This window comes from Chlamydotis macqueenii, chromosome 14 (assembly GCF_036417535.1).
Source record: "Chlamydotis macqueenii isolate bChlMac1 chromosome 14, bChlMac1.mat, whole genome shotgun sequence".
Taxonomy (NCBI): domain Eukaryota; kingdom Metazoa; phylum Chordata; class Aves; order Otidiformes; family Otididae; genus Chlamydotis; species Chlamydotis macqueenii.
The window spans coordinates 15,628,654-15,750,549 of NC_141569.1; the positions used below are offsets into that span (position 1 = coordinate 15,628,654).

The 121,896-nt window shown below is 43.8% G+C and overlaps 1 protein-coding gene across 1 annotated transcript; it reads left to right on the forward strand.

Moving 5' to 3' along the window:
• Nucleotides 1-44,022: 44,022 nt before the first annotated feature.
• On the forward strand, nt 44,023-113,464 carry RASGEF1C (RasGEF domain family member 1C). Its single transcript, XM_086759102.1, has 14 exons — nt 44,023-44,146; nt 85,599-85,781; nt 87,413-87,535; nt 90,118-90,255; nt 95,625-95,837; nt 97,796-97,870; nt 101,449-101,544; nt 102,652-102,754; nt 102,857-102,936; nt 103,573-103,668; nt 108,840-108,935; nt 109,776-109,899; nt 111,922-111,994; nt 112,403-113,464. The coding sequence occupies exons 2-14, from the start codon at nt 85,605-85,607 to the stop codon at nt 112,425-112,427; spliced, it is 1,419 nt and encodes a 472-aa protein (XP_086615228.1). The 5' UTR covers nt 44,023-44,146; nt 85,599-85,604; the 3' UTR covers nt 112,428-113,464.
• Nucleotides 113,465-121,896: the final 8,432 nt, after the last annotated feature.

Sequence of the window (121,896 nt, forward strand, 5' to 3'; positions counted from 1 at the left end):
TTTAATGAAGAGACAGACATGCAATCATTTCATTACTTCTCAAGTTTTCAATTAGATTGAATTCAGTAGCTGGCCACCATCATAGTCACTCAGTTTTGCTAAAAGGTTATTTAATGAATATTTATGAATTTGGGACTCCGCTATGGCTGGGCTTAATAGCAAGCATCATACTTTCTGAGGACATGCAAATGATTCTTCAAATATCCTAATGCAGTGATTGATTTACCTTTTATTTTTGTCTTGACTGCTCTATCTTTAATCCCAGTTATTACTCTGGTGTTCTGGTCTGAGATAAATTACTTGCTTGGGCTAAGTGACTGTTTTATATTATTACAAACACTGTCTTGTTTCACAGCTATTTCCGTGTGAGATATGACATTCTAAACAGCTGGAAATGTGACAAACCTCACTCAGAGTGCAAACAGATAAAGTTGAGACAGCCCACAATATTGCCCTGGGCAAAAAAAAAAAAGTGCCACTTTTACAGATGTCTGAGAGCGGAGGAATGGATTCCCTTTTCATTGATTTCTACAGTGCTATTCACCTTGCAATCGCACTTGAGGATGTGTTCAGCTGGAGGTCTGATGCTCTTGCCCTATCAACTCTGGTGAAGCTAGTACGTGCATAAGCACTGCCCCAGTTTGAACTGGTGTTTCTGAACCTTATCCAGCTTTTGCTGAAATTAATGGAGCTAAAACTAATCCCTATAAATAAGAACAGGAGCAAGTCCAATGCATTCTATTCCTGCCTTTCATTGTTTCAGGTTCTCCTTTGTTGTAAGGATCCAAAAGAAAGACAACTCCTGAATGCACATTCATGTACTGCAGGACCATTCTGGAGACAACCAGGAGCAGCCCTGCAAAATACTCTCTGCCCTCGGGTGGATTTTTGCACCTTGATCTACAGACAGAATGTCAGAAACTCGCTGCAGAAAACAATTCATTTGATGACAAATTAAACAGGGACACGAGCAAAAAGTGATCACATCACTATGAGCACTTTGAATCTCCTTTTCCTATGTTCATTTGTGTAGGCTCTTATAAAAAATCTGTTAAAACAGTGTCAAAGCCTCTTCCAGTAACCATTAAGTAAATTGTCTAGTGGCTGGCATTAGAGACTCATTATGTCTTTCTACATCTCTTCTCATCTGTGCCACAAACAGAATTTGTTTTGAATGCTCCTGAAGAAATACACAGCTGGTACTTTCATTAGGAGACAGCGAGGTTTGTGATGCTCTTTCTCCTGAAGAAAACAATCCTGGTGTCTGAGGTCAGTGCCTCACTGTTTATCACAAACTTTAAACTTTGTCTTAGACCGTAGCCATTTACCAGTGCAATGCAGATGTGAAAGCACAGGTAAATTAAAAGGAAAATGGCTGTAATTTGTGAGCTTTGTACAATGGGATCCTGAACCACACAAGGCGATGTGGAAATAAGCCCTATATTTTATCTATTCAGAACAAGAATTAGAGAGAGTTGGCTGACTAGAGTAAAACTGTGTTGGAGATGACACAGTTGTAACTTCAGAATTAAGCCAAAACTGGTGTCACTGGCACCTTCTGCCAGACCCCTTGGTATGCTAGTTAAACCAGTTTTGTTGCCCTTTGGTTGACACGCACATACATTACAATTACTCACACGTAACCACAGAACTGGCTCGCTCTACCTGAGGAAGAGTATTTGCTGTGTGCACAGCCAGAAGAGCAGGATATAGCTAGAAAGACAAGTGGTGATAAGGAAGTGCAGACTGAAGTAAGTTGCACCTCCTTTTTAGGTTTCACTCTCCACTGGAGCCAAGGTGTTAAACTTATCCATTCCTACTGAAACATATACTATTTTGTAGCTTCCCATTGACCTCTGCCTGGTATCCAGATTACGAATTAGATCTTGTTTGTGATGGAGGAATTCAGCTGGGAAGATGGGAGAGCAGCAGACTTCAGAAGGTTAGGAGGTTGACAGGACAAGGAAGGCATGTTCCAACGCTGATGAGAGAAAGAGTCCTATTCTTTTTACCTGACAGATGGTCACTATTCAATTATTAATAAAAAGTACTTATAAAGTCTCTGCAATCCATTTACTCAAAAGGTCAAAAGGGTGCTGTCTCCATTGCAGCTTGTTTCTTGCACTAAATAAACACCTTCAGGTTATGTCGGGCAGGTCTCAGCTGCTCCATGAGGAAATGCTGCAGGATTTCAGCACAGGGGCCTGGATTGCCTGGGGAGAAAAGCTAATTCAATATAGACTTTGGGAAAGTTTGTAGCAAACGTCATTGGCAGGGTTTGTCTATACACTTATGTAAATCAGAGTACATGTGGAGGAGGCTTATCAAACTAGCAAAGTAATAATATTACCAGCAAGTGACCTAAGGCGGAACCATCGTAGGGAGGCTGGCCTGAGTGCTGACTGCAAGATTTGACTCACTCTATTAAGGGTTTTCTGATTTCCACACCAATTTATTTGCATGTTGTCTGTGTGACTGAGTGTCTCATCATCTCCTGCTTATTCATATTTTTCCCTGCTATGGTGCGTATCCTCCCTGAGCTTTTTCTTTAACTCAACAAAAGGAGCTTTCATTGCTACCTAGAGATGCAACCATACAACTCGTTTGAGAGGTGTTGTTGCTTACAGTGCTGTTATATGACAGTGCGTGATGTTTCCACGCTTAACCAGAAAGCTTGCTTGTTGAATGCCTCATTGCCTTTCTTCTGAGCAGCAGTGACAAATGACCATCACAGGGCCCATGGAGCAGGCAGGGAAACTGCAAAACTCAGTAGAAATTAATTTTCTGAAGTAACAGACTAAAACTCTTGCTTGCATGGCTTAATACATTTCAGCCACTGGCAGTGTTTCTGCCTCCCTTATGGGCTGCAAGCAGCTGAAGCGTTTCCCCTGTGCCGACCTCGGAGTTGGGACTCTTTGCTGTTGTGGCTCACTGAAAGGGCAGGGCGCATCCATCTTAACACCGAGACATTCCCTGCGAGCCCTTCTTGCAGGAGTGAGCAAATAATACTGTGATCCCATATCCCCTTTAAAAAGCAGGGTTGTGCAAGAAATAGGATTGCCCTCTCTAAGGTACTTGAAGATGGTTTTGCCTCCAGTCCTGCTACTGGCCCATGCTGGAGTTTCTGGCAAGTCAGAATGTTCTGCCTGCCAGTGGGCATCTTTCCCTTGCATACGCAGGCTGGGCTACCATGCTGGGAAAAGGGCCCTGAATTGGCAGGAGACTTCCTTAGAGCCAAGGAGACTGATGTGGGTGAACTTGTGCAGGAGGAACAGCCCTCCCAGAGGGCTGTGTGTCCTGAGGATAAGGCACTGCTGGCTTCACCTCAGGTAAGTCCCCTGCTGCCATTTCTGGTCAGTCTTGTCATCTACTACAAGAGCTGCCCTCAGGAGGAAGGCACTGGCTCACTCCAGAGAAAAGGAAAAGGGGGTAAGAAACAGGAATATGGTGTTTTTTCCTGCACGGAGAGGGCCTTTCCCTGCAGGCACAGTGCTGAGGTGCTGCCTCTGGGGGACTATAAAATGGCTGGCCTCACCTGCTGCCCTCAAAATGGCTTCCCTCCCGCCTGGGGGCCAGGAGGAGATGTGCCCTTTGCCGTGACATGCTTTGGCCAGGTTACGTGCCATGTCCTGCCCTCACTCCCCACTGTGCTTTCAGAACACCTTTGCTGTCAGGCTTTGAACGCTGAGCAGGGCTGGTGGGGCCATGCCAATCCTCTTCGCTGCTCCCTGCATGGGGATGTGCCATGGGCCGGGCGCTGGAGCTATGGGCAGGGCCAGCAGGGCAGGGTGGCTGGAGTAGCCATGGAGGAGCTCTTCCCATAATGCAAACATAATAAGGAAAACCTTTTATTTAAAAAAAAAAAAAAATCCCCGTGTTTCCTATAGGTGTTTAATCCATGCATGTACTCCTGTGCGGAGGCCTTGGCTCCTCAGCAGGAACAAGGGGGTGAGCCCGGCTCTTCACAACAGCTCCTTGCAGGGTGCTGGGAGAGAAGTGGCTGTAAAATGGCCACTGGAAAACACCTGGAGCTCAAGGTGTTAGAAATCACTTGTGACCGCTCTTTGTTGTGTGGGAAGAGCATCAGATATAGCAGGTAGGCTCTGGATTGCTGTGCAGAGGTGTTCCTACTGTGGGGTCTGACTCCCTCACTGCTCCTGGCACTACCTGTATTTTGGGGATGTTTCATTTCCTGGCCCTGGCCGCAGGGTAGCACACTGCCTGTTTTGTGCTTCCCCTGCACCCATGTAACCCTCTCCAAACTGCCCCTGAGCAGTGAGATGGCTCGATTTGTTGTCTGTTAATATTAGGTCTTTCAGCTGTACTGCAAATAAACCTCAGAGGGAAATCAATAGTTCTTACTCTTAGCACATTGATTTACACCACCTTTCTGATGACAGCTCCTGTAACAAATGCAAAAGGGCTTTTAAAGACTTGTCTGAATGCAAATGTCTTCCATGTGCAAATACAACAGTGTGGGGTGGTAGGGAATATATGGTCCTGAACAAACTTGCAAGGGGCAGTGCAGGCTCGTGCAGGGCTGGCTTTTGTGCTGCTGTATGCATGCACATACGTTTTAGAGATGCAGTCCACAGTCTGGGAACAAGCAGCAGAACAGTGGGATGCTGCCTCAGCATGTGGGTTAAAACGGAACTAGGGCGGTGATGTGGTGACAATACATGATGACAACAAAAAAAAAAAATATATAAAAATAAAGCTCGTGACAAGGTTTCAACCCTGAAGCATTCCACTTCAAGAGAAGAGCAGAGCTGAACACAAAGAAGTAGTACATGTCATGCCGTGCTTTTGAGTTGTCTGTATATTGGTGCCAGGCAGCTGGATGCCTTGAGTCTGTGTGTGTAGCCTCAGTCAGCCAGTTACAATGCCAAAATATTGGCCTTCTAGCTAAAAGGGCTGCAGTGAAAGTCCCTGCTGCAGGGTTGGTCCCGGGCAAGGGGAAAAGCTGCAGAAGTAGCTGGGATCAGATCTGGGACTGCAGAGGCAAGTAAATCATGTTGTGTTAGGGCAACGTGCTTGATACTTGCCCACACTCCAAAGCACTTGAGTGACCAGAAAGCCACCTAGAATTGCAAATCTGCCTGTTGTCTGAATTGGCTATATAGAAAGTATAATTTGTGTTGTTAAGAGTTGCATGAAATCTAGTAACTGCTTAGTCACTGTAAACCCTTGTGTTAATGGCTGCCTCTTCATTTTGGAAAAATACAGCACCTAGCAGATTCTCCTCTTCATATGTCAAAGCATCTGCCAAAAGCACAAGCTGAAGTCAGAGGGGTTGTAGGTACTTCACAAGATGATGCTCTGTGGCCCTGGCAGAACAGCATCAGATCACCTGCATAAGCAGCCACGGAAAGCACTGGCAGCACAGTCTTGAGAAAATGCTGAATGCAGCTTTTTGCTGGCTAAAAAGGGACTTGGAGCGCTCTCCTGCTGCTTCATTCCTGGTGTGTGAAGGGAAACAAGGCTTTGTACATAATTTGAAAGCAAACAAGATTGTGTCAAAAGTATCAGATTCCACCATTCATTCTTTCTCCAGACTGGAATGACCCATGGGAGTCAGATTTTTAGCCAGCTCCTCCGGACAGGTAGAAAATATCATGAAATGCTCTTATCTGATGGGTATCACTCCCTGGATGTGACACTGATACACACCAGCAAAGAAGCTGACAAAAGTAAAAACAGCTTCTGTTGGAGTTGAAGCTGAGCAGTGCATGAATTTAAATAGCTGCTTTAAGTTAGCTGCTTGGTATATTCAGTACATCATTTTCCTGCTCCATTACTTCCACTGTAAAACAATCGCTAATGAAGACTATGAATTAGAGTTTGAAAAAAAGCTTTTGAATCTTATACATTTTGACTCATTGATTCCTTGTCTAAAAGGGTAGATTTGATAGCTCATAAATCTACAGGGATTGCTGATACATACTATATAGTTGCTTTATAAGTGTCAGCATTTCAAAGCTGTTGGGCTATACATCTGCATTGCTGCATTCTGTTTGAGTCCTCATTAAGGCAATTTCCAGTATTTTCCAGCTTAATCTCCAGTAAATTTGCAGGTCCTTGGGGAAGAAGGTGCAGGGGAATAATTTCTTATGTTTTTATACAATATCTGCCACCATATTGCTCCAATTCTAACTGAAATCTTTGGGTACTGCCACGGTATAAATAATAAACCTTCCAAATGTTGCTGTTTAAAAGCCATTTAGGAGATTGTGCAACGTCTGAGTCCTGCTGTGCTAATTTGCTGGGGCAAGGGATTTATTGTTGATTATTTCATTGGATAGGTGTTTGACTCATAGTAAGAGCTGGGCATTCAGCGATTTTAAGTTGCAGTTATTCTCTTGAAGTCCTTAGACTGGACCAGAGATGCAAAATCTAGACACAGGCCTGGATTTTCCCCAGCTCCAAGGCTATATTGGGTTGTGTGGCCTTACTGGGTCCTTAAATGTAATTTGAAGTGTAACCTTCTGGGTTATGAGCATCTTCCTGGGTTCAGCAGGAGAAGAGGATTAGAGTAGCTCAGGACCTCATTCACAGGCAGACTCATCAATGCATTTTAATGCTTTTTGTTCAATATGTAGCGCGTTTGTTCCTTGAAGAAAGAAAAAATTGTTTGAGAGACAAGATTTGTAATTACTGTTTGTAACTTTGATTAAATTAGCATCTTTGACTTGAATGACCCTCTATGCAAAGATTCTTTCATGCACTGAACAGCATGGTTTCCCATCAATTCCCAGAAAAAGCACTGCTCCATCAAGGCAGCTCTACCTGCATGGGAGAACAGTGCTGAAGCAATGGTACTTGCCTTGGTCAGTAAGCTGTGTTTATTGTGTACACTTGATATTCCAACCTCAGTCTCATTTTCATACTTAAAAAAACCCCCATGGATTTTCCCAGCAAAAAGTTCTGCCTTACCACAGATCTGCTGTGCAGCTGCCTCTGTCCTCCAGCTCAGCTCTCAGTCCCAGCAAGTGCCTCAGAAAATGTAATACTTAAAATAGAATGGTTGTATGTGCATCAATCCATACTGATTATATTTATAAGCTGCCACTGCTCTGGGCATGTATGAGGACAGACATGGCACTGAAAAATGAAAGGAAATGCCATAGAGGCTTTTACGCTTGCAAAAACCTCGATTGTGACTTAGACATTGGGAAATGCACTTCATGGGGCCGTACGTGATTTCTATAGTGGCACCCCATTGCATGATTTGTCTCTTCTGTATTCATGAAGAGCTCTCAATGTGGCTACTTCTCCCATCTCTCACATTTATTTTATTTCTAATTACACTGATTTATGATTGGATTTTAATTAGCTTCTCTTGTGTGAAGCCTACCTATATACTTAATAGATCCTTACCATCTAGGCCTAACACATTCACACTGCTGGGAAGTCCACATGGAAATATCCTTGTAGCCACAAGCTTTAATTAGTAAAGGATCCGATCCTCTAACGGAGCAGCTAGTGAGGAAGATCTCGGCTTCTGTGTTATAGAGGAGGTGAATGACTTGTTCAAGGTCTCTTCTGAGCCCTGGTCTCCAAATACCAAATAGCGCTGTGGTCCTCAGGCTCCCATCCCCCTGCGCTGGGTGCACTGTGCTTGTGGACGCATCCGGGCAGGTTGGCTTTGTGGCAGCTGTTTTTCATCTTCGTGATGCTCAGCAGCTCTAGTGAGACCTCAGATCTGACTTGAGTTTGGAGGCTGCTGGGACCCCGAAGCAGACAGGGGAGAACGGAAAACTGCCGACAGCATCAGACTCTTGATTCCCTGCGAGGCCGCCATGCACTTCAGTCTGCGAGAGCTGACTTGCACTGCAGTCCTGGCTGCAGAGATGTGTAACAGTGCTATGAGTTAACTTTGATGTGACAGCAGACTTTTAGTTCAGTATGACAGTTCCTCAATTTTCTAATAAATTTGGGTCAACACTGGTCTTCTGTGGGATAATTAAGGTTGATCCATTCTGCAGGGCAAGCAGGAAGAAAATTCATTACTGTGTGGGGAGGTCAAAAAGGGCCAAGGTGGAGAAAGATCTGTGTCCTGAGCACTGCTGTTTAGTGCTGCATCCTAATTGATCAGTGAACTATGTAAATGCCAAACAGGTCAGGCTCTGCATTTTATAAAGTGTCAGAACTGATGAGGCTTTCTTGGAAAAGTTACCTTGCTGTGCTGCATGCTGCTGAGGGAACGGGAAAATAGGATTTTTAAGTATTGTTCATTTTTAATTCATGGCAAATTCTTTTCATGATCTTTATGCAGCGTTCAGTCTGCTGAGCTTAGTGATTGCCTCTGTAAACAAAATACTTGCAACACAAATAATACAACAAACAGTCTTGAACCCTTCTTACCCCCTTTACCCCCTCATAGTGCTAGATGCTGTACAAAGCAATTGCAGAGCTGAGAAGCAATGGTTTCTTATGACTGCAAGCAACATAGCTGCTTTGTAACAGGATTTATTAGCTTGGGCTTAGGGTCAGGCAAGTTCAACTTCTTGTTAAGGAGCTAAAATCAAAGGCCATAGAGGCCACTGTTTCACGCTCCCTTGGGTGTGGACTTCCTCTCCCTGTTTTTTAAGGAGAGAAACCTGATCCGAAGCACAGTCTCCATTTTCTTCCTTTCACCTGGGCTCTAGGATTCTGGGCAGAGTGTCGCTGTGAACACTACTGCCCAGCACAGGAATGGAAAATAGGGCATCTCATAGCTGAGTTGGGTCCTTGTATGGCACTTGCAAGCTGAAATCCCAACAACATCGAGAGGAGGAGATCTGCTATAAATACAGTGCTTTGTTTGTGGTGCTTTGACTTGCAGGATCGTGCTCAAGTCCCATAGCCTGAGCACTCTGCTAGAACAAATTGCTCTGAGAGATCTTGGTGTTTTTAATTTTACTATGCTTGGAGGATTGCCAATTTTTTTTCCATTCACTTGTAGCAAAACACTTATCTGACCTCAGGGCTTTACAAAGCACAATGAGTTAGAATCATCCAAGAACGAGACCTTCCTACGAAGCAAACTACATATTCATTTGTACAAGTGATGTGGGGACTTGTGGCACTAATAACTTTTGTGATAGGCCCTTCGCCACTACTTCTCACCAATGCTAAAGTTGGGAAACATTGTTTTTCACAGTGAGAGAGGCAAGAAGTGGATCTCTAATTATGAATACTATTAGGGAGCAGAAGCAGAGCACCTAGAGTTGTTTTAAGTATCAAACAATGGAAATCATCACTCAGGCTCAGACAACACATGTCTGCTACTGATATTAGAATTGTAATGTAAACATGTCATGCTTTTCCTTTGTGATAAGGCTGTGTAAGTAATTTAAAAAAAATAATAATAGTTTTGGAGGATGCTTGAAATTCTGGTTCCTCCAGGCAGAATTCTTCTGGTGGACCTGGGCTGTGCCTTGGATACTGGTTCATAGAGGAGAATGGCAGATTGCCATCCCAGGCTGGGAGAGGTACGCTGTGGCTGATAGTCTTGCTATGAAGAACAAGGAATCTCTGATCCTAAGACAGGAGGTTGAGGCTCTCATAGGAGAAAGGTTGGCTTGTGCTGCTTTATGAAATTAAAACTAAGGAGAGAAGATGATTGCTGGCTATAAATACAAGAGCAACAGATAGCAGGAAGGAGAAGAGCTCTGTAGTTGGCCTGTACATCTGTAAGCTTGCCCAGTGCTTTCCCATTGTATAAATTGATTTAATGAAAGATATTATCTTTCCCTGCAGCCTTTGCTTTTCTTCTAGTCTTAGGTGATAACAGATATGGTACTTCTATGCTTAGCACTAGACTGGAACACTTAGTCAAGTTACGAATAAATTTAGTTTGAGTGTGAGGAGGTTTCCAAGTATAAGAGCTGCAGGGATCTGGAAAAGGCTCACAGTAAATATAATGTAGGCAAGGCACCTGAAGTAGCCATAAATTGGCATTTGATTAGTATCTGAAGGATTGCATGACATGGGAGCACATTATAGCAGAACTGTGATGGCTGAAGAGATCCTCTGCAGTGCTAAGGGAATGTGAGCTGAAGTAAAGGGACTGTGTAACATCAGCGAAGTGGGAAAAATCTGCATGAGGAACATAACCAGATTTGCTATCTGGTGGTTTCTATTCAACTATTGATAGTAATCCCAGTACTGCTTACTGCATCTTGTACTATTTTACAGTATTTTCCTCTGTGTATTGAATGTCTGGTTTACGAAGAAGCTATATGCCTTGGAGTTGTGTAAGAACAATGAATGTATTCATCAGCTTTCATATAAAGCAGCTCTAAGATCTCGCTGAGGAGGGCTTCTGCAGAGTTAAGCTGGGGGATGAAGGGAAGTAATAGAATTTTACATAAGATTGGCACATCCATCTAATGTACTACGTAGTGTGTCATAAGGTTGGCTGTTTTGTTCTCTCTTTACATGCTTAGAACTTACAAAAAGATTTCAGAAATTCAGTGTCCGTACCTAGGGAAAGATTTTTGGCTGCCACCGAAGCACTGTATGAAGGAGGCAGGGTTTTGAATGGGGCGCTGTGCTCAGCATGTTCTCCTTAGGTCTGCCATGGAGAAAGGCATTCCTCATCAGCCAAGAGGAACAGAGCACAGATGAGTGCTGTGGCCTTTCCAGCTCCCCAGTGCCTGCAGTGGTGGGTAACTGGCTGCGGGTGTTTTGGGTAGTTACAGTACACAGGGAGTGCAGTCTTTTGAATTTTGCGGCAGTTTCTTCAATAGGACTGGATGTGGGATGGCATGGTGCAGGACTGTTTTGCATGAAAAAAGTTATGTGAGTGAGTTGCCAAACTTTTGCCCAGGATAAACAACCAGAGAACATTAGAATATGGCATCACTTGGAAGTACCAGGAAGAACCGTCATCCTTCCTCTGCACTGCATTGCATCCTTGCTTTGTATTGGTAAGAGGGAGATTTCTTTCCTTAAGAAAGGAAATACTCCAGAGCCTCAAAATATACGGTTCACTGTGATACAAAATGCTTCATGCACATATTATAAAATTGCAAATCTAAATTCTTCCTTGAAATCTCATCTGAAGCGGCAAGCGATAATGGAGGGGCTGATAAAACAGAAGCTAGCCAAGGATGGAACACCTCACTACTTGAGCCTCCCCTGAGGAGTATATGTGCTCAGAAGAAAAAACAAACAAAAACACTTCCCATGTACTGCATGAGCCTGAACTCTGAACCTGGGCTGTTCTTTTTGATAGCTGAATGGGCTTTGGATCGACCCATGTGAATGGGAATGTATTCCCAGTGTTTATACAGCGATACTCCTGTGAGCTACTGCTTACCAGCAGTAGTTAAGGAGCCATTGCAAACAACTGGATGCAGGCATAATGGATAATATTTTACACTGTCCTCAGTTATCATTCTTCTCCTGTTGTAAATGCATCTGAAGGGCGTGATTTCCATTTAGAGTACATTGTAGAACTAGGTCAAACATGAGGAATTCATTTTTTACCTGCCTGATAACCTGACAGATCATGTAGTTAGATCCTTGTGGAATTATCTGACTAGACACAGTGCTCTTTGAAAGTACAGGATTAGGAACTATTTAGACAAAGAAGCAGACAGGTGTATTAAAACCCAGGGCTAAGAATAGTTGCTTACTCTAGCCTTACAGAGAAAATTAAATTAATGGGGGAAGTGTTACTTATTTGACTGTGAATGTGGGAATTATTACTAATTGCGAGAGTAATTCCTTGATAATGATGCTGTAATGATTCTTTCTGTTACAAGTGGTAATGCTATCATTACTACATTACTCAAACTCAGATCCATGGGGAAGCTCTGTAGGGTGAGCAGTGATTGAAAGTTCCCCATTAAAATAATTACCCTCGATCTTAAATTCAGAATGTGCATGATATATATCTAATGCTCGCTAGATTTCTTAAGGCTCCTCTTCCACAAAGATATTTCTCTTATCTGCATTGGGCTCTGGTTATTTTGCTCTCTTTACACTAGTTAATTGTTCAGGACGTGTTTAAGGATGATATTCAGAAATAAGAGTTTTAGCATTGTTAGAATGGTGACAACTGATAAATGAGCAGCTTATTTCTTATCTTAAATGTTGTGTAGGGAAAAATGTATCATTCCTTATCCAGAGCTTTTCTGTTCCTGCCGCCTCTTCGAGATAGGATTTCAGTATCTTGCCTGAAACATACAGTGGCAATGTGAGAAATATGACATAGGTAGGTGCAACAAATGCTAATCCAGGTCTCATTTTGATTTTGAACGCACTGGTGAGAGGGTAGGGGATGTGAAGGACTGAGAGAGCCCTTCTGGTTACAGACTGGAAGGAAGAGCTGTGGAGTCAGGTTGAACATCACTGAAACGCAGTAAGAAAATAAGCTACTTTCCCCTCCTTACTCACTTTTTCTCTGTGGTGTTCCTGGTAGCAACTGGGAACTGAGTGACTGCTGTGCCCTGCCCTTGGCTTGTCTTTAAATGGAAGACTGTGCTGACCTAAGTGCTAAATGCTCATGGTCAAGGATTGCTATTAACTTGTAGGAACAATTCTGAAGGAGGGTTTTATTCTGGCTTTTCCCTACCAAATGAAGGCAAAAGAAGCTCCCAAAAATCATTTTTGGTTAAGCTAACTGGAAGTAAATTAGGTTGCCATAGAAAAATACAAATCATTTAAACTCTGAGATGAAGGACCTGGACCTTCTCCTGCTTTGGAAGCACTTGTGGAGCTTCTGAACTCTGTTTCTTCATGAGGTCCTGAACAGGGGCTGCTGGCTGGGACCACAGAGAGGGGCTTGGGTCCCCTTGGGTGAGGGTGATGTCTGGCCCAGCTGTGGGCGCTAAGGACCTCTCCCTGATCTCTCACTGCTCTTAACCTCAGTGGCAATCTTATTTCCCCACTGAGCTTGTCCCAGTTAACTGAAGTTGGGGGCTTGTCAGTATTCTCCCCTGGCAGAGAATTTCAGTCTTTGTTCTTCATACATAATTCTACTTTTTAGAAAAGTAGAGAATCTGTTTTCCTTTTAAGTATAATTTTGAACATATTAACAATATTGGCAATTACTCAAAGAAAAACATATAATCAATGCTTGTTAGTCTGTGAGGTGATAAAATTTAAAAATGCAGTCTGCGCTCGCCTGGAATGTATTGCTTCAGGCAAGGTGATAGCTTCAGCAGTGCCATTTCCAAAGACTGTGCTGTGCATTTATTTTCTCATTAGCATCTAGTTTCTATTGTATATTTTGAACAAAGGTAACCTTGGAGTAGGAACACATTCCTTTCTGTCAAGAAGAACTTGTGATGCTGTTTCAAAGGTGCATGCATGATTGAGCAGCAATACATCACAAGAAGCTCTGCAAAGAAGATAATTCTCCATGGGCTGTAGCAGAAGAAAAGAAAATTTTTTTTTTTAGACTACCATACTTTGTGGGAGGGGGGAGGGTTAATTTATGTGTGTTGTGACAAGCTCTCTCAGATGGTGAGTAGACTGTTTGTCAACTCATAACTATCATTCTCCAAAATAGCAAAGATTCAACAATTTGCATTTTAGTAGGTTTTGATAAAAATTCATATTCCTTTTTAAATGAGAGAGGCTGTTGTCAGTGCAAATTCTTTAAAAAAAAAAAAAAAATCCAGACTAATTTTAATAGTTTGAGAGGGATTTGAAACAGTGGCTCTTAACTTTCCACTGCAGCATCTATTCTGTACTGTAAAACCCTTGGTACATGGCTAGCCTTTGAAACATGCTCAGCATGCACGCAGTCCCCACAGAGCTGGAAGTTCATAGCAGCCACATTTCTGAGGCTGGAGGAGAAGAGGTGCTAGGGAAGTGAGGGAGGGCAGGCTTGTGGCAAAGCACTGAGCTGGGGCCTGGAGGAAGAGGAGGCCTGTGGCAGAGGGACAAGGCTATGTGACCAAGAACATTAATAAATGCCAGTGAGGTAGGACCTCTAGGAGTGGCCCTTTCCATAGCTCAGACCAGAACTGGAATAATAACCACTGCCCAGGACAGGAAAGACCCATTCACATCCCCAGAAACCACAGGGTGTAGTTAAACAGGGAAGAGCAAAAACACTGGTGGCAGAGCCTAGTATCAACCAGGATGCTAATCCCAGTACTTTCATTTTACAAAACATGAACTGAGGTCTTTAACAACTCTGCTTAACCTCAGACCTGTCTTCTCCAGCAGAACTGTGTCCTCACATCTGAGATGAGGAGTGGCTTCTGCTGAAAGCCCACTACTAGCTATAAAACTTCTCATGTTTGGAAAATTCATCAGTGTAGGGCTAGCTGTCTCTAATGCTGCCAGGATTTTGACTTAATGTGCCATCGCTGCAGCTGACAGGACTGTTTGCATCAGTGCTCTGGGTGCACCCTCAGTGGTTTCCTGTAGATTAGCTGAACTGTCCCAGGAAAACAGAGAGAAAAGAAGCACAGATGATGAACTGCAGAGAGAAAACAGTGTTCCTGCGGTTTGCTGTTCTTGATGGATTTTAATCACAGCTGAGATGGCTCTAGCCATGGTGAGGATGCTGTGTGCTGAGCTTTAGGCTGTGTACAAACAAGCTGCTGAAGCTCATCCTGCTGCAAAGTGAGAGTCTAGGGAATTCCAGAGATATTAAAGGGCTGCACCAGCCAAAGCAGCTGGATCATGGCTTTCAGCTCTCAGTGCAAGCAAGCTGTGGTGTTGGCCCTTGCTTTTGCGTTTTTATGACGATGGAGACAGAACAGGGAACTGATGCCCTGGAGTTTCTAACTTTAGGGATTTTTTCCTGTGATAGCAAGCTTGAATCCTCAGCCTCCCTAGGGCACAAGAGTCACAAGAACTCCCTCCAGTTGAAAATGGGGCTGTTCAGTCCTGTACCAGGTTGATTGTAAAGGGTAAACCTCTATCAGAGGAGTTACTGGTTTAAGGATAAACTTCTGGTGAGAGGCAGAAAGATGGATCTTGGCTTGAAGGACTATTAGCTCTGTAGTCAGCTACAGCTGTTCTGGCTCGAAAGATCATATTAAATGCAATGTCTGTTTCTGTTCATAAAACTTTATGGGTTTTGAACAGTACAAACTTTAATGTGTTTGAAAGTGCCTTAAGTTGGTAATAATGATGAAATGCATAGAATCATCCAAAATTTTTGTTTACTTCTGTAATAGAAGCAGCTTTATTCAGTAGTTCCTGCATGGGATATCCAAGACTTTTAACTGACAACAGAAATCCACATATGGCTCAGAAAAGTGTTGGCATGCTCTTGTGTGAAGTTTGTTAAAACTGTATGATAGACATCTTGTTATTTAAAAAACCCTTTTCCTTTCGAGCAAATTTATTCTGTGGTTTCAAAGCTGAGCTTTAAAAGTTAATTAGACAAGGCCAAGGATAGAATTAGATTTATACTTATGCAGAATAGTCTTCTAGCACTATTATGTAAAAGAACTCTGTGTCTGAAATTGAAGTTTGTCCTATTATCAGAATTGGAAAAAAAGGTGGTGAGGGGAAATTGCCATCCACTTTGAGTGACAATTCCATTCGTACAAGGAGGTTCTCAGTATCAAAGGCAGAGATGATCTAGAGCCATTATTTACCATCCACCTTGTCAAGCCTTCTTTCTCCCTCCTGTCCTGGGAGTCATGCTGACTGGCAGCATCACTGGACCTGCTAGTGGTGTTTGTAGGATTAAGAAGGTCAGACCAACATTTGGTCACTCACTGAAGGCTGATGATTCATGGCTGTTAATAAATGCATTCAGTAGTCATACTCTTTTTACCATCAACTCAATCACATCTTTAAGAGGAGCAGAAAATAATTCATTTAGGAAATAAGAATCTTCACAAGCAGTCTAAACATTTTTAAAATTATTTTAAAAATAATTACATAGCAAAGTTTCAAAGGAATCACATTCCAGTCTTTTGGCACTTGCTTCCTTGTAAAGTCAAAGATGAACAAAATCTTGCTGAAGGCATAATCCAAAAGTAAAACCAGTCAAATCAGGCCAAGTTGGGTTTTTTGGCTTCCTCTTAGGTGTATAATAACATTATGATTTCTACATAGTAGCTTACTTTTGCCATTCAAACGTGCACATCATGCACAAACATGACTCCCCTGCACAACCTTACTGTGCTTATTTAATCCTTGTTTTAAAAATCCAACACGGATGGTTTTCTTTAAAAACAATAAATATGAATTGGAGAGCACAAAACTGACTTCATTTATTCAATGACTTCATTTCTTTCTGAAATCTTTATGCTATAGGCCTGTAAGTGGAAAACATGTATGAACGTTACACATTGAAGTACCCCAGACTTGAAAGATGTGTAACCAGGCAGAAAGGTTCCTTTCCTCAAAGCTTAATCAAGATTATTTAAACGGTATTTTACAACTTTGGTAGCAGGAATTGTTTCTTGTCTTTGCTAATTCCTGAGTAGCCAAAGATATATGGTATTAAGGAGAGAGAGAAGATGAGCTACACAGGACTACCTGAAACGTCGGAAGTTCAGATGTGATCTGCAATGTTGAGGACAGCTTAGCCTGTATGTTTTCTGTGGCCATTTCCAAAAAGAAAACACCTCTGAAATCAAAGTGTCTTACCAGACCTCTGTCATTAGGGAGAAAGCTTAATGCGATGCAAATACATTAAATTTATAACAAATACATTGCTCACATCTAATTTGCTCCCAGTACTGCAAACATTGGTTTTGGTTCCTCTAATCTGGTCTCTTGAGGTCTACAAAGTCTGGCCACTCATGAGTTACCCCTGTCTAAATGTGATCCCACCACCTTGGCATCAAGAAGCTGCTGTCTTAAAGGCTATTCCTCTTTGTGCTTGCAATGTTTTTTTGGTGGGTTGGGGTTTTTTTGTGGGTTTTTTTGTTTGTTTATTTGTTTTTCCTTTTGCCTGTGGTTCAGCCATCTCCTCCTGATCCCCCACACCAAATGCAGCAGTATCAGTTCTCAGATCATTCATCTTACCTCCAAGTTTACTAACTGCCCACAGGTTGCTGGATCTTGTGCTTTCTGCCTTTGCCTGGATCATTTCATGGCTGACATATACGTCTAGAAAAGCACAAATATTATTTCACTCAACTTACCTTGGACTTGTAACTGCATTTCCCACCTATGCTATAACTTGTTAGGCCTCCCCTTACGCTTTTACTTGCCTCTCTGTTATCACACATCAAAGATACATGCCAGGTCCTGACCAAAGACAAGACATGCTCCAGCATATTTCTCTGTAAAGTGCCAGGGGCCAAGTTCTCCCCTCGGCCTCTGTGCATGGCTCCGCTTTGATCTGGCAGGAGCTGTGTGCGCAGGCACCTGGAGAAGCAGATCAGCTTACCTGTGGTCTGCCTCCTCTCCCTCCCAATTATTACAGGAAACGGCAGCTTTCACAGTCTAAATGAGACATTTGAAAGTGACCATTGTCAAAAGGTTCCTGCAATTCCGTAACACAAATCTTGTATATTAAAGAAGTTGTCCCTCATTAGGCACATGCTAGCATTTAGCATGTGGAGTTATCAACCAATGACAGGTATCCTGCATTGCTATCACCTATACATTTGGGTAATTAGAGCTCCTCTCTATCCTGAAGAACTTCTAGTTGGAGCTTGTATGCAAGACTCATTGGGAGCTTCTTGAACGGGAATTTTCCAGTTGTCAAATCTGAGTGGTTTTGAGGGAATCACCTGACTTCCCAGACTTCTGACAGAGCATATGCATGTCTGAAGGGCCACTATTTCCTACTTTCCTAGGAGACTCAGGCTTTCCAAAATCCCATATAAATTGAATAAATATTATAGGGTTTCAATTCGATGAAAAGTCTTCAGGTCTTGCCCAAAAAGGATCCTAGAATTCCCCCCCCGCCCCAAAACCAAAGTCTAGTTTACCCTTAAGCTCTATTTATTGTCTAATAGAAAAGATGGAGATGCCTTTGAGAGCATGTGGACTAAATGACTTCCCCAGGGTCCCACATGTACTCTGAAGCAGAAGCTGAACTGAACTTACAGCTCCTGAATATTGGTAGCGCCTTAGCCACAGAATGATCTTTGTCTCGTTTTGTTAACATAATCTGTTTTATGCTGGCTGACTTAAACCTTTGAAAATAAAAGCAAAGCTCCAGTGCAAAAATTAAATAAAATGCTGGAATAACTTCAGTACTAGTGCTTTATTAACTATTCAAAGAAAAATGTCACTGGTTTAGAGGAATAGCTTTTTAAAAAGTGTTTTTGAGGTACAAATGTTTATATTCATGAGGATTTTTTTCCTTAGCCATTCAATAACCAGACTGCAGGGAATCATGTCTGAGAAAGATGCTTTGACTCTTACTCTGAATTCTTTACCTGTAATTTGCTAATGAATTTCGGCTTAAGTGCAGTTAAAAGGTAAGAGTTGACTAGGGAATTGATTGAAAATAATAATTTTCCTTCTTCCTGGTCCCTTACTAGGCACTTATGAAGAAATGTTTGAATGCACTGAAGTGTTAAGAGACTGAGCTTGTTAAAATAGCAGAGGGGCTGCTGTTTGAGGGCAGGCAAAGAAGAAAGTAAGGAAGGAATCTGAAGAAACTGCCTTTCCAAGGAAGATTAAAAGTATTTTAATTTGAGGAAAAATAAACACCCTTTCAGATCTTTCTGTTGCACATTTCAAAATCAAATGAGCTAAAAAAATTGTTTGGCTGCTTCTATGAGCATTGGTCTTTTACATCTGCATCAGGACACCGGACCTGGTGTGCACGTGCGCAGGCTAATTGCACTGCAGAAACTAGATCAAAAATTTGATGGACATTTAGGAAAAATGGATGCATTCATAGAGACTGGAATTGGCTAAAACCAGGATAATGTCTTCAAACATCTAGATTGGTGACTCATCCAATTTTGATAAGGACATTTTGCATTAAATAGGTTTCTCTTTCCTCAATAATTCATCAGCTTCTATATTTATTGCTCAACAGCCATTTTTCAGCTCTGCTTAGGCATCTTCAGGGCTGGTTTCTCCTAGTGCTTGTGTTTTCTAACACCATGCATCCCCTTCGGTCTTCTCAAATGCTGTAACCTATGGGATCAAATGAACTTCAAGTAAGAAGGGCAAAGTCAGCCAGCAGCCACCTCTAAAGCAAGAGCAGTATCTTTGTTGTGCTGCTTGCTGCCTTGGGTAGAGGATGAGTTCATGCCACATCTACTTCTAGGAGCACACAGCCATGCTCCACAGAACACAGCCCCAGTATGAAGCAGTGCACAGGAATGAAGCCTGCAGTTGGGATATCACAGTAACTGTAGGGGTGACACAGACATCAGATGCAAGGTTTCACTGCTGGTCATCTCAAATGAGAACCAGTTTATTTGTCTATCAAGAGTGACACAAGGGCAAGTGACTGGGATGTCTCTGTGTGTGTGTTTGCCACGTACAAAAGAATTGGCACGGGTTCTCCATGGGTCCAACCCACTGGTGCCAAATAGGAAAAGACTGCTTGGCCTCTCTCCTATTCCCTTCTGCCCTCTCTACCCACGTTATGTTGGATCTGATGCTTCTTGGGCCCTCTATCAATGAATCCAGCAGAAAATTATCCTTCTAAAAACCAAAGGACTTCTTGTTTGGTTGGTTGGGTTTTTTTCTCTCTGAATTGTCACACTGAATTTGTTCAGCACAATGTCCAATGAATGTCAGAGCTGAAGCAAGGCAGAGAGCAGGACTTCTGGCTGCGGTGCTGGTGTCTCAGCTGTGCTGCATAACTCCACCTGTACCAGTTATTGCCTGCCCTGGGAAATGGAGGTAACAAGGAAGATTTGGTTACTGTGAGGTGTCTTAGTTTTTGTGAGGTAATTACAGGCTAACAGGACAATCTGTGGAGCAGATATCCTGCACTGGGAACAGAGATGACCTGACTCTGGAAGTGTGGTAATATACCTCTTATTTTTACAACACTGGGATAATGTCTGTGCAATGTTTGTTCACTTCATGATTTACAGGCATGGAGATGGAAAGCATTCAATTAGATTACATGTGATTAAAGACACTTTTGCTGTTAATCAGTGTGGATTAGGAGGATAGGTTTAAGTTTAACACTGAAGGGGACTTTAAAATATTTGTGAAGCACAGACTTAGCCATTCATTCAGCTGTAAGCCTTTGGGATCCACAGAAGCCCAGGTTTCATTTCACAACAGCATACAGATTGGGAAAGTCTGTTTACAGATGTGTCATGTTCTGTGGAAGGGACTTACTGGTAATGTTTACCTTGGACTTTTAGTATTATTCAGCTATAGTTCTGGTTTAGCTTGGAATTTAAGCAAGAAATTTTCCCCAATTCTAGTCTTGTTTGAAATTCAACGTCTACTTGCACAAGTGCTAATACAAATTGAGCTCATGTCACTGAAGTTCTGCAGAGGATGTGGGCATGCAGCAGGCACAGGGACCGAGCTGAGGTCCCATCCTATCCCAGCCAGTGTGAACAAACCATGTATGGATGCATCCAACTGTGCTGGGGTGGCCCACTGCTATGACCCTGTCACACCCAGCTGGTCAAAGATGACGTTTTGGTAATAGCTTTCTGTCCAGGCGCTCAAATGAAGATACCTTGAACTCCTAACAGAATGCTGCAAAACCCTGATTGCTTGGTTGGTGTGCACCTCGATAGGCAGATTTCCAGAAATCCATTGAATTAAACAATAGCCTGATATGGATTAATGCTGCTGACTTTAAAAATCAATGTTGTGTATTTTAAGGACTGAATTAAGCCATTTAAGTCATCCAGCCTGACTTGTATAACATCATAGAGTTTTCCTGCTTTATATTCTAACTGAGATAAAATGTATCTTTTAGATGTAAGGACCAATCTGTCACATCCCCTAAACAGGCTGTTCACCTACAAATGGTCCTTAGTCTTAAAAGCGCATGTAACGGCATTGGTGCCTCTAAATCACATTGGCAAGTCTGAATAATCTCTTCCATAAATTGGCTTTGATGGTCAGATTTCATGTGCTAAATTGAGCCTGAGCACTGAGAAGCTGGGTTGCCCAAGTAAGGCATGTGGGTGCCCTGGCTTGAAACTTGACTGTAACGTGTTCTTCACCTTAAAATGTGTTCACGCATTATCTCGGCTAGTCTGGATATGGTTGCTATATTGTTCCTAACAATAGCAAGTGGATTAGGAGGAGTAATTTTCTGCTAATACTTTTCCAGTTGAGCAATAAAATAATCCATGATAGTGTGTGAGCAAGTACTTTTTAGCACACAACATAAAATGGCTTTATCAACATCCTCAATTAAAACAAACACAACCCAAGCCTTAAATTTGAAAGCCTGTTCATTGGCAAAACTCGTTAGCGTCTCAGTTTGTTAAATATTCCCAGGACTAAACTTGCATTCCCCAGAAAGGACAATGCAAAATGCGGAGTTTTAACAAGGCTGTAAGAGCAGTGGAAGTCCTTTCTCTTGCTAATCTATTTCCAGCACTGTTTTGCATCCTTATGACTCTGGGGAACGTACTCTGCAAAGTACATGATTAAGCGTTATCATAATGATTTCAGAAGCCATTCTGTTACACTAAGTCATAACTCATTTTCCACCACTGTGCACACTGATATTCCTGTATGAGATATGAACTAGACCCTGGCACTTGCACAATAGGGGAAGAGAAACCATAAGCTAGCAATAACCGTTGTAGATACTTTCTTTCACTCATGACTTTTATACTTAGTAAAGCCAAAGAGGCCCACAGACTATAATTACAATCCTGCCATAGGCTTGGCAGTCTGGGCAAAACAGGGCTGTTCTGTTACTCCAAGGCATTTTGGTTTATGGTTGTAGTTTTCTGTGGGTTTGTAAAACAGACTTATGTTTTCCTGGAGGCACCATTTTAATTTTGAGGGCAAATCATGACCAGTGTTGGATTCATCTGTTTAATGAGATTGCTCCAGGTAGAAGTTGCTCTCTGTTAATTAAAACACTCACTTGGACTCAAACTTGAAGCACTGTTTGAAAGCAGGAGAGCAGCAGCCCCTGGATGTGGATGTGAGAGGGAGGCTGAGGTTGGCAGGAAGGTAGAGCTTTGGGGCAGAAAGAGGTGCATGAACCTTTACTCCTTCAAACCCTACTTTTTCAGTCTCCCTGTACAGCCACCTCATGTGCGATGAAATTATGGTTATGATGTCAACTGACAGAGTATTACGAGGAGCTCTCACTGCTCATAATCCCGAGACACAAAACTGGAGACCTAACTCCCATATCCCAAGCAGGGAGGAATGTTTTCATTACTATGTTAATTCAATCTCTCCTATAATAGCGATACTTTAATTGCTCCTCTGTTTTTCTCAGACATAATCCAATTCCCTTTGGCCTCCTAGTTTATCCACACATTAATTGGGTTACTGCCTTGTAAAACAGAAGGGCAAATATATCACTTAAATTTTATCACAGACAATTAATAAGCATGACTGAGACTTTCAAAGTACCCTAATGCAATTAGGTGCCAGGCTCCCAGAAATTTCACTGGGATCTGGGTGCCTTCCTATGTCACACCTACTTGGAAATCCCCATCCCAGACACATAAGGAAAACTGTATTTCTTTACTGTACATTGAGCACTTCAGAGTTTCTCCTTTTCAACCTGAATTCCTGATTCTACAATCTTTAATCTTGTAAATCTGCTTTTGATTTAATCTAGTAAAATTCCTTTTGATTTCCTTGATTAAGGATTGCAGGGTCAAAGCCTTTGAAGCACAGTTGAAAGCTTAAAAGAATAAAAAAGGCAGAGACGGGGCTTGGGGGACTGGTTACAGGACACCCAGCTCCTCATGTTCAGCACTGCAGTCCCTGTCAAAAGTGAATTCATACTTCCTCAAGTTTGTGGCTGCAGGACTGGTGTCCATACCCCAAAATCTGATGGGGCTGCTGAGTAACAACCTTGTTCAGCAAGCTCAGAAAGCTCTGAAGCTTTCTCATCTCCCCACACCAGCTTGTTGTGGGAAGGAGCTTAGGCCAGCATGGCCAGGTCTGGTCTAGTTATCAGACAAGTAGACACCTCTGAGCTCTTCATTGTTATATTAAGTCATGGGATAGGTCTTCCATACCAGCAAAGGTATTATAACCATGTCTTACTCACCACGCGTCTGTGTAGTGGCAACGATCAATTTTCTTCAAGCTAGCCGGGGAGAAATAAGAATTGCCAAAGCAACACATGCTCTGTACTCACTCTTCCTGTAAAACATGAAGTGAATAAAACTGACAGGGATCATTTTGCTTTGAGTGGTTGTCAGATAAAAAACACTTTCCACCCAACCTTACATAGCATAGGTATTATAATGGCCAGGGAAAAGCATACACTTTATAGACCATTGCAGGAGTTGCCAAAATTGAAATCAGCAGTAAGTTACAAGGGGTGTCAGAGAGGTGGGGACAGGTACTCCTCCAGTGTGGCTCAGGCAGGGCTGAAAGCCAGGGCTGAACTTAGCTGGAACCCCTGAGCCTGTGGGTATGGCCCTGATGAATTCAAGGCAAGATGCGTATAAATGCACTGCTAGGTTATTGTGGTAGTTTTCCTTGACCTGTAGCATATTGTAAACAGTAAACCTTCATGTGTCAGGGAAGAAACAGTTCACTCATACTAAAGGCTAATGGAGATGCCAAGAAGGTGTACTGCCCTGCATCTGTCTCATGGAGTCTTAACATCTCCTCTCAAAGAGGCTGATGTTGGTTTGCTTAAACCATGAAAATACAAACAAAAGAAAAAGAGAACTAGTTTTGGTTCAAAATTATTTTCTTCATTGGGATCTTTCTCTTTTCAAGTAATGAATGGATTTAGAATCAGTAACTCTTAGATGTGATTTGAGCTTTTCAGGAAGTACCATATTCCCAACTTCAATGGACAGAGGGATAATGAGCGCACTGGTCCATTTGGGTGCTTCATGGAGCTAGGCAAAGTGTTTGCTTTTGTTTCTGACTCTTCCATGAGTAAAATCAGCTCTATTGCTGGCTGGGCTTCCACACGTCTGTGGAACAAAAATTACTTATATCTGGGAAGTTTCTCATGTGAGAATGTAGAGATAGGCTATTCCAGAGGGGCTGATCAGAGTCTCTGGAGGAGCTGGACCCTCCATCAGTTACAGACATCTACAGACTCTCAAAGGAACAGTGGTCCAAACAAGCTGAGAGCTTGATGTGGAGTCTCTAACCTGTTACACTAAGTTAGCTATGACTGTCACAAGCATCATCTTAAAATCTAGACAAATCTTGTCTTGTGTCTGCCGTTCTTCCATTTCTAGGAAAGACCTTTAATTTAAATAGAAAAAGTCTGGGCAATTAAAGCAAGCAAAATGCTGTAATGAGGAGTGTGCCATCCAGCTGTGATTGTGCAAAAGGAATAAAAGGAGTTATGGTCTTGTTTCAATTCAGCTAGCATTCCCAAAGCTGCCTTTGCCCATTTACCACCATTACTGCTGCTGGCTGGAGGCACTCAGCTGTATGCAGACGCAGAGGGAAGCGTTCAGCTGCCTGTGTTGTATTCACGGATGACAGCTTGGGAGCACCTGAACCAGCCTGGCCCCAGCACAATGCTGACCGAGTGGAGTTGTGCCAGTGTGTCTGGGAGCGCAGGCTGAGCCTTTCAAAGGCATTGCTGGTCCTGCTGGAGTCTTCAGAGTGGTTTCGCTGCTGCTCGGCTGCAGGCTGAGCCAGCCAGCTTGGAGGGACTGAGCAGTGAGTTTTCCCTTGGGGAAACTTCCCTGTCATTTTGTTTGGAAAATAATAAAAATGAAACATGGAGATTTTCTGTGTAGCAGAGCATTTGGAAAAGAGGGAAATGACTGTGGTACTGCTCTGTTAAATGCTCACTGCCACGGGGGAAGGGATGCTGCTACTAAATTTGGGGTGGATTAAAACCCCCTTGTAGTATAGGGCAGAGCATTTTCACTTGAAGCTTGGATTCCATCCAAAACAGAAATGCAGAAATACAGATCAAGCTGTGATTCTGAAAACTGCTCAATTCTGTCCTCCCATCCCTTCTCCCTGCACAAAAAAAAAACCCCAAGTTTTGGTCTCAAGCCTTTGGTTCTGCTTTTCTTTTTGGCTGAGCAGTCATTTCAGGTAATGCTGTCAGACAAGCTTGTTTCTTGAAAATTTAAAACTCCAGAGATTCATTTCATGACTTTTTTTTTTTTTCTTCACTGCAGGCTTCAGAGTTGTAAGGATGTATTTGTTGAGTTTTTTAGTTACAAAAATATCTTAAACAAGGTCTTTTATAGCCTCGTAATCTTTATTTGTTGTTGGGCTTTTTTAATACTTTTCAGGATTTATTAGCTGTGTATATGGAAAACACCCTAAAATCTGATAATCTGCAATATCTTCACACAGACTGTTGAGTTGATTGCACTTTACAAGACTTTGTGACGTCTTAAGTACTTCATTGAGGCTACAGCTATAATAAGATTATTGCTAGGTTATTGGCATTAAATAATAAGTAACCATTAATAATAAGTAACCACAAGGTTTTAAAATTGTTGCATACACTAGAAGTGACCAAGGAGCCTTGGGCGATTGGTCATTTTTCCCGCCTGTGATTTTCCTGGTCTGTTCTTTGAGATATGTTAGCTTGGCTGCATTCCCTGTGGAAGAGCTGTCTGGATTGAATGGTCTAAAACCTTTAAGATCAGCAAGAAATTAGCAAGCACAGATGGGAAATTGAGTCCTATCACTGACTTTGAACAGGCAGTGCAAGATCTCAGGGATAAATGAGACGGCTTAAGGGAAATGTGGAGTTTAAAGAACTTTATTACTTACATTCTGTAGCACTGATTTTGATTAATATCTTTCTAATACTAGAAGCACCGTATCCAGATTGGAGGGAGCTCCACACGCTGGAGCTATACAGGGCCTCCAGCGCTCAGTGTACAGGGCACAATCATAAGATAGTTTGCGTGGCTGTAAAAAATGGGATGGCAGAAATTAGAAGGAGAATCAATGTTAAAAATGCAGGTATCTATTAGCTCTGTTTGAGCTAGGATCAGCTGAAGTGCACACTGTGTGTTCAGAGGTGTTATTCTGGGTTGGTACCCTGGTACGTCTGAATGGAGTTGAGTTTGGGGTGCTGAAACTTGTGACTGTGATGCGGTGCAGATTGAGCCACTCCTTTGTGTGCCATGCCCAGAAGGACCATCAGAGGCTGAGAGGTTATCTGACTCCTAGGGATGTACAGACTGTAACTTTGCCATCTACACTTGCTCTGTCACTCTGAAAAATCAGCCATTTGGCTGGCACGAGACGTGAATTTCCCACTCGTACCAGCTGGTGCAATGCAAGATTCAGGACTATTTTAACTGGAGAAATCTGTGAAGGTGGCAATAGCAGTTGAAGCTTTATCAGTTTTTTCAGACTTCTACGTAAATGAATTGTAGGCTATGTTTATGATCTTGAACTGAAGATGACCACACTCTTTACAGCCTCAGCATAAGTCTTACTGGGACCTCGTGAGAAAAGTGTTATCCCCTTTCGGAGCAGAGCGAGCTGAGGGTTTGATCCTGAGGTGCCATACAAGCCAAATCCAGCTCTGCTTTCCCTGGCCCCAGTCAGCCCAACTCCTGTGAGATTAACGAGCCAAATTCTGATCTCAGTTATACTTGTGAAATTGTCCCATATTCGTCCTGAATAAATCAGTCTTACCCTGTTCAGGGAAGCCAGCTAGGTTTTGGTCCCAATTAAGTCAATGGGAATGTTGCCATTGACTGCATTGGGTGTGGGTTTCATTTGCAGTTGAGAGCTTTCAGTTTAATTTAACTGTTTCCTACTGGAGAAGGCAGTCCTGTCCCAAGCCTGAAATAAGTATCTGGCATCCTCTAAACCAGGCAGCTTTCATCTAACGGTGCATTGCATTTCCCATAAAGACTGCTGGAATATTTGGTTGGCCAGGATGCTTCCCTTTCATGCTGAATCAACAGCTCTAATTAAGCATGATGATAAAATATGAGGACTTCTATGTAATTATGGCAATGGCACCACCTGCCTCTAATTAAGCTGCCAAAACATTTGGACTAAAGTGCAATGAATAAGAAAAAAAAATATATATCCAATATTTTGGCAACGCAACAAGAGGCTGGCTTTCCTCACATAATTAGCTTTAACAAAGTGTTGTTAATCTGATTTCTGATTAATAGACTATTTGATCTTATAACGTTCTGACAAGAATGCTGCCTCTGGTTTAAGTTTCCACCAAAAAAGCTAAGATTTCCAACAGTTTTAAGGGGTATACTTATATGAGAAACATTAGATTTTCTTATTCTTTTCATTGTTCTTCATGAGAGCCCGAAAGGTTACATTCTTTGAATTCACTGAACTTATAAGCCTTTCATTAAACTGGAAGCCAGAGGAAAAACTTTTTTTTTTTTCCTCTTCCTAATTCCTCATGCAGAGAAGTCACGGGTATGACTAATTTTGGGGAGGAAGGGTGCCCAGAAATCTTACAAGCTCCGCACATTTTAGAGCTGCTGGTCGGCTGGCAGAAAGTATCAGCTTTGTGGGCTGCTGTGATGCCCTGGGGTGTTTGGTGGCTAATGGTCTCTCTCTAGAAGTGCTTCTCAGGTTGGATTTAGTGACAATGAGGAGGGGAATATCATGTGTAATAACAGCAAAGCAGCCCGACCGCTTTTTCAGGACTTGTGTGGCCATTTGGGTTTCAGAGCTGTTAATGTAACCTGGCATGTTAAATCAGACATGATCAACACTGTAAAAGAGCCAAGCATACCAACAGTACAGATGGGTGGCAGATAATGAAAGCAGCCGTGGCTGAGCAGCGTAAAACTGCTGATCAAACTGCGTTAATACATGGGATTACATTTCTGAAAATCTGCGTTTGAATATACCAGGATGAAAACAGGTAACTGTGTATTTTCACTGTAGGCGCCTAACCTTTAAAAACAAGTTTTCAGCAGCTTTCTCCTGTCCTGCCCTGGCTGCCTTAAATCTTCTTTGAGCATGATTTTTCCACAGCCTCATGCCCCCTGGAACAATTGGTGAGTCCATAAAGTGGGTGTACATCGTTTCTGCCAGCCATGACGTTTTATGTCTGTTCTTTTGTCCTGTTGGGTCTCTTCCCCATAGCAGTATCTGGGCTGGATTATCTACTCCCACTCCAGCTGCAAAGTCTTGACTAGCTTTAAAATTCAGAGGAATTTCAAGAAAGTCCAAGAACTTGGCAGGTCTTGGCTATTTGTAAAGATGACTGTTAATTCAAAAGACTTATTTCCATTTTCTCAGCCTGAAGTAACGATAACAGCAGTGTTCTTGTATCTGGTATATTGCTGGGACAGTGGTGAGATTTTAGCATTTGAGAAAAGGCTTCTTTGTGCAGCTCCTTGCTCTGGTTTCACAGAGTTGCTGGCACGAATGATACTCCCTTTTTTAGGTTAGAGAGCCTTTATATCTGTGTGCTCACACGCCCTTCAGAGTTGGGTGCAGAAGTCCATTTGTTATCTCTGGGCTCCCTTTGTGCAAGCAGTAGGTTGGTTACGTAGTAAACCTTAACGGATTTGTTAAATACAAACTTAGTTGATGGGTTGTACCATGCCCCACCAGGCGAGAGGCAGCAGTGCAAAACCACCTCCAGATTCCTACTAAAAACACTTGAGATCTGGAGCGTCCTCAATAAATGCTTTCTGTACAGCTGCATGATAAGACGAAAATATGAGGGTCAGAGGTCTTGTTTCATGCTGATGCAGTGCGTGGATCAAAACCCCGACGAGGTGAGTATCCCACACGATCTGCTGAAGCAGCGGGACTGCTCAGTTACTCACCACGCACTGGGACTCCAGCCGATAATTAAAGCAGAGATATCTATTAATTCTCAAATCTTGTCAATACGCTGCCCCACTACTCCAAAACAACCGCAACAACCCTTAGGTGACCCTACCTCTCTTACACACTGGACTGGCAGGTGAAATGCTTATGACTTGGGGTTTTTTTCCTCCGCACTCTATCTTATTTATCAAATACATTTTCAGATACAGATTAGGGGATACCCCGTGTTTACTTTGAAGTGCACTTGGTGAGATTTGTTTTCTTAAGAGCTGATCCAAGAACTGAGCAAATGAGCTCCTGAGCTGGTCTGCAGAAGGAGATGGTTAGGGTCAGTTTAATGTTTTCCATTATTAAAGTACACACTGCTGAGTAAATACAAGAAGGAATTAGATATTATTTGACTAGCCACTGATTACAGTGAGCTCTTCCTGACTGCACTTCCTTTATAAAAGATGAAAGTTGGATTCCTCAAAATTCTTATATTTAGTTCCTTTGGAGAAAATTGTCTGGTAAATAAAACAAGTATTACTGCTCTAGCTTGTATCATGCTTATTTTGCATGCTAATCCAAAGTTCCCCTGAGATAATTTGACAAGAAGGCCATTAATGCAAATTTAAGCGTGACCTAGAAAGGATTTATTTTTCATGTACCACATTGATTCTCTGCTATTGTTATTTGTTTTTCTTTGTTTTGAACTGCCTAGTGTTTCAGAGTTGCCTTTCCTTCTCTTTCCTCCTTTTTTTTAATGTCACTACCATAGTAGCATAATTCACCTCAAAATTATTTTCAAAAAAAGTTACTTTCAAATAAAATGCTTGAGTAAGGTATGAAAATGTTGCATGTGAAGAATGGAGTTCATCTGGTAAAAACTAGGTATAGTTTGGAAAAACTGTCTTTGTAGGCAATTAAGAAAAGTTTACTTTCTTTCATTTTACTGAAGAACTTGTGTGCAAATTTGCATTATAGAGATACCTGAGCTTTCCCAGAGATGTGACCTCAAAGTCCTCCTTCATCCAACTGTGCCAACTGGCCAGCAGAATTGAGTAAATACTAACAAACCCCAAACTATTGCAGATAGCAGGATTAAACATCATTTTTTCAATTGCTCAATTTTGTTTCTGTAACTTCTAGCCAGAACATAATTTTGAGGGACTCTAGCTCTGACATTCATGTGAGATACCTGATGTAGAAACAAGCAAAGAACAAACCCAAGCGCTTGAGAATCTCAACACTTCTGAGTTTGGTTGTACATTGTAAGGAATAAAAAGGTCCCAGTTACCTCCCTCCCTTTAGCCCTTCGCGGGTCACTTCAGGGCTCTTACTATTTTTGTCATATAATATATATGGAAATAAAGCATGTAACCTTTCCCAAAGGGTTCTCAAAGCTCTGTGCCATCTTCTTTCACTATGCCATCGAAAAATACACCGTTGCTCATGGTCAGGAGAAATAAATCTAGCTGGTTTCCAGTTAAGATGTGGCCTGTTAGTATGTGCTGGTAAAAACCTCTCTGAGCCTGTGCCTTTTTTCCCCTTTGGATTGCTAAAGGCAGAAGAAAAACGGTGACTTTCCTTTTAGCTCCTGAGCGTGCTGGGAGGTGATTGCTGATGGTGGCACTGGGAATGGCATGCAAGGGCGCACACACAATTTGCTTCTGGGTTAGTTAATATTTTTCCCTTTCAGATCGATACGTCTGCTTTATATTTGGCTGAAGAGAATGCAAAATACTTCCTCGTGTGGTGCAATGGGGACAGTGAGCAGTCCTAAGGCGGAGGCAAGTTAAATGACTTGAGGTTACCGAGTAATTGAAGCAAAGGCAGACGGAGGTGCAAGTCCCGCTGGAGCCAGGGCTGTGCCGCCAGCACTTCTGCCCTGCCCGGGGATCCGTGCCGGGAGCGATGCTGCCAGGCTGCGAGCTCTCGCTGACACCGTGCCAGCTTCTGCTGCCGGAAAATGCATCCAGTGTCCAGCCCACTTGACCCCCTGTCTGAGTAACTTGTTTTGCCATTTGTCACTGCCAAATGTTTCTTTATTCTGCCTCAGTTGCTTGGTTTGCCACTCATTTGACTCCCTGAATAATTAACTTTGCCAGCCAATTGACTTGCTGTGTAATTATCTTTGCCAGTCACTTTGGTCTCTGCATATTAATCTGGATGTCTAACAGGCCTCAGGGCAGGTTGCACCTCGGTGGGGCCGGCAGCAGGTGCTGGCTAGCCCTCGCACCCACCAGCCACTGCCTGGCATCGGAGGAGAGAGCCGGAGGGCCGCCAGCGCAGACGAGACCTCGCTGGGCTGGGACCGCAGCGTGGCCAGGACAGCTGCAGAGACATGCTGCCACTTGCTGCTTCACTTCCCTGACCCGAATTTAACTCCACTTCCCAGCAGTGCCCCCCCTCTAGCCCTGCCCCTCATCATTTAATTGCTCTAATTTCATATCACGCCCGTCTGCCTTTGTCAGCTTCTCTGAGATGCTTCCGCGTGTGCTTTACCGCACTCTGCACAGCCTAGCCCTTCGCTCCCCAAGCGACCTGCGAGGCATCCACAAATTCTTTGTTCAGCTTCAACGGGGGGACTGTTTTTGCAGGATGTCTCAGAAAAATTATCTGACTTAGAGTGACAAGTGTGAAGAGCAGTTGCAGACAGTTTATACATCCTCCTCATGGAAAATAAACCTGTTAGTGTGTGCCATATGCTGCAAAGAAGTGGCTCTCGGCCACGCAGCTGAAACACTAGAGCCTTTCCTTGACTCTTTGTCTGCTCATCTATTTGTCTTCAAAGCCTCTACAGCTGACGCTTCTCCTTCTGTCCTTTGCCAAATAGCTGTGGACTTTGTAAATAATGTACACAAAAGTTTGGGATGTTGTCAGGAATAAATAATGTAACGCCTGGATTTATCATCTAATCACAGAAAAATGTACTTTGGAAAATGGTCCTGCCTACCTGCCATTCAGAGGGGTTTGGTGTTCTGTTGGTGCACTTTGCCTTTAAAATATCTCTCGTGTGTGCTTTGCTGTACCTCTTCTGCCCAACTTCAGGCTAGCCCCTCTTGCTTCATCAATTTTTGTACAACTTCATTTCCTGTCGGATATACTTCAGCTCTAAAAACACAATCTAGCACCAAAACCAAACAGACTTCCAATCTAATTTTCCCTGATGGTGTTTTCTAGTTTATCTGGACAGATAAAATCTATTACTAGGATTTGGGCCTCTCTGTATCCTTTTATATTGACTGGTTATTTCATAGTCCAGTTATTCTCCTTGCTTAGAGGATCTGTAACAAATTCTTTTAAAGAGCTTTTAAAAATCCTCTCCTATTGCTCAATGTTTTGCATTTGTGTGTAACCAACAACATGTCACAGAGCTTATTTTTCTGAAGTATCAAGGAAGATAAATCCCCAAATGCATTTCTGAGATACAAAGGCACAAGTCTATACTGTGCGATCAAGTGTGGCGGTGTTCTCTCACCTCATTTTGGTTGAGGTAGCTCCACAAGAAGGAGTTCTCCAGCTTCTGCAGTTGGTATGGCACTAACATGAGGTGCTTTTGCTTGCCATCCAGCCCTGCGCAGCCGGGGCTCTGCTCAGCACAGCCTTGCTCAGAGCTCACTCGTGGACCCGGACATGGTGCACCACCAGGTACGACCAACGTGAGTATTTTGCTCCTGTCGAGGGGAGGTAAGTATTTCCCCTCCTCCCAACTTGTTTCTTGGTCTCCAGCTTTTACATTCCCTGACAAGTTCCTTGGAGAGCCTGAGTTATTGTTGGTAGTGGTTTTGTTTTGCAAGAGCACAAGTTCTTTGGCTGACTAATGCATAGACAAATCATCTGTCCTGGCTTGGTCTTCCCATAACTTCCGCATAACAGAAGGAAAAGGAGTGATCACATCTCAGCTGTCCTGCGCTCTCATGCCTGCATTTCAGTCTGGGCAAGATAAGAGTACTCTGCTGGGAAGAGATCTAAAGTTCACAATCTGGAGTTTTTCTTCTGAGGTTTAATGATATTTTTCTTCAGGAAAAAAAAATGAGTTCATGTGTGAAGTATGACTGCTGGTTTTGGTTTTTTTGGTGGGTTTTTTTTTGTTTTTGTTGTTGTTTTTTGGGTTTTTTTTTTTTCAAGCGTCTCTGCTCTGCCTCTCTTGACAGCTTTGAGCTGCCATAAACCCACCCAGAAATGCACCACGAGCTAGTTCTGACTGGCGTGGAGTGTGGCTGCTGAAATTCAGTTTCGGCACAGGAAGTGACATGACTGGAGCAAATTCCTCAGCTTGACATTTAAGAGCGAATATAACATCGCTGGTGGTTTGGCTGGGGCTGCTGTTGTTTTGGACTAGGCTTGGGTCAGTGGGAAACGCTGCAACAGAGGGGATGTAATGCAGCCTTGTGTTGCCTGCTCAGCCGGGTGGAATTTGAGGGACAAGGGGACAACTTTGTGTTTTCCCCACGTACCTTTGCAGACGTACAGCTCCATGCACAGGGAACTCCAGCAGAAAGGAGAAAAGGAACAGTCCTTGCAATGAGCTCTAGCTAAAGATTAACCTTGCTGACTAATCAAATGCTGGGAATGAAAAACGTTAAAACAAATATACTTTTTCCTCTCCGTCTGCTGATGGAGGGCTGTGTTGCCACCTGTCTGGGCCAGCATCTTTGGATATTAAATAAACTCAGCCTCCTTCTATGATACAGTACAGAGAAGCTAAGTCAGCTCTATCAGAAGAGTTTACAGCATAAAGCAAGCCAATAGTAGCTTTGAAAGTGTGTCCTTCAAGTTGTATTTCACGCCCACCTACTACATGGAGATAACAATGTTTACTATGACTTTGTAAGTATAACTCTCTGGATGACTAAATCAGAAAGTAATGAAATGCAGCTGCCTACTGTATTTCTGTTCTCACTTTTATTTATTCATCTTTCTGTAAAAGAACCTAGGGTCTGTGATCCTCTCCTGTGGGAAAAGCAGGAGTAGGTTCCCCTCGGGAAAACCTGGCAAGTGAGCCTGGCTGCCCAGCTGCAGAGAGGTGGGGGCATGGATTTACTGCTGCCACGGGATTTCAGCTTCTGTGATGGAGTAGGTTTGGTTCAGGACTCCTAGTTTAGCCGCTTCACTGTTTTCTGAACCTCTGGAATGTCATTCCAGGAAAAATGTTATCCTGGAGTCATCTCATACTGAGGATATGAAACTGTGAAGAGGTTGTTACTCACAGCTCGGGTCTGCGGTGCTGGTTCCCCGTTGTGCAGCCAGCAGCAGCTGCAGTCACTGGCAGGAGAGCCTGGATCAGAGCGCAGCACGGGTACCAGGAGGAGAGATGGGGAAATGCAGCCGCTGCTCTTGCGCACAGTCCTGGTGTGCTAACGAGGAGCTCTGGGGAGGCATCTCAGGAACTAACTTCACATCCAAGACCAAACGTTACCACTAATCCACGTGGCATTACAGACGGTGTTGGTGGGCTGCCAGTTCAGAACAGAGCTTGCTGGGAAGGGACCCTTTGGCTGCAGGACACCTTGCCACAAGAGGTCAAATTGGGATCAAATCCTGACAGCCTTCAAACTCGGCGCAAGATCTCTCTCTTTACCAGAGCTGGCCTGCAGTGATGGCTGATTGTCAGAAGCGAGGGAGGAAAAAAAAAAAAAAAGAGACAACAGTGGAGGATGAGGGACAGCGATGCTGTTAGAAATCATTGGCCTTTTAAGACCTCCATTAAATTCTCTCTATTATCGCAAAGATGAGCTTGCTATAAACTCTTAAATGGACAGACAGAGCCTGAGATGCAAGAGAATGGGCTTAAGACAGTTTTCTATTATCTGGGAGATTTCTGTCTTAACAGACACTTTCAGAGCCAGCATGAGAGTTGAGCTCTAAAATTATGGCCCCACAGGAACAGATTGTGTTCTGATGGAAAAGGCAAATAAATTGTGTTTTGCGATACGATATTGGACACACACAGTATTATTCTGCTGATTCTCCAGTCACATAGACTCCATCACAGCCAGCGAGCCTAAATGTCTTCTGTGGCAAAAATAAAAATAACTTTCTGTTCTCAAAGAAAATACTTTGCTCGTACAGGGTAATGCCTGGTCAAGGGGGATGCTCTGTTCATCTTGCAGAGCTCCATGGAGAGGTTTCTTCTCTGTGCTGCTGAGCCCTTTCTACTCTTGTGCACATGTTTTTCTCTTAGTTTTTCTTTTGACAGTGTCTATTATCACAACCTATAAGTGTGAACTTCATGTTTACATAATTTGAACTAGTTAAAACTAATTAAAGTAAACCATCACCTTCCAGGTTGGGCTGAAATGGAGACCAGTCCCTGCCCTAGTAGAGGCACACATACAGCCACCACCCTGTCACGCAGCAGGATTAGATGGCAACAAATCATAACGCCAGGTTAGCTGAAGTTTCCCTACCCTGGTGCTCTGACGCCCTGTGATTTCTGCTGTCAGAACAGAACTCTCTCCACATTCAAACCTGTAGTTTACGAAATAGATTTTGTACTTTCAGTCTTGCACTGCTCTATTTACTTTACTGCCTTCTTTACTCACCACCTCTGGGTGGTGCCTCCTTCGGGGTCACAGCTGCCATTATTGGCTGTGTTGTTTATCATAATTGCACATTATTTCCTTTTCTGCCAATGGCAATCACATAAGGGCAACGGATTATTTACCACCTTTCAGTTTAAATATGATCTATATATTTCAGCTCAGCTTAATAGTTCCTACAGTAACAGGGCATATTTCTGTTTAAAGATTTTAATTGAATGTATGTTCCAATAATTCCTACAACAATATTTATTTTTCTGCCAAAAAAAAAAGAAATTCAATAAAGAGTCTGCCTTCATGTTTTACAAGGTTTTAAAGGGAAAGAATCTAATGAACAATTTTTGGTGTTACACCTTATTTTTTTTTAATCTGTAATTAAGGGAAGGTAATTACTTTTCACCTTGTCTTCTGTTTACTTTTTGCATTCCACTTCTGTGCTTGGAGTATGAATCATGTTTTATTTCATGACTGGAGAGCAGGCATGGGTGTGCTGCTGATTCTGTGTCTGGTCTGTATTTTTGGTAGAGACGCTCAGCCACTACACATCAACAAAGGAGTCAATGAAGCCAAGTTGGTTTAGATGAGCAAAGGCTGTGACCGTTGATCTTCTTCAAGAGAAAGCCCTTGACCCTACCCCTTTGAAAAATCGAATTTAAAACAAAAAGTACGTGACTGTCAATCAAACACATACTATTCTTCACTTGCTGAGGATTTGCTCTTGCAGACTTTTTTTCCTCCTCTTAGGAATGCAGGCAATAGAATTCAGATAAAAACCTGATACCTAAGAAAGACCCTTCAGCAAAATGTTTGTCCAGCAGTGTTAGAACTTGCCCCTGGATAATGAGTTGGATCCACCTTTATCATTCTCTTGCAACTCTCACGCAATTAAGCAGCCGATTCCAGCATTTGCTGAAACTTACTGATGATTATCAGCCTGTATCTGCTCCTGCTGACAATCAGTTTTACACTGGTGGAGCAGAGTGGGCTTGGGCCCATCTCTTGAAGGTTACCAGCCTACATTCAGTACTTCCTTTCAAACCTCATGCTCTGTCACTGATGTAATAACTTTGTAGGCTCAGCTGAGCTTTCCCTTGAACTTGCTCTCTAATTAACCACTTCTTTAAGCTCTTATCAGCAGATTAACTTACTGCAGAAACATTCTGCATTTCCACAGTTTCCAAGCCATGTAGGAACATGGCTTCTGTCATCTTGCCACAACCTTGACGTTACTCAACATGTCAGCTGAAGTCTTAGAAGTTTTCCAGACCTTTTAATCTTTACTCCTCACTTAATATTGTTCCCTTCAAATAGATATCATTCCACTCTCAGATACTTTGTCCCATGGGGATCTAAAGCAAGCTGAGTAAAGACCCATTTCACACATGGAGGAAAACACAAGAAAGACAAGGACTCTAACTATAAGCCTCCATTTAGGAGAACAAAAAAGCCCATGCTTAAATCCATTCCAGTATCATTGGTGTTATGAGAGCTATAGAAACTACAGCCTATTTGTACTTGATGTTGTATAAATATATAATGAAGAGGAAATGTTACGTCCTGAAAGACTGCCTAGTGATGTAAGAATAAAGTCAACAGGAGTATGGGAAACTTGACAAAACTTTTATCTACAGAGGGATTCACTGGCCAAAACAAATTACCTGTTGAACAGCGCTGTGATTTCTGTGGGTATTGTGGCATATCCTCAGCCCAAAGTACGTATTTAAGTCTAATTGAAGAAATTAAAGTTTAGCATGTGCTCCAGTGCTTTGCTGAATCATGGCCATAATGTTGCCACCAGCCATTTTAACACTGGACGGAGATGGTATCAGTGAAATTCCTTAGTGGCTCCCAAATCGGGTACATTGTGTCCAGCCAGAAGAACTGAAGCCCCTTTCTGTACTGTGATTTTCAAGTCTGATTAAACGATCTCAATATATATTCCCGAGGCCACTGATGTAATAGATTCTTTCCAGAGAAAACACTGCGTAAAGCAACACTGCCAGGAAATGGGAGCCCTCACACTCGGTGCCTGTATTTATTGTAAATATCCTGACTGAAGTCTTTTGTGCAGTAGTTTGAGAAGAAGCTTCTTCTTGTCACCCTCCTCAACTGCACCATTGTCAAAGTCTGGAAAGAAATTAGGATCTCAGCAGCAGTGAAACAATCATCTTAGAAAAAAGAAATTAAATACAGTAAGGGAAAAAATAGCCTGAAAGTGTCTTTGCAGCGAGAAAGTAAGTTTCCTGGAGGTCTTGTCAAAATAATCTTAATCAACAAAGGACTCTTAAATACTATGGAATTTTAGCTTTTTTTTTTTTTCTGTAATACTAGATTCAATACATCAATGCTCATTTCCCAAAAGTGACGCTCTCCCTGACCCTATGGTCACAACATGACCCTTGCTTCAAACAAACTCAGCAGCTTTGCAGCTTTGTGTGGAAGGAGCCAGCTCACCTCACTCTTAGGCATTTTCCAGAAGCAGCAAAACTGAAGGGAGTTTTGCAACTGAGCAGGATAAAACTCTTGAGTGTTTGTGCTAGGTACTCTACCGTGGCCGTACCAGAGGCTCAAGAGCTCTTCTGCTGGAATGAACAAGCCCTTCTCTCAGTACTCCAAATGTGCACAGCTCCTTTATCAATTAAGCAGCTAAAATACATACAAAAGAAACAGCCTGTTTGTTGGCATACTCATAGTATCAAATGCCGTTATACTTTTAAGCATCAAAGATACTGAGCTTGGACCAGAGTTGCCCCCAGCTGAAACCAGTTAGTGACTGCAGGCAAAGGCATCTGGGCAGGCCAGCACTAACCAGAGGTGCACATCTGCTGTCCGTGCCTGGCTGTGAGTACACAAGAGTGCATCCACAGCTATGTTCAAGCTACTACTGAAAACTTGTGGGTCTTCCTATAGATCTGACCCCTTGCCAGATTCTCATTAAGATGTCAGAGCTAAAGACAGGGACTGCTCTGTAAAATGAGGGGCAAGGATGGGGCTTTGCCCCAGCACGAGGGACTCCAGCCATTGTTCCCGGGGGCAAGCGGAGACGCTGCTCCTGGGGTGGTAACTCCGGTGGTGGCTGTGGACCAGGTGCACCTGCCCTATGACTGCTGACAGGCCTCACCTGGTACAAATTATCACAACTAACAAAAGAGCACAGATATTTACCAAAATCGAGAGGGGAATATCTTTGTGAAATCACATGGCTTACTGGGTGTGCCTTTCAATTTTTGATGAATCCCTCAGTGAAAACATAGCAATGTGTCACCATAGGTACCTTTCTAATTAAACTGAGAACATACCACATCTATTTGTCAATGTCCAGTGCTCTTTCTCCTGGGTGCAATTCACAGTCCTGGGTTTGATCTATGAGCTCCTTGTGTGGCTTGGTTAAGAGCTGCCTTGCAGCGTGCTCCTTTCTCCTCCAGCCGCTATAGCAGCAAAAACCGATAGGATGCTGTGTCAACGCCTTCCTGAAGCCAAACCGCTGACAGAGATCTGGGCAGTTCTGTCTTACTAGAATGAACTCCCCTGTTGAGCCAATAAAACGTGTGTGTTGAAGTTAGCACAGATATAACACTAAGCAATGTGAGTGGGAGTCAAGAGGATGTGTATCTAAACTAAGGAAACCAAGCTGGTGACTCTCAGAGGACAGGCCTTTCCTTCCACAAATAGGTATGGAGCGAGTCAGCTGCTGTTGAATGAAATAGCCCCCTTTGCCACCTTTTTTTTTTTTTCTATCTGAGAATCACGTCTACATGTCAAATGATGATGAGTGACAACCCTACCCTTCTTCCTAGAGCCTGCTGGCAACCTAGGAAATGTGGGTGGGTTGCCTAGAGAGACAGAAGTGATGAAGATGTGGAACGTCTAAGGACCAGGGGCCTCTTCTCTCTGGATTCCTTCCATGGTGGTTTGTAGATTCTACCATCGTCTTCCCCTGCCTGTGGGAGATGAGTTAGGATGTGGCAGAGGACAATGCTATCACACAGCTGGGTGAAGCTAAGGGGCCACATGTTTGTGGGAAGGCAGAAATAAGGAGAGACTGGGAGACTAACTCAAAAATATTCTTGGGTTTTTGTGGTTTTGTGATGTTTCTTCATTCTCCCAGGTGTCTCATTAAAAACGAATTAAAATGAGACAATTAGCCGCTACTGAGAATTTACAATGCTGCTGCATCAAAGTACTTTGGAGTACTTACAGAAGAACAGCTGAGTAATTGGTACCTATCTCTACTGTCTGTCACAAAGACAACGGACATGGTGAAGGTCCTGGAGAGATATGGTCTTTACTGAGGAAAGGAAATGAATGTTTAAACAGACTAATTATAAACAACATATATAAATTAATATGATTAGTAGTAGCTTGACTGGCTTTTTTTTTCTTTTTTTCTTCCTTTTATATAGTTTTCTTCTGGTTGACTGCGGAATGGGTTCCCTGGTGATCAAATAAGAAAAGGCAGAAATAATATTCCTTTCACAAAACCACAGTCAAAAGGCCCTTGTGTTTCTTAAAAATGGAAAACGTGGATACGTGTCATCTGGAAACCACTGCCTGACAGCGGCTGCAGGACAGTTGCAGCTTCTCCCATACGTCCCCTCTAACCGTGCTTCTGCTGTTACTTCTTGAGCAGAATTCAGGTCTTGACTACTGTCAGGACCAAAATAGTGAAGTCCAACATTTCCCATGTCAAACTTACGTGTGCACCACCAGCCCTCGTGTGTGTGCTGCACACGCATCCTGAACGGGGTCCCCCTCTGGCACGTGGATGTTTGATCCCCGCAGGCAGAGCCACCAGCCCGCACTGCAGGGATCCTGCCAGCCCTCTGCTTTGAGCAGTGATCTACTGCTGTTCCGTGTCTGCAGCATGGCATGGCTGCTCCTGCCTCCCCAGCTCTCTGCTGCTGGGTGGCAGGATTTCACCCCAGGAAAAGAAGGAAAGAAAGAAGAAAACCAGTAAAGCAGGAGAGTGACAGGAGAGAATTTCTGATTAAGTCTTCTTAACAGACTACAGTTTTATTTGAGACTATACCAATTCCAGTTTTCATAACAATGCAGTTTTCCTTTGACAACTGCTTATTTAATTTCATATAGTTGTCTAAATAGTTATCACACTGCTAATGTTTCCCGCCAGAAATTACTCCCCAATGTGCCAGATCCAGACCTTCCAGTAATTTGTGTATGTAAATTCACATTATTATTATTATGTTCACATGTAATACTACAGGTAACAAAATGAAAGAGCAGATACAAATTATCTGCATAAAAATCTGCATAAAATATTCACATCTGGAAACCTAATTTTTCTTGTTTGTATAAATGTCTGAACACGTAAGATCTATCAATCAATCTCACTTGTATCCATAGAGCTCAGAAATGTGTCATATTTATTGTGTGAGTCCTAACATCATCTTCCAGTAGTTCATAAAATATGATCACTGCCAGAAGCTGATCGGAATTCAGAACTGTACGATCATCTGCTTGCCACTGTGGGTCTAAATGTCTTCCCCCCCCTCCCCCGCTATGAATTTTTCTCATTTAACAATCAACTAAACTATAGTGATCTGGGAATTAGCAGCTGAAGACAGTTCAGCACTGCAGGATGCTTGATGCAATTAGCAAAGTTAATAAAATGTTGGACAGGTGCCTTATACCAGGGGAAAAAAGGCGTTGTTCTTATTTGCTCAGGATCAAATGGTTACGTTACGTTGTTTTTTTTAAGAAAACATTTATTCTTAAAATGGAATGAAATCCAGAACAAAATAAATGATTGACCTGTTATTAGTTGAATTCTACAGTGAGCTTCCCTGTTTTCTATTTCCAGGAGAACAGCTTCAGGAAACAACATGTACCTGCTTGCAGAGGGGCACAGAAACAAAAGGTACACTGAAATCAGCAAAGCCTGAAGAAGATTACCCTGGAGTATCTAAGGAACAAGTTGGAGCCAGCTCTGAACTATCTACCTTTAATAATGGGTGGAGGACGGGAAATATAACAGAGGTCAGAGAGGAGTAAGTATACTGTTCCTCCTCTTTTTGACAAAGCTGATCCTTGGAAATCACACGCTTACCAGCTTAACACCTGGAAAGATGGTAGAAAAAGAGTCAATGAGAGGCAGCTGAAAACCACTCATTTGTAGAATTGGGGGGAGGATAAGACTCCAGCTGAAAGGTCCATGAAGCATAAGAAAAACAAGGATCTTGCCAATAAGGTAAGTGTGCAAGTCTACTTGTATCTTCCCTCACGCTCACATGCTGAAGGACTCTCATTTTGGGTGAATGTTTCCTGCATCTGTCCTGGGAGGAAGACTAAACTAGGTAATCCTCTGAAGTTATTTCTGTGTTGGTTTTAGAGGAAGACTGGAAAGTCTGGGTGAGAGCTTGTAATTATAATGGGTCTTTAAAATAAAAAAGTTAGCATTTAGAGAAAAGACCTTAAGAGAGAAACTGCTGAGTCAGTCTGCCAGGCTGCCTGTCCTCTGGTTCAAGCCATGCAGTTCCAGGTTGTGTTGATTTTGTGTTTCCCTCACCTCTTCTATATTTATATCCTTCTAAGAAGAGATTCTGCCATGGCTGAAGTGAAACTGGAGGAAGCTAGTCTTAGGTTCTTCATCCCTGTCTTGCCTCCTAAGCCATCTGCTGCAGCAGCATCTGTGCTTGGGGAACACACATGGTGGCTGCTGACATTACACCGTCCCCATGCCTTTGCTCTGGGGGTCCCAGCTGAATCAAGAACAGAAAGCAGGCATACGAAAAATAGTGGCTGGAAGGCACAGCATCATTTATATCTCTGTGATCATGTAGACTTCCCTGTCTTCTGAGCAGCCATGGGGGTTTTAGAGGGTGAGTAAAAAACCCAAGGGGCCCAATCGAAGGCAAACAAAGGATGCTCCATGCCAAGCACAGCTTGTGAAACCCCCCGTCTGCTTGTGTCCCTCAGAAATCCGCAGAGCACTGCTGCAAAAACAAAGAGCATTTTACTGTTCCTGCTGAGGAAAAGGCAGAGATACTTGCACAGAGGGCTGGTGTCTGTGTGGGCAGTTCCGTGTGCCTCTAGCCTGCAGAGCCACCCTCTTGGAGCTGAGCTTGCCAGACTGGAGGGCTAGTTTGTTCCAAATGGAAAACCCTCATGGGGACAGGCTTGGAGCATGGGCTTGAGGCCAGAATTAACACTAATGTAGCCCCAGTCTCTGGGTAGAGCTACCCCTTTACCCTTTGCATAGGTGCAAAACGATTCTTAGTCACAGGGGTCACCTTGGTACCACTGGTAGATACAGAATGGGAGCGTGACTTATTGTGTGCTTCGTCTGAGAAGTTGGACTTTGCTTGAAAGTCTTGCTGTAGTCACTTGCCCTCACTTAAAAAGAAGTTGATAAAAGGCAATGACTGAGATCCTGGACTGTGCAAGAGGAGCAGGTAGGACATATGCTGTCTTTTGGGGGTGGGGGAGCTCCCTTCCAACCTGCATTTTGTGTTAACACACAGGAATGCCCAGCCCCTTAGACACTGCCTGGGCTGACGCATGGGGAGAGGCACAGATGTGCAGGCTGCACAGATGTGCAGGCTGCCTGCTGCTCCCCTCCACAACCCTGGGCTAAGAGAATTCCCTAATCCTGTTTATCTGAAGTATTTACACTCCTCGTAGTGCCCGAGTGTCAGCAGGCATGGCACGGCCAGGTTTCAGCTTTGAGTCATCAGGTGAAAGAAGCCTGGTCTGGGGCCTGTAGTGACTAGAAATCATTACCTCCTGTTGGCTGCTTGTCTTCTGCAAGATGAATTTGCGGGCTTGATCCATTTTCCCCAACATAAATGCATAAAACGCCTACGCGTATGGCTTGTATTAGCGTGTCCTCATTGGCAATTTCTCTGAAGGTGAACCAAGCTGGGGAGAACTGGGGTGCTTTAACCAGCTGCAGCTCACCTGGCCCGTTGCGAGGACAGGTAGAGCAAAGGAGCAGCAGAGCAGGGCGCTGGTCTTGCTCATCCAGTCAGGACATCCTCTGTTCAATCAGATGGTGCTTCCTCAACATTTGCAATAACCTTGGATTTGTAAAACTGGGATATTTTGTCCTTCTTTCCTATAAGCGGCTCACTCATTTTGCTTTCTAGGGACGTGTACTTTAAGAAAGTGGACCCTTGTTTCACCTGCTGTGAGCCAAAAGCTTCCACTGAAATCACAGCTCTGGAGATGCAGGGCTCACAGGAGCAGGGGCCCTTGGCTGTGCGGGGTCTCTCCCGCAGCTGCGGGTGTGCGGGGCAGGACCCGGCCGCGGTTTACACCGCAGGGCCGAGCTCCCCGCGGCCGCGGAGCAGGGCGGGGGGGCGGGAGGGGATTTCGATCAGCACGGCTGCCAAAGCCAATTATCAGGATGAGGACGATATAATTATATTAGGGAACATCTGTACTTCATTAAAAGCCCTCCCGGGGCGGATTCACGCCCGGCCACGTTACGCACAGGCGCTTCCCACCGCTCCTCGCCACCCCCCCTGCCTTTACCGCAGCACGGCCGCCGCCGCCCCGGGAGCAGCCAGCCCCGCTCCGGCAGCTGCACCGCCCCGGGGCCGCGCCCGGCTCCGCTCCCCCCCCGCCCCCCACCCCGGGGCGGCTGCACCTGCCTCCGCCGCCGGGCCGCCCCTCCCCGCCGCAGCCGGTCCCATCCCGGGCGCGGCGGGCAGGCGGCGCTCTGCGGCCGGGCTGCGCTGGGGCTCCGGGGCGGCGCGGTCTCCTCTTCCTCCTCCTCCTCCTCCTTCATCTTCTCCTCCTCCTCGGCGGCGGGCAGATGCGGCGGATTCTGGGGCGGCTCTCGCCCGCAGCGGGCTCCCGTCCCCCCGCCGCCCCCATGGACGGCAGCGGGGGCAGCAGGCGCGCGTAGCTCGGTGAGTCCCGCCGGGGCCAGTCCCGGTCCCGTCCCTTCCCCCAGTCCCCTGCGCGCCGGCAGCCCGCACCGCGCTGCCGCAGCCGGGGATGCTGCCTCCCTCTCCCGCGCTCCTCCGTTTCCTTCCCTCCTCTGTCTAAAAATGCTCCTTCCACGCGTGTTGGCGGGGGGCGGGGGGGCTGGGCTGCAGGGACCGGCTCGCCGCCCGGTTCTGCCACCTGCTCCCTGCGGCGCGACTCCGGCTGCGGCTCCGGCTCCCTTCGGGGGCTGCTCCCTCCCGCCGGGATGGGCTTTGGGAGCGGGGCCGCGGCGAGGGTCCTGCCTTCCTCGCTGTTAGGGGTCCGGGGCTTAGGGTGGGTTGCAGTTGGACTCCCAAACATTTTTTTTCGGGGTCAGACTTTAGCAATATCAATCTTGGAGTTATGTTCTTTCAGCTAAATTGAATTTAAACTGACTCAGCGGTTGTAAGAAGCTCAGGGAAAAATGTCAGTTTAAGGACTGTTTTCTTTACCTTGGGTTTGAAGATCTCTCTCTGTATATTCGGTAATGATTTCTTTTTCTAAAATAATTTTGTTGTGCTTTATTTACTCCTGGAATTTAACAGTCCTCCAAGATGGACAGGCTTGTTAGAGGCTGAAATAATCAGCTCCAAGGCACAGGCAGTGCCCTTGGTCGTAACAGGTGCAATATGCATATTCTTATGAACAATGAAATGGTTTCAGCACTCAGGTTTATTTGTATGCTCTGCATTTCTGTGACTCTGAAGAAATTGTCACGCTCTGTTACGTCAAAGATGCGCTTACAGCACGAGCGTGGCCGTAGTACCCAATTAACAGGATGTGGGAGCAGCTGCACGGACCCCGTCAGTGGTGGCTTTAATACACGGGCTATTCCTGGGGGGGCACTGTATTGCTTGGGGCGTTTTGGTGGCTTGTGCGAGGACCCACGCTGGGCACTGGTCCTTCAGCGATGCTCTGGGACAGCATGAAACGCTGGAGATGAGGGGGAAAAGAGAAGCGTGGAGGAGGAACCAATTGCGTCCGGTTGTATTCTCTAGACTCGATGGTCCTTTGATACAGTTCCCTGCCCCTGTGTTTTCTGAGTAGGGTGCTGGTGGCACATCTTGTGTTGTTACTGAAACCTAAAATACTGACACTTGTATTCCACAGATAGCTTTGTCCTGGCACACGACCGCAGGCTGGGTCACACGTTATCTTGCCACGCGATCACGTTTTGTCATTGTTTTAGTAGCACGAAGGGCTACATGAGGCTAAAATCCAGAGTGACTCCACACTGGTAATTGACTTAATGGCAGTCGTTCTGAGGTTAGAGCTGTAGATCAGAAGGAAATTAGCTTGGATTTTAATTGTTACTCTCAAGGCAATGTAGCACAAAAGGTGTATTCCAGCAATCCTTAACTGGGTTCAGCTCCTGTGCTCTGTGGTGCAGTCAGTGGCACCTGGAGGTGTCTCTGCCATCCTCAACACTGAGAGATGCACCTTGCTGGTGCTCGGCTTTCCAGGACTCTCTGATTTGTTAGGGATGGGAGGAGGAGTGGATTGCCTATGTAGGATGGGGAAGGATAACTGCATAAAGGGGTGAGGATGGGGAATGCATTCATTTGTTACCCTCTGGCTCTTTATAGATTACAACAAAGAAACAGTAGAGCACAGGAGGAGTCAAGGCTCTAGCCAGGGGAAAGAGCCTGGCAACAAAGGTCTGTTAGAGTTGTCCTCCCCTGTGTTAGTAGGGGAGACACAGGATGAAGCAAAGGCACCAGAGAAGTCCAGGAGGTCTTGGCTTGTTGTCAGAGACACTCTGAGATTGCACAAGCTTGGAGTTATGCCTTGTAGCTTAAGGCTCATGAGAGACAGTGCTGCTTCCTCTGGGAAGATGGTGAGAAAGAAAGTCACAGTGGTGTCTTCTGGGGCATTCCATCCTCTCTAGAGGGTTTCCTCAGCAGTGGGATCTGCCATGCTGATGAGTGCAGTGGTGGTGAACTTTGTGTTGTTCTGCAGTGCTTACAAACCTTGGAACAGGAAAGTGTCTTGCAAAGGAGCCAGAGAAACAAACCCAGCATTTCTACTGCTATGTTAACTTCTCTTGGACTACTTACAGACTTAGTGTTGTAATTCCATCCCTGCTGGTTCTTGGTTTACGGCAGGTGAAGGGAGGAACGCACTTCTGCTTCCCCTGAGGCAGGCGTTTTGTATAGTTCTAATTCAGCCAAGTGAGGAAGGTAATTACCTTGTTAACCCTTTGTAAGATGTGACTGACACAGCTCCCTCTAGTTTATTAAGCTAAAAGTGGTGTGTACTGTTAAAATACAGCACGTTTCAGAAAAATCTACTAGTTAAGGAGAGAACGTTTCTCTTATACCATCAAGTCAACTTTACCTAATGATGTTCAGTTGAAAGGATTTAAAGTGTTATTTACTCAAATTTGGGGACAATAGTCTTAAAGGATTCTTTTAAAACCCTTTAAAATAATTAGCAGCCTTATTTAGCATCTTGGGCAATTTACACCACTGAGAGTGATTTGTCCTTTTCACATGGCTGGCGAAGCGTGATGTGGCTGTAAGCTGGATAATGTTTACGGATCTGCTAGAGCAATCAGGCTCTGGATAGTGGTCCTTTACTCGCCTGAGGCTTTTCTTGCTATACACGCTTGTTTAACAGAGTTTTGAAAATCATCTCTGGAAGCCAGTTATGCTGCAGATGCTGATCTGGTCAGGGATATGTCCACGCTGCAGACACAGATGTAGCTTGAAGCGCTCTTTGCTCTGCAGGAGCGTGTCTGTGTGTGGAGCTCAGCGCACCCTGATGCTGCTCGTGCCGTGCTGAGCTCACCTGTGCACGAGAAATGCTGTGTCCTCGCTGCGCTGGTTTGATGCACCTGCAGGAAATGAGTCAAGGTGAGACTGATGCAAGAGCAGAGGCTTCTGGACACCCCAGCCAGTGAGCGTAGCAGACCAGTTGCCCCAAGCCGTTATCTAGGCCAGGAGTTTAGCAGGATGTAAAAACAGGTTAGATGTTTCCGATAGCTAAAATGAGAGACAGCAGTGTGTGTTTAAAATGAACAAAGCTTTAGGGGGAGGTCTAAAGCCTTTTGCTCAGTGTTTCAGTTGCTCTCTGATGCAGAGAGTTAGGAGAAGATGCTTTCTAGGTGCTGCTGATGGTTGCTGCAAGGCACATGGTGTTTGTGAGGTCTGAGTGGCGGTGCCTGTCTGCTGAGGAAGGCCTGTTCTCTCACAGTGGACAGTTAATAAATGAAGGAATTAACAGTAGCAAATGAATTCATAATCATAGGTTTAAATCTGTGTGATGAGTTCCTTAGTAAACTACTTTTTGTTTTGTTTTGGTTTGGTTTTTTTCCCTCATTTCCATGGTCAAGGTCTGCTCTGCCCCATGGAATAGTAGTTCAAATACTCTGAGGTGCTTCCTTTAGTAGCATCGCATGGGTTATGTCAGAAATGTTCTGTCTAAGCAAACTCACTCCAGACACTTTTCCCACCTGCAGGTTTCAGGGATGCAGAAATTTAGCAGGTGTGTAGCAAAGGCCTTTCCTCTGCTGGTCAAATATTTGCTCATGTCCTAAATATAACTTCTGGGAATTTGTGTTTGTTTTGGAGCTGGGGAACACTTTTCTCTTTTACGCTCTTTATAGATTCAGAGGATTTAAGCATATGATTAACATTAAACATGTGAATATTCTCCCCGGACTCATTTTTTTGGATCAAAGGCAGAGTACTCTGTATGTTGAGAGGATGGAGTCCGCAACCACTAAACCCAGGGAGCTGATCTGCCGCAGTGCTTGTCTAAAAAGAGTGTATGATATGAGTACTTTGGATTTATGTCTGTCTGTGCCCCAAATCCCTCTGCTAACTGCCTTCTTGATGTTCCTTATCTACAAAGTGCTTAAAAGTATTAACAAACCTTTGTGATGCTGCTGCGACATGTTGTTATCCCCGTTTTCCAAGAGGAGATGCTGAGAGAGCTTGGTGATCTGCTGAGACCACTGCAGGTTATGGACAAAGCTGGGCATTGAACTATCAGCCTTTCATTCCCAGCCCTGTGAGGCAGGGGCAGCAGCACAGCTCTCTGGCAGTACTTGGTTAAACACTGCCATCTTTCACACCATCCCCAGATTTCCATGTCTACACAAAGACTTCTCATATCTTCTACTGGATCAGACTCCAATCCAAAATACAGTCTGTCTGCAGGAGTGAGTAGTGGGCTTGTCAAGGGCAAGAAAGTCAGAAAATTTAGTATCCATCCTAGCTCTCTCTTGCTGGATGTTGTGAGGAGAGCTGGTGTGTCAAGGCTCCTGTAACCTGAATGGTCACATCTTGGAGAAAGAGGGATTTTTCCATCTTCTCTCCTCTAAGTGCAGCGATTCTTGATTTCTCACTGATTTAAAAATACTGAAAATGCCTCTGCAGAGCAGAGACTGACTCCATGCGTATAAATACAGACACACTAGGTGTGTATGCCTATGAGCTGGCAAATGCAGTTTCCAAATCTGAAGTTTGTGTAGCATCACTTTTGGCTCTGAGTTGGTGTTTTGTTTTCTTGTGCTTCATTTCCTTAAGTTCAAAGAATTTCTCAGCAGAGAATGGGCAGATTTCAAACAGGGAAGAATGTGCTTTGCACCCATCTTGCGTGGCGTTGTTTGTACAGGGCAGCACGGAGGTGAGGGGCTGGCACCTGCCTCTGTTGCGGCTCTGCCCTTTGTCAATAAGACCTGGACCGCTGCGGGATGCTGGGGTTCTGGGAGCTGCGGTGGCTGGGCAGGCTCGTGCTGGATCCAGGAACCCTGACAAAGGCAAGCTTCCATGTGTTTTGAAGTTTTCCTTTAGGAAATGCCATGAATCGAAATCCAGTGTTTTGTACTGTAAAGCAAGTGACAAATTTGCAACAGTTCTGGAGTTTCCCGCAGGATAGCAATCTGGTGTACCTGCACGTACAAACACGTGTCGGGGACAGGCAGGCCCTAATTGGGAATTTGCCACCATTGCGTGCTTTGTGAATGAACCACTACCATCCCCAGCTTTTGCATGATTATAGTGGCTTCTCTCCCTCTTTCCTTTTATCCTCCATAGGGAACCTGTGTAATTCCGAACCAATGCTCCCTTCCATAAATGACCCAATCAGTCTCCATCACTGCTCGTTAGATCAGAAACTTCATTAGTTAATAGCAGTGCTGTTCTTCCTTTTTGTCCCTACTGCAGCCAAGCTCATGGCATTTACCGGCAGACTTGTTAGTCATTAATATTCTTTGTATTCTTCATCTTTGGCTTCAGAAAAGAAGGCCTTTCATCTTTTGCCTTGCTATGTTTTTTAGAAGAAGCCAAGTTTGACTGGAGGAAAAAAAGAAACCAAAAAAACATTTCTCTCCTGCTTTCTTATAAGCTTCCAAGCAGTCTCCCTGCTGACTTTGTACTTTCACAGTAGACAAACATTGACTTTGTTTCTGCAGAATATAGCTGGTTTATTTTTCTCTTGGTTTACGTTTTTGGTTATTCCTCAGCAGCTTGACAGGACAGGATCAATTAGCAGCAACTGTCTATTTTCCTGAAATTCTCATTCTTTCCACAATTTTTCAATCAGGTTTATTGTACCTTGTGAAGGGTTTCCCTGGTTTGGAGCCTAGAAGGTTACTACTAGATTGATCTGTCAAGAATGCTCTTTTGTTTAAAAGAAATCAAGATGCTTATACCCAGGAATGTGTTTTAACTCTGCCTGCCTGGGCTGAAATGTGCATGGGCAAGTACAGTAATAAACCATGTTCCTCAGTTGGGGAAGGCTTGCTTTCCACCACTAAATGCTTGCTAGTTGTAAGTGGTCAAATCCAGAGCCTTTGCTAATCTGCGATGCCAACTCGAAGGGAGATACGGAGGCACAGCACTTGATCTCTGTGATCGTATGAAATCTTGCAGCTCATTTCCAAAGAGCAGGACCAAAAGCAAAAAACTTTTTGCCTGGGCTGTATGTTTTGATTGTGGCATAAAAATAACTTGAGGTTCATTAAATGCTTTTTTTGAATGTGCAAGTAGTTCATATCCATTCTGCTCAGGTTTCCTCACTCCTAGCTCTGATGCAGTGTGTATCACAGTGCGATCATTAAGTGTGATTACCACATTTTTGACCTATTTAAAAGTCTCTGGCTGTGAAATTCCAAAGATTCTAATTTAAGCTATAAAACAGATTATTAATGTGCCGTCGCTTACACATTTCATGGCTCATTTCCTGATTACAGCGATTTTGAACATGTGAGTATGTGAGTATAATCTGTTCCAATGCATGTGCATAAACATCGTATACCATATACAGCCTGGTCATCTGGGCTTGGGGCTCGCGTTCCACGTACCTTCTACAAATTAAAGCAGATAGAAGAGAAAGCCACAAGTGTAAGAAGCTACAGTGTTCCACGTTGGTGCTGGCAAAAGGCTTGATGTTTTCTGCAGGGCTGGAGCTCAGGAGAGGGTATAGGAATGAGCCTCATGCTCATATAGAAGTTGGGTGAGAGAGCAGACTTCAGGAACATCTTCACACATCTTGCTTTGTCCTGCGAGCTGGAGAAGGTGCCCTCTGAAAGCACAGGGCCTGGTGGCCATCCCTGGATTGCTGCCGGGGACGTTAGCTGTACTGAAGCGAGAACACAGGCAAGGTGCTACAGGCACTCAGTGGGTCTGTGGAGAACAAAGATGACTGTTGAGATCTTTGGATTGTTTTTTTTTTTATTTTTCCATCACTTCACTCAAATCTATCATCTTGTTCATGGAACTGAAGCTGTGCAGAGCTTCCTTATGCATGTGCACAGAAAGGGGTTTGGGGTTACAGTTACATGGGTCACTTATGGTTCGGCCATTAGGATGACACAGCGTGATATAACTCAGCAAGGTTACGGGTGCAAGTGGATCCAATAGAGAAATTTAGTTTGAAAGATGAAGAGCGTGTGAAAGTGGTGTATAAATTATCCTGTGACCTAGTCGCTGCGTGAGGCCTGAATCAGTGAGGTACTGCTGTGCACGCTTATGTTGGTGCATACGCAGAGAAAAGCTTTTGTCTCACTAAGTTTTGTAGGATTAGTTACGTCAGATACGGGTATCTGCCTCCACATTGGATCAGCAGTGATTTTATACAAGTTTGGGGTGCAGGTTGAAAGCAAGGTCTGGAGCAGAGCAAGGTGAGGTGGGGCCCTTCTCTTTCAGGATGTGGGGCAGAACACAGATGAACCACTCGCGCCTTGCACGCACAGCGTGCGAGAGGTGAGGAGCAGGCAATAGGCCGTGATCTTTGTCCCTGCTAAGGAGCAATGTCCCCTGGCATTTTCTGTCCTGCTCTGAGGAGAGGAGGTGGAGGGAGAGGTGCAATTATTGCTCCCCATCTCCGAGTGCTGCTGGAGGACGAGGTTAGCAGCATCTCGTGGCTGCAGTGGTGCCAAGAGCTGGATTTGTGATCCTTTCAGCCTCCGTGGAGGCTGCCTGTACAAGCCTTCTGTACTTGTTCTGTGCGTCAGGGATAGGATTTGTGGTTTTCCTGGCGTGTGCTTATGTTAAACAGCATTTCAGATGTTCAGTGCGTATTGTTTTAAAGCACCCAGAATACAAAATTTATGAAGGCAAAGTTGCTGCCCTTTGTTACTCAGTTGCTGGAGATGATCAGGATCCTTCTGTTTGGCTCGCAGATGAGAAGTTGGTTGTGAGGCTGGCTAAGGCCCGGCAGAAGGTACCATCACGTAGTGTACAAAGCTGGCAGAGCATCAGCTTGTTGTTTGCAATTGTCGTACTTCTTAATGTGGTGTAGTAAATTATAAATGTACACACACACCTACGGAACAGTTCATTCATAAGCTGCCGGATAGCAGCATGCATTTTGAAATTGCTGTTTTGGAGTTTGTTTTGATTCCTGGGATAACTTCATTAACTGATACTACGCATTTCTTAAAAATAAATAGATCACATAGGAGCCGTGTGTCCATTAGTGATTCTGCTAATAAAAATTTGGTTATTTTTTTTTATTCCGTGGAAGACCTTCTCTGCAGCAACCTTTTTGTTCTTTATGGCACCGTTATTAGGTAATTTCAGGAAGGTCATTATTTGCAAATTGATGTGCTCTGGGGCTTAGAAGGATGTGCCACAGTGTCATGTAGACCAACAGAAATATTTAAGAGTGTAGATTGTTAGGAAAATGTGCAAGGGATTTGTATAAATAGGGATGGTTACCACTAAGCCCCTCTCGTGGCATTACTTATATGCCTCTCTCCTGGGGTTTAGCAGCGATCCAGTTTGTGTAGTGAGCCAACTGTCTTCCGAAGTGGAACCGCAAGTGACAGCAGAATTATGATTAAAGGGCAGGCAGTACTGATGGTGAGCCCAGCACAGAATACAAGCCTGGCTGTGGGTAGGAGAATGTGCCCATCTAATAAGCGGCTTAGCTTGGTGTGTTACTGTGAAACAGGAAGAAGCACGGAATATGGGATGTGAATAGCAGGCTGGATTTCCCTGTCACTTCGTGTTTGTGTTCCTGGAGCTGCCCTGGCTGAATTACACCCAAGTGAAGGAGAGGTGGATTTGCACTTCTCAACACTTTTTTTTTTTTTTTTAAGTTTGGAAACAGCACGGCAGTATAATTTCTTTGTTGTAGCCCTAGATTTGATGCTTTCATATCAGATAAAATGTGCCAGTCAGACTAACTGGTCCAAGTGTTTTGTTTTTCCTGATCAGATGCTAACTGCTACAACTTCTTTAAAGTAAACTAGAACTCAGTTAAAGAAAGTAGGTGTTGTTCCTTTCTCATTAAGGACAGTTGGACTGGACCATTAAAGGCCAGTGTCAGCAGAGATATTGGCAAATATGAAGGCCTGACACACAGCATTTTGCAGTCAATAAATCAGCAATTGCTATCTACACACCAGCAGATCTAGCAAGGGTTTGAGTGTCTTTGAGATTGAGAGGGCTTGTCTTGAGTATTGCTGCTTGAAGTTTTCTGAAATTGGTTAAATTGAGATAAATCTAGTAACTTGTTCGTGTCCATTGGAGTTGCTCAAAATTTATGTTCTTTGCCGAGAGCAGACTGTGGCCTGCTGTGCTTGGATAGGGGAGATCAGGAGCTCTTCCCCATGGGCTATAAAGAGCCTGCCGAATGTTTGTGTTCAACCAGCCACTGAAAGAGTATTTCCAAACTGCTTTAAATCACTTCCTAATCATTTCTGTTATGGATTGCCAGGTTTTACTTTTTGTAGATTTTTATGTGCATGAAATTTCCTTTTATGATTGTCTCTCTTGCCTCCCCTCCCGGCAGGATTCTCCTCCTTTACAAGCCACGTCCAAATATCTCAGTGGAATGTAGCGGAAAGAAAAGCCTATTGTATAAGGCTGTGTGTATGGGTGTTTCAGCAAGAAGCACAAGAAATCTGAGGTTCTGTCTTGCACACCTTCTATCTTGATGCTTTGACAGGCCCCATTTTAAAACTCTCATGGCAAGTGATTTTTTTTGAGCACATGTGGAGAGGAATGTGTGAAGTGCTTGAGATGGTAAGGACTGGGAAGACGCATGACAACTGCTTTGTGTAAGGTGATCTGAGGAGCAAATGGTGCCTTGGGATGACAAATGGAGTGGCGGAAGTGCAGCTGGTCTGCACGGGCAGTTCGATAACGGAGGTACAGCGGAGCAGCTCAATGAGTCTTCTGCAGTGCTAAGAGTAATAAAAATGCATTTGCTCTCAGCAGATGAAAAGATTTTGTGTGCTAGTCAATATGAAAAATTTCCTGTTTTGGTTTGAGCTTTCTTATAAATGAATGATATAATTCTCATTGATTTAATTAAATCAGGCGCCAGGGTCTTGATTTGCAGCTTTCTGGTAGTGGTTTTATAACTAGAAGATTTTTAGGTAAACAAATAGCCTCTATTTTCTCACTTGCTGGGTGGGGTATCTGGCGGTAATTAGTGCATTTATCAAGGCGTCCTTCCGTGTTAGAGACAGGCTGTTATCCGCTTTTGATAGACGGAAACAGAGGGACGGTGAGATTGTGGGACTTGTCTAGAAGCTGCTGTGTGATGTAGCAGAGCACAAGAGCTAAGTGCTGGCACCCTAAAAACCAGACTGGTCCCCTGAATCTTGCATCACTCTTTCTTTGGGTTATATTGTCTTTACCCTTTCTTGAGAGGGCAAACACGTACTGCGCAAGGCTGGCACTGTGCCCTGCACCGGGCTCCCAAAGGCAGGCAGAGAAGGGCGGGTGGTGACCTGTCCCATCAGCGCCCCGGGATGCTTCGTGATGGGGGGAGCAGGAGCCATTTGGCTGCAAAGGGGAAAAGAGATCTGCTTCCCATCTTTCATCATGATGACTGCAGAAACTCTCCCTCGCTGCAGACCTTCCTCTGGAGCTTGAAGACAAATTGTAGTCCTCTGCAAAGGCTTGGGAAAGCCGATGAGCATGGTGTTCCAGCCTCTGAATAAAGAGCACAGTTAGGAACCCGGTGTTCGTTCCTGTCGAGATGCGGTTTGCACGCTGCCTGGGGACTCTGAGCTTGCACTGTCACTTGAAAGAGTGCATCTGGACTGAAGGCAGGAGCCAGCCAGGGGTGTCCCAGAGGGACAGAGAGGGGAACCAAAGCAAATGGTAGAGAAAGTAGTGAAAACTAATTGTTACAAATTAGCAGGTCCTGCTCTCAAACTGCCTCCCAGGGGAAAGGTGTTTGGAAAGGCATCACTTGGGTCTTTCACGTGGCTTTGGCTGAATTCCCCACGGTGACTTGGAGCTGAGAAGGGGAATGGGCTTGCCTGATTTCTTTCACAATTACTGTAGATAGTTTCTGGTTTCCACAGCACCAGAGCCATGAATCCATACACTTGACCTGCGTGGCCAATTCAGTGGGAAAACACCCCCCTGCCCATGCTTGGGGCCAAAGTCCTGGTCAGTAGAGCTGGGCTGGCATGGGCTGGAGCAATTGTCCTGCCCATGTGATGAAAATACAGATGGCCTCTTCCCTTTCTGCACCTACAAAATGAACGCTGTGGGTCCAAGGCACAGCTCAGCCCTCAGTTACCCGTATTGGTTCATGACACCAGGGAGTGAGGCCAAGGTCCTCCTTTATCAAGAGGCCAGCTTTAAAAACAAAAACCAAAACCCATCAGCTTTTATGTTGGCTTATCTCCCTGCTGTGAAAAAGGACTATTTCGTTCACATGAGACTGTGTGTAGTTCCTTCTGCATGCTGTGAGTGCTTAAAATATTGAAAAGTTTCTAGTAGAGTAGAAGAGGGCTGGGTTCATTACTAGCAATGGAAGAGATCTTTTGCAAAGATGTGAGCTAATATGAAATATCAGTAGAAATGCAAACAGTCTTTAGTCTGGAATATTATAGAGCAAAGGCAGACCAGTGCATGCAGCTAACTTTGCTTGGTATTATCCCTGCACTAACGAGCAGAATCCCTAATTTCCTCATTTAAAAGTATTTGACCCTGAGATATGAAAGTATGTCAAGGAGGTGACTTTTAAATCATGGAAACTTGTGTTTCAAGACTCAGTCAATATCTGTATTTATTTGTATGTATCTTCTTATTTCTACTAATTACTGTGTCAAGTAACTAGTTTAGTAAAACCAGCTTAAAAGGTAAATGACAGTAAAATCTTGGGAGGAAAATAGTGTTTTCCTACAACAGGACCAGAGGAATTTGTGCCCATGAGTTAATTTGCAGACCCTTTGAGCCTCCCACGATTGGTATTTTTTTTCATAAAAACAAAGATGCTGTCAGTGCAAGTCACCATTTCCCCAAAAGGGTCATTTACCTTTCATAAAAAAATAATAAAGAACTGTATAAATATTCTCCATATGCTGCTACTGGATTGTATTAGTGAAATATGTCAGTGTTTGTGGCGTGTGCAGCCCCACGTTTTATGACACCACTTGAAAAATGCAAGACATTCATATGAGTTATTTGGAAGATGGTGACAAGACTATTTGGCATAGCTGTGTCTTACAGAGAGCATTTTCAAGAGAAACACGTGTGACTGAGCATCACCAGTGCTGGGGTAGCAGACTTCAGCCCATGTGCTGCAAGAAAGATGGCTATGGGGCTTTCCAATTTGCTGGATTTGTTTTTCCAGTATGACCTGTGGGACTGAGTACTTACAGGGACCAAGCAGATAGCTATTAAGATATTTTCTGCTTGGCTTCCAGAGACCTGAAAGCAGTTTTTCTGACAGCTTATGTTGTATTGCGTCTCTACCATACTGAGGTGTTTCCCATCCATGGCTTTACTGAGATTCTCAGATCATCTGTGTGTTGCCAAGACTTATCATGGAGCTCAGTAGTAGAAATGTGGACACAGAAGAACCTGAGAAAGTTAATCTTTGACCTCCTGAGCAACCTAGACTTTAGGTTAGAGCACGTTGTGAGGCATCAGGTGTACAGGGGTTCACACTTGAATGGAGCCATTTGCGTTGGTGACCAGAGCCGGGTTTTTCCGAGCCAGAAGAGCAAGGGTGATTGGGGCAAGCGGGGTTTGGATTGGGTCACGACAGGATGCCATGGCTGAGGAGCAGGTCACCCCAGCCGCCCTCTCCTCTGAAGCAGTTATGCTGTGCCCTCCCCATCCAATACAACGGGGACAATTTATAGTAAAGAGCAAGGAAGAAGCAGCTTCTGCCTGCGTCTTTTTATGATTATATCTACTCCCTGAGCCTTCACTGTACTATCTCCTTAAATCTGTGAGCCTGACAGTTTTGCTTTAGCACAGTTGACTGTATTGCTGTCCTGGGTCGCAAAAGAAAAGCGTGCACTTGCAAGCCTGCCACAGGCTCCCTGAGAGACCTGGAGTACATCTCCCAGCGTGCGACTGCCCGCTTCAGTTCTCCCTTTCCACACAGCTCTGTTTTGAAGAGTGAACTATGGCGAGGAGAAGTTGCTGTGTGCAAATTTGAGATGAAACCTTTTCTTTCCAACATCTTCCATTTGCAGTACTCAAAAAGTGGTTGTGGTTTCCCAGCTGTGGACTCTGGCTAGGAAAACGCCCGGCCTGAGGGCTGGGGGTGTTGAGGCGTTGCGCGTTGTCTCTAGGTGCAGCATTCACGAAACAGCGGGCGATGGGATTGACAAAACCCGTGGGCAGGTGATTTGTACTGCAAGCAGCAGCACGAAGTGGGGGCTCTTCTGGTCAATGAATATTGACCTTCTCCTGTCTGACAGCGAGTTGTATCCTGCTCTGCAAACGAGCATCTCCATGAGAGGCGGTGCTGCTTGTGGATTCAGTAACTTGTGCCTGGGTGATGAGTGGGCTCCATAAAGGGCTCCACTGGTCACCCAATAGTTGGTGCCATGCAGTATGATTATTTCTTTTGGTTTTTCAGTTCTAATTGTTTAGCTCTTGAAAGCTAAGAGTCTTTACTCCATGCTAGATGCTTTTCTCCAACTACCCACGTTGCATTTTGTACATTACAATATTACATTAAAGAATTGATGTAATAAATTTGTGCACATGGTGTTCCCTAAATTCAGCTCTATCTGTGGCAGGAGTTCCAAAGGGCACATACGTTTCAGAAACATTGTGACTGCTGCATAAAATGGTAATTTTAATGCATGGAAGATCAGCTTCTGGTGTATTTTTATTAGTGCAGATGAAAATTACTATGATCGTTCAAGTAGGGCGTAAAATAAATATCTCTAATCTCATTCCATGAGGAATATTAACTTCAAATTTTGTATTTCTTTTCTTTCTCAAACCACTGTAAAATGCTTCATATGTGAATTTAGTGTCTGTTCTATCATGTTTATGGAGGAATATTTCTCTTTTTCTGTTTTCATGCTCATAATAGGAAATGTGTATTTTCATTTCTGTAGTGGTTTATGCAACGTAAGTTCCAGTTCCTTTGGTCAGGAAAAAGTCTAAGTTTTTATCCAGAGAACAGAAATGTGCATTTATCCCAATGGACAAAAGCCTGTTGGGAAGTGCTTTCCCAAATAGGACACTGCAGGTGATTTAAATTTAAATCCACCAAGACTGAGAAATCAAAGATTTGCTACGAGCAAGAATACCCAGGCAGCCAGGGCTTGCGGAGCGGGCAATTTCTGCCCTTGTTTTCCTTTTACCCCCTACAGATGAGGGCCAATATGGTCCTGAAGACTTTCTAGATACACAAGTAGTTACTTGGAAAGCAGACTGTAAATTAAGGTTCTGGGGAGCATCCAGGTGCTTGCGTCTCTACTTGTTTCCCCAGCTATTTTGGCACAAGCTGTGGGGAGGATAAGCCCTCTGTAGGCTTCAGCCGTATCCTGTCTGTGACAGGTTAATCTTTTGCCCACGTCCACGCCTCGGGGTGGCTGACAGCATGAAACCAGGCCTGGAAATGGAAAGTAGAGCTCCTCCCTGCTCCATTTCAGGGGTGGCACGTTGTAGGAGATGAGGGGTAAGATGTGTCCTAGCCGCTGTAGCGTACGTACCTGCTGTCCCACTGCTGTACAGTCCTACTCATTCTCTTAGTGTGCAAAATCTGTGTTAATTGATAGCACTGGCCATGCCAAACAGATCACTGAGGAAAAAGTGATGATAGCATTGTGAGAAAATAGTAAAAGGCCTTGAAGAGAATCTTAAAGGATTCAAGTAGAACTTAAAGTATTAACAGAAAATGCACATGTAGGTATGTGTGTGCGTGTGTGTAATTGGCAATGCAAAGCTTTTGAATGGGAAATCATTGGTACAGAGGTACAGTTAAGGTTTAGAATGGTTTTAGTTCAAAAAACCACTGGGAAAAGTCAGAGTCCTAAGCAGTAAAATGATGTACTGCAAGGCATTCACTTCTGTGTCAAAATGTTGATTAGACTGAAGGTGGAGTGTGTGCATAGTTGGGTTGTCTGGTAGGAAAGGGAAATTTATTTTGGGGAATGGGAAAAATCACTGAGGGTGCTATAAGAAATTAATATTAATGCTTCTTTCTGAAGGTCTAGAGAGGATTCTTGTGAGTTTTGCTCTGTATTCCAGTTAGCTGGGGACTGTCCTCTGTGTGGGAACAGCTATGCGCAGTCTAAGGGTGAGGAAACCAGTGTGGTCTAAGACTCCACAGGTAGAAGGAAAGTCATGATTCAAAAATATTTATAATGGCAAGGAATTTCACAGCAGAAGTGTCACTTTAGCAGTGTGAATAATTTACCGTAATGAATGTCAAGAGTTTGGTATCCTGGTGAGTTGACTTTGGCTGTTTGTGGTGAGAGAGCTCAGAGAGATGATCCTCAGGAGGTAAGGTAGATGCTTATTATTCAAGAGAATAACTTTAATAGTCTTTCTGTGTCAGTAGCACATAGTCTGGTAAGGATTACCATCTGCTGGCCTAGGGAACAGACACCCGGAGTGCGTGGTCAAGGTGGTGTCTATCCCAAACGATTTGGCTGCCTAGGAGCCCACTATGTGTATCACTGGTGAGCATCCCTTCATCTGGGCTGAGAGCCCTGCTGGCATAAAGCTTTTTTGTAGGCAAGGTTTGGGGAGGAATTTGGAGGAGGTGGCTTTGGGAGTGTTACAGGTTGAGCTGGGGAGAGTCCTTATAAACCACATTGGTCCTGTGACTGGTCTCTCTTCTGTTGACTTTTTTCTCTCAGTGGGTTTAGAGCATCAGGCGCTGGGGGACTGCGACGTCATGTCTCTGTCTTCCAGTGTGAAGTGGGAGCATTTGTGGTCTCCACCACTATCTTGCACTCAAGCTGTGCACTCACCCACTTGATGATAATGCCCAAATCCACCATGGACTTCTGCATAGTGCTGAGGGTGCTCACCCTGTCCGGCCCATACCCACAGTGAGGCATGGTGCCCGAATGCTTAAGCTAACTCCTAGACAAACCAGCTCACACCATAGTTCACTGTTTAAATAAAAGTACACTCTGGTCCCTGGGTACTGGGACAGGCTGAGATGTGATGTCTGCGTGGCACAGTGCAAGGTACAAAGCCAGTTCATGGCTCTATACTACAGAGCGTACACGTGCCCCGAGGGTCTCGTATTCACAAGAGGCAGCTCATCCCTCTGTCTCCTTAGCTTTTCTATAAACCAATAGGCCCAGCTGCTGTGATTTCTTTGGCTACTAAGTGCTTAATCTTTGACTGTACTAATTCCCTTAGGAGATATTAGTATATTTAAGGGTTGCTTGGTCTCCACTGGCAGATACACTGCTTGTATTCCTGGATGAAGATACTCTTGGAATACTTATTTTAGTGCGAACACTCCAGTAGGCAATCTTTTATGCCAGAATAATGGACTTTTGCCCAATTTAACATAATGTACTTTGGAAGTGAAAGTCTGTAGCTTGTTGTACAGGAAATGCACTCATTTACCAAATTCCATTAATTAACTGGCACCTATTTAAGGGAAGTTTTTTCTCTTCTGCGGTGTTTAAAACGTCATCTGTCATGGAAAGTAGCTCTTTTGTTTTTTAGAATTGATCTTTGATTTCACAAGTTATTCCTTCTGCATATTAAAACTATTTTTCTACTACTTCTTGTTATGAAAAAGGGACCTCAGCTTTGGGAATTACAGTTTAAGCTGCTTAGAATTTTGTGGCAGCTCTGCACTCGCTGCCAGGAAGCTGTTACTATGCTCAGGACAGTGCGTCTCTGCTGTTTGATGTAATATTCTACATGATAAAAAACTAAAGGAGCTTTTTTTCTTCCCTATATAGCCCCCAACACTTCTTTGGGGGACAAAATTAATCTTCTGGCTGCCCATCTGCAGAGCTTTTGCCCAAACCAGAGAGACTTAGAAATGCCTGTGCTGCACCAGCTGTATCAGGCAAAACTCATCGCCTTTCCTCGGTGGGCTTTATCAATACAACCATGCAAACGTTTCTCCTTGGCCGTCTCATCTTTGCTCCTTGCCTTGCTTCACTTTGTCGTTTCCAGGTCACTTCTCTTGCCTTTGTCAGCATGTTTAGCATTGCTTCACGTAGGCACTGCCCTCAGGAACACCACTACGCATACTAAATTCAGGTCTGTGACCAAGGCATGAAACGGCCCATCCACTCAGGAGCAAGATACAGCCACAGGGAAGAGCAGACGAGCGGCAGAGCTTCTGGAGGTCAGTTCTCTGCAGCCACGCAAGCCCTTCCTACTGTCCTCCTGGAGTCAGGGTGCTCGGGTGGCCCTCGTACAGGTGCATGCACTGCTGCTGCCAACCCTGGCTGCTCTGACTTGTCTTCAGTGGTGCCTGAGCCAGCCTATTTTAGTAACATAATTATTCACATTGAGCGTAATCAATGAGCCACAGAGCAATCTACTGGTGGCTCCAATCAGTAGAATTACTCGGAAGGATCAAAATGAGCTGCTTTTTCTGAAAATGATGTTCTCATTCACACCAAAAACAAGTTAAAGGGAACTCCATTCTTTATGCATTCTTTATGTGACTCCATACCTGTTCACATAAGTCCTTGTGTTGCTGTAATGTAGGAGTAGGGCTCTGTGTGTGTTTGGGAAGATGTGGGTCCTGAAGGTGTTTGCAGAAGAGGAATACCTGCTGTGGCTGGTACCTGCTGGCATGAGCCTGCTGCTCCCATGCGAATGGGCCGCATACCTTCAGCACCTAACCATGAACGAACGCATGCTGGGTAGGTGAGTCCAAATTACAAAAATACATGGAGGATTTCGGGGGGGGGAGAGGGATTTAGTATGAAAAATGGCACTCCTCTGTGGATGAAGTCCTGCCAAGCAGGCTTACAGCTGTACAGAGGGGAGGCCAAATGTGCACCCTCCATTCGAGCGTGCCTCTCGGCACAGCTGTGGGAAAGTATCACGCGGATTGCCAGCCGCGTGCTGTGATTTTTATGTGTGCATCTCTGCGTGCACTGGTTATGTATTATTCTGCAAACCTGCCTCTGTCTTCTGGCTAGCCTGTAAAAACCGCAGCTTTGTCTCCTCCCCGACATGTGCTGGATGCCACTTTCTCACCAGGAGCGTGGCTTGAAGGTTTTGCCCTGCCCGTGAACTGATGCCAACAGGGACAGCCTCTGTCCTCTTTTGCAGTTGTGCATCTCCTGCCTCTCCCTTGCCTCAGGTCCGCAGGTTGTGCAGCTGATGGGCGCGGACTCCCTGGGCTCATCCTGTGGGCAGTGTTCAGTTTTGATAAGGGGCAGAGCAGTCCTTGGAGGGTTTTTTACCTCTCCGTGTGTTATTTTTCTGCTAGATCAGCAGCTTGAACAGACTCACACCACTTGTCTGCCAGTTGCTGTCTTTGTTGCAAGGAAGGCAACAGGCAGTGGTGGGAGAGCTGGATCTCTCCTTCATGCTGTGCATGGTCACACCAGATTATGTTTAACATCCAACTGCTGTCTTACCTACTTACTGCTTACCTTGGGTGTGCCTGCAAATAGAAACTGCTGAGCTCTTATATGATTATTGTTGGGTTCTGAGTTTCAAAATGCAGCCACAAATGGCTGTTTGGCTTTAAAAAGCTAGAATGTTGTGTGCATGAAGTCATTAATTTATTGCCAGACTCTTACACTGATTGGGGTAAGTGAGAATCAGATGATGGGGATACAAATACTTCCACGCTTTCAGGGACCTCAGTTCCCAAGTCAGAGATTATGTCCAAATGTTCATGGTGTTTCTTCCCAAAATGCCTCATCCCAAAGGGAGTAGCAACCCCTTGCCCATCTTTGGGTACTCATCTCAAGCTCGAGTTTAGTTCCTGTCCCTGGCCATCCTGTGCTGTCCTGCAGAGGTAAGGGGAGCCAAAGCTGAAGGCATTTTAAATTGCCAAAACTCTCTGTATTTTGTGTATTTGAGATCTAGCTGGGAAGGAGGGTTTGTTACTGTTATTTCAAGGTATTGCTTTGGGGGTTTGGAGGGTTTTCTTGCCTTATTTTTAATCCTAGCAATAGCTGTTTGTGATACAGAAAAGCTAGTCCAGGACTCTTGCTGCTCAGGAGAACTAAAGGGGTATTTGAAAAATGTTCAGTTGGGTCCAGTTTTTCAACTTAGTTGAGATCCCTGATTTGGGAGCCTGAAATATGTATGAGAAAGCCAAGATGCACAAGTAACTGGTGTCCCTGAGACACCAGTCTGTCTCGGAGCATGTCTCTGATGTTGCCTTTCGTCTTGATTTATAAGAATAAGCATGATATTTGTTGGCAGAATGGTAACTTCCTTATAGCAGCCTCTCTGCAGGCTTTAGGCAGCAGTTCAGCAAAACACAGAACCATGTGAGCAACCCCATCTCTGCTCGCTGGGACATTTGTATGTTTAATTTTGAGCACATGAGTAGCCTTATTGGCTGTTCCGTTTTGAAGTACACATTTAAATGATTTACTGATCTGAGGCCCTCATGCAGATGTGAATATTGAAAATCTAGGCATCCAGTCCAGACTGTGAAGCTGAAATACTTCTTTTTCAAGCCAGTCTTGGGGATTTAAACAAACATTTTCCATTAAGATTAATGGAAGATACATGCCTTAATTCCTGTAGACTATTTTGACAAACATCAATCAAGTGTTACAGCATGAAGCCCTAAATGCTTTCTGTCCTTGCATTGCAGTCTGCGTTCTCACATCTGCGGGCTTTGTACATCTCCTGGTCGCTGTTTTGTGTCAGGACCGTAACTGTCCTTATCACACTGTGTTGCCAGCCCCTGCAATTTTATCTTTAGTTTCATGCTGTTTAGTTTTATCTTAAAATCACAATTCCTAATCCTGATTTACAATGGTACGGTCTCGGTTTCTGTTCTTATTTCTACTTAGCATGTGTTGCGGGGGGAGACGGACATTTACAGCCTTTAAATTCGTGAAGGAAGCACTTGAAACACTTGACAGCATTAACCATAAGCGCTTGAAATCCCAGAGGGAATATAAAGTTGATAGACTTGTGCATGTGTTTTTAAATCTCAAGGCTTTAACATCAATCTCCTGATCAGTGGGAAGCCTGTTTCATTGCTGTGAAGCATTCGATGCTGGCGACCTGGCACACGCAGCCTTACAACTCGATGCACGTGCGTCAACCAGACACCTGTGTTGGGAGACTGGATCGGTCCTGCTTGGTTTAGCGTGTACCACAGTTGAATGACTTTCCCCGCTGCCTTTCTGGAAAGTACTTACCGTTGTTCCTAACTTCTCGTTTTTCTTGATGCTCTCTGTTCTCTTTAGTGGTCCTCCAGGGATTCCAGAGAGGTGTAGCAAGTGTAACTTCCGTGTGCTATCTGTAGAACTGCTCTGGTTTCTTGGAGGTAAAACCATGTTTTCCTTCAACTCTGCCTTTTGTTCGTAGGCATCGGTGCTTGAGGCAGAGCATTTCATTAAAGATTTATGTAAAGCAGGGGCTGGTCTCTGAGGCAGGAGGATAAAGCTGTGCTCCAGAATGCTAACGCGGAGCTGGAGCAGTTTGTGCATAATGCAGCACTGGTTGGCACAACCCAAGGTTTCAGCCAGGAGAGGGAAGCTTGCACCAGTTTTATCTTTGCCACCGTGTAACTTTGAGGTTCATCTGCATTTTGGTTTATGTAAGGGAACAGAAACATCCTGCAGGGAGGCTTTGCCAGGCACTCTGAGTGTGCACGGCTGGGAAGAACAAAAGGGGTTTGGCTCTTGGAGCTGGGGTGGCAGTCAGCAGCCTAGCCCGGAGCCTGCCAGTACGCTGAGCTGAAGTTGTGGGGAGAAAACTGCAACCATGTGATTTTGTTCTCTCTGCCTTATCCTTCCTTTTCTAGCTGATATGAACAGGATGTGGAGGTGAAGCTTGGCTTATGTTTCCATCACTGAGATCTCTCTGAGAGTGGCTGAAATGGATGGAGAATGTGCCTTTTCTCTGTCCCTGGTTCTCCAGTGCTGTCCTGGTGTGATGTTTGGAAATCCAGAGAGTCCGTCAAACATGGAGACACCTGTGAAAATCCACAAGTGTATCCAAAAGCATTAGTGTGGGTAGCTTCATTGCATACCTGGCAGTTGCTGCAGTTGCAATGCTGCTGGAAATCTGACTCGTGAAAGAACACTTGTGTTCGTACAGAGCTGTGAGCAGGGACCGTCCCAGCCCCATCCACAGCAGCTTCTGCAGAGCTGAAGGAACCTCTGTCTGACAGCGCTAAGTAGGAATCTGACAGCATATGGAGCTTCCCCTGGGCTTCACAGCTGCACACAGGAACCCACACATACTTTTTTTGAAATAGTATTGTTTACTGTTCATGGCAGGTGCAGCTCCTGTTCTCCGCTTTGTGGGCAAACTCCTTCCTGTAAGGGTGAACCCAAAGCTCCCAGGGACTTGCTGTCCTTCAGACATGTGCATTTATTTACTGCTGAGCTGTTTATTTGAATGTAAAGACACGACAGGAAATGGGGTTTGTATTCATGAAAATGTAATTATGTATGTTATGTAAACTAACTCGTAAAAGTAATTCTGGAACTCAGAACAGGACAAGATTTGAATACTTATTAACCCAGACAATGGTGGTTGCTGTGTACCTTGGAATAAACACCTCTCTGTCCTATAGGAGAGGCTGTAAGTGTTGTCCCATCCTCTCTACAGCTCTGGCAGCTGGAAAAGACCATCCTGCAGACCCAGTGTAGGAGGCTTTGGCAAATGTGGTCTTGAATTCTCTCTGCTGTATGGAGATCCTGCAAATTACAGGATGAAAGACTGAAACAAGCTTGCCTACGCAGGCGATACACTTCCAGCTAATCTCCTGAAGATAGGATCTGTGTGTTCCTTTGAAGTCATTTGTGGAGAGCCATGATAATGTGGAAATCTCTTGGACTGTCTCCCTCTGCCCAGCAGCTCCAGCTGGGATCAGAGGCCAAACTACTGCATTGAATGTGTGAGAGGGAAACGCTGCTGTAGGACTCCGGGCATGCAGAGGGTGGTGGGTGGAAAACAGCCTTGTCAGGGGATGAACTGGATTTTACATGAGACCATGACTGTCTCACCTCCAGTTTGTTTTAAGGTAAGGCTCTCCACAAATTGTGAAGTCCAAGTCCTGATCCTCTTAACATCAGTCATCTGCATGGAGGATGCCAGCTGCCTGTGTGTATTTTAACACACGCATACCTGGAGAAACACCCTCAGCTGATTTTTGCTTTGTGTTTGCCAGAGCCATGTAATGCCAAGCTGGTGTCTTTTGTAAAAGAAAGTTCTGAACAACTTTGAATTATTTTTGTGCAAGTCAACTTGGTTGCTATGTTATCCTAAGGAAGGAATAATTCTCTAGTTCTCTTAAACTGTGGAGTATGAATTGAAAAACTCCAAATCTGTTTCTGCAGTTTTATAGTCTCCATTTTTTGGTAGTTCAAGTGGTGTAGGGCAGCTAAATGTCACTTGGCTTATCTGCTGCATCTTCAGCAATGAGTGTGGGCAACCATCAGCTTCCAGTCACTTCCAGTGCTTGTTTGCAGGGCTGCTGAAATTGGCTTTGCTGATGCTACAGACAATGTAGGGTCTAGAAATAAGACGTTGGCAGTGATAAGTTGTTGTTTCCCTGCAGCTTTGGAGGACAGGGTATACTTGAAATAAATCTATCAGGTAGGGTTTCAAATTGGCCAGGGCTTTAAGCAACAGTTTATTGAGCTTATTTATGATGTTGCACCTAGGAAATGAAATGGAGAAATGTCAACTGCTTTCAACACCAGCCAGCACAATTTAATGCCCCCTCCCCCTTGCTTGGAAGCTCTGCCTTGGCTGCGTGCCGAAGGCATATTATTGTAATAAAACACGTTCATATTCTAGGTGGTAAATGGAATTTACCCAATAATTAAAACTACAAATAATATAAATTCATTCATCATCATCTTCGTTCCCAGTGTAGCTTACATTCTTAGCACTATATATGGTATAAAAATGTGCACCTTGGGCTTTTTAGCTATTCATGGCATAATGACCAAATCCATCTGAGAGAGTCTGGGGAATTGAAGCTGAAGTAAAACCACACAAAAGCTGGATCTGAGCAGTTCCCTTAAATGAAGTTTCCACAGTCTCTCCTCCTGTAATTGGACTTTGGCCTGGTCTGAAGCTCATCTTCTTCCCAGACTGCTGGTTGTTACCCTTGCACAAAGACAGAGCAGCCTCCAGTTCCTCAGCTGAGTAACCATCTGTCTGCCCTCCCACGCGGACACCTGAAGATGAGTTAATGTTGAAAAGAAAACAAATCATTTAAATAATTTTAAAGCCTCAAATGCATCTTTCTGCAATGTCGAAAGTTTCCAGCGTGTTTTTTTCATGTGTTGATAGGATAGATACATTCTTAGGGGTAAAGTTTGCTTGTTATATAAAAATTATGGCATTCAGTTTGGTAGAGTTGCTTCATAATTGTGCAAAGGGTATTCTGGATGCCTTGGTTACAGTATGTGCCCTGACCTTGGCACGGTGAACGTGGGTCACTTGGACGTGCGCAAATGAATATTAGTTGGGTTCTGTCCCTAGGGCCAGCAGCCCTTCTGCAGACCTGGGGAGAGGGAAGAGCGCCACGAGATCTGCGGTCCGTCTGCAAATTGTGTGTCTCTGTGCCGTCTTACTGACTGAAGCCTTAGTAAGCAGTCGCATAATCCGGTACAAGGAGCACAATTGAGATCAGCAGTTTCTTTTCAGGGGAATGCTTCCTAATATTAGGATAAACGTACATGAAATAGAAAAATTAGACAACTTTGAAATAAATCCTGAAATGCAGCTAGAGGGATCTTGGATTACAAACCTCTTGCGTGCTGCGTTATGAACAAACAACTTCATCCGTGATAGATTGTGTGCCCCAAGCGTACATAACAAGGCAATTAAGAGAAAGCACAGTCAATGGAATAATATTGTATTATCTTTTTGTTCCACGCAAGTCCTGTATCTCCTTTCCACTGCCAGTTTGCTGGAAATTGCACCTTGTCATTAATAGGATTATTGATAACTCTGCCAAACACAGCTTCCACAGAATTTACTGTTTGGTAAAATGCCTCCTTCATCATTAAAAAGTGTTACTAATATGCTTTAAACATAAATCTTGTACAGTGTTGATGGTTACAGCCAGCAGCAAGTAGAGCTAAAGCTGGAAGACAGGGACGCGTGCCTGCTTTGGTCTGCTGTGTCTTGTGCTGCTTGAATTTTTTCAAGTATGTAAACTATTAAAAGTGAATTTACCCTTCCCTCCGGGGCAAATCCAGGGGTGAATTCCACCCTGGATAAATCAGCTTGTGCCATAATCAGATGTTCACCAGACAACTCGTATTTTTCTTGCTTTCACCCTGCTTGTTTGGAGGCAGAAGCTGTGGTGGAGGTGGCCCCAGGTTGCGCTGCTGGGGTTGGCTCTCTGGGCCCTGCACCTTGAGAGGTGGCACTGTGGACGGTTTGCTCTGACCTTGGCTGTAGGGACGTGGTGATGTGCAGGTTCAAAGTCTGGTGGCTTCTGGGAAGTCAGCTGAAGGCCATGAGTTCACATCCAGCAACAAAAAGCTGTTCATTGCCTGCCAGCAAGGCTGTCGGCGGTGTGGCCAGCACATCACACGCTGTTCCTCAGCCCGGACTCAGGATGGATGACTGCAGGGCACAGGCTTGTTTGGGACTAAAAGACAGCATTGTGGCTGGAACTTTCTCCAAACCACTTTTCTTTGCTGCGTAGCGTTGCATCTCTGAAATTTGGGTTCAATTTCAGCCAGCTGCTTCCTGGCCCTTCGTCATCCTCCCCTGTGCCGTGCATCATCTGGGCACCTGCAGTATGACTGTGTAGAGCGAAGGGCAGGCAGTGCTGTGTCTCCTCTGTGCTTTGACAGCTTCTCAAATCCTTCCTGCATGTCCCTTCAGGAGGTGCTGAGTGAGATTTCAGAGCGGGATTGATAGTGGAGGTGCCATTGCCTAGCACTCAAATTTCTTTGGAAGAGCTGTGTCGAGGGGTTATCCTGGACTACTTTGCTCCTGCCAAGGAGTACTTTATTGTTGACAGGTCTGAAAGCTGTTCAGGGGTTTGGAGGAATGAAAATAGATGATTTTCTCGTCTCTGGTGAGACCCAGAGATCATCCATCACTGCTTTTCCAGTCCTACTTCCATCTTGAATCCAGATTATTGTCTAGATTATCAGACATGTTTAGGTGATCACAGCTGTTCCTTGTGTGCCTGGGCTCTGAGTAACGTTCTCTCATGCTCAGTCCAGCTCAGACTTAAATAACACAAAGGATGTTAATTATATCTGGGAGCCATGATTTATTGCTATTTGATGGAGCAGCGTGGTATCGATCTGGAGTTGTAACAAGGCACGAGCAGACTTGATTCAGTACTATCCTGAGGCTTCAGCATGGTCACCAAACTCAGGCTGAGCAAGGATGATGCAAAGCAATTCCCTTGGATTTTCATTAGCAATGTGGTGATGTTCAGATGTCTTTGAAATCCAGGGCCTGCATGGAGTTAGAGCAGTGACTGCTACGCATTCTTGTGGCCCCTTCTCCAGTTCATGTAAAGCAGCGATTTGAGACAGCCTGCCCAGTCATTTAGAAGATGATCGTTCTCTCAAAGCGGTAGTTTGTCAGACTGTAATTTTAAAATTACATTGTGTTTTGCTAGGACTTGGCAGAATTTCTCCTAAGCCTAGACTTTAAAATAGCAGCCCAAAAAAGCTCATTCCTGGTGCAATTAAAAACAAAAACAAAAGGAAGAAGGAAGAGCGATTTGAAATGAACTATTTGTTTGGGAATTTTTTTTTAAGAGAATTCTGTCTGAACTCTTGTTTTTGAAGATGTATTCCCACGCTGAGTCACATCCAAGGTTCATACAGAAGAGTCTGGCTGGCGTTTTAGAGGTCGATATTTGTTGACTGCTTTGGAGACATTGCCAGTGCACAGCAGAGGAGGGCCGCAGGCATGCCCTGAGATAAATTGATTCAAAAGGTAGGCACTACCTCTTTGCTGCTTTAATTTTCCTCTCCCTTGGTTTGCTGTGCTGGTGTGATTATAACACACGCTGGGCTGGGGTTGCCGTCTTTCGCTGGATGACAAGGACGAATATTTTTGCCTTCAGAGAGACTGAAGGTTTCTCTATTGTGTGTCGCTGCTGTCTGGGCAGCACATAACTTCATGTTACCTGTGACAAACACAGCATTAGAAATCAACCTGCTATGGGTTAAGAGCCCTCTATCTTGAGGTTACGTGGCTGTTACGCTACTAAATGTCATTTTAACTTACAGTCTCACTCTAGCCTTATTTCTCAGTGCTTCACTTGGTGAGTGCGTGGTTTTGTTCCCGCTGCTCACGGAGCGCGTAACTCGACGTGAGTAAAGGCACCCATCTGAAATCATAACGTATAACTACATTAAGCCCCATTAGTTAAGAGTTGGGCTGGTTACAAACGAGGGTAAAATGCACACTCCATTACTGCATCCATCTCTTCTCTGTGTATGTTTAATTTTCTGAACAAAGGGTGGGGAATTGAGAGACACCTCTCGGATACATTTGCTGCCATTTAGAGCCAATGCGGATCTGGGAGAGCAATTGTATTTTAATCAACTCTGTGAGTCATCACAAAAAGCACCAGCTTGGATTTGATTGCTGAGTTTGTCTTGTTGCTGGTGTGTGAGACGTGAAGTAGAAAGAACACCACGCGGTATTTAGCTGCAAGACTGAGCTCGAGATGCTGACAATTTGAAAAAGCTCGGTTTTGACTTTGTGTGCCAAACGAATTTACTGTAGGAAGAACACGTTTGCCACACAATGATGTCATTTTCATAGAGTCACTTTACAGATAGTGCCCACAGCTCAGCAGAAGGCTTGGTCTGAATACAAAGACCTCTTCTGGCTTCTTCTAAGTCTCCTGATTGGAAGAAAGCCAGTACTGATGCGATAGCGAAACGCATGCAGATAGCAAAACTACTCATCCGGCAAAATTCCTGCCTGAACTCACTTGCAAATCAAAAGTGTCATTGAACCACCTAGAGAAGGTGAAAATTATCCAAGATATGCGGGTGTGAGAGAGGGGAATAAAAAAAATCACAGGATTCTAGAGAGGATGGGGACATGGTGCTGGAACAAAACCTTTCCTTGTGGGAGGGTCGTTTGGAAATTGGAAGCTCCTGGAGGCTTTTGTAGAAATGGGCATTGAATAATGACAGACTGAGCTCTGGAATAACCTCTTGACTCTGGCTTCTGATGGTGTGTGGCAGTGGAGCGGAATGAAGAGCTGATGTAACATGAAAAGGGATGTTTTAAAAGTGGAGGATATGGGAATTTCGGAATTAAGTTCCCACTGAGAAATGACTTGGCTGGTAAAATGGACTACAGTCCTGGAAAATGTTGGTGATTTGTACCATATGTAAGGGGTCGTTTTCTCACCAAGTAATATGTGGTAGTAATCTAAATCCTCACTATATTAATAAAAATTATAAACAAGAAAGCAATTATATATTTGTGAAAGACAGGCACACACTTAAAAATGCCCTGAACAATAAAGAAGAATATTGGTCATTAGTATGGTAAAAGAGACATAATGGGCTAAATAACTTAATTTCCCACACATTTCTGGATTTGGCCAACATGAAAGATTTCACTGAAATAATCACAAAACAGGCTGAGATAATCTTGGCCAATATCCTCCTTTTTGACAAAACAGATTCTAATAATAAAATCCTGCATTTGATTGCTTAGCCCAATGAAAAGCTTTTAGTAATCCTCTCTTTTCATACTGCTTAATAGGCTGTAGCGATATTGCCAACCAGTCCAGAGCAGGAAGGGAAAGAGTTTTGTGCTGGCATTGGCAGGAAGGACGGGGCACGGATCTGGCCGAAGCGCGGTGGTGCTTGCAGGGACCAGCTGAGGGGATTATTAAATATGCAGAATGGAATTGGAGTATTGGTGCAAAGGGGGGGATCTTCACAGATCCCTCTATTTAGAAGATAATATTGAACAAAATGCTTATTGCAGCACAGAAGGAAAGGAGATCTAGGCAGGCTCCTCATGTGGCCATAAAAGGGCTCACGTGCCAGCAGTGACAAGGACTCTCAGCCCTGCTGAGGTACGGGGAGGTCTCCAGGTGAGGTGACATGACTGTAGGCACGCGCTGCTTCAGGTGTTTGCGGAGTAGGTAAGCAGCTGTTACAGCTGTGCTTTTGGACGCTGCAGCTTCTCTGTAGTTGAATCTGTTAAAACTCTTTGAAGAACTTAAATACCCAGAGCTCTGTCTAAGCTGAATTACATCTTGTCCTGTTGTAGCACAACATGGTGGTTTTGAGCAATCTCAGAGTTGGGTTTTTTTTTTTTTCTTCACTGACCATTAAAAAGCACCCAATTCTACCATGTTGTTTTAAAGCTTGAGTATTTCATTTTTGTAGATATTTTAAGCAGGGATCCTTGAAATCCCTAAAACACCAGCTTGTTTCCCTGAGTCCCAGGCACGTCTGCCGAAAACACTGTGAAAGTCATAAGAAGCTATTTTACTGTACAGGCTGCCCAAAACAGACGTATTGATGTTATTTAGTCTTCACTTGCCAAGTTGAGCATTAGGATTGTGTTTTCACATGCGAGGAAGCTATCAGCTTTACAGATAGCCATATTTTCATAAGCTGCATTTGGCTGTCACACCTTCTCCTGTAGTCTCTTGATATGCAAACAAGTCTCGGTTATATATGCTTCTGGCCTATAAACTGAGATCCCTGAAGAGTTCCTGATTATCCTTCCATTAACTTTTACTCTCCCCCGCCTCCCTCAGGGAGGTAACAAGTAGTCTTTCCTTCATCATGGGTTTCCAGCTGGTTACCTCCCTGGTTCCCTTGTAAATGGATTCTCTCGGTAGTTGTCTGTGTCACCAAGGAAATACCGACTGTGAAATTTCAGCGCCATCTAAAAGTACAGCAGGGACTGCTGAAATGGGGACTTGAAATCTTGAAATGCAAGGAAAGCATCCTGGATCTTAGAGTCCTTTCCCAAAGAACAGAATAACCACACACCACGTCTAAAGCTTAGCATTGTAATGCATCAGAAGGGGCATCGCTGTTTCTATACGGCATTTCAACTCCTCAGCTGTACTGCTGAAAACTTCGGAGAAGGCTTGTGTGAGTCTCTCCCATTGTTATGTTTTTTGGTCCAATGAGTGTTGTTTACAAACTGACATTCAAACCCCTGTTTTGGTTGCATTGAATGCTGCACACTTCATTGTGTTCTTCATTTCCACAGTTTTTCCTTTATGGAGTTCAAATTGTTTCTTAATCAGATTCTTATACCCTGTGTCCATCATAGCTGCAGCTGGGGACATCCCAGCAAAGCATTTAGCAATGAAATCTTCATCTGTCCTGTGTCCATCCTTCTGCAAACTCCTGTGGCAGTAAATGTGTGAATGCAACCCGAGTCCTGTTCCCAGCCTGGGTCCGTGCAGGGCATTTTGCACTGGCAACCCATCCATGCAAGTTTTGGACACAATGCTGATGTCTCGACCGCCAGTCTCCATTATTATTTAAATCCTAAGTAGTACTAACATAGCCTTTGAAGCCTCTCCCTTCTATCAAGTATTCCTACTTGTTTTATATCCAGTTGACAATGGGCTGTATGTGTCTTCTAGTTATTTCCTTAAATTCAGCATAAACCAGTGTTTGCTCATTCCTGTCAATATTCTTTGTTTGAAACAGGCTGCTGGCTCAGCTCCTTCAGAATTATTCAAACTGAAATGATTGTTTAGCTGAATAAACGTTTCAAGACAAGTTGCACATTTCTGGTTTTGGTATTAGCGCTTCCAGAAAATTTGCAGATACCACAGACTGAATTTTTCAATGTGATATCTAACCTTGTTCTGTAAATATTTACATGAGCAGTCAATTGTATCTGGGGAGCAGAGGTGACTCCCCTTATCCGCAAGAAGCAGCAGCATAGTTTTTGAGTAGTCACACTGATTTTGAGGGTTTGTTTGGGCAGAAACAAGATGGTTGGAGTTTGGCCCCAGCTATGTGGCGAAGTCAGACCTCATTTGAGCATGTGATTCATCCAGTTTCCCATGTAGAGTGGAAAATCAAGGATTTTCTTAAGTTGCATGTATAAATCTGTGGGCTTGAGAGATTACAGGTGATATTAGACTCTTCCTTTTGCAAATCCTACATAGTTGCATATCTGGACATGCATAACTTTACCAGAAATTCCCCTACAGAGTTTAAAATCCTGTTGTGCAGTCTCTGTCTGTGCAGGTCTGGAGTCTTAGGCGATTAAGTGAGACATTTAGCCACAGGGTAACAGCTCTGGTGTATGTTCAAATTTTGTGTCAGGTTGTTTGTTGTGTTATTAAAATAGTACAATTTCATAACAAAGGTAGTTGCTGCTTTAAAAACCTCACTGTTGCTCGAGCAATATGCAGAATGAATGGATGAATACAGCTTTTTACGCTGGGCCCTGTCCATGGACAAAAGTTGGGATTTTCCCTGTGTTCCCGTCTAGCATGTCCTTGTTCAAGCATCACGGAGTGGGGTGTGCGTGTCCCCGTCTTGGCTGCCTGTACGCTGAGCAAGCTGCTACCCTGCAGCCTTGGAGACTGGGGGGAAGAAAAACCACATGCGTTGTTTGTGGCTTCTCAAAGCACCAGAATAGCGAGTTTAAAAAGCTCTGTGCTCTCCAACGGGTCGCATATCTTTCTGATCTATAGGATTTGCACCCTTGACACCATCTTTTGAGGAGCACTTCCAAAAAGTATGGAATGAATGTAAATTATGTGGGAAATATCTCGGTGGTGCACTCACACAGCTCGAGTCAGCACAGTCTCCCACTGTTTGCTGAACGTGGCCTTTATGGAAATTGGCTTTGTAACCCACATTTCAACTGCTGGAGAGTTATGAGGTCAGCAAGTGCAGTTCAGAATTTAGCTCCTTCTGTGTATATCTTGGACCATATTCGCCCCTGGGTTTTATACCACAAAAATTGGTGGAATGATGCCAAGAAAAAAATTCATCCCCTAATATTTAAAGTCAGCTCCTTCAACACACGTGTATTTCACCGAGCTCCCTACCAGGGCTCTAGGAAGGCTTCTGCTTGCTGGTTTATGAAGGCGGTAATTTTTATACGGGCACTGAGAGTAACTATCAGTAGCAGATTTTGGATGGATATTAAATCTCGTGCCTCAGGGTGTGAACTGGTCTCTAACTACTTGAGAGCAGAAAAAAGCTGCTTATAGTGGGCAAACCATCATATTTCTGTTCTTGCCGCTTTCTGCGGTGCACCTGATGGTGGCCAGCGTGAGAGGCAGACGGGTGAGCTGGATGGGGCGTGGGCAATTCCCATGTTTCTCCGAGAGTAGATTGTTTATCCTGAAGCCAGAACATCACATGGTTGGTGCTTTGGTAGGAAGCAAAGCACTAATGGTCGCAGTCCCTTTTAATGACAGACTCCTAGCAGTGATCACAGAATTGTCTCGCAGAGTTAATTTTGGCTAATGAGCAATTAGTCAGCTCGGTGGTGACTCCCCCCGCCCCTTGCCTGCTGGGGAGGAGGTGGTCCGGGGCTGGGCGCCGTGCTTCCCTGGGGTGTGCGAGCCCCGTAGGATGCGTGTGGGCTCCCGCGTGGATGCACCGCCTGCGATGGTGCTTGGGCTGCAGATTAAATTTCCTCTTTCTGAAGCTGAGGGATTTATTTTCCATTTTCCAGCTACAGACTTGCTGTGTTATCCTAAATGTCAGCAGAGTCTCTTCTTCTTTTTTCTCTTTTTTTTTTTGCTTTCTTTTTTTTTTTTTTTTTTTTAATACTTAATGCAGCCAGAGAAAATCTGTCAGCAGAGCACTCCTTGCCTGCCCAAGCAAAGGTTGAACTTGCGTGGGCTGAGCATGTTCCAGCGTGAATGTGTTTAAATCTGGGGACAGCTATGGATGACGTTGCTGCTTTCTCGCCTCGTGCGAGAAGCGCAGGGCTGGCGAGCACCCCAGCACTAGCGCGTGCCCGGCTGCCTCGGGTCGTGCCGCGGTAGCGGGTGGTGGGACTGGGAGCAGGCACAGATGGTGCTCCAGAAGGGGAAATCCAGAAGCTCACGAGCTCGTTTCTTGTCGGGAGACGCGTCCATATGCCATCCATAGAGCACAAGAGCCTGCTCATCAGTCTGGAGCACTCCAGGGCAGCTCGGATGAATAATCCAAATCTATAGCTGAGAACAGAGCCTAATGCTGGCTGCACTGGTGTACTGCCTGTGCTCCGTCTCTCCTCCCTGGCAGGGAGTGAAGTCCTGTGTTCGAGTGGCCTCATCAGTCTCTCTCCAGGCACCGCTGAGGGGATATTTGGGAGGAGAATTTCGGTAGGGAGCCTGTGTCACCCCATCCATCATTGATGGGCTCACCTCTGACCTCTCAGTTTTCCTGTCTACGATCCTGTGCATAGCTCCCGAAGGCGAGTGGAGGACAGGGGATGTGAGCACCATAAATCCAGTGCTTGGTTGTCCATCCCCTGGGCTGGGCACTGCACACAGAAGCACAGAGGTGCTTACCACAAACGATGCCTTGCAGTGGGACGTAAATCTCAGGGGTGCCTGCAGACCGTGGCAAAAAAAGAGCAAAAATCTGAGAGACATTTGTGCTAATCTGGTAACAGAGCATTGCTCAAACACAGTGTAATTAACAGTGGTGACAAATGGACATTGGTGACAGCCAGAGCTTATGCTGCTGTTCAGAAGGCATTGATACTTTCTGAGATACAGATTAGACCCTCATCCATTTAGTATTTTACTGAATTTGGGAAGCAAAAGTCCAAAGGAATGTTGTCCCACTCAAACTGGAGCAGTGATAAGCAAGTCACTTGAATTGTGGTATCTATATATTGGGGAGGGGGTGAAAATGTGTACGCCTCTATATAACTGCACATACATATGTAATGCCCCAAAGACATCATTATGCATTCATATTCATGTGTGGATTCTATCTGAGGAGGTATGTGTATATATAGAAATATGATTTATAGGTTTTTAAACCTCCCTGACAGACTTCAGGAGACCAATTTCTAAATGTATGCCAAGATTTTTGACTGAGAGACAGGTAGCAGTAGGTGCTAATAAATGAAAGAGCTGCAAGTGAAATGTTGTGACATGCACCTCTCTGAACAACCTGCGGAGCGCTGGCAGAATCATCAAACCGAGCTGGGAGTAATCAGCAGGGACTGATAAAGCTGCTCTTGTAATTATTTGTTTGATATACAGCTTTCCTTCTTCCTTCTGCATAAATAGCAGAATTGCTTTGCTTAGTGTGGGAGGTTTTTATTCCTGTCAGGGCTTGTTCTCACCAAGATGTCATGAGACGAGGACGGAGGTCTGCATTTCTGTTTTATTTACAGGCTTTCCATTGTAATTCTGACAGCATGCGGTGGAGACAGCATTCATTTAGATGGGGAGAGCCGTCCTTGCTCACGCGAAGCTGTCGGTGTTGCAGGGTCAGGCTCTGCCATGCTGCTTTTAAGCCACTCTGATTCCTCCAGGTTTGGCCTGGAAGAAGCTGTTCCTCGAGAGGAGGCAGCTGCTGAGGTCTGAAGGCAGTTGCGATGTCGTGCCTGTGTATTTAGATATTAAATACAATTCCCACAGCAGCTTTCTCGCTTATAAGTGTTAGTTTGATGATGCTACAGCCCAGACTGCCCTATAAAACTGCACAGCCCTCCAGATTGAGAACTGTTAGGTATCCTTAAATAACTTCCTCTCCTCGCCACTTCTACTGCCTAAGCAAGAAAATCCAAGCATTGACTGATTTCCAGGCAGTCGCAGTGGTGGCCCATCAGCAATGACTGAACTGAGCCAAAAGGCTCCTGTTGATGTCAGTGGTTTCTGGGAACGCTGCCTGCATGGTTTTGTTCCGGGATTTCCCTCTCTGTCCATGCCTGGTTGAGCTCTGACTTCACTTGGGGCAAATTTTGCAATTATGTGTTTTACAAAAGATAAAGTAATTCATTCCCACTCTAAGCGCTTTCATTTTCCTCAGTCCACTTATGTTCTATTTATCCTTTTTTCTTTCCTTAAGGAAAAGGAGATCCTTCTTAAGGAAAGAAAAGGGATAAATTTTTCTTAAGGAAAAAAAAAAAAATCCTGTAGACCAGAATAGTTTTTATGTTGTCTAAGGGTTTTACTAGGAACTCAGGGGGAAGGGGAGGCAAAGGGGAGAGAGGCACAGTAGAGCAGAAAATAGATTTCCTAGCCTGAAGTGAGAGAAATCCAGACTGCTGCCTTCAGCATGCATTTGAATACTGTCAAGGGCATCTGGAATATATTGGGAGGCATTCTCCTTCTGATATTACTAGAAATCTGATCATGATGAGGCACAGATATGCCACCAGCCCTGTACTTCACGCAATACTGGGAAAGTGTCTGAGACATCAGAGGCTGCGTTCAGTCCCATGCCAGCGCCAACTCACTCAGGAGAAATACTTCAGTCTTGAACCAAATTAATGGGAAAAGAGAAATTGTTCTGAGACTGAGGAAAGAAAAAAAAAAAAAAAGCTCTATATCCATGCAGTTTTATGGGGGGATTGCTCCTGAGTGATTACGCTGCATCCTTTCAGTGCTGATTCCAGGCAATGATGGCATTTTAAGACAAATAACGTGTTCATAGCTCTGCTTGTTATTGAAGGGCTTTTATTATTGCTGATGTTACATGAAAAAGAAAGTTATTAAAAAAATGTGGCACTAACAAATTGAAGCCCCCAGGGAACTGTTGTCTGAATGGGATTTTGATTGGAGTTCAATTTAATTGGCCATAAATCTTCTTGTTTCTGATTTACATTCTGCTTCAGACCAGTCTACCAAATTCATGATAATCAGGTTTTCATTTTTCTCTATCGAACAAAATACTCCAACGTGAGCATAAACAGAAATATTCCTTCAGCAAGGTGACCTTGTTCTTGCTTGCGTCGTGCTGGTAATTGATTTAATGCCTCCTTACCTAGAAATTGGGCCTCTTTCTGAGGCATGTCCGTCAGATTTCGAGGTAATTGGCTCACGTAGCTTTTTTTTCACTGTAGTATTTTGGCTGCAAGATATTTCTCATAAACCTCTAGTACAAGAGTAGCTGTGATCATTCTCACTGACACGATAGAAAAAAATCAGCTAGTAGATGTACGCATGCCTCTCCATTGGCTGGCTTTGAATGCAGCAGTGTGCGTATCTCGGAGAATAAAAGCTCTTTTTCCAGCCCAGAGTAAATACGCGAGATGCAGAGTCCAGTAATTTCTGTAGGGTTTGAGTTCCATCTTTTTCCTGTCACGTTGCAATGTCTTTAAGGGAATGAAGTTACGCTGCTAGCGCCGCTCATGCCAGGCCCTTCTGGTTTGGAAGTTGGAGAAAGAAGCCGAGATCATTTTTGTGCCTTTGTTCCGCGAGTTGTCCAAATGCTCACAGGGAGAGGATGGAGATTGAGGGCTTCTCTGCATGTTCGGGTCACTCCTGGGGTGATGTAAATGCTGGTTTGGAAGTGCTGGGCCCAGTTTCTGGTCTGACTCTTTGGAATTACTCTTTTGAGTTAGACTGCTTTTCATGGGGAAGTTGGAAACCCATCAAGAATTGCTTAGTTTGTGAGTTTGTAGCTGCTCTTTACAGCAGAGGTCACTTTGGTTTCGGTTTTTCTGTAAAAAACTTGATGAAGAGGATTTGTGCTTTAGGTGCTTCCCTGGTGCCCCATGGGAGCTGCAGCTCGGTTGCTCTCACAGCCTGTTCTCCTCAGTCAGAGCTTCCCAGTGCGTCCCCCTCCCCACCTTGTGCTGAGGGCTGGGGCTTCGCCACCCCCTGCCTCTGCTCCCCAGGAATGGCGATGGGCAGCAGCACTTCGCTGAACTTCAGGCTCCAGTAATTTCCAGGACAGTTCGGAGCACTTCAGTTTGGGCCAAACCAAGTGTGTAGTGGAATTTTGTCACCCCCAAAAGAAATTTTACACAGGAAAAAGTTTTCCAGGCACCATGAGGCTCCTGGCCCGCATCCTTCCCCTGCCCCGGGGCGCCACATGCAAGGACACATTGTAGAGCTGAGCTCTCGCTCTCTGCTGCTCTGCTTTCCTTTCTTTTACTTTTCCCCAGGTTGCTTTTTGCGATGGCTGTTTTGTCAGGAGTTTTCCGTCCCCTCCTGATCTGCAGCAGCCAAAGAAGGCTCCGCATGTTGGGCTGAATTCTTTAGGGATGTGATTTGGGAGGGGAGATGTGTAAGAGGTGAGAGCCAGGTGGGATCAAAGGAAATAGAATTGTTGTCTAATTCTGATTAGATTTCCAAACCCCTTAAATTCACTTACTGCTCTTGCAGTCTTGTTCATGGGAATCTCAGTAAAGTGCCTCAGTTCCTCCAAGGAATGAGTAGAAAAGGGGAGGGAGCCAGCCCGCATCGAGATGCAGTCGTCGTCATTGAGTTTGGAGAATATTGCAGTTAAGTGTTTTCCCCACCTTTCTCATCCCACGGTTCTTTTCCCTTGTGATTCTTTTGTGTTTCTAAGTTGCGTAGCTTCATTATGTTGCTCATTTAACCATTTCCAACAGTATTGGGATTGACAGGTTGAGTTTTCTGCACTCTCACAACTTCATGGTCTGTAAATTGAATGTTTTATGGCCTGTTGAAAAGGTGAAAAGAAAGTTACATCTGCTACCAGTTTCCTAATTACAGCAGCATCAAATACATTATGCGTTTGTTAATGGCAGGTACTCCTGCTGAAAAAACATTTATAACCATGGCCTTGACAACTGGAAGCAATTACTTTGCAGTGGTTTTCCTTTTGTTTTCCGAAACATTAGAATTCTTTCTCTCTCCCCTTTCCTCTGCTTCCCTCCCTACAAAAGAAATAGAGAAAAATCTGAATTTTAACTCACTATGATTATCTTCTGAAGGTTTTTTTTTGTCTGCAAAGATGAATAGCTGGAAAATTACTGAAAGTAAAGTAGAGAGAAATGAGCACCTGGTATTGAAGTTTCTGCTGAGCCCACTGGTACTTAGGGCTTGTGTGACAGCGGTGGGCAGGTACCGAGGCAGGTGAGACCCGACTGTGTCTTGTGCTGGCCTGCCTGAGAGCGCAGAGCTGGCTTCATTCTTCAGGGATGGGGCAGAAAGTGAGTGCTTCATGGAGAACGGCTCAAGGACTCGTGCCGTGTCCTGACCTGCAGGGAGAGTGTGGCAGAGACCAGAAGCGTTGTTGATCAAAGTGTCTTCCAATGTCACATAGAGAGATTAGCAATGGTCAGGTAATAGGTTTGGTTACTAAAGCTGGCCAAGAATTATCCAAGAAGATATTTTTCCAAAATGTTTTAGTGTTAACCTTTTTCACTTCCTTGAACTCTCTGGTTTTGGTGAAAGTTTGATCAATAAAGACTTTTGCAGGATTGAGACAGGATGGGCTGGGAGACGTCTCCCATCTCTGTTCTCTAGTTGGGAGTAAGAACCAGTCCAACTCACTCTAGATTAGGGATATTTGTTAAAGGCTGTGCCTTGCCAAATTATACTTGGCCTTGAGTCTGTCATACCCTTGATTTATCCCCTGCTCGTGGTCACTGAGCACTGACTTCCAAATCCTGAGTTCTTGCAAGGAGGAGCCCACCGTCGTTGTCAGGATATCAAGTGGAACTGGAGCCTCCCTCATGGTACAGATGGACACCCGAGCCTCCACACCTTCCCTTACCATCCTCTCTAGCTACTGTAATTCTGGTGGGAGATTGTCAAAAGCTTGTGCCTTTCATCCCTCAAGTGGGAAGGGTTTTATTTATTTAGTTAATCTGAAACTTAAGTGGGTGGGAAGATAAGTCTGCAGCCCCACTCCATTCGTCACATGCTACCAGCTCTTGTTTCCCCTTGAGAGAGGCAGAGCAGATGGAAAGCAGAGATGAAATGAAGATCAAAAGTAAACAGTGTGATTAAATTTTTGATAAAAGGATAAAACACTTATGACATCAAAGCTGCTGAAAAACGCATTATATATTTCCTGAACATTTTGTGTCCACGTAAGCATTAACTGTACTTTCCGTGGGGACCTTTGTAACAGCAGGCAGTGGGGTTGGGGGATGCTGGTGGGATATTTACCCTCATGGCTCTGCCACGGGTAATCTGGCTGGCATCAGGGAGGCAGAGCTGGCAGCCTTGTAGCCGTCCTCTAGCACATGGAACCTCTCTTGCTGTGGATTGGTGGGCCCACCCTATGTTTGTGGTGAGGCAGTCCTTTCTTTAAGCCATGCCCTACTCAGTTTTCCAGGTCTCTCCAACATCGGGGACAACATTGAGGAGCCCACTATGATCCAGTATGACACCATTGTCTTCCTTGTACCTGGGGACAGGGGTGAGCCGCAAACCTTATTGCAAAGTGCCCCAGCAAGTGAGGAGAGACCTTTCTTGTGCCTTCTGGCTCAGCCCTTGCACAGAGCTGGGTTACTGATTGCCCTGTGCCACTGCCAGTCCTCATAACCTTGTTGTAAAATCAATGCACAATGCTACCGTGCTGGCTCAGTAGCCTTTGTGCAGGTGTCAGTACAGAGTCCAACCTGCTTTTTTCCACTTTATAACCTTGGTTTTCTGTAGGCAAGGAAGGAGCTACGTGTCCTGCCTTCTCCCACATGGGAGGTCCTGTGTAATGGAGACCAGTCCCTGCATCAGTCTCCCTTCCTGTGCATTTTCTTTCTTTCTCTTTTTGGTGCTTTTGAAAAGAGTACTTTGGAGACTGCATGAACAGAAGAAGAAACGGTGGTGTGAGCAGAGAAGTCCTTGTCCTAAATTCCTGTCAGCCAAATACTAATGTTAGTTATTACCAAGCTTAGTAGTGCAAGAGGTTTTTAGTCTCTGTACAGTTGTCCTTCCTCCTGATGTGAACATAACAGTATCAGTCAACACTGAGCAAAAAAAAAAGGCATGAAGTTAAAACCTTCAGATCATCTGCATGGCAACCAGATGCCAGCTCAGATATGACAAGGATTAGACCAGGAACTTCACAATAAAAAGTCATACTTAATTTCTTAACAATACCCACAATGGATGTCTCAGTGACAGTTGTACAACTGTTTTTATTCAGTTTTTTAAAAATGGTAACTTTTTCTTAAGAAGCATTACTATGTATTTCGGCAAGATTTCTCTCGTAATGAGATGCAGAAGTTCAGGCAATATCCTGTTTAGATACGTTTCTATTTGATAATGAAAATGGCATTGGCAGCGAGGGATTGCACTGAATACATTATTACTTTGAGTTCTGTTTTACGCTGAAGCCAGGACGTGTCCTGTAAGTTCACAGCTGTTTTAACTTTTTCTTTTCCTCATCTAGACAGCTGTATGTCCATGAGATTCATATTTATTTCTTGATTTATAGGGACATGCAATCCTTTTTGGGATTTTTGCCATAGAAACAAGACGTAACATAGAGCGTGTTAAAAGTAACAAATGGGATTTGGCAGTCTTTCCCATTTACTACAGAGTCTGAGCTATGTACAAAAAGCAGCCATTACTTGCTCGCGGAGCCTTATTAACAGGCGCATCTGCACATTCATTAAAACTGGATACTTCAACTTCCATTCTGGCTGGGATGACACTTGAATATTCTGGTCTTTAAACTAAACTAAAATCCCTGACATCTATTTTATTTTCCAGTCCAGGCAGGATTTTTGTTGGTTTTGACATTTTGGTTTCTTTTTGTTTGATTGCAAATCCCGGAGACAGGCTGCGCTCCCAGCCCGTGTGAGCCTCCCAGAAGGAGATAAGACACAGTAACCGACCCGGTGGCTCCCGGCAAACAGTCCCTCCTTTGAAGGATGAAGTCACCCAAGTTTTGCTTGTAAAGCCTGATCTCCCACGGTGCTGGGACTCAGCCTCTCCCAGAGCTTCACACCCTGCCTGGCTTACAGGCATGTGGCTCTTCTCATCCTCGGTGGCCCAAGGTTGCGCCGAGCTGAGGCGGGTAGTGGGTTGTGCCAGGCAGAGAGGTGCTTTTGCACACAAGGATATTTGCAGGTGCAAATACAACGACTGTTGACGTAACTAAAGCCAGGCTGTCTGGGTCACAGCGCATTTACCAATATACGTGAGGGAGAAATGCGAACTCGGGTTTTTAGGCCAAATCCATGGGGCAGCGTTTGAAGTTGTGGGATGGTGAAGAGGCAGAATACTAGATGGAACAGAGTGAAGAACAGAGCAGAGAATTATATTGGAAGATAGGGCCTATCTGACTGCCCGCGCCAGCACTGGCAGGACGGGTCGCAGGCGGAGGTGTAGCGGCAGGCAGCGTCAGCCCGTGGCCCTGGGCCTTCCGACGTGGGAGGTGGGTGCCGGCTCAGCGGCCTGCAGGGTGCAGATCTCGCTCTTCCAGCAGACAGAGGTTGTGCTCAGGAGGGAGAGCTGGAGTCCTGGGAGATGTTTTGTAGCTGCTCAGAAGACTAGAGGTTGGCTCTAGGACTCTTTCCTTTATTCAAGTCTTTCCCATCCTCCCTCACACCAAGTAAAGTCAAATTTAGAAGCAAATTGTTATGTCATGGAGGGGTCCTTTGCTCTGGATGATATATTAGCTGACCTGAGAGTGAGCATGCACTGTCCTTTTCCCAGTCCACATCCTATAACACTGCCTCTTGTTGAGAGTGGGGCAGCTTCTGGGGGGCATTTCAGAGTCAGCTGGACACGCTTTGAAGCTCTCAGGGCAAAATCTGTCATTTCCCTGCACCAATTCAGGAACAAACCAGCTTTGCTCAGCAGGAAAAAAAAAAAAAACAAAAACATTAAAAGCTGATTCTAAGCTACAAAATTGAGCTGGAGCCTAGAATGCAACCTAGAGAGCCCAGAGAACTGATATACAGGGAGCCTGAAACTGGGCTGCACGCTCTGAGTTTGCCTGGCCTCCTTTTCAAAGGTGCTGAGCACTCTGCATCTCTAGTGAAGTCGATGAGCACTCAGGATCTTTTTGAAACATTTATTTAGTGCCTAAGTTTAGATCCAGGACTGACTACAGGCTCCAAAAATAGTGCAGGTGTCTGCCTTCTCCCTCTCCCTCATTTCTCTCTTTGTTCCTCTTTAATCTCTTTTCAGCTCTCCAACTCCCTTCATTTTTGCATCCTCCTCCAGTTGACTTCTGCTTCTGCTGCTACCCCTCGCTCACTCTGACGCCTTTGTGGTCCCATGGGAGCTGCAGAGCATTTCTCAAGGTTCTTCCTGAGCAAGCCTTGGGTAGCACCCCTTTTCTCTCCCTTTCTCACCCTAAATTCTCCCTGCCTCATTCTCAAGGGGACAGAGGTGCAAACAAGCAGCTCTGGTCTGCTCAGGAACCTGCAGAAATGAAGTCCCAAGTATTTTGCCTCTCCTACATGGGACTGACCAGAGCTCATAGCAAAAAGGAGGTCATCACAGATATTGTTGATTGGCGTGGAAGCCCAAAGCAGCTGATGTCCCTTTCTGGCCCAAAAGCATAAATCAAAATGTCCTGTTTTCTGATGTGTTTCCCATCACATGGTCTACCAATGACACCAATAAAAGAGGTTATAATGAAGTGATCATGTTAATTTTGTGAACAGGAAGCTCTCGTTAATGGCTTGTGTTTTTCAAATCAACCAGAAGACAGATGTGGCTGTGAATGTGATGGATCTTATCCCTGATGTGAGTTTCTCTCTGTTGTAGGAAGGCATGCCCCAAACACTGGGTTCTACCAGTATGTTTACCCCATGTGGCTTCAGCCCTCATCTACATACTTCGAAAGAAGATGAACAAGGAGGACTGATCTTCCAGGATGGAAACCTTACCTCAGCATCTCTGGATGCTCTAATCCAGCATCTCATACCTACCACTGATTACTACCCCGAAGTAAGCAATTCTCAGTATAATAAACAGTTTAATTTTGATGAATTGGGGCAGCACTTTATGCGAAAGTGCAAATGTGTTAAATTTTGAATTAAGAGGGCTAATTTAAAAGATGCATACAATTAAAGCTTGGTAAATTGATGCATTGCTTTAAATGCTGTTTCACTGCTGTATAATTGTTCCCATCAAAAAGCAGATCCCAAAGTTGATATTGCTTTTAAATAAAAGAAGGGGGTGAGGGGGGGAAAGCTGTGGTGGTGATGAATTAGTGATAGACAGTCAGAACACTTCAAAAATAGCAGTGCATCCCAGAGAGGTTTAGATGAAGACCAAGGGAAAAAAACTTGAAGCATTAAATTAGCTGAGTTTCAGTAACTGTTGAAGTCATCCAGGTTTGTCAGCACATACAAAGCATTCTCTCAGTGACAACAGAGATGCTCCTTCTGAGGCGTTCATAATTTACCTGTGGTTACATTCACAGCAGCTTTGCAGTCTCGCTGGACAGTACAGTCTGGATCCTAATCCTTGCTCCATAGTCAGTGTTCAGTATTTCTTCACCAGCAGCATGAGGATCTAAACTGGAAGCAGGTTTATGGTCCTGCAAGCCATTGACTTCACTGGATTTTGCACATCCTCAGCAGAATTCAGGACAGAGTGTGACTGGAAGACTTCTAAGTGCTAATATATCTCTATGGAAAGGCTTGTATTTCAAAGCACAGAGTAGCATTGACTTCTGGGCAGTTTGGAAGACTACAAAAGTTATCAATGCAGAGCAGACAGCATGTTTTAAATTACTCACAGCTCAGTTTCTGATCAGCTAAAAATAAGTAATAAAGAAGCATGCCAATTAAAAAAAAAAAAGAACAGAAAGGCAATAAAAATAGGTAATGGACAGATTAGGCTGTGAGATTTTCATTAAGCAACGTGTGATATGTAATATTACACCTGCTGCTCAGGAGCATGGCTTGGTCTGGGGGAGAGAAGATAATTCAGGCACCAGGAGGGGTCAGGATGCAAACAACTGAGGATTCATGCAGATATTTTAAATTCACTGCTGGAATATTTTGCATAATCTAAGGATTTATCCAACAGGCCTGCTTCCCACAGCTTCACAGATGTGGGACTGCATATGATATGGCTTGGCTGATAGAAATGAATTTTGGGGAGTTAGTAGAATAAATGAAATATTCCTTAAAACAGACTGGGTGAGACTTGCAGGGCAATAGCAAGATGTGACTAATTTGGGGGCATCTGCAGCTCACAACCCAGTCCAACACAGAGATGCCTGAGTGTCTACTCGTTTAGCTTTCACCGGCCTCCATGCATCCCTGGTTGTGCTGTCTCCTGTACATGGGCTTGCTCCTGTAGTGACCTGCACGCTATCTTTGCTGGATGTTTGCACAGGGTTTGGGCAACCAAAGGCTGGAAGTAGATGCTGTGGAAGAAGGAGGTGCTGCTGCCTCCTGCACCCACTGGTAACCAGTTCCACTTTCAGGGTCAGGAATTCTTATGTCTTTTAGACATAAAGGTCTGTCCCAGTGGAAATGCAAAAACTGTGGAGTTGGGGGCTTTTATGGCTGATATTACCCACTGTGTGGCTGCTTACAGCAGGTCTGCTTGTCTGTCTCTCACAGAAAGCCTATATCTTTACATTCCTGCTGAGTTCCAGACTCTTCATCGAACCCCATGAGCTTTTGTCTCAAGTTTGTCACAAGTGCATTGAGCAGCAGCGGCTGGACGACCCCGTGTTGGACAAGGTTAGTGTATCTTTACAGCAGTAACGTGAGGTATTTTCAATGGGCAGAGAGTTCTGGGGCTCTAATGTGTGTCCATTGCCTCCATTTGGAGCGAATGAAACTTTCTTATAAATGATGACGGTTGCTGCTGAGATCCTGACATTAAGGCATCCTAGTATCCATGTCTAAGGGCAGTGCTCCAGGCACTAGTCACTTCAAATCATCTTCTAATTTTCCTTTTCCCCTTGACTTAGTCTTCCCAGGTGACTTTCCTTCTTAACTTTTTTAAGGCTCTGATGCAGCCTGTGGGATGCGAGGAGGTAGGATGTAAACCTCACACGCTGTCAGTTGCAGGTGCTGACATGCCACTCGCTTTCCCATTTTTACTTAATGCATCTGCCCTTTTGCTTTCCTCCTTCTGGTACTTCTGATAATATTTCCTCTTGGCCTTACCTGTCACTTTGAACACTACATAACAGCGTACAGCTACCCACTAACCTCCCATTGCCAGCACGGACAGATCATCTGCGCAGCCGTGCTGCAGAGCAGCGCTGTCTGGCACACCAGGAATGACTTGAAGCAGTAGTGAAGCTGTGACATGGTAATGGGATGAGAAAATCCAAGCTGTTACTGCGTCGGCACTCCTCCTGTTCTGCCCTAGGTACTGTGCAGACTGGTACAGAGTGTAAGAACACATATGCATCCACTGGCAGTCCCACAGACACTACGGTGGGGATGGATCCCGCTGGATCGTATTCAGTGCTGGATTCCACCCAAGCTCTCCTCAGTGCGTTAATGAAGTCCTATCCTGTACATTACCTGGAGCAGGAGATGCATCTTCAGTGCAGCGGAGGGGAAAAGAAACGTGTATTATTTACAACTTTCAAAAAACTCCCAAATTCTGAAATTATTTTCAAGAGCAGCCTTTCCAGCTTTGAAATAGTATTTATTGCATCAAAAACTGAATCACCAACATCTGAACACCTCTGCTTGTTTGTGCCCAGGCAACTGGTTGCATGAGTAACAGGAGCTCTGCCTTCTCTGTGGAGAGCAATCAGCCAGGCCACATAGAAGTCTGATACTTGGGTTGCCCATACAGTCCGTGTGAATAGAAATATCTGTATGAGGTGCAGCATCCTAAACAGTTTTTCTGAGGTGTGATGGGTTCTGTTCTCGGATGCTATGGCAGAAGCGAATTTAGGATTAAAATGTGAGCATTGCAAAGTTTTGCTGCGCATTAAATTTGCAAGAAATGAGAAGCATTACAAAGATCTTCCAGCTGGCCTGAGGTGAGTGTGCATTTTGGACTAGCCTGGAGTAACTCAGAGCTGGTGGGACACAGCTGATTTTGTGTTCCTGGGAGCGGGGCTGACTTTGAAACTTTGGACACAAGTGACCTCCCGTTCCCTGAGCCGTGTCCTGGGACTTGCCCAAAGTCCTCGCCTTCAGTTCGTAACAGCAGTTTACACAGCTGGAGCAAACGTCCCCCAGACCTTTGTAGTTTCCAACAACGCTTTCCCTTCAGCCCCCACCTGCTGATCTTTGAGCGTGAGCTTAATGCCAGCTGACAGCAGTTATTTTTAGAGATGTGGTTCATTGAAACCTGTTGTTGGTGGAAAGCTGAAATACGCATTTTAACCACCTTGGTTGAAAAGCAGAGAGCTGTGGAGCTCGGGAGTATAATTTTGCCTGATTACAGGGTGCACTTTAGCTACAGTACGTAGGATGCAGAGGAAGGGTGTTTGTTTTGGTCTGTGTTTTCTGTAAATAAAAATGCAGTTTGTTGTCTAACGCAATTTCCTTTTCACGTGTTCTTGGATAACGGAGGATGAAAGCTTTGGAAGCAGCCGCGCTGGCCGTCTTCTGAGATAATACTAATGCACCAATTGTGCTTTTCCCCACATTTTCCTCCTTCCCCCGTTATCTGCCTGACTATTCCCACTGCTGCGTTCTCAGATAAGTCTACACCAAAAGCAAAGTGGGCACCAGCTGTGTGTTATGTGAGTGGGTGTCTTTGTCCTATCATGACCTCGAGCTCATGTGGGAAGAGAGCAATGTTATCAGTAGCCCAGGTAAAGTTACTAAAGTGCTAGTGTTTTCCCCATCCTTCCTTACTTATGTTACATCTGCTACTGGTCCCTAAGCAGTTTTTTTCATGCAGCCAGAAAGCAAAGAAAACACCTCTTTGTTGGTCAAGAAATACATTCCAATTAATTTTTCAGGGAAGGATGAAAATGTAGGAGGGTTGTAAGTACAAAAGGGAAGAACATATGGTTCAGATTGGCAAAAAGGCCAGATTTTTTTAAAAAAAGGTATAAAGGTTGCACCAACAAAATGTCTGTCCAACTGTAATCCAGCCAGTTGCGTGTGCAGAATACTTAAATCTGCATGTAAAACAGACAATTGTGCATGCTTCTAAGTAGTCATATATTTTGCATGCCAAAATGTATCATTTGTGCACCACACTATTTGTTTGCATGTCTACAGATTTTGCAGGTGCAATTTTAAGTGCCTTCTTTGAAAATCTGGCCCCGTGTTCCGTGACATATGTACTTGCTGGGAGGCTTTAATGAGTAAATCGTTATCCAACATTCTGATTTCAGGCTCGCATCAGAAAATTTGGACCCAAAATCTTACAGTTGCTGACAGAGTGGACAGAGACATTCCCGTATGACTTTCAGGAAGAGCGGATGATTGGCCATCTGAAAGACATGATTCACAGGATAGCCCCATGTGATGAGGTAAGGATGTCTGACCTGGGATGTTGTGTGGAGATGTTAAGTTTGTTTTCCCACTTGGTTCTTCCTTTTCCTCCTTTTGCCACATTCTGTTCCATGCCTCTTCTAGAAACTCTCACAGCTTTGTTCTCTAATGGTTGAAACCTGTAATAGCTTCCCTGAAAGCCGCATCTCTCAGTTTAGGTACCCCTGTGGCAGCGACATGGGGACATGTTGGAGTGATCAGCGGAATTTATCTACTACACATCATATTGTAGGAGAATAACGTTCCCATTTCACAGATGGAAGATCTGAGGAATTGCATAGCCTGAATGAATGGTCACAATTCAAATAGCAACAGAGCTGTGATCTCCCAAGTTACAGTCTGACAGAGGAGTGAAGTATCGTGACCTGAGAGCAGCCATCCTGGCCAAGCGGTGGCTCAGGGAGCGCTCCAGGGTGTTCAGTTTAGTGAAGGGGGAGTGGATCAGTCTGCCAGTCATCAAGTGATTGCACTGGGGAGCTAAAAAAGATCATCAGTTGCCTGAAGGTACCTGACTAAGTCTTCCGTTCTCTAAGAAAATGAGTGGTTGTGAAAGTGGAACCACCAAGGGGCATTTATGGTCCCTTTTTTGTCTCACCTTCTCCGTTTGCTTATGTCCTTGATTACCTGTGCCAAAATCTAATTTTCTGTTCCTTACTTTACATGTCTTCAGTCTGTTTTTTTTTTTTTTTTTTTTTTAAGAATCTTTGCATTTGATCATCTTTCTCATTACTTTGGCTTACATCTTTCTGTCCTGTGCTTAAGCTGGCTGATACTGTAAAGCAGGGACCCAGACAGGAGGTGAGCAGGCAGAGCAGCAGACTCTGATCACAGTTTGAATGATGCTGCTGGAATCTCCGTGAAAGTTCGCAGAATCTATGGGCCAAGAGATAGCTCCTGTTGAATCCAGCCTGTTTGGCTGATACAGTAGGGATAGCAAGGGACAGTCCTTAAATTTAAAGACCTGTAACTTCTCTGGGAGTATGAAAGTGGCAGAAGACAGCTGTGTGTGGCCTCTTGAGCAAAACTCAGTCTAGATGGCTGTATGGTCTTGGTATTCAAATGCATGAGCCATGTGTGTGGCAGAGTAGGACACAGTGAATGGAGTTTCTGAGAGATCTGCTTGCAAATTCAGGTGGGTGAATCCCATCAATTAATTCAGAAACATTAAAAATACCACAAAATCCATGAAAATAATAATGATAAGAGCATATAGTACATAGAGAGTCTCTAATTACTTCTAGGTTAACCATGGGGTGTGGAATAATTCAGTTCCATTGGCTACATCAAGGCCTGGCTTCAGGCCACAGATGGGTGAAGTTCAGTAGAACAAAACGTGCATACTCAAGAGACCAAGAAAGAGAGTCGTGGAGAGGAGAGAGAAGGAATTAGCAGGGCTGCAGCATAAAGGAAATGAAATTGGACCCTCCTACCCACATGAAACATGAGAGAAATGGAAACAGCTGCTCTTGGGCTGGGCTGGCATCACAGCTGGCTCTTTCGGGTGCCTGCAGGCTGGCATGGCTTGGATGGCTGGGTTGGCCAGCTCGTAGGAGAGCCGGGTGGGCAGGGGAAGCTGTGTGACACTTTGATGCATGTGAAGGGAACACAAAGGACTTTCAGAAAGACCCAAGGTGGCCTCAATTCCATTGACCAGAGCAGTAAAATGTCTCCCTCAAGAAAAAGAGGCAATGAACCTGCTCCTGCCAACCACCGAGGAAGGTGCCTTGCAGCCCTTCACCATCTGAAGTGAGAGAAACCCATGCAGACCCACCAAAACAGTGTCCACTGGAAAGAAGGAACAAGCCAAAAGGGCAAAGAACAGCGACTTTATGGGTGCTCTTTAAAAGCAGTAGCTATCCTGGTGAAGAGCCATAAATGCTAAAAATCAACTTTTTGCACACAAACCAATCGTTTATTTGCCAAACCTTGATCAAGTGCTGCACACCTTCACTGTGGAGCAGGCATAGCTGTGTATCAATGCTTATGGGTGCCCTGAGGGGCCTCAGACTAGACTAGATTCAAATCACTGTTGTTCAAATATTACTGGGCACTATAATTGCAAGTGATTATGCCTGAGCAAAATTAATAATTAATTTAAGAAAAAAACTCGTGTCCTGCAAATGTGAATTTCCTTTTTTAAGGGACAGCACAGAAGAGTGGTGGTGCACATTAGTTATTTGGAAAAAAGTTATTTCCGTTGTGGATCATAGAAAAGACTGAAAGATTTCTGAGGTCATTTAGTCCATGTGGGTTAATGCAGGATTTTCCCCTGCGGCGTATGCTCCTGTCCTTTGTAGAGTCCACTTTCTGAAGGCTCTGTGATGTGCTTACAAAGGTGGCCATGCTGAGAAGCATTTCTTAGTAAGTGCTGTGATTTGCATTTAGAGTTAGAAATTTTAATTAAAATTTGAGCTCCTAAGCCACCTACTGAGGCCTGCCATCTTCAGAGCAACTTTCCCAGTTAAGAACGAAACATTTTCTTTAAATATTAAACAGTAGTATGCCTCTTTTGACTGTTAATGTGGCAATGAAGCAAAATTGGTTGATAGAGTCCAGCATGCAGCCCCTGTACGATGGGGGGTCACTCTGTGGCAAGGTGATTACCAGCATGGTGAAGGTAATGAACAACGTTGTTTTCACTTAGTGAACATAGTTTAAAGAAGGCAGGGAATGCTTCTAAAAGGGCAAAAGCCAGATTTTTAAAAAAATTTCTCCCCCAACACGTAAAGAAAAGCTTTCTAGGCAAGGATGCATCCAACCGACTTTCAGTGAGTCTCTTCACGAGCTCTAATTTCTGAATAATCTTTTTTTTTTGTGTGTCTATTAAGTGTGGCTCTTATTCTTTATTAGGTGGTTTGCTTACCTGAGTCTTTGTTTACTGTTGTCTATATCTATATTTTTATGCTGTATTCCCTACAAAACTAGATGAAACTAGATCTCTTGATAAGGATTTATTGAAAGACTGGCTAATATGCATGTCTTCCAGGCAATTTTATGCTGCTTTTTGGCTTTCCATCCAAACAGTGAAGAATTTTATACTGCACCGACGTGGCTGGTCCAGCTTATTTTTGAAAGAGAACTTGGTTTTCAGCTAAAAGATTTTTAGCCAAATGTTAGGTTCTGTAGAAAACTTGGATTTCGTTGCTGTGCCATGCCTCAGCCCCCTGAAATTATTTCCCCTGTTTACAAAATATGTTCACAAAATACCAAATGTGTCACTATTGGAGTTTCCACTAAAAAATAACATCCTATTCATAGAGCTTGATAAACTGCACTCAGATTTGCAAACACACCTGGGTGTAAACCAGAGAAATATTTAGATGGTGTTCAGTAGTTTGGGTCCAGGACAGTCTTTGTGAAGTGTGGCCATCTGTTTGAATGAGGATTTACTTGCAGAAGGCCAGCAGTCTCTCTTCCCTTCCTTGGAGCTAGTATATGTGAGGAACAGATAAAAACTGAAATAATGGTTTTTTTTTTTATTTTCTAGAAATTATTTCAGTTAATTATTTTTACATCTTCTGCACTCAATTTTCAGTCTTCCTGTGTGATTTGCTTCCAAATAGAACATGTGTTGTTACTCTCCAAGTCAAGTCCCTCCTGCCTTCTAGGTCCTTGCCTCATTTTAGAGTTATCAGCTCTATTTTGCAAAAAAAAGCCTGAGTACATCTTGCTTGTCTGGCCCATGTTCCAGGCCAACTCAAGAGAGCATCTTCTTTGAGTGAAATGAGAGGTTCCTCAGCAACATGAAACCTTCTGCTAGAAAAGCTCTAGGAAAGTTAAAGTGTTGTAGCAGAAGTTGAAGCACTTGGGGTGTTCTGAAGGTTTCCAGCCTCAGACTGTAATGAAAACAGGGTAGACATTAGCATGTTATTCTTCACTGTGAAGTAGTAAGAGATTCTATTTCCAGTGTGCAGATGGGATCCTGTGTAGGTGAGAAGAGCACTGACTTCAGTTTCTGGTGCCTTGAACACCTAGAACATGAGTACTGTCAATGCCTGACTCTGAAAGACTATCCATAGTTTACAAAAGTCTGAAGACAGCAGAGGCTGTATCTAAACCATGGGATTCAAGAGTATTTCCCAAGACTTCATTTGGGCTGCATCCAGCTTGGGATGCAACACCAGGTGTGTGTTGGCCTTCATGGGAAGGAACACTATGGCCAAGTCCCTGTTGTGATGATGAGGACTGTGGAGGGTGCCAGGGTGTACATCTGCTGCACGATGCAGATGTAACAGAAGAGGGCTCCCTGCCAGCTCTGTTTTCACACTGACAGATTACAAACTGATGTTACTGGCAACTTGATGTAACTAAATTATGTTTGGATGGGGAGTGAGGAGTTACTCCACTTGTGAGCAGCCAGAGGATCTCTCCACTGTGTGTCTTTGTGCTGGAAGAGGAGATGGTAGTAGGCCAGCCTGAAAACTGTTTTCCCAAGTGACCATGCTCTTTGAAATTGAGCAAGCACCCATTGCACCCCTGCCTGATGCTCCTTTCTCTGGCTGGGAAAGCCCATGAGGCCGTGTTCCTCAGCAGGGTACACCCCGTGACACTTTTGCCCAAGGACATTTCCAATTAATCCTTGTCTTTATAGCCCATCCACCAGTTGTCTCAGTTATCTCAGTTTTATGATATCTGCACCTGTCAGTCACGAAGAGTTGAAGGTATTTCTTTCTGCCCATCCTCCATGGCCAGCAGCTCCACTCATTGTCTGTAAAAAGCTGCTCCAGCTCTGAGAACAACCTGAGCAACTTAGTAATGATCATCCTGCTGAGCACATGGCTGTGCTTGGAATATGAGATGAGCTTCCTTCAGTAGCAATTAACATTTCAGATATTAAATACTCAGAGCTACACGATGCTGAGACCACTCCAACTGGGTAGGAAGTAGCAGCGTGCTTCTGCGGCTCTCAGCTCAAAAGGATGGAGAGAACAGCGTTAGAAACATTTTGTATTCCTAATAGATAAGAGTTGACTAGGCACCACTAGCAGGTTGAGTTTTCGGCTGACATAAAGGATGGGTACCAGATGCTGCTGTGCTCCAGAAAGCTGCAGTAACTGATGTTGTAGCATCACCTCTCCTCTGATCCGATGTTGGCAGGGATATGTGAGTACCAGTGCCAGCCCAGCCCACCAGTCCTGCTTGCCTCTTCTCTTGACTGCAGTCTGTTTCTGTGGTCCAGAACTGTAATTGAGCCAACTGGTTATTCTGAAATAGGCTTGTTGAAAATAAAACGGTAACCTGTTGCTGGCTTAGGAGTGTTTTGCAGAAGGGAAAATTCAGCATAAAAAACACTCCTTTGTCAAGTTCTGAGGGTGGTTTATGTTTCTTTCTCTCCCTGTCTCTCCAGGCCTACTGGAAAAAGATGAATCAGCTTTTGCAAACCTTGAATCAGAAGCTTGCAACCCTCAGCCACGGGCAAGAAGGGATTGTCAAGATCAGTGCTGCTGTCTCTGATAAGCTGGTTGCCTTTAAAAGTAAACCTCCATCAATTCAGAGAGAAATCCTGAGCGTCTGCAGTGACCCTTACACTCTGGCTCAGCAGCTGACACATGTGGAGCTGGTAAGTGGGAATGGTTCCCAACTTCTGCAGCCAGAGATATTATTTTAAGCCGTCAGCTGCTAAGTATTCCAGACACAACCAAAAAACGTCTGCACTGCTGCAGCACATCCCGTGCTGTATCAGCACTGCAGCAGGAGACAGGGTTTGACAGGTTCAGAGATGCCTGGGAAGCAAGCTATATATCAGAGCTTCCTGTGCATCTTGGGGCGGGTCGCTTCACCTTGTCAGCTTGATTTTTTTGTGAAATGCAAGCCATAGTCTCAGGAAGGTCAAGGAGTCCACACTTCTGTAAGGTGCTCTGAGCCCTGCAACCTGAAGGTGCTGTTGAAATGGCTGATCATTAGCCCTTCTATTAATCTGAAAGAAATTTTAACAATTCAAGTCTGTTCCTTCAGATACATAAAGCATCTCAGTTCGCTGATGTGTTTTTCATTCTTCCCTTTGGGACTTTGTGCATGGACGTACAAGGGTGTGCAAATACCACTCCCATGCAAAGTCCTGCTGTTTCCCTCCTTGGACTGCAGTCCACTTCAAACAGGCTTTTGATGGTAATCGCTCCCATTGCAGTGCCAAGATGTTGGACAGACTATTGTGTTGCACACCCTTCTCCCAGGTTCAGGTCCTCCGTGTAGACCTCCTGGATGTTCACAGAAGAACATAAAACATTGCTGCCCTCTGCAGATCTCTTGATGCTCTAATGATTCCCTGCTGCCTGTCCTCCTGTAGACACTGTTCATCCTTGGGAGGAAGGCTGGAAAAACAAGCCATGAAATGGACTGGAGTGAATATCATGGAATTAGCCTTGGGAATTCTGAAAGTAGTTGATATTGTATTTGTCAAGAAGTGAAATAGTTCAGAAGCCCCAAATTTAGGATCATCATCTCACCTTGGTTAGTTTTCAGAACATGCAACTTTAGCTCTCTTTGCTTTATATAACTAAGCCAGAGAGTGGAAGCCTAGAGTTTTTTTCTTCCTTTTCTTTTCCTCCAACTGCCTTCCAAGGGGCGACCCCCTGTAACTGGGGCACCACTGCACTGTTAAAACTGGTGCAGCTCAAGGTTTTGGCAAGGTGAGAAGCCAAGAGAAATAGCATAGGAGTAACCATAAAATTTCCACTTAAGCAAAATTACCATTTATTTTATTGTTGCTTGAGTGTCCTAAGTTTGGGCTGTAGAAATTCCAAAATATCTCATCTGAAATACCTTTGTGGCCTACAACCTACTGAAAATATTTTTTTTCTAATAAACATGTTTAAGGGAATTGAAAAGCCTGGTAAGAAAGCCACCGTGTGGCTGGAACTGCCAGGTTTGTTCAGGAGCTGGTGGAGATGACCTGTCTCTTACTACGAGAGATCTGGATGCTTTATTTATTCTTGTTTTGGGTAGTGCCTGGGATGTTCTACGGTGTAAGCAGTGCCTGTAATGTAAGCACATACATCTTCAATGCCTGCCTTCCTCGGTGACACAGAGCCACCACCCCAGGGCATCACCTGAGCTTCAGTGGGTAGGGAGGCAGGGTCAGAGCACTGTGTGTGCAGATGAGCAACAGATTGCTATGGTTACCAGATAGCTGCATTATTGTCATTTTAACAGCTGGGAAACAAGGCTATTGAGTAATGCTGGACCACAGCAGGTCTGTGGCAGTGTTGAGCACAGAACTGAGGTCTGCCGGCTCCCAGATGAAGCCTTGTGCATCCAGCGCAGCACCTTTGTCTCTGCGCAGTGGAGAGGGGTCTCGCTGTGTCTTGTCAGTACTAAGACATATTTTATTCTCATTTTCTTCTTTCTACTGAAATAACTCTAATTGTTGTTATGAATTTTAATGTCTGATGCTAGCTGGCAGTTCAGTAACACCATTCAGAGCAGATAATGGGGATGTCTTACCAAGAGAAACAGAAGAGATTCTGGGGTGCTTTCTTATTCCTTCCTCTCTCTTTCTTTTTTCTCCCCTTCTAATAGGAGAGGCTAAGTCACATTGGACCTGAGGAGTTTGTGCAGGCGTTTGTACATAAAGACCCTCTGGATGGCACCAAGGTATGATTTTTTTTTTTTTTGCATGCAAAGTGTCTCCTGTGATCACTGTTTGTTCTAGATAAACTGATGTAAAGAGATCCATAAGAACAGGGCCTGGAGCATGTGTTGACCAGGGCCAGGCCAACTGATGACCTGTATTCTTGTAGCAAGGATGGGACCTGTTGGTAGAGTTCAGATTGGCAGGTCATTCCCATTCCTTCCTGGTGAGAGTATGTCCCAGCCTGAGACTAGCCAGCACCCTGATGTTCTGCTTTCTGGCTTGTTCCTCCTAACCTGCTTTGATCAGGGCAGATGGCTTGTGGCTGTACACAACCAAGGAATGTCTGTTCCCAGCACTGAAGGCGTAAAGACTCTGGATGTGATGTAACGCCCATAGCGTGTGCCCAGACACCACAGTAATGAGTCAGTGCATCATGAATCAACATACTCTGCTCTCTCCACACAATAGCTTTTAACCCAAAGCACTGCAGGAAATGGAGTGCCTGAACAGGGCTTCATCCAAAGTCTGTGGAAACCATTTGGAGTCTCTCCACTGGTTCCAGTGGGGTTTGAAGCAGGATTTCAGGGAGTGCCTCAATAAGGAAAGAGACTTCCGGGCTGGAGAGGGAGAGTCAGAGATTTCACATACTGCCAGAAAAGAAAGAGGGTGGAAAATTCTTCCTTAGAACTGCATATGGGCTCCCGCTGAGATCATACATCAATGGCAGAATTTCATCACTGGATGCTGAACATAACAGGAAGACCTCTGTTTATAGTGCTGTCCAAAGAGCACCAGAATAGCCTGTAATGGTGAAAAAATGGATGGATGGATGAATAAAAAATACGACATTGGGCTCTTTCCTTCTGTTGTTGGAGTTATGGAGATTCTACAGTTGGTTTCAGGGAGAGGGGAGTGGGCAGAGATGGTGTTTCAGGTATTGTGAGCATTGATGACATCCTTTAGAAATGAACCCCAGGGTAGCAGAGATGTGTCAGAAACATGAAATAACAAACTAGCCCCAGTGAAATTTCAACAACCTGCTGCAGACATGAGGTTTGAGCAGTCATCGTTATCTGTATCAAAGTAAAATGAAAGAGATTAAATGAGGGCACTATGTTTGAGTGAATTTTGGAAGAGTGAGAGGAGGCAGCAATGAGTGAAATCTAAGAGGAAGAAGGAAATGCTAAGAGGATGGTACGAGGAAGAAGAAAATGTTTAGTAGTAAACTAATGTACGCACAATGGCTGTAGCTGTGTCTAGAAATCCAAATGTAGGGCCAGTACAGGATACCACCAAGATGTGAAAAGAAATCGATGTTACCAAGTAAACATAAGGAAACATCAGCTAAGGTGGATGAGAAGGATTAGAATGAGAGGCAGAGAGCCTGAAAATAATGGTGGCATGGGAAATCCAAGCAAATCATCTTGACAGACTATGACAAGCTATTTGACATGTTCTTCAAATGTAAATCTGAACACTGAGGGGCTGCCCAGTAACAGTTCTGCAACTTCAGTGAAGTGCACACAGACAGAGACAACAACAGGCGCGAAGCAGGGGTGCACCACTGCATTGCCTTTTAACTTCAAGGCAACGTCCTCCCTCCAGGAGGGTCGACTTAGTAAAGCAAAATCTGCTGTAACATTTTCACACAAGACATGGCGCTAACAAATTATTGGGATTCAAGTCAGCAAGGCTGATGAACGCAGAGGCAGTCTGGAACTTTTCTCCACTCTTTGCCTGGGCTGACCAGGGCTGCCAGCAATGATTAGAAGAGCCTTGCACCAGGGTAAAGTGTAGCCGAGGGATTGTGTGGGACCTGGCAGAACGTTGTATGTACCAGCACAGACCTTACGCGGAGTGACGTATTGTTCCCCGACCCGTGGAGAGCACCCCTGTTAACCACAGGGAATTGTCTCTGGGCTGAATTCCCTCCAGCTGGAGATCATATTAAACATCTTTCTTGCATGAGGGCTTCAGAAGGCTTCACTTATGAATGTTTATCAAGCATTTTGAGTTGCAGATGGAAGATGCTAGGGAGGTGCTAAATATTGTTGCCATTTATAAAGCTTAACCTTTAAAAAGCAGTCTGTTTCAACTTTAACTGTTGCACATTTTTCACAAGTTTTATGGTATTAGCCCTGGCACAGGACAGCAGTGTTGAGATGGAAATACTATATTCGGAACAAAGTCGAGGTTTTGGGTACTTTTTTGCTATGACAAGGAACAATACCACAAAGCACAAGAAAAGCAACTGCTATGGATAGACTGGAGCTGCTTTGGGTTTCCTTTGTTTTGTTTGGTATTTATGTGCTGTTTGCTGACATTTACCTTTGAGATACTTTTAAAATACTTTTTTTGTGTGTGTGTTGTCTACTCATGAAGCGGCTAGGAGTTTTAGGCTTGTTAAGATTTGCTCCATAGCATGGTACTGTGATTTCTGTTTCTAAACATGCCTGTATACAGAATCACAGGTGGATATTTTCTTTAATTACCTTGAGAATCATACTAAGCCCCATTTCTTAAGGGGTTTTAGTCACTTTTTAACTTACATAATATGAGTAGTCCCATTGACATTAATCGATCTGTGTTGATGCACTGTGATTTTCTTTTTAGTGGCATGTATTTCTGGCAGCTCTGGGAAATGATTGACTTAATAAAACAAAAAATCAGTATTCTCTGATACCCTCTAGTGGATGTCAATGAATGTTCAGATAAATCACGTGAACTCCAGAGAGCAGTGTGTCCTAGATGGACAGTCCAAGAATTTGGGGCTGGGAAAAGGACTTGAATTCTTACAATCCCAAGCAACGTCTTTAGGCTGTGTGAACTGCCCTGTCTCTCCACTGAAGTCAAATTTCTGTTGGTGTCCAAGGAACTGGAGGAGTTCAGCCGAGTATCTGCTCCCACGGCCTGTATCAGTTATGGGAATTTGTTAAGTTCCATATTAAAAAAGTGAAAAATGTGCTTCCTGTAATGGCTTTTATCAACGAAGTATCTCTGGCATCTGAGTGACCTGTTGAGAGCAGCCGTCAAGACAGCTGGTCACTAGAGAGCCTGTTATCCTGAAAACTCAATAAGGCAAATAGTTTTTTCCATAAAGAAGCAACTGGAACTGTGTTTTCTTTTGCTTCTCTCTTGTTCCCTTCACTAAATTAGTCTCTCCCCTCCAGACAAAGGGCTGTGGGTGATGGCGTTTACTGAAGTGAAGGAGGTCCTGGAACCACAGGCACAAACTGAGTGTGCAGTGGAAGACTGCGCTTGTCTTGTTCTGCCTATTGTAGTTGCTGACTGAATCCTGCAACGCGCTGGCTGTTAATATCCCAGTGAGCAAGGGTCAGTGCAGAGTGCTGCAGGCAAAATGGGGCTGTTTTCCACATGCTAGTGTAAACTGTGTGGTGTGACACGCTCCAGTAGACCCTGCGCATCTGCCAGCCGCCCACCTACCCACTGCCTTTCTGAAAGGGACTCTTAATGCACAGAGTTCCATGTGCACGTGAGAGATGTGGCCAAGTAATTACCTTTGTGTAGTATTTATCTTGGCAATCAGGCAGCTACCTGAAACGCAGTTAAATGTCTTTCTGTGCTTTTTTCTCCCCAGACTTGTTTCAGTGAACAGAAGAAGACGAGTAACCTTGAGGCCTATGTGAAATGGTTCAATAGGCTCTGCTATCTTGTAGCAACAGAAATTTGCATGGTAAGTGAAAAGAATGCAGCATCTTTTAACCACACGCCTGAAGTATCAGTTTGAGATGGTACGTTAATAAGCAAACCTGGGGATTTATTTCTTATGAGCTAGCTAAGCATCTGACGGTAAGTTTTAGTAATATTGCGCTTGCAGAAGCGACCTGATAAATGACAAACATATTGCAAAACAGAGGTGGCGACGCGCAGGGGATACGCTGTTCTCTTGATGTAGTATGAGCACAGTGTGGAATAATGAACCCTGCAGGGAAAAAGAGAGGAGAAAACGCCTTGAATTATCCTGTGAGATTTCTGCTGGAAAATATTTCAGAGGAGCAGTATTTGTTATCTGTCATCCTAAAGCTCTGTTGTGCTTGCAAATTCCCATTGCATGGCTCTTTGTCCTGCTGCCCATTCCTGTAGCTGGGACTAGTGTTTTTTTTAACTTGGTAGTGCGTTTAGTTTGTTTAACTTGACCCCATGCAAATGAAATTAATGTTTTCTCCTTTGAAAAGGGTGTGGAGGGGAGGAATAGTAATAATACAAACAGCCTACATAGCCCATGACTCAAAAGCATTGCCATTTGAAGGTCATCTTTGGAAAAGCTGGGGTGATTCCAGTCCAATTAAAATGAGTATTTAAAATGCAAGCTACCCTTTACCCTGGCCATATTGCTGAAAGGGCAAGAAGAAGGGAAAGGGATTAATGCAGTGAAACAAAAGTCTTTCCGGGACAAAGATGCTGCTGTTACATGGGTGTGAATCCTGCCCTTAGGAAGGTCTGTGCTGCTGTGCCCGCTGACGTGAGGGAGGCCAGCGGGGAGCTGAGGCATTGCGTCTGGGCTGTTGGGGCTGCCCCTTCCAGCACTGAGACCTTAACTGAGCCAAGCCTGGGAATTGCCTTGAATTTCTTCTGCGTCACTGCAATGAAAGCTTTGATTTTAGAGACTGCCAGTCACCAGCATCCGCTGGTGCACTGGAACAGAATTAGGGCCAGTGAGTGGCAGCAGGTGACCCAAGCTGTGCGTGGACCCCTGCTATATTGTTAGGTAACAGATACCTAAGATGCCGTCCAATTCTACATATGCCCATTACAAATGTTCATTTATTTTAATTTGCAGCCTGCAAAAAAGAAACAGCGAGCACAAGTCATCGAATTCTTCATTGACGTTGCCCGAGAGTGCTTCAACATAGGGAATTTTAATTCGCTGATGGCAATCATTTGTAAGTACAGCTTCTGACCAGGTCTCTCCATCGGCTGTCACAGATGAAAAGGGGAAACCTGACTCTCATCCATGGCTTTCTTTTCTTCTATCTCACTCATAGCTGGAATGAATATGAGTCCAGTTTCCAGGCTAAAGAAGACCTGGTCAAAAGTGAAAACAGCCAAATTTTTCATTCTTGAGGTAAAAAAAAAAAAAGGTGCTGATACACTGCTTGCGTTATATTCTAGATTTTTTTTTGCTCATGAATTTTCACATTTTTATCCAGATATGAGATGTTTGTAGACATGTTTCATGGGCAGAGGGCCAGATTTTGGCTGAAATTTCCAAAATGTAGTGAGGAAGGTTTGAAGCTGCTGATATGTAGAGGGGAATCAGAGCACTCAAATAAATGGGAGGAGGAAAAAAAAAAAACCAAAATATGAGCCTATATGCATGCCATAGTGTTTCCACCGATGCCAGTTGTGTTTGACCACAGACACAGTGCTGAGAGTAAAGCTCCCAAGGTTATACCTTGGATATCGAGTGAACAAGGCCCAAGGTTGGTTTTTTGTCTTGAGGATACCAGGGTTTGGCATATGTAAAATGTGCAGTCCTTATTCTTCACATAAAAGCTCAATAAGCTGTTACTAGAAAAATCAAGGGTACAAACAGCCATGATCTGCAGATCTCTCTTGTGGCTCATGGGTTTCTGCGTGCATGTGGATTTTTGAAGAAATAGGCTAGGCTCTGCTCAGGGTTTGCTACAACAGAGGGTAAAGTTGTTTTTGGAGGACCCAGGTCGCTTTCTAAGCAATGTGTCTTCTTTTGTGTGTCTAGCACCAGATGGACCCTACTGGTAACTTCTATAACTACAGAACAGCATTGCGAGGGGCAGCTCACAGATCGCTCACTGCACACAGCAACAGGGAGAAGGTAGGTGTCACCACATCTCATTTATCTCCAAGTGGATGGTGCGCATTGCTGCTGAGAGCCAGTGGCTCAAAGACTTGGTGCAAATGCTCTTCTCCCTTCCGTGAGTCACCAGTGCAGGGCTCACACACTGCTAAACGCAATTGGAAATGTAAATCTGTGGCTGAAATGAGTCTGAAATGGGTCACACAGCTTTTTGTGGACTTGCTTTCAGACATGAGGGAGCTAGAGAGGGCAGAACACACAGCATGGAGGACTTTGTTGCAAACATCTCTATATCCCTGGAAAAGTCACATTGTTTAGATTGATAAACCTGATGGAACAGGTATTCCAGACTAAAATGACTCTTATTTTGGTGTGGAGCATCAGCCTGGCAGGCCCAGGTGGAACTGCACTTCTGTTACAACTGTGCCAGCCAGGCTGTGTGCAGACAAGCCCCTGTTGTGTGTGACAGAGAGCGAGCAAAGGGCACAGCGCTCAGAGACGAGGGGATCTCACATTAGGGAAAGATGACTTTCCACAAGTCCTGCGAAGAAGTCTGGTCTGAATCCATCGCAGCAAATTTGGGGTGAAATTCTGTCCTCGTGAATTTTCGTTTCATTTGGTTGTTGCTGCCGTCTCGGTGAGCGAGAATTGAAGTGTTTCACCAGTGTTCGTGGCAGATACATAGCTTTCGGAGATGTCACTGATGCTGCAAAAACCAGATTGACGACAGGTTCGTGCAGGATCCTGCTGTTTTGTGCCCCAGTGTGTGTCTTGTTAATTTTCTTATTTCTCCATTCAATTATCTTTTTTTCGTTTTATGAAAGAGGGTTTGTTTTTAACGCGGTGATTGCTCATAGTCATAAATAGGAATCTCTGCACAGAGCATGGCTAAGGTAAAGCAGATACTGCGTGAACAAGCATAATGTGGAATTTAATATTCATTCACCAGAGGAGCCAGGCCAGATGCTAATCTCACGTCGCTGTAAATTTGATGTAAATCTGCTGAAGCTAATGGAATCTCACAGCTTTTACAGTGAAATGAGATCAGCATCTGGTTGCAGGCTGACTCAGCTGCAATGGGAGTACGCTGGGTTGCTCTGAAAAGCACTTCTCTATGCAAAGAAGAGATGATTGCTTTGGGTGCTTGTGACTGGCAGAGAAATGCTTTTAACTCACACACTGCAGGGAGGATTTATGAGTCTGAGATACTTCTGCAGTTTAGTTGTCCTGCGACCACCATATATATTCAAACCAGTTGCTTTATTGTTTGATTTAATTTCCTCTGGAAGTTAGCAATCTCTGTTGTATCTCTACCCCTAGCTGGTTAATACTGAGGGCAGAGAGGTTATTGGATTGAAAGGAATCTATTTTACATGAGAAAAAGCCCATATTCTGTTTCCCTTCTGTAGATAACATTAGTTCAAGAAAATGCTCACACATGTGATTTGGTAGCTGCTCACACTGGGCATGTTACGGTCTCAGATATAGCAGATCATGTAATTCTTGCTGTAGGAATTAAAGAATTGTGTTTATTTTTGTAAGAAAGATTATCAGGTATTTATTTTAATGAATTTGAATAAAATTGGAAGAACATGATCACTTTTTTGATAGAAAATGTTTTTCTTGGCAAACTTGTGGCAGAGCTCACTCTGAATAAAACTGTTCTCTTCAAATTGCCTACAAGAGTTTGAGATCCCAATCCCCTCCACCCCTTTTCTCAACAAGCGGCCATCCCAGAAGCACAGGTGGAGGTGTCAGGCCTCAGTCCATCTGCTGGAGAAGGACAGGGCTCTGGAGGGAGCACTCTTGTCGCAGACCAACAGACTAAGCCATGGGCTATGTCTCACAGGAAGAAAAGCTGCCTCTGGGCTCAGAGGAGCTCATATTTAACGGGCAGCCTCACCAGAAACGTTGCTTTATTCTCTCCTCAGGGCTGGTGTCTTGGCTGCTGAGTTTTGAACAGCACTTGAACAGAAGCACAGCTCGAGGGCTGAACGGTGTCCTCAGAGGGAGACAGGGTGAGCCAGTGACCTGGGGCACCCTCCCTCCTCCTGCTCTGTGCACACACCTCACCCAGATCCCCTGTGTGACACTGGCCTTCTGGCACAAAGAGCACTGCCTGACTTCATCATCCACTCCATCCTCATCCTCAGGGTGCTCGTGCGAGACTGCAGCACAGGCTGCAGGAGAAGGATCTCAATATACCCATGGAGGGTCCCCTGACCTCAGTCCTCACTGTTCTAATCCAGCCCTTCTCTCAGTTTGTGAGCGGCATAGTTTTTAACTACTCATTACTCATTCAGGAGCAGGCTTGTCAAAAGGCATGGCAAAGCAGCTCTCAGAGCTGAGAGGCGCAATACAGCAGCAGAAATAAACCTGCCAAAGTGCAGGGGGAGAGAACTGATAATGAAGAGGGGCTGGCATTTTCACGCAGAATTCAGAGGGGAGTACTTGTTAGGAACCAAGTCTGGCTTTATCTATGCAGTCACCTGACCTGTGCCACCTCCAAAATTAAGTCGTTCCACTGGGAAAGGCTGCATTGTGCTAATGACATCTCTGGCTTGGAAGTGTTGGGAGGATGTACAGTGTGGTACTGTGTTGTAGCCGTCTGATACTACGCAGGAAGAACGTGTCTGATCTCATTAGCTTTCCTTCTTCTGCAGGAGGCAATTGTCCTTCAGCATGTGGGTGGGTTGGATGGCATGGGGAGGACTCAAAAGGGAGTGAAATACAAGTTCCTGGCACTAACCCAGGTTTTACGCTAGCAAAGTGCCTGGACTGAAGCCAACATTAGAGTGTAGCTATATCCACTTTTGTTGCTTTTCCTACAGAAATTTGGAAAGCAAAATATACAGGGTAACATATGTTTATTGGGGAAATAAATGGTGACCCAAAGGCAGAAATCCCCTGCAAGCGTGTAGAGAATTGGTATCCTAGGGTATGTCTTTGACGCCTTTTGGATGCAGATGAGAACAAATTCTATCCGCGCTCTGAACTGACTGGTGGCTTTGCAGCTGTATTAGCATGGCATTGAGCCCATGTTCATATACCTGCCCTCTCAGCAAGGCTTTTCGTTTATGCTTAGTGCCGCTAATGATGGTGACCTAGCTCCCAGGCAGTGTGGAGCAGGGCAAAGCAAACTCACATCAACCTGCAAAAAATATGTAGACAGAACCCGGCAGTAATTTCTAGGTGGGGAATCAGTGTCTGACTCCAGCTCTCTGTATCTTTCCACCTTATAAGACCACACTGGTTACAGAGTTATTGTCATTTTTGGTAGAAAACAAACCACATAGACTGAATTGTATTCTTTACCTCTGGTTGATTGATCTAGTTTGGATGATATAAAAATGAATCCTGAAACACACTTAGCTCAGTTGGACCCGAAATTGGCCCCATCTCATCCTGATAGGAGGGCTCAGCATTTTGGGGCGTTAGGCTGTGCCTTGTTTCCATTCCTGTGTTAAATCGCTGGGTTGTATCAGGATAATGCCAGTGGCTCTGGGAATGTCGGTTCAGGCTTTTATATGGCTACTGCACTGACATTACAGAGTTTATCTACAGCCATCCCATAAAAAAAGCCAGCAGATGAGCAGATCTTCAGCAGTTTACTGCATGTGGTATTTTAGCTGAAACAGAAATTGGCTTCCGTTTGCACAGCACAGGTTGGTAGTGGCTTGTAGACTTCTTGCCTCTGTGTTTTTGCGTCTAGGACTTGCTCTCACTCACTGTTGCAGTGCGGAGGCTGTAGAGTGGAAAATAACAGCTGGCATCCTGTTCCAGGTCCATTTCATATCCCGTTGCGGCTGATATATAGCATGAGATGGAATAACAGTACGACATTAAATACTTCAGTAAAGGATTGCTTTGTTGTCACCAGCTCCCTTGGCTGGTCTTGCATGCCGTGGAGGCACTTCAACTTTGGTGCATGCTTACCAAGCTACAGTTCAGTTAATTTACAAATAGGCCAGTGGAAACATTTGGACTCTCTAGCATGCGATGTGCTTTCCTTTAAGTTCATGGTGATTAAGTTTATACTTAGTGGCTTAAAAGACAGGTGTTGCTGCCACAGGAAAGTGCTCACAGAGCTGGCTGCTGACCTGATAGCTCAAAGCCTCCAAGTGGCCTTTTTCTATCACAGTGCCACTGCTGGAGAGGTGAGTAGACTCAAATTTGAACATCAAATCCCAGAGCCCTGGGCATCAGTTTTGTCACGGGCTGGTCCTTTGCCTTTTTATTTTCCCCTTTGAGTTGTGACACAAGAGGACCTGGAGGGAGTCTGCTGCACTCTGGGTATCTGCTGAGGTGCTGGGGATGCACTTCAGGAGCGCTCTTACTGTTTTCTGCTGTAGAACATTGGGCATCCAATCTATTCCTGTTGTAATTCCATTCATTTCAAGAGTCTTACCTAGAAGTAGACTTTTTCTATAGCAAATTATGACCTGGCTCTGATGGGTTAGAGAGAAGGCTTGGATCACTGCTGTATGCCACTTTGCCCTGGATGATGCCCAGGGATTATTCTGAGCGCTACAATGATCTCTCCAGCTACTGCTGGCAGTTTCCTGTCAACTAACTTAATATTTTCAGTCCTGCTGTCTACAGGTTAATTTGGAGAAGCAGGTTGTACTAATCAGGAAGGAAATTACATGCCTTAAGATGTAGCCATGCATAGAGCTGTTGAAATGAAACAGCTCCTGATTAACTGTTTGTAGACAAGTCCTTGGTCATCAAATTCTATTCTGTCGTTCCTTGTTCAGGGACAGCACTGGTTCTTTGGTTCCCAGCTGTCTTTAAATTGCTCAGTTTGTGTATTCAACGTCTTTGCTTATAAACACCCATCAGAGAAGGGAAGAGTTCTCCAATTTTATTTGCTGTTTGCTGTCTGATCTTGTCATCAGACAGTGATGCTGTTGATAATAAACTGGGTTATTAGCATTTTCTTAGTCGTGTTCTTCTGCTCAGTGAACATTGTGTTCAGCTCATATTCATTTCAGCATACGTTCTCCTGATGGCTGAAGGTGTCTCTACACCCTACTGCCCTTTTGCTTGCCTGTCACTGTACTGCTTTTTAAGTGCATAGCGCACTGCAAAGTTATTATTTCTTTTTTCTCCTCTCTCTTGATTGAGTTCTTTCATGCAGAGAAAATTCTGAACTGGAAAGATAATAGTTGTGTCATTTCTCTTCACAGATTGTAATCCCCTTCTTCAGCCTATTGATCAAAGACATTTATTTTTTGAATGAAGGATGTGCTAATCGCCTTCCAAATGGACATGTCAACTTTGAAGTAAGACCTGAAAAATGTTTTTATCTGTGCCATTTGATAGCTCTGTCTGAGACTGCCTGCAGTTTCACTGCAGACCAACAAAGACCGAATATGCCAAAATAGACGATCTCAAGTGACTACATGAAGGTTAAACCAATCCCAGAATGTTTTTTAAGAGAATTAATATGTATATGTTATATAAACATTACAAGCAGATCATCCTAACTTGCCTGATGTCAGTTGGCTGCTAGAAATACAGTGCCAGCAGTACAGACGACTGTGCTTACAGCTTGGAAGGGAAGACAACTTTTTTAGAAAACATGGAAAACTATTTTGCTTACATACAAACATAAACAAGTCAGTATGAAATGCTTTAGACTTTATTTTATCTGCCTTTTTAGCCCTTTCTCATTTTTAATAAGGAGGTTTGGCAAAGTAAGACATAAATTACTTGTGGTCATTAAAGAAAAATTAGAATACAGGCAGAACTACGTACAGAGTCACTGTGTCCATGAGGTAAATGTTATGCTGCTGATGTAGGGATTTGAATATCTTACCTCCTGCCTGTAGGTTTTACACAGAACTACTCCTATTAAATGCAGTAGAAAGAGGTATATTCCCCTATAGCTCTGGCACTAGGTAGTATCAGTCTGAATCCTGAGCAGCCCCAGTTCTCTGCTGGAGCGGATGGTTTACACCAGTACAACTTGTTGCTAGTGGCAGTGTGGTGGCACTGGGGTGTTCTGCGTTGTGCTACGCATGGTGATGGCTGTGTTTCTGCATCCCAGTCTTCTGCTTGGATGTGGTTCTTTTAGTGAGATGAGCCTGCTGTATCTGAGTGGAATGGTTTTCTGTTTACAGAAATTTCTGGAACTGGCTAAGCAAGTAGGAGAATTTATAACGTGGAAGCAAGTGGAATGTCCCTTTGAACAAGACCCCAACATCATCCACTACTTGCATACTGCTCCCATTTTTACTGAAGATGGTAAGACTCTGTACAATCTATAATCACTGAAAATATGTCTCTTCATCACTGCTAATTAACACCCTAATCTATGCTTGGGTGATCTCTCTCACTGACCTGTCCCAGTTCTTTCCTAGCTTTCCTGTCATGCAGCTTGTTTATCCCCAGACTTACCAACATGTTTTTTTGCAAGCATAACCTTCTAGCTCATGAAGCTGCTGCCTGATTGCTTTTCTCTTGTCCATAACTTCTCTTTAAGACATTGTCTAGGAAGTTGCCATTGTGGCTCTATTTTTGTAATCCACACAACCATGCTGTGGACTGCTGTGAATGTCAGCTGTCCCTTAGCCACTCATCCTGTGATTGATGGAGCCAGAACTGATCTGTTCCACAAACCAACACTGTCATCTCTTCCGTGAACGCAGCCCAGGGCGATGGTAGTCCAGCTGACCTACTCCACTACAGCAAAGAAATATGTTGTCTACAGAAAATAATTTTTAAGAAAATATTTTCTAGTAATTAATTTAAGCTGTAGCTACAAAAGCCCTGTTCTGAAATTATTTCTCCGATTGTCTTTTTATACTTATCTGTCCTCTTCAACTTGGTATCCAGCATGTCAGACTGTGTTAATTCATGTTGGTTCGTGTCAGTTGCCTCTTGGTACATTGTCACGCACAGCATTGTCTCTAGCTATATTCCCATAAGCTGTACTGGTGTTGGGTTTATTTCCTCTCGATTCTGTAGGCAGTTTTCTGTGCTAATCCAAGTTAAGCAGACTAGACAGTTTTTTATTTCACAGGCTATTTCAGAACACAAAATACTGCTTCAAAAATCCTGCCTAAATCCTAAGAAGAATGACTGCCAAAATAGAATAATTAATGTGATTAAAGTAATATGTTCCAAAAGGATGGGGCAGTTGTTCTATTTTTAGGCTCTAAAGGGACAGAAAGTGAAAGTCAGGGATGTCTTGGAAGCGGTGTTCAAAAGTACAGATTTCGGGCTGCTGGACCAAAAAAGGGTGACCTCAACTCACTAATTGTTTGCAGATTTTCTCTGTCGTGCCATCCCCTGTATCTGTACTGCTTTCATGAGATGCCCTTTGCAGGAGCCACAGCAGCCACCCCTGTTGCCCAGGGGAAGCACAGAGCAGAGAGACCTGTGCTGAGGAAATGGTGGGAGAATCTATTAGAGAGATGCAGCAGTGCATGTGCAATGCAGCTGTACGATGCTTGTCACAGCGTGGAGGAATAGTGGGCCAATGCTTGAATGTTAAAATGCAATTGAATTGTAGCACAGACTTGGATACTGAGATGGTTTGAGCAGTAAAGCATCACTGAACAGTCAAGTGAGTGAACGCAAATCACAGCCTACTTTAAAAAAATTCTGTGAAAACAATGAAATACTAATGCATCGCAGCTTTTGCAGAGGAGACTCTACAGCCTAGACGCATTTTGGAATCATAAAACGCATCCTACAGTGCAAACTTTGCAGAAAAAAAAAAAAAGACCTGTTTTCTTCTCCTGTATTCCTTCTCTGGTTTCAATAACTCATTCCTACCTTGAGGGTGTTTTGTATTCATGTAGGATACCATATCCCCATCAGCTTTAAAAAGACTAAGGAAGATACAATCGTGATTAGTGATGGGAATATCCTGAATTTTAAAAAGTTTACTTGTTTAGCTGTCAGCTCTTGCTGCCTCTCTTTTTTTTAATGTTAATCTAACACTTCAGTAGCAGTGCTGTGATGGAGTAAACAGGCCCAGTTCTCTATATGCAAAACCAGAGACCGTTTAACTGTTTAATATTGTTATAAGAAGGTCATGCTAACATATTTTAACTCTGGGTTCATTTACTGCTCCATCAAAATTAACCTAACAGCTTTCTAAAGGTAAAAATGTGAACTAAGCATCAGTGTCCTACTGATTACCAGCTCCCTGAAGTTTTAAGTTTCTCTTGCTGGGTGGTACAATATAGGAACTATAAGAATGCAGAGAGGTAGGAGGTTACCGTTGCTGTTGGAATAACACACGTTTACCTTTTCCAGGTTTGTATCTGGCTTCCTATGAAAGCGAAAGTCCGGAAAACCAGACAGAAAAAGACAGGTGGAAATCTTTAAGGTAACCACTCATTTTATCAGCTCGTTTCTGAAGTACCTGCAAAATGTTGCACTGACAGAGCTTGTGAAGTGCTGGCATTTAAAATGTGACCTCTGATGGAGGTCTCTCCCATTTAAGACTAATCTACAGAGCTGAGGCTGCACTCATGAAAGCTAATCGTAATCTCAAATTATCCACAATTGAAAGAATATCCTCCACTTGTGCATTGATACAGTGCTGTACCCATGCAAAAGAGGCCTGGTGTAGATGAAAAGCATCCTAGGTTAACTGGATCTTCTTACGGTTTACATCTCATAAGAGATGTGGAATGGTTTGGTGTAAGTGAAGCACTAAATAGAGCAATTTAAAAAAAACCTCCACCTTTATATTTGCCTTTTTTTTCATTGTTCTTATCTTTTAAATTTACAGATCCACTATTTTAGGAAAGACTTGAAGATTAAGATGATATTGCAGTAGGTCAAGGAAAAGAAATCCGCAAACATTTTGCACTACTGATTCCAAAGATGCCTGTTTGGGATTTAGACAATTTCTTTTGTTTGAGTTTTTTGTTGGGTTTTTTTGACTGCCTAACGTGATGGGTGAACTGGATTCATCCACTGAAATCAAGAGAACTGTGTGCACACTGACGCTTTTCTAACTATGAGACAGAGAGAGAGGAAGGACAAACAGACTATTTGTGGCTGTGCCCAAACTGTGTCAGGATCACTGTAACTTTTGCCTCTGAAGGAAAACATAAGAAAATCAGGAGCATGGAGAACCGTGGTACTGCAAAAGAAAATGGAAAAGTATAAAAGGAAAGCAAAAAAAAAAAATACACAAGTATTTCAGAAGCAGGTGCTTCAGACAGCAGCTCTTTAAACCCTCTGAGGATTGTAAAATTAAATGAAATACAGACACAGCAGCAATCTGGTTAATTGCTGAATGAAGAAAGAAGAATTTAATCTTCCATTAGCAGTCCCCCAGCCTTGTTGAACAAAGCACTGACTGCTACAGGTATAAGCTTCCGGCGGATGAAAACTGACATCGCTCACTCGTGTGTATACATGTGTGTCACATATGGACCGCATCGGCATGGGACAGGCGTACGAACCCCATGGATTTTTGGAGAACAACCTGAAGTATGACTATTGCTTAGTTATTCTTCCCACCACTGTTGTTGCTTTTCTTACTGTGAATCTTGGCAGATCTGAGGAGGGCATAGTGTAGATGGTACTGCTGAAAGAGCCCCTACCACCACCACATCGAAAGCTGCACCGAAGAAGCAAATTACTCTGGACTCAACTTACCTCTATTTAATGTATGTAGTGTATTCCCTAATTTTGTTGATGCTGAGTTGCATCTTTTAGAGGGTTTTATCACACTTAAAGAAAAAAGATACTGCATTACAATGTGAAAGAAATGTTTCGGGTTCAATTAATACAGTACTGTTTATTTTGCAACATGATATTAAGAGGATAGGAAGGGGGTGGGTAATTGCTCTGAATTTGGGAACTACGTGGTATGCTTTAAAAAGACGAAGGGTTTCAGACTAGAATGAATGCACTAAAGAATTTGTCATTCATGAGCAGATAACTGTTTTTCTCTTTTTTTTTTTTTTTTTATTTTTAGGATCTAAACCATGTTCACCATCTTCTTACAGATAACATGTAGTAGGGACTATGTCTTGCATTTAAAGTTGTACAATAATCAAGGTGCTACTGTAACACATACATTAAATGACAATGAACTATATGGATATTTGATTCAAAACTAAGCCCTAACAGTAGACTAATTGTATGTGGAAGGAATGTTTCTACCTGCCCCAGGAGAGCCCTCAAAATGCTTAAATGAAACCTAAATGCCACATGATACTGAACTTTGCATTTTATTACTGACTCAATGCTGGCATTTTCAGATGTTCCAATCTTTCTCTGTCTACAACAGAAGGATGTAACCTTTTCTTTGAGAGCAGTAATAGTTTTATTTCAATACAGAGTGATTCCAAGTGGCTGTAGTGTTTTGAAAAATGAGGCTAATCACAAAACCTGGCTGTGTTGGCCTATGCAGTTAGCCAGAAAACTGGAACTGTTCCTGCCCTCTGCCCGGCCTCAAAAGTTATCCGTGCCTGAGTGAGCTGTTGAAATGTGAGGCACTGGTGAGCTGAGTGAGTGTTTGAGGGCAGCGCTGACGGGAGAGAAGCAGCCTGAGACAGACTCTGTGTGATACGTAGTGTCTGCAGTGCAGCTCTTAGGTTGGGTTTTGAGCTGTGACAACTTCTGCAATCTGGATCGTGGCCACCTGGAATCCACTGCTCTTGCAATTGCTGCGATGAGCAGGACAGCTTCTAGATTTGTATACATAGGGGCTTGAGCCAGAACTTCAATTCTCCTTTTCCTATAGGTCTATGAATCCAAGCAGGGGTTGGAAAACAAAAATATCAGGTGTTTACTCAGGCTTTGTATGGAAGCACTAAGTTTAAGGATGGTACAAGTTCATTCCAGCCAGGGAATGCTTACTATTCTGATGATACTGTTAATATGCTGTTTGTTAATTTTGGTACATGAGCTGAAAGCTATACAGAGAAATGTAGACACATAGCCAATCCTTCAAGCAGAACCATTTCCAAAATGATGCCATTAAAAGCCTGTTAAATTCCAACCAAATCCAGAGCAATAACCATAAACATATCTACAACAATGCTAATGCTTAAGTGTGTTTCCTAAATGGGCATTTTTTTTTTCTTAATGTCTGCATCTTTTTAAGAGGCACAGTGTGACTTCATAGTGGAAATGGGTTTTTTATTTATCTGCAACCCAGTGTAGGTTGGGCCCTTTCTTAAAACCTGCTTTTTAAAATGCAAATTCTCACTCCTTTGCTGACGAGGCAATAGAGGCTGGTACAGCTGAGATTGTAACACCCTGAAAATTAATCAAAATGTGATTTCTTATGATAATACTTTATATTCTTGGGCACTTCCCATGAATTCAAGCAATATTGTAAGTATGAGTTAAATTAGATCTCATAAAGTTTATCACTGTTGCAAACTAAATCACTTTCATAGTCCAAAACTTTCAAACCTCAGTGCTTAACGTAGAAGCATAAAGGTCAGATTGTGGTAGGTATTAAGGGCTTAGTGGGACTTTCAGAAGCACCACATTATCTTTAAGCCTTTATGTAGTCACACATTTAAAAGGTCTTTTTTTCAGAAGTGCTAAACATCCTCATCCCTTGGTGAATCCTGAAGCAATTATTGCTTTATAGAGGTGCGTGGCATATTGATCCGTAGCATTTCATCTCCAGAGACACTGGCTGCTCTTTGCAAAACGACTTGGAGATGAGAGTACACAGCAACTTAAGATGAGAAGACAGTGCTTTTAAAAACAGACTTCAGGAACCATAGCTTGTCTTCACATAATTTTGTGGCTAAAATCCTATTCATTTAAATAGAAACAATGTAAAGCCTTAAGTAGCAGCTGTCAGTTACATTTGTGATTCATATTTGGCCGGACAGGAGAGCGGTTAGAGTCTTGTTTCACCAACAGGTTTTACAAAGTGCAAGTACAACTGAAAGGTATTAACATTACATGAAAATAAGAAAAAGCTCCTCCAATAATTGAAGTTTTCTTGCTATAAATGTGTAGAGAACTCCTACCATGCTGAAAAGCAAGCAATATCTCTTAACACCAAGCACTAAGCCACTCTAAGGCATGTAGTCATTAGACTAACATCTAGACAAGTTACTAGCAGTAATGTCACGGCTTTCTAATTCCACTTTTTTTCAGTGGATTTGCCTCCCTGACAGCTGCTTGAACTAATGCTACACAGAGAACACAGCAAAACTAGAGTTACAGGTCCGTAGTGTTAGTATCAAAACCCTAAGCTAGTAAGATGTGAATATATTGTAGTCTTTCAGAAGCATTAACACAGCTCCTGTGTACACAGCAATATTTTAAAAGACCCAGGTATATTAAATCAGTTCTGCATCTCCTCTAGTGTAACCAGAGTGGCAGCAAAAGTCCTATTTTTTCATTTCTTGAGTGTGCCATTCTGCAACGCAAGGCTAGATAAAAAGCCCAGTTAAAAACAGGAGAATTGTGTGCCTTCAGTTTGTGTTGAAGTCAGTAAAGGAACTTGCTCAATGCCTTTCAAAAGACACTTAATCATACAATCTTGCCCTCAATTTCACATCAGCATTGATCACATAGCCTAATTAAAGGTGAACAGATATAGGTCTGATGGGTGTGACTGAATTTTGAGGGCAAAAAACTCTTGAAATGAGTCCAGCACACAAGAACCCTGTGCACCAGAGTACACTGAGCTTAGCGTATCGTTCTCCTCTCTGTTAGGCAGATAACACAGTCCCGTCATACAGCTGGCTGGAAGCTCCCCGTGTGCATAGAGGACATGCAGATCTGGAAGGAAACTGTGACCCCAGCCGCTGCTGAGATGGCACTTTAACTGAAGTGTGGACACAGCTGCTATAGCACTTCAAATCAGAAACAATTTAAGCATTGAGATATTTTTCTCAGCTTGAAAATATTTTATGATGTGGTCAGTGGTGATAAGATAATCACTCACTTAAAATCAAGCCAGTCCCTTACTGACACCTTGGTTACTTCGTCGTGTTTTATTGCAATAGTTTATGCACCTTTTATTAAAGCACATGAGCACTGGTTTGCACATGACTGCAAATCCAGTTTAGAACAGAGCTCAGATTACTGAACATGTAATTGAAGTTATCAAAAAGAAGACATGGTAGTAGAAAAGATATCGTTAGGCATATCCGTGTAAAAATGTTACACGGTTAACAGTACGTGGCTTAACAGTGACCGTGTTCCATAGAATGAGACTGATCCCAAGCACCGTGGTGTGCCAGAGGAAAAACTCCAGTTGATTTTGATGGGCTTTGGAGCAGTCCTGCAGTTATTAATTATACTGCAGTTTTAAGTTATTCACAGGCATTAAATTGCATTAACAGCTGATATAGTCCCTAGCCTTTCTTTTGAGCTAGGTGGGCAGGTGCACTTAACAGGGTAAAAATCCAGCCTTAGCAAAAGTTTTCTTTGACATTGTTGAAGTTTCAACAGCAAATTCAAGGACTAAAGCTGATCCAAGGAATTAACTCATGTCTGAGAGCAGAATTTGACTTTCTGACTTTAAGAACCCTTTTTTGGTTTTAGACTGGTAGAAATTAGCCTTACTGTCTCAGGTGTCTCTCTCATTGGAAATTAAAACCCCTTTGATTGTGAACTCATTATTTCCACTGTTGTAATTCCAGAATGGGATTAGGGAGTGACAAGGAAACAGGGAAAAGCCCCTTTGTCACTGCTCAGAGGCTCAACTGTGGGCCAAAGACTTTCTTTTCTTTTGTCCTTTCTAACATTATCTGTTGAGTAAAATTACCTCAGTATTTCGTGCAGGGCATTACTGAACCGTGGCTGGGGAACAGCGCACACGTTTCTGGTGTCCGTATGGCAGCACATACACTGACAGAGGGATGCAGATGAGATGATCCTGTACGGAGCTGACATGCAAATTCCTATCTGAGCCTGCACTCTTAGGTTTCTGATGCTGGGACACATCCCGTTTGAAAGGTAGGAAGCTCTTGGAAGTCCACCTGGGGCAAAACCTACTTCCTTATCCATCCGACAGAATGATTACAGGAGAATGCTTTGGACTAAAAGAGGTTCCTCTAGAGGACTTGAAACAGTGAAGAATTTGTTACTTAGTTGACAGAGATTTTAAGATCTAAGCAACATGGAAAAATAAGTACTTAAATTATGAGAAATACCTTGATCGTTTTAACTTTCATATTTCACAGCATGGCAACGGAGCAGAACAAGATACCTGTGCATATCTTCCTGTTAGTATCAATGGCAGCTGGACAGGCTAGGGCAGGAGAGAATACAATGAAATGCTGGTGCAGAAAACTGTACTAATGCTTTTGTTTTAATATTGGGTATGTTGGAAAGAAAGCACACTGCCTTAGAGTGTGTCACTCCCTGCAGCCACTGTTAGCGGCTCTGTGGAGCGGCTGAGCTCCGAGCTGAGCAGAGGAGGCAGCAAACAAGTTACTTTTTTTTGACGGAACAGATGTGGAGGCCAATCTGTTTCGTATTAATTTATTTTACAATTCTTTTTGCATATTTTCAGATATGCAAAAAATACTAAATACATTAAGTTAATGCTCATACAAGGCATCACATTTTGCATTTTTATATTATGTAAGATGAAGGTAAGAAACTAATACCTTGTGTGGGTGGTATTTCATACACTCTGCACCAGTGCAAGACACTGAAACTCAGGCTATAACCTCAGCTACAGAAAAAAAGCTAAGTATGAGTAACTCCTGTCCAGATCCCTGCCTTGCACTGTGGCCAGACGCAGACTGTGATACTGTAAATTCAGAGTGGCTTAGACTGCTTGCTCTTCCCTCGATGCCTTTCCCTCCACAGAAGCAGTATTTTACTCCATAAACAGCTCTTGCAAAATGCCATAGGAACATTTTTCTAGTTCTCTGCCATACAAGGGCTCTATAATCATACTCCTGAGCTGTCATAATAGAATAGGAGTCCTTGTCCTTTCACCCCTGTGGCCCTAAAACTGCCGACCCAGACTAATACTGCAGTACAGCGATGTTCCCAGGCCTTCTTGACTGCAGAAGACTTAGAGTTCAGAGCTCATGAGTCCTAGAAGTTAAATATCTGTACAGGAAACTTCCTTCTAAAATGTGCACAGCCCGTTTAACGGACTTAGAACCAGAAAATTCCATAGTCCAGCTGCCTTTCAGAGAAATGTGACTTCCTCAGTGAACCGTTACTGGTCAGTACTATATCACTGCTTTCATTATGTAATTAAGCTTCTTAAATTCCAGTCTTTTTGAAACAACTGAACATATGGTGGTTTTTTGATGTTTGGCCCATGGGTAAACAGAGTTGAGAAAACAGGGGCTGTAGGCTGGACGGTTGGCATCGTATGTATTTCCATAACAGCCCAAGTTGGATTATCACTTACAGTCTGTCCTCCCCTTGAACTAGAAGGAATTTTTCCAATAGAATCCTCCTAATTCTTAAAACTCAGTGATAAGACATGCACACAGAGCTATTGAATTCAAGTGTTTCAAGATATGATTCTTACAAATGTACAAGTACTTCCCTTAGCAGTCTATCTGTAAAAAGACCATTGCTCGTACGCAACACAGATGGAAAATAAATTATGCTCCGGATTTCAGAACTCTTAGCAAGTGTTCATCAGCTTATAAAGGTGAGAAATCAGATTTTAAGATATTTTCACTTTTAGTGATGATGACAGCACCAGCTGTCTTAAACCTAAATTCCAGGAACATGCTATTCTAAAATATTTATTCACAGACCTAAAAGCACAGAGTAAAAATGGGTAAGCAGAACTGTCCTTATCTTCAGATTGAGAAATTCACAGGTTGAATGACACATCCAGGGTCACCTGGGAGGCATGTCCTTCCAAAAAATTAGCCCATAAGGATATCCAAATTTTATTTTTACATTTCTTCTGGTGTACCTCCTTTTTACCACTGTGCTTAGAAAAATGGGAACTAAATTATCACATTATTTTGTAAAAAGAATCAAGCTAGGAAATAAATGTGGATTAAAAGACTGGTATATACTGATCGTGTGAGCGATAGTACTGAAGCGCTGTGCTTTTCCTGAATATTTTTCTTTAAATTAAGCAAATTCATGTTATGATTAGCATTTTCAGGTCAAACTGAAATCCCTCTATCATCCATAATACTCAAACCATGTAGCTTTGTTAGAAGTCCTCAGAACAAATGTCGACACTATATTAATTGCACAGGCAGGAAACAGTAAGGTTACTTGAAAGTGGCTGTTATGATTTTGTGACTGTACATAGATCTTGCAAAATGTTAATGGTAATATGCATACCGTACCCCACATAAACACTACGAGAATAGCATGGTCATTGTTACGCTTTATAGCTGTTGTGGAAAATGTCTTAACCTGCATTCATGATTATAGTGCCCATCCTATTCCCATGCCTTTTTATACAGTTGTGGTAAGATTGTTATGAAATCCTTTTGTCAGTCATGTTCAAGCTAACTTACCTATGTATAGAATTTATATATTAAACCCCCCTAATTTATACTGTGTTTTAACAGTTTGCCTGAACTGTCTATGGTTTCTAAATTTTGTAATGTGAGTGTCAAATAAGAATAAAAAAAAAAGGCTCAGCTGTGTGGATTTTGTTCTTCGGTTTTATTTCTAGTACAGATTTCACCAACTGCAAATCTACAGAATAGGCTGTAAAGAAACTCTTGTTGCCTTGAAACTCAAGAGTACAAAGATGTGCCTGGCTCTCCACAGCAATTCATGAATATGCCTGTAGGCACAAAAGCACCTGTGGTTTCTGCTCTTCCTCTTGTTTCCACCTTAATGCGTCTCTTTTCGTCCTCACGCATTCAGAACACTGCACTGCGTGTACCCTGCAAGGAAAAGAGACAAATTATCTAAGTTCCCATAATAAAGTATTTTCCTAAATAGGAGTCTTAGACTCAAAGCTTCATAATGGGAGGAAAAAGCTGAGGCTGGGCCTGAGTATTTTTAGTCTGTTCCTATAAAACCCCGTGGTACAACTGATGTTTAAATGTGTTCTTTTATTATTTGTATTGCAGTAAACAGAGAGCTTCTACTGAGATGAGGGACCCACTTCAGTAATAATGTACAGTAAGAGACACCCTTCCTTCAAATAGCTTAAAATTACTTTAAATAAAGAAGGAGGCTCAGAGGTGAAACTCGTGCGTAGGTGTAAGCGGTGGAGTTTCCTTGATGTAACATTAGGCATCTGCACCACATCGCTTCTGTGAGTGTGTTACTTCTATTCAGCACAGCCTGGTTCTGCCTGCTGTTACCAAGTGAGGACTTCTGCTCTATGGAAGTAGTGTCGCTGACTCCAAAGCATGATGTGCAACCTCCTTTCTCAGCAGTGCCCTTGCAGTGTCGGAGCTCCTGCCAAAAGGGACTGTTAAGTCATCTGGCTGAGTTTCCTGGAAACTGTAGCTTATTCAGGCTTCCCAGTGTCAAGCCCGCAAATCTTTATTAGGCTAAAACATTTCAATCCTGAGAAGGCTCAATCCTCAGTTGCGCCACAAACAGTGAGTGAGAAAAGTCCAAGTTTCAGCCGTCCCTGTGAGCCTTACAATTAAAGGGAGTGGATCGGGTCAGCTCAGCCCAAGGTGATCCTAGCTGGGCAATCCCGCCGTATATTACCAAAGTAAAAACCAGTCTGGAGTCACTGGAGAGAAAACGTCTTGCCTGAGTGGCAATCTGCCAGCCATTTAAGGCGTGGTGTTTTGATTGCCCTTAATTTCATAATACAATGTACGAACAAGCTGAGGGCAGTGCAGGCCATTCCAATCTGCCACCGATCACAGCGCAGAGAGAACCATCACGTTATTTGGCCACAACTTTTCACCAATGCACGGGCGAATGAATACAAGTACCTATGCTGAAACAAAAGTTTCTGGGTCACTGCTTTTCTAAGAAAAAATTTAATAACTCATTAACAAGGAAAATGCGTCCCTGAGACCTAACTGTATCTTGTTCTTTTTGACCTGGCTGAATATTTGCATTTTTCTATTCTACTGCATAATCTGAAAAAAAAAAAATCTATTTTAAAATTATCCTTGTCAAAAATAAACTCTCATGGAGTGGAAACAGTCTCAGCAGGTTCTCACTTTGCCTTTCTGCTGATCCACCCATCCAAGCTCCTACTAAACCTTTGAATTTACATACGCCACAGCAATCTAGGGCATTGGCTCCCTTGATCAGTAGTTACAGTGATTTGTGAAATGAATAATATATTTTCCCTGATACATCTTAGAAATGCTCCGGGTGGTTTTTCCACCTCCATTCAGTTCGGTTGCTTATAAA

Bases quoted from the DNA above. Each gene is read 5' to 3' on its own strand.
- RASGEF1C (XM_086759102.1), top strand. From the start codon at position 85,605: ATGCCCCAAACACTGGGTTCTACCAGTATGTTTACCCCATGTGGCTTC. The intron at 102,755-102,856 runs GTAAGTACAGCT...TCTCACTCATAG, and splicing joins TTCGCTGATGGCAATCATTT to CTGGAATGAATATGAGTCCA. The intron at 103,669-108,839 runs GTAGGTGTCACC...TTCTCTTCACAG, and splicing joins CACACAGCAACAGGGAGAAG to ATTGTAATCCCCTTCTTCAG.